This window comes from Pezoporus flaviventris, unplaced genomic scaffold, assembly GCF_033815535.1.
Source record: "Pezoporus flaviventris isolate CSIRO_AGI_PZ_B2104156 unplaced genomic scaffold, CSIRO_AGI_Pfla_v1 ptg000029l, whole genome shotgun sequence".
NCBI classification, from domain to species: Eukaryota; Metazoa; Chordata; class Aves; order Psittaciformes; family Psittacidae; genus Pezoporus; species Pezoporus flaviventris.
The window spans coordinates 7,110,058-7,240,724 of NW_026892577.1; the positions used below are offsets into that span (position 1 = coordinate 7,110,058).

Consider the following 130,667-nt stretch of genomic DNA (forward strand, 5'->3'; position numbering starts at 1 on the left):
AAGAATAATAACAGTGATACTTTTCTAATTTGAGGTTACCTGGGGATAAAGTTGCTGGAGGCATATGACTTTGATATACAGTCAGCTATGTCTCACATCCAATTAAGCTTAACCACATGGTCTAACAAGCTCCCATTAGGCCAGTGAGAGCCCCAGTTTGATAGCAGGGCTAGCTTCAAAGATGTGATGCTTGCACTTGTAGTGATTTCCTCCCCTTGTGCTCAGTTTGTGCTGAAGGGCATGAAGGGAACTTCATATTCAGGCGATACATGACCAGCCTGAGAGCTGTGCTTTAGCGGACAGTTGCACAATCTTTACTGCCATTTTCGTAATCTTACAGCTTGCAATACAAGCTCCTGCCCTAACAGCCCTGTGCTCAAATTTCACTGCAATGTGAAAAACAAACAGTCAAGGAAAACCCAACCCATGAAGTCAGAAATACCTGGTTTGCAATATTACTATTTTTTCTTCCCTCAGAGAAAAACACGCACAAAAAAAAAGGCTGTTTTAAATGACAGATGGACCCAGGTCTTGACATACTTCAAGTCTGGACAAAGGAGGATTTAGGCTGTAATGTTTTTAATTTCCCCTTGTCTTTTGGATAGGCCATGTCTGAATTTGGGATGCAAAGAATCCCTGAACTTGCAAGGAGCAGGAATTCCAAATATGAAATCTGAACCCACCTCTGGTAAAAAAGGAGTGGAAGGCACAGGCCATGAAATGGAACAGGGCTTCAGGAGACACCACCAGGCACCCCTGAGACACACTACAGGGTACTTCAGAGAATGAGCATGGCTGCTGGCACAAGACATAATGGAAGGAATACTTTGGTGGAAGCAGTTTTGGCACTTTAGCCACTCTGCAGTATTTTGCAACATCCATGTCATTCTCAGGGATGGCTTCCCCTTCTGGGAAACTAGCTCCTCTGCACAACATCTACACAGGACATCCAGCACCAGCAGTTTATACAGAATATACTGTGAAAGATACTAGGGTCAGGCAAAGAGTGGAAATACGTCTCCAAATCCCCATCTGTCTAGGTTGTGTGGGGCACTTTATAGAAGCATAACTCCGGGATCAATTCTGGCAGTGGTTTGCATACGTATTCACTTTACTACACAAAGCCCTATTGAAATGAACCAGAAACTTGTACGGTGCATTTCAAAGGGACTCTGCAAAATACTAAGCAACAACTGTGCAGAAACAATAGCTTATAATAACGCCAGAGCTGCTGGTGCATCCTGTGTTCTCAGTGCAGCACTCTGTGAGCCATCAGTTGTTGCATTCACCTTAAAAAATTCAGGGAAATAAAGTACAAAAACAATACTAAAAATCTGGCGTGTTTCCATGAAAACCAGGAAAAATCAGCATTGCCAAGCTGAGGAAAAGCAAGCTTGAAAGAAAACAAAAAGACCCCAAAAGCAAGGATCTTGAGTAAAATGTCTAAAAGAGACATGGTCCGAACATTTAAAAAGCCTCTCGTGAGAGTTTCAAGTCTGTAAGACTCAAAGTTGGCACCCTTTAGAGTTATCAAAAAGAAGCGTTTCAAACACAGCGGTACCTGGAGAACATCCTGATCACACCATGGACAATGCTGAAGAGCAGAGCAGGTCAGCTGTCAGCACATTCAAATTGCTCTCGCCATCCTGGGCTCAGGCTATGAGGTCCCTGGGACAGACTGTGGCTCCCTTGGTATTGGCACAACACAGTGCTTAACAACACAAACATTTCATCAATTCACCAAGCTCTAAGACACATGGAGGTGGATGCTGATGGGGTTTATGTTATGCCATCTACTGACTAGTATTAGCACAATGGCTTTAGATGTCCTATGCAAATCCTACTTCTCACAGGGGCAATGAGTGAAATGGCTGAAGATATTTTAAGCAACATTAAAGCCTATTTATAGTCACATCTCCTTTCCTTCCAGCGTCCACTGGAGGATGCTGAGTGCTTCTAAATACTCTGCCTGACCTGATGTGTCACATCAGAATTAAAACTTCAAGAATCCCTGAGAATTCTGATTTAATCTAGGAAACCACTCCCAGCACGCAGAGTGTGAGAAAGAATTGCTCCACTTCTTACAGATATGCCAGCATTGCTTCACCGTGGGAAACAGTTTCAGGCATTTTGGTTTTTAATGGCACTCTGGGCATAGATGCATGTTCCATGCTCTTTATTTCCCCTCCTCTGTACAGTGCAAATTGACAGATATATCATAGAAATAAAAAAAAATAAAGTATCAGCATTCACTCATTTATGGTTCTTCCAGTTCATCCACATCATAGTTTTTTCTTTGCAAAGTGAGGAACAATGCCAGTATCGTCCTGAGGCAGAGGGCTGCCTTCTTCCTTCATTTTCAGGCTCTCTTCTGCAAGCTGGGAGAGATACTTCTGCAATCACATCAAAAACAAAGCATCATTACCAAAACTGAACACACTCAACACATCGAATGCATCTCACATTCTCCCAGCATCTCAAAAGGGAAGAAAGAACTTAGAAGCCACATTTTTGGTGAAAGTTCAAGCCAGGAAATATACCTGTGTCAGGCAAACTACCTGAATACATGGAGGGTCTGAGAAGTTCAATGATTTACTCTGTGCCACGAAGGGAACTGGTGACAGAACAAGGAGTGCCGTGACTCCCCATCAGTCTGTGTAACTAGACATCATCTTTTCTCCTTACAAACTCTCTACTCCCACGTGATATAGGGCAGGAACTAAGTCCACTGAGTCAACTGAATTATGCTAGTATAAGACCAGTGTGTCAGAAAACAGATGCAGTTCCTGAATCATAATTTAAAGCACATATGTTACATTTTCAGAACGTCCGGTTCAGAGATATACCTTTTGCTCCAGAACATTTCTTTTTAGGGAGGTAATAATCAACATGATTGAGCAGCACACATCAAGTATTTACATTTATGGTGTTTCTCTAAGATAAAGCCTTTCAGAACGTTAAGTACTCAGTGTGATTTAAAAACACAGACACGGCCAGTGAGGCTTTCAGCCTTTTGGCAGGGCTCTTAGTTGGCAGAGCTGCACACAAAAGGGGCGATAAACTGGTGTGGGTCTGAAAATGGTGCTCAAAATATTTATTCAAGGTCAACAAACCTAGAATTGGATGGAAAGAAGCTTCTTCAGCAGCAGCTAGTGTAGAGACTCACATGGGAAATTCCCACATAATAATGGAGAGATGTTTTTATTCATGACTTACACCACATGCAGGAATAACTGATGTGCACATTATTAGGATCATTAATCTCTCTTTTCTAGCTGAGTATTCATTCTGATTTGTTTTGAAAAGGCCATCTCACATCACTGCAAAAATCTATCTACTTGCAGGATTCCCCCAGAGTACAGTTTGCTCTTTGGCATCCATAGGGAAGAGGTGAGATGAGAAATGGATGTACAAAAACAAAGGGCTGTGTTAGGACTGCCAAGTTGTCTCATGCAAATACAAGTTTCGGATGTAAAAGGTACACCTGGAAGGGACTCAGTAATGCTAATGAATGGGCATACCTGTGACAAAATGATGACTGAATATAGAGCATATAGAATATACTCTGAATATCGAGATTCGGCTGTGGAAATTACACAAGTCTCACATGTCTTTATCCCCAGGTCCAAAACTCCATGTGGCAGAAAGCCAGAGTAAATGCTACAGTAGTATACAGGCATACAACCTCCATGGAGGCTGGGAAAAGTGATCTGTACACCATGAACTGTAGTAAATCACTAATGCTTGTCATTGGCTCAGATAAGCCATGCATTTTCGGTTTTTAATGATTACCCATCAAAATAAGACTGAGGCTTATCCGCCACCTTTAGCTGACCTTTATCATGAGTACCACAAACACTAGTCTTGAAGTTCACAGGCCAGACATTCAGATTCATTTACAGAAAAATGACAATCAAGGAAAACTATTTTTTTCATTTAAATACAAGTTTTGACAAACAGTGCATAAAGCCAGTGGAAAACCCAATAAAGTGCTGCACTGAGCTGCCAAGGTAGCTTACACCAGATGAATCTGACTACTTTTTGTGGTAGTGGTGGGAGAGATGGCCAAATGATGGATTTTTTGGACATGGAGAACGCAGTGGATCTGTAAATGCAAACAGCACCTGGGGAATTAAGCTGAAGAGAAGGGAAAATTAAAGAAGTTTGCAAGGCTGACAAAGAACCAGTTGAGGTTTTTTCAGTGACTGCTGAAAGGGGCACCGGACTCAGATGAAGTTGACTGTTTGACTTCAAAGACAAAATCACCATCATCTAAGCAAGGCTTTTGGAAGAAAACTGATAAAAAAGACTGCTTGGTTTTGCATTCAAACCCAAACATTGAACATGTATTTTGGATGTGGCTCCAAGAGCACCACATGAAAAGAGCAAATGATAACAAATCGCAAACCAACTCTAAAAGACTCCTGGCCATGACAGTGTCACTGTCACTGGACATTGGTATTTGTCATGCAGGCAAGACAACACAGAGTCTGCAGCAGCAGTGCCATAGTTTCACATACAGCAAGAGTCCACAGTTCTTATGCTGGTGGATACGCCATTAATTCATCATAGAAGAGTGATATTTCTTGCAGAGTGCATAAATAAGCATTATTACAAATAAAAGAGTTCTAGTAATACAGAACAATTACTTAAAATTTGCTGAGTTTCCACCTGAGGGGACAAAAGCTGGACAAGACACCTCCTCCATTTAGTAAGGTAAGAAGGACAGTTCAACAGAACAGTCTGTTTTCATTGCCATATTTGACAGATTTAATTATAACAGCTTTTGTGGTCTTTTTTTCTTCTACTTCAAGTCAGTGTTATAGATCTATCACAGCACTTATGGGGATGTCTTAATGGGGAGAAAAAAAAGGGGGGGGGTTTCACACTGATTCAGTTTTAGTTAGGCCTTTTTTTCTATGACTTTAACAAAATCCCTCTTCTTCCCATGGGACCAGTTGCCAGGGGCAGGGGCTTTGCATTAGCACAAGTTTCTTTGGAACAGATGTGCATGGGATGGGCAGCCTGTGCTGAGCGGTGCCACCTCTGATGGATCCCTCTGGATTTTAATGTGTGAAGCCAAAAAGGCATGCAAACTGGGCACCTGTTTTTCAAGCTTACACTTGGAGGATCCATTATGAGCAAGCACAGCAGCTCTGCAGGCACAGTCTTTGAAAGCCTCTGTGTGATCACAGTTATGTACCTTCAGGAAAGCCAGCAAGAAAATTCTCCCAGAGAAATTATTTGACTCTGAGTGTCACTGGAAAAGCCAATGCCTACCAGCTAGTGAGGAACATAGCTATTCCTTGACAAGAAGCAGTGTTTCAGCATTTACTGTGGTCAGAGGGAAGGACCAGAGAAAGGAGGAGAGCTTTGCTTTTCTCTTCCATAGCTTTTGCTGAGAGTATGCAATGCCAGCAGAAGTGTCTTCTGCAGTGTACACACCCTGCACTCAAGGATATGAGAGGCAAGGCTACCTCCTCTGAGGAGACCTCAGCACAGGGCAGTTGATGTTCATGCTATCATGACTGATATTATCAACTGAAAAGTGATAAAGGTGGGGTCTTCTGGTTGAACTGCAAGCACCCATGATCACTGTGTGCTCTTATCAAGGGCTGATATGCTTACAGTGTATTCTTATGGAATCCATACAAGTAATGGCATGCTTCTGCATATCCTCATAGAAATTATTCAGCAGTAGTGTTTTGCGTGCTGTTGTGCAGCAGAGAGAGGTGATTTCAATGGGTCACAGGAAATGCTTGGGAGAGCCTGTGCGTCACAAAGTTCTGCGTGCTGAAACATGCTGCTCAAATCCCTGCTGATGCAAAAATAAGCCTGGTAACATTATTCAGCAAGTGGCATGTTTAATGCTCCCGAAATTAAGAAATAAGAAAGGCTGCTGGTGGGCTCACTCCCAGTGATAGAAATGTCTGGGACCATCAAGAGCAGAGAATTAAAGATGTGAGTTGCATGCTGTGCTAGTGATAAGGTGAGAAGATCAAATTATCACCTGGCCCCATTGTATTTGTGATCCAGAAGTTGATTTCTAGGATCTGAGAGTGAGAAATTGGTGTGCTAACGTTGGAACTACTGAAAAGTTTGGCTTCTCTGAATTCCACTTAATCTGAATTCTACCCACAGAATAAAAACCTATTTTTTGTAGCATCATCTATCTTATGCGCAATCCACAAGCGTGCTTTTACCTGAAGATTTTTGTAGTGAACAGTACTTCTGCAGTGACTCGTCTTTGCTGTCTCTTCATTTGTGTAGAAGAGTCCACAGAGCTTGCAGTAAAACCCAGTTCTAGGCACCACAAATTCCACACCTAGTGAGAAATTCTGAATTACATTAAAATGTCAGTTGAAACCCTTCCCCTCCACAATAAACTTGCTTTCAAAGAAAAGTCACTGTTCAGTGAAATGACATAGGTATGAAGGCTGAATCTTGGATTCACCTCTCTGATGTCCCTAGTTTCGCAATACTGAGCTGCTGTTTAACTGTGCATTGCAAATACACCTTCCACTTCTCTCTTACATATTACACATATTTAAAAATGTACCATCTTAAGAATAAAATTGACTGGAAACTTCACTGTGTAACCTCAAGGGCTAGAATAGCGATAGTACTTAGAAGTAAATTCATGCTTAAGTTACACAAATTGCTCTTTAGGATGCTGTTGTGGTTTAACACTTCTTATGGGTGTTTTACTCACAATCAGTGCTTACACAGTAAAACTAATACTTTTGTTTATACTGAAAGTATAAGCAACAGTTTTATAACAAAGACTTTTAAATTACTAAGTATTTTTCACATGGAATTCATCTATAGTCCAAGGGAACTTACTTCATCTCATCAGCAACATTAATTGCTATCATCTGCCATTCATCTGGAATGAAATTAGCAATGATCTATAATCAAAAGCCTGTGTCTTTCAACAGCTACCCTTCTGTCATAAACCCTGTTCCTTCACTCTCCTCACATCTGTTATGGAAAATAACTATAGCAAGTAGCCTTAAAGTGACATCTTGTTGAAGCTGTAGGTATTGCAGTGGGCAGCGTTGAAGGCTGAGTGTGGCCTGGGCGTCCAAACGTACCCAGTGGAATGCTGAGTTCGGTGAAGACATCCTCTTGTTCCCAGCCTGGTGGAGGGTGCCTTCTTTTAGATTCTACCTCCGGGTATTCCAGAGATCTCGTTTCCAGGTACCTAGAATTTGCTTAACAAATGAATAAACATATTGAATGAAAACAGTTTATCAGTTTAAAGAGACATTTGTAAACTTCTTGGAAATGCTGGGTGGATCTATAAATGCAGTAAAATCTGGAAAAAATGCTTTTCCATACAAATCAGAGCTTTGTTCAGTGTAACTCCAACAGCTGTACTACACTGGGCAGCCAGCCCTGTTTCTCCTAGCAAACCATTCTTCTATTTCTAGTTTCACATTTGTTATGTTCTTTCTTTTCATATTTTAATCTTTACACAGATCTATAACATTATACTGGCCCAAGCATGGTCTGACCACCGCTCCACAATCACAGATGGTACTGCATGACCAGTGATGGAGCTGCACTAACATAGAGAAAGGAGGGCCACCAGGACCTGCTGAGAACTAATTCCCAAACTGCCAAAGGAGCTGTGTGGGCAGAGCAAACCTTCCTCTTGTAGGAACCCTGCATCATCATCATCATCTGCTCCCTGGAGCCACTCTTCTCCCATCCTCAGCTCTCCAAGGAGTAGTTTCTGCTTCATGGCTCCTGGCCACTTGGGATGGCTGGCTGGTCCCCGCTTACGGACAATAAGAGACATAGGCAGGAGATTCAAGTTGCGGAAAACAGTGTTTTGCTTTGCTGGGGTCAATAAAGCCAGTCAAAAGAACAGGTATTCTCCCTTACCAACATGCAAATTGCTTTTATTTAAAAAAAAAAAAAGAGGAATTTGTTATCAGAGAACAACAGGATTACAGATAAACTGGTTTGATTCTTATTCTTCAGTTCCTGCATCAAAGAATTGGTTCCCTTACCCTGACAGGATTTCTATTGCATTGCAAAGTTCACCTAGATAAGGGATATATTTTCTCATAAAACAAATACATTTTTGCCCAAACCAAATCCTTCCTGCCTTTCAAGTCTGTAGTTCAAAGATCTGCAATCTCTGGCTATGAGAATGAATTTTTCTTCATTGTTTTAAATACATCTATTACATGATTTAAAAGAAAATAATCCCAACTCCTGGCTGGTTTGTTTTTGAGGTAACTTTAAACCCATTCCAGGTTCCCTAATCTGCAGCAGAGATCCTGGGAAAACCCGCAAGCTTCAGCTAGCTCTTCTTGAGGCACCCAGGGCCTTTGTGGCAACTTAAGTCCCACTGAAGTTGATTTCTGGGCTTCTAAGCTAGCAGCTACATTTGCAGAGAGCCTAAAGCCTTGCACTGCAGATCCCAGATATCAAGCCCATGATAGAAATCTGGGAAACACAAGCTGCCCTGGAGTTTTCAGGCTCGCTGCTGGCAAGCTGGAAGGTGAGATCCTGAAAACATGGAAGTAACTATGCTCTTGGGATACCTAGTTCTTTCATCAGCTGGCTGCCCAGGGGAGCCAACCTTGCCATCCCCAGTCCCAGGGGGTTTGCACAGCAGTGTTATCTCCAAATATAAAAGGCCTGGTGTGTTCCGGACAAACAGGTAAGTACTGAAAAATGAGGATGTTTCAGATCTGTCCTGAGGGAAGAAGTTAGTTCAAAATCAGACATTCACATTAAATGTTGCAGCATTTTCCCCTCAGAAATCTTCCAGCAGCTTCTGTTCACAACCCCTTCTCCATCACACGAGCTCTGGTAACAGCAAGAAAGGGCATTCCTGGCCAACATGGTCTATGCTGTTTTCCATTTCACCTCATTATACACAGCCCATTCTCTCAAGTTTCATTTGCAAGTGTGATGAGGAACTAAACTCACTTTCAGACATTCAAGATCCTTTTCTTTTTCCTGACAGCTAACATATTAATAGGCAGCTATGATTACATTTATTGGCACTATCTCACAGCATGTCCTATCAGTTATATTAAAGGCAGCATGTGGTAGATAACAGATGATCAGGCAATTCCTACCAAAAGGCATGTATTTGCGTGAACAGTGACTAAGAAGTAACAATCTACGGATGATTTCCATGTTAGTAATGCTTCAGTACAGTGTGTAAGAATACCTACCTTGTCCAGGAGCCAGCCAGACATTACAGATACTTTTCTGTTGACCTTCAGAGACTGTCACTCATTTCATTGACAATTCAAAGTAAATTTAGCAGGGCACTGAAAGAGTCCAGCTAAACTCATGTGAACCTTGACATGACAATTATAGCAGCTTATGCCTTTCAGAAAGCTTGCAACCTGCTTATCATATTTCCTTTACACTATTCAGCTAAAAGGCTCTAATGGTTTAGCTTGGCAAAAGGCACTGGGGTTCTTTTACTGAGCTGCTCCAAGGACAAGTCTTGATGCTATTAGCAACATTTATTCTTGTTAGCAATAAATTTCAGATTACTGTCAAGAGAAAACATGCAAGGCTCTCTGCGGGCTGAAGAGAAAGAAACAGTATTTACCCTTGGCCTCTGGACACTCTTGGCTTCCGTGTCTTGTTTCTTCGCTAGCGTTTTTAACAAGCATTTCCATAACTTCTCTACTCTCAGCTCCTTGTGATCCCATCTGTTTGTAATCATCTATAAATGTATCAGGGAGCTGGAGAGTCTCTTCTTTCAGATGAACAGAAGGTATATGATCTTCGGGCTCTAAACGAGTGTCAGAGCTCTTATCAATTTTTCCTTCCTTCTGCTGGGGATCAGACTCCTTAGCGGATTGGTCTTCCTGCAATTCCTCTGGCTTCTGCTCAGGGTCCAGATTTAGGCTTGATGCTTCTGTTACAGCATCATCATCCTCATCATCGTCCTGGCAGCCGCTAGAAGCCACACTGCCCTTAGCCGATCTAAAGTTTGCTTCTAAAGCTTTATGGGCAAATTTGTCTTCACTCCTGGTTAGGTGGCTGTGATCATTTTTCAGTTCTAACATGGTTGACATACAGGGACACATCTCTGAAGCAGTTTTATTTTTCTGATCAACCGGCACTATTTCTTCAAGCTCAGTTATATCAGGCTCCATAATTAAATCATCTTCTCCCACTTCATCCACTGTCACCAGTTCCTCCATGTTAGTAGGATACCAGGTCTCACCTTCTATCTCACTTTCACTCTCCCAATCTCGGTCCTGTCACAAAGACATAAAACAGTTAAGAGATCGGTGATTATAGGTACCATTACTGTCAAACAGTAGGCTGTGAACATCAGTAGCCAGGAAGAACTTCGATCTGGCCATGCCTAACCCCTCTTGTATTTTAGTTTCAAAGACCGATATGTCTTGGTGTTGTGGTTTCAAGCCTTATGCACAAGGACAAGCAATCTCTTTTAAATTATCACATAAACCTCACTTTGTGGAGATTCTGTAACAGCCTTGGGGTTTATAGCCTCTCCAGCCTCCTGCTTCTCACTTTTCTGTAAGCAGTAGAACAAGGTGCAACCTGTTCTACTTTATTATGCAACTGATACTACTGTGTGATCCCCAAGGTGATGATCTACCACTTCCACTGCCTCCACCCGAGGGTGGCAAGAAATAGGCAGCACAATGAGAATATACTGAACCCCAATCTAGACCCTGTGGCTTTCACTTTTTCCTTTAAATCCGTGTTGTGACTCAGGAAACATGGCTACCTTCTGCAGTCATTTCCTTCCATTAGCAAGAGCCCTCTGCCAGGGACTGTGTTTGTAGAAATTGGCCTAGACTTTGGGAAAACTCAGTTTTACAGTTACACTCCAAGGTACATAATCTGAAATACCTCATACATGCAGTTACAGGACTCAGGCACTGATATTTTGCCTCAGAAGTATTAGAATTAGATGGTAAATGTTACTTTTAAGACACATTTGTAGCTTAGATTTCAGCTCCCAGACTCATTGTGCACACATAACCTATTAATAATCTGTATTCTCCTCCTATTTGGCCATTCCTACACTTCCCCTCCTAGAATCCTAAAACAGCACAAAAACTCCAGGAGTTGACACTGTTCTTGCCAGGAGATCAGTTTTCTACAGCAAGAGATATCAATAGCTTCCATATCTGACTATCAACCCATGACCCTACAGATATGAAGCTGGAGGAATTCCAAGGACATTGCTGTCCCTGACTGCGATGCTGCAGCAGGGGTGCTGTAAAGACATTTTTAATTAAAACCAGAAACAATCAGAAGAGGCTACTCTCTATAGTTCATCTAAGGCCAAAGTTGTCACCATTCATCTCCTCCTTCTCCACTAACTGACCACATCTCCTATTCTGGGGCATGTGTCACAAAGTTCTGCACTTCACTTGGGCATACGTTACCTACAGTTGCCAGTGCCAAGGGCTATGCATGTGAAGCAATGTACATGGGCAAAGAGCAACTAAAAAAAGAGTTCTGGAGACTTCAGGAAAAGCTATCCCTTAAAGCAGAGGTCAAGATAAGGCAAGTTAATTTAGACAACCCCCTTCTACAACCCTTTTACATGCCTTTCATGGAAGTTTAATATTTCAGTGGGGAGAATGTGCTACCAAACCTGAGTTTTCACTCCTTTTGTCAGGGAAGCTGCACCAACAATGTGTTACCAACCTTCTCTTGTCTTGTGTTTTCCAGGATTTCTCCAGATTCTTTTCCTTGTTTATTAGTTGAAGGTGAGCTCTTCTCTGGAACTTGCTCCTCTTTTCCAAGCTAAAACAAATACAACATACACACGTATAGCAACACACAGTGGTGCTCTAGTGTGTTTCTATTCTGGGTTTAGGGAAGCAAAGTCACTCACAAGGTCACATTCTTTATTTCTAAAGTTTATGCAAGTCAACTGAGTTGTGGGAAAAGACCCAGCAATTGGATTCTATTTGCAAAGCTGCAGAGAATGAGAATGAACAAAAAGACATTTAAACAAAATTAGATGTAATTTATATCATAGAACTGGCTGGAGGACAGGTCGGGGAGAATGTGAATTAGTTAAAATTTCCAGCCTCCGCTCCTCTGTTCTCTACCCACATCTGTTATGTTGGCTCAGACCCGGTAAGGAGAGCAGTAGCACTAAAACCCTGCAGGAGATCTCAACTGTTTTGTCTGTTGAGGTAAGATCAGCCAAAAATGCAACTGCTTGCACTGTTCATACTTCGGAAGAACAAAACCACAGAACTACCTGGCATTTGGTAGAAGAGAGGTGAAACTGAAGTGTGACTTCAAAACATTCAAACATATTTCTTCCTTTTAAAATAGATTATTAGCAGCAGTCCCTGGAGAAGTATGCCTTTAGCAAAGCCATTTTTAACTTGAAAAACATGCAGAGGAGTGTGCAGCACTGGTGATTTAGGATGCTGTCTGACATTTCTCCCTGACATCTCCCCCCAAGAAACCATCCATCACAGTGAAATACCAGCCAAAGGAGGAAGATGACAAAAGGTGGTGCAGACACACATATCTATGGCATGAGGTAGTGCTGCTGCCTGCTACAGAGACCAGCTGAGTTACAAGACTAGAGATTTCCACAAACCTGGCTCCCACATGAGAAGAGCAAACACAAGGTCAATTAAAACCAACTAAAGATGGCCCTGGCGGCACAAAGCCACAAGCTAGAGATGGACCCCTGCTCAGCAAAGCAGCTCTGCAGCCTCCTGTGCCAGCATCCGCGGGGGTGGATGGCAGCAGTCTATCACTGGGGGGGCTGGGGGAGGAAAGGTGGCCAAGAGCCAGTAACAAGATCCCCATGGGGTGGGGATATGAGCATGGGCTCTACTGAGACTGAGCAAATGAGGCATCTTGATCTGTTCCCATGCATTTTTCCCAGTGGAGAATCAAGCCCACAAACACTGTTGCTTTACAAACTGGGATTATTTCTCCTGAGATCCCATAATTTTACAGGTGAGTTGACTCAGTGGTTCTGCCATGGGAAGAGATTCCTGCCAGCACACTGAAAGGAGTGGTGTGAATTATCCCTGCCACAGCTGAGGGTAGGGACATATGATCAACAGAAAGTAACTGTTCTGTTGTGTTGACCAAAACTAAAATGTTCCTCACTAAACGTTCATTCCCCATTTTAGCAGTATATCCACCAGTTCCCTGTAATGTCCTGGGAATTACTGTCCTGCAAGTATTGTGCATCCCTGTAAAATACCACTTAATTCCCAGATAACTCAACCCACATCACAGGCAGTGGAAGGAGGTGATGGATGCAAAGAGAGGAGCTATGGGGTATTCTGCACGACTTCGAAGAGAGAGCAGTAGGACAATTGCCCCTGCACACACAACTTGCATGCAGACAGCAGGTTGTTGCTTGCTTTTGTTTCCAGTTGTCTGTCCCTTTCCCCTCACGCACAGAAAGACAATGCCCATGTACTGTCATAGATCTGGGAAAGAGGCGGACAAGATGAACTCCTAAGGTTTCTTCTAGGCCTATGTTCCCTGATTTTATCATGACACACACACACAGTTACACAGTATGCTAGAGATTGGAAGGGATCTCAAAAGATCATCTAGTCCAATCCCCCTGCCGGAGCAGGAACACCTAGATAATGACAAAACATTGCAAGTCACCAGCGCCACACCCACAAGAACTGATCTAAAATAGTTAAAAAAATGCATTACTTCAGCAGCTGCCTTCTTAAATACAGCTCGAGACCTTTATTTACCTCATTCTCAGGGGCTTTGGTTTCCTTCACATCACTGCCTTCAGCAGCAGCATCTTCCTCTTGGTCTTTTTCGGCTTTCTTCACCTTATTCTTATCGCTTTGTTTTTGCCTGGAGCCCTCAGATGCTTTGCTGTGCTTCTGTTCAGCAGCCTCCTCCCTGGCAGTGTCCTCGCTGTAAGAATGCCTGCGTTCCCTTAACTTTGCCTCTTCCTTTCTCTTGGATCTCCCAGGTAAATCCTGCAGCTGCCTCTGAAACTTGTCAGACTTTGACTTGGAGGTTTTTCGGTAATAGTCATCTTCTCTGGTTTTGTACCCTGATAAAGGGTGAAGGGAGCCAGGGGAACCACTCCTTAAGTATTTTTCTCTGTGCCCTCTGCCTCCTTCAATCCGTTCATCCAAATCAAACTTGTCCAGCTGTCGGGAATAATGTTTCCTCTCATGTACCCACATGTCAGTCCTGTCCCTCTTCTCATCCCCATTCTCTCGCCATTCTCTGCCGTCTCTTTCCTCTTCCCGGCGAGAATATGGTGACTGATCCCACGACTCTCTCCCATTTCCCCAGTCGGTCCTGCCCGTCCCCATTGGGCTGTGGGGTGAACTGCAGGAAGTAAAGCTGGGAGTATGGGATCGGGGTGACAGGGAGCGGCTTATGGGGCTGCGAGAGCGGGGCCTCTCCGTGCCATACCTGCTGTAGAGGGGAAAAGCAGCTGTAACTAATCCAGCTCATCCACTACTGTCTATACCAAGACCTTGTACATTGGAAACACATGAGGAGTGCCCTGGGGACTGTGAACCTGAGACCCCAGGCCTGTCACAGACATGCACTGCACAGCTGCAGACACAGCGAGCAAGAGAAAAGGCAGTGTCATATCCACAGAGCTCAACTAATCCCCACAGAACTGTCAAGAATATATTCATTCATTTTTAAAAGCGTCACATAGGAGGCCAGCATTAAAAGCCTACAATATGTTGATACCTTTACAATGACCATGATGACTGTACCCTTAGTACTCAAGTCATCTAGGGCATCTCTGAAACAAAAGTGACAAAGGTCACCTGTTTAAAAGATGTTTTAGGATTGTGATTCCTCTCCATTTTTGCTGGAAGGCCCAGAAGTCAGATAAATGGGAAATACACCCAAATACATTTAATCTGAACTGACTCCTCCCTGCTAGGTCTTGCAGCATCCCTGCCTTTATGCTTTTCATTTAAGGGAGAGTGTGTCCTTCACATGTCAGGTGCATTTTTTTTGAGTCATCATCAGTAGGAAAGAGCTTATTTGTTTTCACAACCTGCACAGTTTCAATCTGATCTTATCATACATGCCCTGTACCTACTATTGTATCCACTTATATTTTTACTGTGATTTGAAGTGAAATCCAGATTAAGAAAGCAAATGAGATAGGAGAGGGAAGCACACAGAATATGCTTTTTCTACCCGCAGGTTTACACAATTATCCAGGTCCCAATTCCAAACTACGGAGAAACTTTACCTGTCCACTTCACGCAGCAGGTCCCTTTCCCTCTGCGAGTGGATGTCCTGGATGATAGCAGCCACATTCTTACCTGGTTTCTAAAGAAGACAAGACATGGTTTAGCATGCTGCACAACTCTCCAAGCTAACACAGGTGATTTGTCCTTCAAGAAACAGCACCCATGCATCATTCCATTATACTACTGCAGAGAATACTGTTTTTTCAGCGTTGTGGTTACCCTCTTTTCTGCAGCTAGTATCTCAACAGCACGATCAAAGCAGTAAAATGATACAAATGGAAAGTTTGCTCCATTACGTTGTAGCACTGCCTCCTCGTACTTGGCTGCTGTAACAGGCTTTAAAAAAAATGGCTTGCCCTGTTACATATTCACTATTTCTAGGAATTGAACGTAAGAGGAAACAACCCAGACAATCTCTCCAATACCTGAATTCGATCCCTATTGCAGCCTATCTCTGATCCTCTAGGATCTGCCTTCTTTTCATCTCAGAGTTTAGCTCATTCTGGAGTATAGCTCTAACAGACTATGCTTAGAAGAGAGCTTCAGAAAAGCTAAGTGCAAGAAAGATGTGTATTGGAAGTGCTGATTACTCGAGGTTCGAGATCATTTACAAAAGATGCACTACTCCAGGCTGGAGTGCACACAGTTTGCCAAACACTTGGTGCATGCACCAAACTGAGCAACTTAATCATGCAGGAACCCAGCAGTTTGTTGTGGTGAGTAGCTCATGCATATTCCCCCTTCCATGCTGTACTTTCGGTTTTATGTTTGTTTTTAACAAAGGAAAAGGGCTTTTTCTCCTGCAGAGAAAAATTATCCCATGACCCCAGAAAACTGCCAGTGGGAAAGCTGAAAATCTGCCTGAAATGTAGGCAAACTGCCACACTCTCCATTCCACCTCTGTGTTAAGATGCAGAGTCTCTGCCACCTTACATCTGAACCCCTCACTGTGCCACACTGAGGAACACTGCCTGGTTCATGAACTTCAGGCAACTCTTTTAAGTCTCCTTTAACTATTATACACATACAGGGGAGAAAGAGACTTTTCCAAAGGTCAAACTAAGCCATCTGAATTACTTGTTTTTAACTCAAGGCTCATAAAAGGCCCCATAACCTCTTAACTTGGAACATTACAGAGTTATTTTATAAAGTAACTTTGTGCTGTGTTAGATAATATACTATGAAGCTTTTCAGCTCTCTATTGCCAGTTCCAGTCCAAGTCTCCATGAAAAAAAGTAATACTCTCTTAACATTACACATGGCAGTACATAAGCTTCCACAAATATCATAGAATCATAGAATAGTTAGGGGTGGAAAGGACCTTAAGATCATCAAGTTCCAACCCCCATACCATGAGCAGGGACACCTCACACTAAACCAGGTCACCCAAGGCTCTGTCCAGCCTGGCCTTGAACACTGCCAGGGATGGAGCATTCACAACTTCCCTGGGCAACCCATTTCAGTGCCTCAGCACCCTTACAGTAAAAAACTTCCTCCTTATATCCAATCTAAACTTCCCCTGCTTAAGTTTTAACCCTGTTTAAGTTTTAATCCTCATAAGAGCACGGATTTTTGGACATCACTCAAGTGTCCATATCAGAAGTGTGGTAAAAAAAAAATATAATTAAAACAAAATTTGCTCTTTAATTTAGTTCATTTCCAGGAAAGAAAAAGAAATCAGTGTGATGTTCAGCCCTGCCATCACTGTTTGATATAGAGATTGTACTATTGGCTCAAGCATGCCAAGCAGTGAAAAGCATTGCTTCAGGCTTAATGCCTGACTAAAAGGATAGGAGGATCTTAATTTTGTTGACATGTTGCATATTGCACGTAGCTGTGTTTTAGACCTTTGTTAGACCAAGAAATGTGGGGAGCCCACTGAGACGGAAGCTCAGAAGGGGTTTTTGAAGTAATGGTATTGGAGAATCAAGAGAAAATGGGATCTCTTCCAAGAGTTAAAATTTAGAGCAAGAGCAAGCAGCTAAGTATAAAGGATTGTTATCACTATTGGATTGTTATTCATTAATTTACCTTTCTTTTTCCATAATACTAATGCATTAATTAGAAGTCAGTAATCAGCAAGAATTTTTATATGCATTCTCCAGATCATGCCATGGAAACTCAGGAAATCTGATCAGGAATAACTATCTTACCTTCAGCTGCAATTCCTTGTATCTTTTAGACATCCTAATAAGTAACTTGTCATCATTTATCATAGCAGGCTTTTCTTTGTAGTACTGTACCATGGCTTGGGCTGCTTCGCTGTAAGCCATTTCCAGAAAGGCCTAGCACAAATGGGGAGAGCTTTAAAATCTATTACATAATTAGAGATACAGAGACAAAAGGCAGCACAATCATTTTTGTTTGGATACTTCTTATGCAAAATGTCTTGACAGTACAGAACTAGGTGGCTTTCCAGCCCTGGACCTGAAACAGTAACACTCAGTCCATTTCTCAGTCTCCTTTTAACTGCAAATAATGGTTTCAATCCAGCTGTTAAAGCCAATAGGCAACTTTAGAAGCCAGTTTAGTTGAAAAATTAAATGCCTGGAATCTAATTTTTCTCAATATATGAAATTATCACCTTTCCCTTACTTCCTTACTGGTGCTTCTACACCAGGGTCAGCCACTGACAGGATGCAGAACTGTAATGATGCAGCATGCACTGCTCCCAAGACTGTCAGCTGTGTCTTGCATAATTGCAAGGGATCCAGATAAAAGCAGATCATCAGAGCGTGAACAACCAGAATAAAGCCAAAAAAGAATTAAAAAAGCCTGAATGATGTTAACTAGCACTTTTATTTACACCAAAGTAGCATTTGATGTGATTGTAGTTTAACTGGTCTAGGAACATACAACTGGGTAAGGACTGCATTTCGAAACATCACACTACCCACTGGTGTGTATTCTACATCCATCCATACTGTCTGCTGCAGGTATGTGAGAGAAGATTTTCTACTCTTCCCAGCCTACCACTACTGGTAGACTTAAGCTACTTACAGTAGGCTTAAACTACATTGAAGAAAGAGCTCTACTACAATCCAGTGCAGATTAAAGTGGAGTGAGGGAGGTGTCAGTGCCCCCTGTAAGGGCACAGCCTTCCTTTAGCATGTGTGCACCAGATCACCCAGTGCAGCCATGGCCTGGGGGCTCTGCCACCAGCCTGTAACTGTAATCACACCATTGAGGGGCTTGCCTCTGCTGTAACAACAGTTCAGCAGTGTAGGATAGCTGACTCAGACCAGAGTGCAAGTCATTCTTCAATGTCCAGTTCAGCTTTATTAGCATGGGTAAGAAAGCAGTAAAACCCTCCCAAACAGAACAACAGGAGTCTGAAAGTGAGCCTAACAAATGGCTGAGAGAAGGCCAAGTTATTTACTTTTAAAAAACATTATTATTATTTATTAAAGTACAATTTTACAATACTTCTTCATTGATATGTCTGGGGGGTTTTAACAAGAATTGTGAGGCAGTGGTCATATTTAGGTCATCATCTCATCCTATGAACACCAATTTTTTTCTTCTACTCTAACAGCAGGCTTCATATATTGAAGTTTCTATTACAAAACAAAAGATTTCCCCCCAAAGACTCTGTCTTCACATCAATATATCTTTATACCAGTAGACGTCAATAGCAGTGACCCCAAACGTACCGTACCTGGTTAGTGGATTTCATGAGGATATAGTTGGTGACCTTCCCAAATGGGAGCCCCAGGTTAATGACATCATTCTCTGTGCAGCTTCCCTCAGGGAGGTTGCAGATGTGAACAACTCGACCCAGTGTAGATTTCCTCTGGGGAAACTGGGGGAAAAAAAAACCAACTCAAAACCATGTTTTTGTCTTAGATATTCCATCCACTAAATCAGACCTACAGTTCTGTAAAAAATGAAATGTCCTGCTCTGTTATTAAAGGACAAATACTCTTCTTTAAAACCTTGCATTTTAACATCCTTGTTTAGAAATAGAAATGGGAAGGGAAATGTTTAACTGTAGTGCAGTATGCAATGGAATCTCCAGCCCTGGAAATGACAAAGTCCAGAGAAGATTTCTAGAAGAGGTGCTCTTGTTCAAACAGGATTAATGATACTACTGCAAAAGCTAAGTTGCCACCTCAAACCTGATGGACTTCATAAGTCATAGGGGCTTCAGCTCCCTTGCATGTCACAGCAGAGGGCCGGGCTGCCATGGGCACAGGCCACTGTACTCAGGATCAGCGAGAGTTTGGATGCCCCTTGGTGTTTGGAAATGGAGGGTGCCCTTGTCACTGGGAGGTCTCTGCTCCTCCTGACTAGGTCTCTGCATGGCCAGTACCCATCTGGTACCCCAGCACAATCCCTATGGCTTCTCTGCCAAATCAGACAGCCTTCCTGAGCCTGTCTGCATCTATTGGTCCCACTGGGGGGTCTGTGCCTTCCCTGCACATGAAGACACTGTGCACTACCTGCTGAGTGCCCTCAGCAGACAGTTTGCAAGCAAACCATGAGAAATTAATATTTTCAAGTATTCTATAAAATATCCATTCACGTGGTGCTTATGGTTCCTGGAAATTAAACCAGATGCTCACTGCAGTCCCCATGTATAAATTCGTATAGATGTCAGAAATCAGTTTAGGGATTGTAGAGGTGTTCAGGATAGCAGAGGCTGAACTTCAATCCTCCTTCTGCACTGGTGAAACAGACTGGGCCTGGTGTAAAAGTGACCTCATTTATCTTGTAAGAAGACACACACTGTGCCTCAGGTTGGAAAACCTACTACTTTCCCCTCTCATTACAACAACACACAGTAGGAGGGACTTCTCCCCTGGGGACATAGTGATCACTGGACAGGCAGACAGGCGGAGCTACCAAATTGGGCTGGCACAGGCAGGCAGTGGAGGTGCAGTAATCACTTCCCAAGGGTGTTAGTCTATTTTGGAGTGCTGGGGCAGTTCCCAAAGAGACGCCCATCTGCCTGACATGGAAAGCAGGCTCTACACTCCCTGTGCAAAGAGGCACCAGGGTATACTCAGAGAGGAACATAATTTACCCCAGCTAATGACACGCAAAACATTGCTCACACAGGATTAAGTCTTCCCAGACCACTTCCCTGTCTATGACCTCTGCTGTTAGGATTTTACTGAAGAAGTAACTCTACCTTCAGTTAAAATTGTGTCATTCAAGGGGAGATGCAAATCGTGTAATCTTGCAGGATCAAGTTCACCAGAGCCATCACAAATGTTTGGCTTGTCAGCAAGTTCACAAGTTACAGAGCTAATGTTATCTTATTTACACCTTTATCCCATTACTCTCCCTCCAGGCTTCACCACTTAACCATTTGTGTGGTTTTGCTGCAAGACAATATATTATACAGTAGTCTGCTATTTAGCTTACATCTTACAGAGCTTGTCCAGGTGCAAAAGGTAAGTCAAATAAATGCAGAAATCCAGAATTACATTTTCTGTGGCAGAAAAATAACAAAGGCCTGATCCTGAAAAGATGAAGCAACTCAACTCCACTTGAACATAAATGAATAGAAAAGGAAGTGATGGCTGTCTGCATCTGGCAAGGAAACATGTAGTGCACAACAGAAGAATACAACTACAGCTAGCAGAGGAAAATGAAACTTTCCTGACAGCAAATGCAGTTCCCAGTGTAGGAACACCCTTCTGTTTCTTTTGTCAGATCAGTTAAGGATGGTATGTTAGGAGTCTGTGGGATTAGAAAGACTTAGGTGCTCCCGATGGAGGCTCCAGAGTCCATGTTCTGACACCTGCACAGCAGTACCTTAAATCAAAACAACTGTAAAATGTTACCACCTCCCCACAATTGGCAATAGCTTAAATCTAAAGGCTATACCATAAATCTGCTGTAATTCATGATTAAGAAGTGGTCATGTACTCATACCAGAAGTCAATGGGCTGTACCAAGCAATAATCTTGTCAGCTGATTGAAGTTAAATTGGGTCCATTCATTAAAGAGAGCTGTAAATCACAGCCAGAAAACGAATAAACACCTTCCATATCCACAGACAGGAAGTTAGAGGAGCTGTTGTGTGTTGTTGAATGTAATTTTCAATGAGATTCTAAGTTAATTTTCTTTGCAGCTGGTGTCTACAGGGGTTTACCAATGCAGTTGCACAACTGCTACAAAAATAATTTGATGCACAGCAGTGATATGCATTCCCCAGCACATTTTTCCTATTGCAGCTTTTTCATTTCCTGTTTCTTGCTTTTCAAATTCCTCGAGCTTTGCCTGAATTTTTTCTAAAGAAGAAGCTGTCAGTCCCATCCCTCCAGTGCTAATGGCTCTCCATGCCCTAACGAACACTTGTAGCACTGCATCTGCCTTTTAAAGAGGGGTAGAGTTATTTGCAGATGGATAGCAGAGAGCAAGCTCTTCCAGAAATCTGAACACTTTGTTTATGATTACATGCAGGGTCAAGTATAATCTTCCATTGCTCAGTTAAATGGCAGCAGCTTAGATGAAAGTGAATACTACTGTGCAAAGGTGTAATAAATTATAAGCCACCTGGTTGCAGGGTGAATGACAGATGGCAAACTCCATCTTAACACCTCTACTATAGCTCCCTCCCACACAATGAGCTTCTGAAGAAGAGTATTTACAAGCTCTGGGAAAATCAAATTATTCAATTAATAATTCATTAATTTCATCATTTTGTTACTGTCTTGCATTATTATAATTAATGAAATTATTATTCATATTATTATTAAATCAGAATCAATTATTGTTTCTTTTATCTTTCATAGTACTGCAGGGCATTGAGAAGCAGGACTTCTGCCCGCAGCTTAAATGATAAATAGTGACAGATTCTAAGGAGAAATGATCCTGGTATTAGCACTAATTTCATTTGTTGCAAGGTTGACAGACATGATGAAAAGGAACATTCCTCTACACCCGCTGCTACTCCACCTCTGACCTTGGAGGCAGCTGTCATGAGCAGCTCTGCTCTCTGCTCCCCTGCACACACAGTGTCTGTTCCAGGCAGGCAGAAGATAAAACCCCTCCAAATAACCTCTTGCCCAGCAAAACCACACATAGAAAATGGGCTGGATTAAACAAATCTGGGTGATGTTTCTGTAGGCAATGCCTCATGTGAACTGGAGTAGCGCACGGACGCAACTCAGCCTGGCTTTCCAGAGTGTCTGAGGACACATCAGGATATATACACAAAAGCTAACAAGGTGAAAACTTGAATCCCTGGAATACTACTGCTATTCCATGAATGCCCTAACACTAACCCTTGATGTCTCCAGCTTTAATCATAGCTTTCCGATACATGTGCTTCATTTTAACCCTAACAACTTTGCACTTCCATCATGTAGATGATTTGGTTTTAGTTGCATTTTTTCTCTCCACATTTTTTTTTCCTTTTAAAATCTTACTGCTTTGTCAATGTAAGAACTGCTTTTAATGTTATCTTTTTTTTTTTTTTTTGGCATTTTTTTCATTATTTGGCTATGAATTAATGTGTGCATTAGAGCAGTAGCACTGGGGACCTGTGTTGAATGCAGGGGAGGGGAGAATAAACCTAAACCATGGAAGGATGCACACCAAACCAAACTTGCTCGAAGGCTACTGGGAGCAGTAGATGATATGAACAGTACCCTAAAATAAACTAAGAAAAAGTCCAACACAATGAATTGATCTGAGACCTCTAGGCGAGTAACAGTGGAACTGCAGCCACTGCTTTTGCCACTACTGCCGCCTGGGAGAAGCACCTCAGCATGGGAAGGGCAGAGAACAATTGCTACCAGTAAATAACCAGAGAGATGGAAGTCTATTTGCTTGGATCAGTTACTCAAAGTAAGTAAAAACTAACCCAAATCTTCATTTCAAGCTGAAGCTGACCTTTCTGAGTTGAAGAGACTCAGAAAATGGGGAAAAAAAAGTCAACGGGATACACACAAAACCACTTACCCCCATCCCAAAATCTAACAAGCAAACAACTTTTAAACCCCTACAATCAAGTTCTGGTTTGGTCAAAATCAAAAGCATAAAAGGTCTGCAGGGAAGTTGAACTAACAGACTGACTATTCAGATTATTGTTTAAAAAGAAGCCTTCATGGTTTTAATTCCAACAAATAGAAGTGGCGTCTACAAGATTCCCGACACGGGGATCAATTTGCTTAGGTACTCACGCTTACCCCTGATGGAGGAGAAGGAAATGTAGGACCTGGCTGGCCAAAGGATCTTGCTGACGTGGTGATAAAAGATGCACCGACATTTGGTGGATAATCTGAATAATGGATTACACACATTGCATGAAAATCTTGACTCACATTAAGTGCATTAGTGTGCTCAGTAAGCAATGCCCCATTTACATAATAACTAATTTCATAGTGTCTACACCAAATTATACACTGTTCAGTTGTACTGTGAAAACAAGTCATTGCTTGAAAGGAAAATAAATTCATACTTTGAAAGGCACATTTTTGGCTTTTAGCTTTTCTGTGCACAGCCTCTAAAAAGTTTTCCTTGGAAACTTGTATCACATTTCATTTTAAATGTCCACTTTCCCCCAGAGACTAACTTCCCTTTAAAACAAGTGGTTTTAACTATTGCACATACAACCATTCACCTTCGATACTAGATGGATTGAAAACTGCTGCATTATTTGGGGATAAATGCAATGTTCCATCTGCTGAGCTTAACACACACCGGATACCAGTGCTGGAAAAGAAAAGAAAAGATCTTTAGGAGCATGCATAATGTGCCATAAATATTAAAGCATAATAATTAGATAGTAAATTCCTGGTGTAAAGCCACTGAATAAGGGATGCTCTGCTAGAAACTCAGTTGGAAGAGTGTCATCAAAATAATACTTACTTATCTGAAAAAGCCATACATTTTTGGATGTGAAGACTTCCCTTAACGTGCTGATCCCAGTCCTACGTTGAAACAAAGAGATGATGAGAACAGGAAAAATCCTGAAACAAATTTACAAGAGATTGCTTCTCCATTCAGTTTACCTTAGTCTAAAACCAATACTGAGATGCTGAAGATTAAACTGTGTGATGCAGAGCCAAGTGCACCTTCATCCAATGCATTTACTTATTTGTTATTTGTAGGTTAAATTATCAGGTACTTTACAAATGGAGAGCTTCTCTGTATTAGTTTTGAAATCCAGTATATTTCTATTAATTCAGTTACTTCACTCTAGCTCAAGAGCTCTTCAGCTCTTCCATGAGAGTGCTGACCACCTTCAACTCCTGCAATGCCCACAGGAAGGTGCTCAGCAGGCAGGGCAGCCAGGACAGTGCTTATTCCTTGCAATAGATCAGGCAAACTTTGTCAAAGTCCATTTAGCTATTTACACTTCTGTCATCCAAATGAGGCAGTGCATTAAACACTGACAAACAGATCAAATGAAACTCCCCATGATGACATTTCCCTGACCTTTTTAAAAGTTTAATGAATAAAAAGAAATGCCCAGCATGGCCCACGTGGGGGCTGCTTCAGACCAGCCCCGTAGCTGCAATAAGCACAGCAAACCCTTTTCCAAGCAGGTGCTCAGAGATTAAAAGGGAAACATGAACAAGCAAATACATTCAAATACTCCAAAGCCCTGCCGTGTGTAAGCACCAGGTACTACTTCATTTGCTGGCCATCTTCCTTCCTGTATACATGTTCTAATGTTATCAGGCCACCATCAGCATGAGCACGTGCCTTTGCTGTTAGGTGCTGGTCCTGTGCTGTGGTAGGAAAGGCCATGAGGAGTTGTTGAGCAGGGCTTAACAGGGGGCCAGCGCAACCCCAGCAAAGCCCAGGAATGGCTGTGGGGCTCAGAGGGCCACATAAGTGGCCTTCTCCAGACCTGACCTATATAATCCCATGGGACATGGGCTTTCTGCGCCACCGGGAAGCTGCTTCCTGAGGGTGAATTTGGAGCTCCCTTGGCAGTACGAAGACAGAAGTGGGAGTGTGGTCTGCACCACATGTGCTGAGCAGCTTCTTGCTTCCAGACCAAAGTCCCTGGGGACCCTAAGTCTTAAATTTTCCTTGCTGATACGAGAAGGATAAGAAGAGCCCAATAAAGGATTATCAAATGTAATTATTATTAAAATAAATTTATCAAAATGCACTGTTTTGTCTATGCAAGCTGCTTCCACAGAGCTGTTAGGGGGAAGCCTTTGGGATCAGAACCACAAAAAGAAAGGGACAGGCAGATAAAACTGTGGATGTATGGTTGCAATAACAGCTTGAGAAGGAGAAGATTGGCTTGGAGCTCCTCCTCCCCTCGCTTTGGGCCCATGAGATGATCGGCCACCGCAGCCTGGACTCGCATTCCTCACACCAGCGCTGTAATCTCACTGTCTTTCACAGCGGAACAAACCCAGATCTTGAAACCCCAGTAATCACCACGGAACAGATGTACGACACCCTATGCAGAACTATGGCCCTTTGTTTCCACTCCTCCCAATGCACCTCCATGGGGCAAGAGGCCACAGGAGCCAGCAGCCGTATCAATCACCAGCCAGCCTGTTTAAGGGTTCAAACCACGCACTGGGGGTGCCCTAAACCCACTCACCTTCAGATCGAAGACCTTCTTGTCGCACAGGGCGCAGACATGTGGGAAGTGGAGGGGGGCTACCCCACGGAGGTCACCCAGCTGGTGCTGCGGCAGCGGGCGTGCGGGCAGGTCGGGAGCGCCGCTGCCCCGCTCCTCCTTCTGCCTCATGCGCGGGCTGCCGAAGCTCTGCTTGCTGTGGTTGAGGCGGCCGAAGGCGGGGGGGGTGGCGGCGCTGAACTTCGTGTCAGGTGTTGGCTCTTCGGGGTTGTAGAGCTCGTTTCTTATTTCATACTGCTGCTGACTCGCTGTCGGCCACAGGCTGCTGTCGCCAGGCGCGAGGTCAGGCTTGTTTTGGCTGGGGAAGTTAGGGATGTTTTCCCACTGGTTGCTTGTCCCGCTGCCATGCAACACAGCGCCGGGATCTCCTTTCGGATGGGAGCCCGCGTGCGGGTCGCCGGGGAAGGCCCGTGCCGTGCTGTGCTGTGCCGCTGCCCCATAGGCTTCCTTAGGAAAGGCTGCCACTGCCGCCTCGTGCTGCAGTTGACCGGGAGCCCCAAAGTGACCCTCGTAGCGTGGCCCTGCCGGCGAGGAGGCTGCATGGGTCCCACCGCTGAGGAAGCTGTGCTGGTCCCCCTCCGGGCCGTACACCTGAGGGGCGGCAGCGGTGGCGTTTTGCTTGTTGTACTCATAAAACCCCCCCGCAGCCGCGGAGCTGGAGGTCCCTGCCTTGTTGAGACCCACCACCACGGGTTGCTGGCCCGAGGTCGGAGCCATGACACCTCCAAAGGGACTCATGATGATGGCGTTGGGGCCCTGCGCCTGAACAGGCCCCAGCCCGCCCCCCGGCGCGGCCAACGCTGGGCTCTGTGCGGGGAAGGCAATGCCGCCGGAGGGGAACCGCGTGCCAGCCATGGCGGGCCCCTGCGGCGGCCCCGCGGCGTGGCCCTGCGGGGCGTTCATCACCGAGGGGTGCCGCAGCTGGTTGAAGAGCGGCTGGGACATGGCCACTTTGGAGAGCACCTGGTTGAGGACGGTGGCGGCGGCCGGGTTGTTGTTGACGGCGGTCTGAGCCAACTTCAGCCGGTGGAGCGTGAGCTGCGCCTGGAGCTGCGCCAGCTGCAGGCTGGCCGGCGAGGGGAGCAGCGGGTTCGGGGTGCCCACGTTGAATGGACTCTTCTCCAGGAGCTTGGCAGCACTGCAAAGGATCAGGAGCTGGGTTAGCCGGATTCACACAGCATCTACCTGCACTCACCTACCCAGGACGGAATGCATAGCTGCTTCTGGAGATCTAGCTTATCTAAACACAGGGAAAGCAAGGTGGTGACTGAGAATGCAGCCGGACTGAGAACACAGCCGTAAGACAACATCCTCCCTTCCACATCTGCGGCTGCATCCCTCTCAATCAAAATGCTACCAGCGAGATAACTGTTCCAAAGATCTTGCTTTAAAATCCACACTGCATCCCTCATCAACCTCCAGATCAGGCCTTCTGATCATTTTAAGTACCCATAGAAGTCACACCTCTAATGCAGACCAAGAACAAAGGCAACACAAGTCCTCCCACACCGTCCACGAATCTACAATCTCTCCTCTTTTCTGCGCTTGATGCAACCTCCATCCTCCCTGCTGAGCCATCCTGATTTTGTGACATTACCTTTTCTCCCTTTTCCCCTGAGAGCATGGGGATGTGAAGAAAAGGACATCAAATGGTACTGTAAAACCAGCCCCGTAGGTATGTCACACCTAGCACATCTGGCTGCACAAAGCAAGATGAAATATAGCACATGTATTTATTTTAATTGTTTACAGTTCTCATCTAATTAATCTGCATGGCAGCCTGTTCTGTAACCAAGTATATTGTTTCCCTGTTGTGCAGATGCAAATATAGTGGGAATAAAAGGGAATGATGTGCCAGAAGCTGGAGCAACTACAAACCATCCTGAAGAGTTTTCCCAGTTCGGTTGGAATGTAATGCAAAATTTCTGCAGTGCCAGCTGGTGAAAATCAAGGTCTTTATACTGCCTAGAAATTAGAGGTGCATTGAGTATTCTCCTTCAAGTCTCATACATGAAATGAATAAATGATGACTAAATTGTCTGTGTGAATTCCAGAGCTAGGAAAATAGGAGATGATATTTTCAGGCATTGGGAAGCACCTTTGGGACATCTCACCAGTTCACAGCACCACCACCAACCCTTCCTCCCCACATCTGCAACCATAAACCAGGAAAAAATAAATCAAAATGGGTAAAGTATAGCAAAGTTATAAGCAAACAAAACGTTATAATGGAAAGTATTAGGCAGCACTAGCTTCCAGGCAGCTGCAGTCACCCTGCTACTCCCCTTGCACCATTTCAGGATGCCTCCAGCATCATCTGTGGCAGAGACAGGCTGGTCCATGTGTACATGCACTGTTTCATGGCCACGCTCCCACTGTATGCCATGCTGTCTACACATGGGTACCATCATCATGCCCCTACTAGAAACATGTTAGCCATCACCGTTTCCATCACCAAGAGCCTGTGCTCACAGACTGCAAAGCTACTCAGCACGTTACAAATGGCTGATCATTCTGAAAATGAGTAGAGAGCACTCAAATAACAGGGACGTGGTCCAAAGTTCAATTAATTTATATTGTAAAAATGTATTGAGTTTCAATTTAGGCCTTTTAAAGCAGCAGGAGCTATGCATCAACTGCCACGCAACCCTCACTGTTAATAATTGGCCAATTTGCTAAACTGCATGGATGAAGCTGTAGTTAATGATAAATGTCTTGTCAGCATGCTACATTTGAAAACCACGAATTAGGAAAACATCTGCTTAAATCCAAAGTATGACTAAGAGAAAATGAATGGGTTTCATATTTAACGTTTAACTTCCACTAGCAACTGCGAGGCACATCTGTCTCCCAAAATCCAAAACGCCGTTTGGATAAGTGCATCATTATGTAATGACAAGACTCCCTGCCAGCACAAGCTGACACCACTGTGCTTCAGAGCTGAGGTGCCCTTTGTTTTCCACTGTGATTTCTATCTCTTACTCTCTGACTTGCACTTACCGCACAGTTTGCTGTAAATTTGATTATGGATGAGAGTCAGGGCCCAAGTACAGCCAAGACAACACGGAAGCTTTCGGAAACCCCATCCCATGAGATCCTGAGGACCCATAAAAGCTAAAGGGGTACAAGGGACTCAGCAAGCAGAAGGTCCCATGCTGGCGCACACACACTTATCACTGTTGCTGGATGTGGCGCAACCCTGTGCCTAGGCTATATTGTGCCACCAGCACCTGGAGTGTCCTGGCTTATGATGTGGCATGCGGTAGTTGCCACAGTCCAGCCAATTATTTAGTTTTATAGCTTGTTATATCTTTTGTAGGCTAAATAGGCTGTAAAACTCCCTTACAAGTTTTATAGAGCAGGCAAATAAGAGCTGCCTGGTGGTCTTAAAATAAAAAGAAAAGCCAGCAGCCAGCATATGATGTTTTCAGGCTCACGAGCTACAGATGACTCCTATTCCCAGCAATCTAATTCCACCGTGCCACAAGCCTACGCAGCAGCATGCATACCCTGACAGCTGCAGTCTTTTCCCAACTGTGACGGCTACCTGCTGGATGTGGGCACAGGATCCCTCTCTCCAGTGAAACCACCTAACTCAATGCAAGCCCTGAAGCTCCTTCAGCTCCTCATATTTTGACCAGCTTTGGAGCACTGTCTCTAAGAACCCCCCAGCACATGAGTAGTGCCCTGCCAGAGAGCCCACTGCCTGGGCATGCCAGGGCATTTGCTTCTCCTCAGCTCTGCAGTCACTTCTGGGCTCTGCAGATGGGCATGGGGAAGGCTTGCACAACTGGACGGTGGACACCCAGATTTGAGGATTTCTGTTCTGTTATGAAATACAGGGTCTAAGAGATGCAGGAGACCAGTGTGCACAGCTTTGGAATTTTCTTTCCCTCCTTCTGTTCTGCAATTATAATATTTATGTATTTGATAACATCATTTTGTAAATAATCCTGCTACAGATTTACTAAGCTATTGGAAACTGCGAACACAAAGTGAAGACAGCACTCAGCTAAGGCATTTAATGGAGGCCATTCACACTCATATACACACACTTCCCACCCCAGCTCATCCTCAGGTTACCAAAAAGCAGCCCCCATATGCTCGTGGGGGGTCTCTGCTGGGAGATGTCTCAAAGCAGCTGAATGAGCCTTTCGTGCTCTATTGAGCACCCAGGGAATTAGCCTGCGTCAGCCCAAGTTAGCTCTATCCCATGCAAAACATTCCCGATTATAAGGTCAGAGATGTAAAAAGTAAACAGAAGTTGTCCTCTTCATTTATTTACTTAACATCGGTTGTACAGCTGCAGTCTTTGCACAACTAGGAAAGCCAGAAATGGTCTTTCTTTACTAAAATAATGACAGGCAAGAGCTCTGCCCTACCGTTCCAGGAAGAAATCCATAAACCAGGCAAGTTTTCACACAGCTCTGGGAGATAGGAGTTGAAGATGTGCATCAATTATCGCAATACTCACAGTGAGATTGCAAACATTGGTCAGGCAATATTGCTATAAATCAATTCAGCCCATCTGCTACCCCTGTAATCCTTATTATGCTGCTAGCATCCAAGAACAGCGAGCGACACACGTTGCCAGAGGTAAAGTTTCTAGATGGCTGGATTATTTGAGTAATCCTGTCTACAAGAGTGATGAAAAGGCTGAACACAAAACATGTCTATCAGAACAGACTGACAACCTGGAGCTTGATTTTCAAATTGCAAAATTAAGAAGTCTGAAATGCTCCCCAACACCTTTCAAAATGAAGAAATGAAATTAAAAGTCTGAAGTACTGAAGTGATGATCTTGGCTGCAACTATTTAGTTAAGAATTATTTTTTCTCAAATACTTGAAATGCTGCACAGAGTATGAATTTGAATACTTTAAAAAAAGACTAACTCATAGCAGTGAAAAGTTCATTTTCTTGCATTTGCCATAATCCTGCACATCTTTTAAGATTTTTCTATTCCCTCCCCTATGACACATTTGCTTTTACATATAATTACATCTACCTGTCAAAACCTTTGAAAGATAATTTTTAGATGTTTTTTGTTCCAAAAGCTGCACTTTCTTTCCGAGCTGTCTATATCGTGTTCCTTTCAGAAGTAAAATGGCCAAGGATGTTAAGAGACCAAAGTATCCCAGATGTATGACTCTGCGTTAGGACAGTATTAGATTTGAGACCCTGTTTGCAATAGCATGATGGGTTTTCATCCATTAAAGCTGCTTCTGAATCCATTTTTCTAACAGTTACGAAACTTTAAATTTTTAATTCAGGACACCTGAATGCATCAAAGAGAACCATTTCCTAATTATCCAAGCACAAAATCAATTATGTTCTGTTATGGAGAAGTGTGAGCATCCCTTCCCTGTAATGTCTCATTTGTTCCAAACACATGGGGCTGCCTTCTCTAAACTCATCCAAAACAATTGCTGCTGTACTAAAAGAGCAAATAAAGCCCCCTTAAAAAAAAACAGTTCAGTTGTTATATAGATGAAAGTAAAAAGATATTAGGGATAAACCTATCCTTCAAATAAAAATGCACTGACAGTAGTTAAAACTGAGGTTATACATTTGTATGTGAGGACAGAATTCGGCCTCTTGAATTCACAGGAACTTCAAAAGCTGTATTTCAAACACTGGCAGAAGTAAAGACAAAGTTCAACAATCTCGGCGACGTATGTTAAATATGAGATTAATTAATTACTACAACAATATTTTATGTTACGCTATTTTGCAGATTCCATTAAGAATACAGGGTTTATGTTCATTTTTCCTTGTTGAATAAATAACCCCACCACTTATGTCAATAAAAACTAGAGCACTGGATAAAAAATGGTCACAGGAGCTTTTTCCTATACTCTAGACTGCATCTGGCTGACACTAAATGACTGTTTACTTTCTCTACAGCTCCACAAGGAGTATTTTCTTTGGGATTTAGTCAAGTTACATCCTTGGTCATAAAAGCTTGGAAAGTCTGCTGAAAGGAGAAACCCCTCCACCTTTATAATTTAAGCTCTGAATTTATCTGCTGCTGAACTTTTATTTTGCTGAGGTTTGGTTAGAAATGATAAAAAAAGAGATCATGTTTCATAGTGAGTTCAGCTAATGACAGGGAGCACTAAAAACCTTAAGCTACTCTAATACTTTTATAAGCTTCAAGTAAGACCCTTCTTATCCCAAATAACAATTTATAAAGCCCTCCATTATACTATTGAGAGAGTAAATTAAAACATTGGCCAATGTATACACGTGCTTTGCCAAGTGAGTTTTGCATAGAGTTGACCACTGCCAAATATATTATCTGGACAATCATCTGACTTAACAGTTAGCTGGAAGATGAAATATAAAACATTATCACAGAGCTGTTACACTCAAAGTTCCCAGACTTGATAGGAGTTAAGTGCTGCCTCTGACTGAGAGTCCTTTTTGCTCCTTTGAAACTTTCAGCTAAAATGTTCTCTGCCTTTGTTTATATGCAGAGCAGTCAAGCAATTTGTAGTGGGAAAGGGACAAGATGAAGGGGCAAACAGCGGCTGTGTCTTGGGTAACAGTTGTGATCACAGAGATAAAATCAGCTCTTAGGAGGATGGTTATACCAGCTCCCAAGGTGGGATCACCAACCTGAACTCAACCACCCTTGACGTATTTATTTAATCTGCTCTTAGGAACCTTCTTTCATGGAGATTTCATGACCTCCAAGGCTCAACTTTCTTTAGTCTTAAAAAAGCTCCTCTCAAGACATACAGTGGCTCTTTGCTGACAGCATAACCTGTCTTCCCATGTATTCTGAGAAGGGCTTCTCTTACCTTCCTGCAGCTGCTATAAGATCTTCTCTACAACCTTCCAGCTCCCTTCTCTGCACATTTTATGTTACATTTGTTTATAATGCCCAGTATGCTTGCTTTTCTTCATAATAGCACAGCCCGTGGTCCCATTACACCCAGATCCTTTCCTGAAGAGCTACTGCCCAGAGACATTGGTTGGGAGGGATCTCTGGAGCTCAGTTGATCTGACTTCCCACACTGAAAAGGCTAGCTCAGTCCTTTCAACTGTCCAATGGGTTTATCATATCACCCTTTCATATTGTCCTCATTAATATAACACCCAGGTTACACCAGATCTGGTTTGTCAGGATTACTCTGGACTCCAGTGCTGCCTCCAGAGCACTTGTAAATCCTCTCCTCTTGGCACTAGCTGCAGATTTAACGGATGCTTTGTTCATCAATGAGTGTCAAATAGACTAAAGACTGTTCTCAAGAAAGGAACTGTGATGGACCATTCCAATTTCTTTCCAAACCCCAGTAATTAAAAGACATCTCAGATACCTTCCAACTCTGCTTTGTGTGCTCAAGAGACCACACTCTTTACTCCCTGACAGTCAATTTTGCTAAAAATTAAAAAAAACAAGTGTCTTATTTGCAGTTACAAGGATAAAATCGTGGATCATCTCTGATGAGACTGATTTCTTATTACCAAATCCTGCTCTATAGCTCTGGGAGAAGTGTGTTTGGATTGTTACTTAAAGTCTACTTTATGTTCTGGTTTCTTTACAGCAACATTTGCTTCCATTTGATTAAGTTGCTTTCAACTGCTGAACCCAAAGCCATAGACAACAGTTCGTATTTACACTGCAACAACAACAAAACCAGGTTATCACCAAAGCCTTCACTGGCCATCACACTTTCTTCCCTGTTATTCAGTATATATTTTACCCTGGAAATAGGTTTCTTATGTTGTGTGGAACTCCAGATTGTATACTGGCCTTATTTCTGCTTTCCTTCATGCAGCACATCTCCATCATTAGGCAAAATTCAACTCCTTTCAAGTAAGGGATGTACTTTAGTAAATGTACCACCTAAACCCAAGGTTATAGGTAACACTTTTCAGACGCTGGGACAGTTATCACTTTGTTTCATGAAATTTAAATGTTGCTTGGTTTTGACAATGTGCCACAGTATGACAGGCATGTGTCTGAGTTTTAGTGTGCACATGGGTACACTGGTCTACATTTTAAATTTCAACAGGCAGCCATACAAATCCCTTTCACTATACCGCGATCACCTATCTGCAACTGCTTCCCAAGGAAATGTCACCCTTTATTTACTAAGAAAACGCATTATTAAAACTGTATCTTAAATGTATGCTAAAAACTGTTGGAAATAGCTGTAGCACCAGAGCAGTGCCCTCTGTAACATGTTGCAAAGACCTAAATTAGCAGAGAAATCGTGTCACAGTTTTAAGGAGCTTTCAGAACACTCTGCGACAGCCTGGCAGTGCCATGCTGCCCGCGCCTGCCTCCCAGCACACTTCCTGCAACAGCTCTCATCATTTAGCCTTCCAATACCCTTTATGGTATGAAGTCCTCAAGCTAGATCATCCCTGCCAACTAGTATCCCAACTGGGATCCTGTAAGAAGAGGTATTGGGGGTCCCCAATAACCTCATCGCCCTGACAGACAATAGTGCCAGGGTGCCATGCGGTCATGCCTCAAGCCCCTTGCAGCAAATAGCACACCCTTGGGGGTTTGCCTAGAGGCTGAGGGGCACAGGAGGCCTTTTGGGAGGGAAAAAGCAGGATAGAAGGCAGTATGGAGAGTACTGTAAATCCATAGGGTGACCAAAGAGGTCCGGACAGAGATTAACATTGGCAGAGACAGGTAACCTTGGCGGGAATGGGGCGAGTGGCTCCAGCAAATGCACCCCTGCTTCAGGAGCTGTGGTTGCCACTCTGTTACAAGGCTCCATGCTGCTCCCAACCTTCCCTCAAAGCCAAAAGAAATCTACAGAGAAATGATCTGGAAAGCTAATCTTTTAAGTAAAAAATGCAGCCTTCAAAAAAAATAGCAAAAGTCAGAAACCCTTCTAAGGCTTTTTACACAAACACGCAAATGCTCAACTGAAAAATAATCCTCAGCATATAGTACTTACTAGAAAAGATATTACAGTTATATCTCACTGCACCTTCTGCTAATGTGTTTTCTGCATGGTGCTGTTAACAACTACAAAAATAATAAGTTTGAGTGTATCAATATCTCACGCTGCCTGGAGGCACAGCCATTTTCAATTGTGCACTGAAAGTAGGAAGCGTAATGCGGCAGGCAGATAATTCCTCATTTGAATAAGCCATTTCTATTTCACAGCCATATAAGACAATATAAAAGCCCTTTTCGAAAGGTAGTATCTTCACTTTGTAGACAGGAAAATGACATATAATTGTGGAAAGGGTAAAGTGCTAAGAAGGGGTTTTATTTCTAAGTAGCTTCCATTTGTGCTCAAAGAAAGGGTTGCCATTTGTGTGGGGGGAAAAAAGAAAAACAGCAAAAATACTAAACTCACCTTTTTTATCTTTTTATTTTCAAATATTTGTCCCAATGATATATTTGCAAAGCTTAATGAAAAAGTGTATTGGTAAATTAAGTTTCTAGGAGACCACGAGTCGGCATTCATAGCAGTAACGGCACAGGCTGCAGCAATTGCACGCAAACCTGAGCTCTCCTGTTTGTACCCTTAGGTCAGCTGAAAAGCAACAGCTTGGGACTAAAAGTCACCCAGGAGCATCGCAATCATTTCATAATCAATCTAGTATCACCACCTCCACTAAAAGCTGTTTAAATGCCATGTGTTACTAACCACCATAGCACAGGAGCGCACAAGGAGAGACGCTGGAACTGCGCCTATCCAAAGCAGCCAACATGATTTACTTTCTCTTTACTGCTAGTATGTAAAAGTAGGCAATTTAAAGGAATATTTTAAGTTAAAAAAGAAAAAAGAAAACAAAGCTTCACTTATTTTTTAAATCAGATTTCTGATTCAAAAACCAGAACCTCTGTGGATTTCTCATGCTATATATTACATAACTGTATACTTAGGCCTATTTTTCAGTTTTCCTTTTAATGTATATTTTAAAAGCACGTAAATTCCTATTGTTTACATACCCACATGCATTACTGGTGTACATAAATTATATATGAATCTTATGAAGCCCAGATCTAATTCAGCTGTTGCTGAAACGTGCTGCAAAGCCTTTCCTGATTTCAGTGTAGCAAGAGCAGTGCTCCTGTATCCCTTTTCGCTTATATTTAATTTAAACATAAAACATCAAAGAAGATTGCTCTCTTTTCATGATCTCTTTGAAATCAGCTTTTAATACTAGGTCATAATATTCATACTGTTACATGGAAGTAAGACATAGAGTATTTTAGCCTAGAAGCTTTCATTATCTATTTTGTAATGAATGTTGCCCATTTTTTTCTTTAATGCACCCCAAATTCTATGCTAAAGAAATTTTAGTGTGAATTTTGAAAGACATATAGGAGGTTTTTATTTTTCTTATGTTAAAGGGCAACAGTTGGTATGAATCAGACCTGAGCATGTTCCTTCTGGCAGAAAACAGCCCATGCCAGAACTGCTGGAACTCTCTGCCTTTGAGAAGTTTAATTTAGTGTCTTGAATAATAAACTGCCATTCAATCAACCTTGTGAAACAAAACATGAAACAGGACGGGGCTTAAATCTTGAACAGGGACCAAAAGAGTTTTCCACAAAGGAAGCAAAATTGGGAGAGGCATTTTAGATTAAATAACATCAATTATTTTGTTCTCCCTTTTTGTCTGCCTTCAGTATTAATTAGGAGTAACTGACAGTTAATACGCTCCAAGCTCTGCACAGTAAAATTGATTAGTATACTAAGATGGAAAATACAAATCAGTTTTTGATGAAAAATATCAGGTTTCAGAGCACTGCATGGGGCAGCTGTGAGGAAGCAAAAAGTGTGAAGATATTAACCCATCCACAACACTCAGCTGGGCATTTGCCCAGTCCTCCTGACCAAACTGTCAAGGCAGACTGCCGGCCACTACTCTTTGGTTAAGCAGTGCATTATTTCCTCTTAATCTTTGGTTGCTGGCTTGTCCGTGTTTACTGTAATGTACACTGCTCAGTAGCCACAATCTGTATATCTAAACAGCTTGTACAATGAAGGAAGAACAGGTTTGAATTCATTCCACTGGCCTGCATAGTAGATGCTACACCTTATGTTACTGATGTATCTTATAATCGCAAAGTACCACTCTGGGGCCCAGAATTCTTTGTGTGAAAAGATGTCTTAAGAGTTATGACCACTATATTTTTTAAATATATAATTATTTTCTTTAAAATTATCTTATTTATTTCCTAAGCTTTACTTCTAAGGAAAAAAAATTAGAAAGCTGTCTTGAAGTATAAAGTCTCACTAAAACCAAAAATACAAACAAAATACCCCCATTAATAATGTTGCTCTGATTCTTTCTAATTTAATTTATTCCAAGGAACTCTATTCAAACTCTAATGACAAAATTTCCAAATTGAACTGCCTTTGAAATATTTTGTTATTTTGACTTATTTCACATTTTCAAATAACTCTCTGCCCACTGGTTATAAATGACATTAATGTAATTCTGCTTTGTATCTACTCACACAGACGATGAGGGTTATTACAGGGTGGTTAACCATGGCAAATCAATAGGATACAATATGACGTGGAATGCCTTTTAAAGTAGAAAAGCCCTGGTATTACAAAAAGCTAAACACTATAAGGAGCTAGAGCACACACCAGATCGTACCGTTGATTTGAGATCCCCGTTAGCGGTTTCCTCCTGCGCTGCACACGCCTGCCTTTTCCCTTCGCTACGGAAAGAGCTGCACCTCAAGATTATGTTCTAAAGATTGCTAAGATATTCTGCTTGGCAGATTAGCACCCGTCCTTGCTGGAGATGGGGCTGACAGGCGTTTTGGTGAGGCAGTGGGTGACATCTTACCTTCTTGCAACGCTTGTATGGCTGCCGGGAGCAGCGAGTTGGTGCGGAGGAAGTGCAGCTAGGAGCCGATGTCAGCGTTGCGCACATACTGCCCGGTAACATCCCGCTGACATTCTACCTGCTCTCTGCACCCTGGCTATTCACAAGCTTCCTTTCACAAAGTCACAACTTCGGGAGTGAAAAAAAACCCTCACTCCAGCCCAGCCCAAATGGAGGACTGGAAGGCAGATCACGTGGCCGCCAGGCGCTGGTCTTGTTGCATTACACACAGCAAGTGTGGATGGCAAACAATATCGGTTGATGTTTATGCCACATGTTCTCAGTCTTTTCACGTATCAGCACCAAAATCCTGTTTCTGCACAGCGTATCGCCATGGGATCCTACCAGAGAGGGTTACGGTCTAATAAGGCAAACTGAAGAATACACATGGCATGCTAAAGAAGACCAAGAGGAACTGACATTTACAAAGCGAACCCTTGCTCTGGAAGGCAACAAGCATTACCCAGTGAAGTTTTAACAATTTCCTAAAATGCACACTCAAATACATCGCGTTTTAGTCCCTGAGAAATTTGTCCATGTTCGAATGATCTGCCTCTTGAGGACAGTTGAGATTTTGAGGCAAAACACTGTTGCTATTTGGGCTAATATTATTGCTCAAGTCAGCTATCTGCCTGCTCAAAAACAGTCAACAGAAATGAGATTCATAATTCAGCACTAAATCAATGCTCCAAATGTATATGAGCGCTGACCTGTGCCACGGACTCTGCTGGGACTCCCAATGCAAGGGCAAAAGCAACGTGAAAACTCCACATCCTTAGCGTAGTATTTGAGGAGTTAGCAGGTCTCTTCCCATTCCTGATCCGTCTTTGTTAAACCAAAGCTTTTCAATAGCAAGTTTTGCACCTTCCTAAGCCAAAAGTTTGTGTGCTTTACATTTAGATGGCAAAATTATTGATCTTTCTGATATTTCATATTATTCAAAAATGACCACAGACACAAAAACGCTATTTTCTTGTCCCTGCCTCTAACATATGTAATCCAAATAAGAAATAAATGAGCTGTTCTCCTATATCCAAAGATCAAAATAAGCCAAATATTCCTATTTTTGCCTGTGGTACATTAGCCCCTTCAGCCCATCAGACCACTCTCCTTACGGCTGTTTAGTTGGCCACGCTACTAACCTCCTGGGACACACAAGAGCTTGTTAAACTTTCTCCTTGCAATTAACAGCATTAGTCTGGAAACCTTTTACAGTAGCAGTGGCAATTCTATATGTGACATGATCCTTCTATGGAAGATGCCATTCCCAAAATCACTTTGCAGTAAGGCAAACCACAAGCTAAATCAGCTTGTTAATACACACCTCTTACCTTTAAATAAAAACTTATAATCCTGTAATACTTCACACTCGCTCAGACTGGAGTCCAGAGGGGTCTCCATCCGTGTTTTTCTTTCTTTCTTGCCTTCTTTCTTCCTTCCTGTGTCATGCCAGAGAACTCTCCCCACCTCTCCAAAGGAGAAAACTACTGTTCAAGTTTATGGCTTTTCTCTAAATGAAAAAGCCTTTAAGAGATGGCAAAAACTGTGACTGAACAGGGAAAGGCGCCTAACAGGTGGTCCAAGTGTGTTCCTTCACACATGCAACTCTCATCAGGAAACAGCGGAAAATTCAGGGGAAGGAGAAGGAATTAGCAAAACCTATGGGGCTTTTCTGCAGCCTGTCACATCATACCCCAGCACAGGCAACCTCACGCTCTCCTCTGCATCTGCACTGCATTAAACAGGATGAAGAAACACAAACCAACTTTCACTTGAGTATGAACTCTCCTCTCCATGTCACCCTCAGGACAATCACATGAATCACATATGGCGAACTCAGCCTGGGAACTGCGCTGGGACCTTTCCGGCCAGGAGCAGAGCTAATCCTCACCGCTGCCCGCATATGGCTTGTGACTGAGCGCCGCAGGTTCCTCCCTGCCTGCAGCTGCTGGCCCAATGGGCAGCACGAGCAGGGCCAACTGGATTGTGTCAGCAGATGGACTTGCATTTTTTCCATCGAGTCGGAACAGGCCAGTAACGAAGGGAAGCAAGGCGAGTAACAGGGGTGATTTGATTTCAGAACTTGCTACCTAGCATGCAGGCTGCATGCTCCCTGATCTCTTTAGAGAGGGAAAAAGATTCACTCTCCCAGCTCCACGGTTCCCCCTAACTTGCATTTGCATCTGTCATCAGATACTCGTGTTCCCTTCACACCCAGGAAACAACTTGCCCCAAAATGACAGCGTTCCAGGCAATCTGGCAAGTCTCATCCCTGTGGCATGTCCTTGCCTCGTCTGTTTGCTAAGCTAGGATAAAAAAAAGAGAAAGAAGAAGAAAAGAAAGAAACCAGCAGCTAGTCCTCCTCCCACCCCCCAAGGAAAGACCTGCCATTCAGAATAGATGGGTTACCATTTGCTATAATGAACCTTTCCAGTCTTTTCTGCTACCTCAATTGAAAGTCATAAATGTAATTAAAAGTAAAAATAAATCATAAAAATAAAGTAGTAAAAAGTAAAAAAACAAACATCACTTTTGAAAGTGAATCTACCTCAGAGGGAGACGGTGAAGCCTCTCAACTGGTTAAATTTCAGCTGGGAGCCTCCTCATAGTTTTCAGATAGCAGTGATGTGCTAGTCTCAATATCCACCTTGTAGGCTCATGCAGGTCTCTCAAATACCTGACTCTCTCTGCTAAGGTAATATGATGCTTCCAGGGGCTGGTGAAACTAGAACAGCTCATTGCAGTCTTTGGAGTATTAGTGGGGGTAAGGACGAAAAATACATTCAGACCACTTGTATGACCAAGAAAAAAACATCCTCAAAGATGAAGTAATGCAGCTGAGAACAAACCTTAACTGAGCAGTTGGCACACATGGAGAGAAATAACACAGTCGATGGCAATAACATATCTGATGAGCAGCTGTAAGTCCTGTGGTGCAGCTCTTCAGGAAATTTTGCTCTCTAACACTCTACTTGGGGACTGTTTCTGCATGGCTTTCTAATTGACATGTCAGTGTTTTCTTCTCAATTGTCCACCATAATATCTGGACTCCCATATCTCTTACTGCATTTAAAAAACTTTCTCTATGACAGCAAGCACAAACAATTTCAGATCCTGCCCCTATCTCCGGAGTTCCTGGATCATAGTATTACTGTTACAAAACCCATCAGTACGTCATTTGGGAAACATCCTGAAAAGTCAGATGCATCGGTGCAAGCCAAGCAGGGATGTGACGGATCAATTTGAATATTTAAACAGCAGAATTAAAAAGAAAATAAATGTGCAGCCATCTCCAGATATGGGAGCATCCCCACTCAGAGGAGATTACTGAGTAAACAACACATCCTGATGTCCAATGGAATATGAGCCTGAAAATCCCTTGGCATAAGCTATCATCTACAGGGTGGGGGGTGGAAGAAGCTTATCTCCATGTTCCACAAAAAATCAGCATCATAGCCAAGCCTTTTATAATACCCTAAGAAATAAGACACTGGCAGGCAGACAGAATTGTGGTTGGATCTGCTGTAAGAATTTCTGTAACAATCAAATAAGTTATTTTATAGGAGTTTGTTACATCCATCTCGACTTTTACGATGACGTATGCAGTAAAACAGAGCAGTGTTTTCTTCCCTCAAGAAAGAAGAAGCTGTCTGCACAGCTCATGCAGAAACCTTCACATGTATTTTTCTGCCTTTACTCACAGTCAGCCTCTCCTCCTGAGCTCTCATCCTGCTGTGCAGAGTAATATTCAAACAAATGGTTTTAAAAAATCCAGCTACAACTTTCTGCAGCTGCATTACAGCCTGATTTGTCCAGGACAGGAAACCAGCTTCCTTATTGGGACTGGAATCGGACAGCTTCATCAACAGCTTATGACAGACAGGAAAACCGAACATCTGTCTTACATGTCTGTATCTCAAGTAACAAATTAAAGACCAGAAATACTCCACAGGACAGCTATTCCAAAATGTTTGCATTCCTGGGCATCAACAGTCTTGGAGGACCACCAGCTAAGCCAGTCAAAGTTCGTAAGTACTTTTTAACATGGCATCAAGAAACAGTGACAAACTTTGTCATTGTCTTTTAGGATTATGAGTGCTACTGCTGTTAGACATTAAAACAGGCCCATATCAGCATTTCTAACCTTTGTTTTAGTTGATCAAGTGTCCACAGAGACTAAGGCTACAGAGTTCAGCAGCATCAAATCTAACTGCTGATGTAAACAATCCAGAATAAAGGGCAGTGCTGCTGTCAGGGTCAGGGTCATGCCTACTCCCCAGCATCAGACCAGTTGGGATGAGCTGTAAAACCTGGTTTTGAGAGGGTCAAACCACCCTCTGAGTGTCATGGCATGAGACATCCATGTTACACTTAAGGTCAGTGACCCTTTCCAGTCAAGAAAACCTCTACCAAGCTGAGATGACAAACATGAACCTCCAAATGCCCAGAAGGAAGCACACAGGATTTGCTTGTGTTTATTCCTATCGAGGCTTATTCTGCAGTTGGTTCAACTACAGTGCTAATCAAGTACTTTAACACAAATATATTAGCTCCACAGAAAATACAATTTAGCAGAGAAAATAGTTAGATATTAAATAGGACCAGTTACCCACGTGTGCAATGTGGGCTGAAAGCATTTCACTGTAGAGAAGCACCAGCCTTCTGCACTACTGCTGGCAGGTTCCCATCTACAGCCAGAGAATGGTTACCTGCTTTAATGATGTTATTCCTCTCTTTTGTCATTTCTGCTGCGTTTTGTATTGTAGTTCACAGTGAATGCAGGGGCTCATTACCACACAGGGAAACAATCTGGACTGGGACAGCAGCTGAAGATGGCGTAACTGTTAAGCACTATTTTATAAAGAGATCTTAAGCTGTTTCCGTAAGTGCCTTGTTTTTGAATTACCTACTTGCATTACCTAAAATCCTCCAGCACAACAGATCAGTCTTGAAGTCTTTCTCTGTCATCACATTTAGTAAGCCTTCAGTTGGGTCTTCTGGGTGTGTTCTGGCCTGTAGTCTCTGCGTCACTAATACTGTCAGATGCCACCTAATTTGTCTATTGAAGTCAAATCCTCCTTCATAATTGGAGTTTGAAAGGGAATAATACACACAATAAGCTCTGCTGCACACTCCAGCATTAGTATATGGATAATTCAAAGAGGGCTACCCAGATGTCACTGATGAAAACTCAGTAACAAATCATTTAGTTGGGGTTTTGTCCCATTTGGCCATAGACCTGGAAAAGGAAGACACGGCCAGCTAGGCTTTTACCACTACAGAATGGTGTTTAGTGCAAGACTTCTTGTCCTGCTCAGTTATTCTCACCTAATGCAACACAGATTTTTGTACAAACTGCAAACCCTGCAGAGCTGCCATCAATTTTCAGCACAGTAAGGGTTTGTTAATTTTCTCCTCTAGCAATGAGTGTGGCTCAAATACGTGGGGCCACCACAACCCAGCTCTTCAATAGCTTTGTCGGGAGTGTGCAGTACGGTACGCAAAAAATGTCTTTCCTTGTCTTATATATCAGTCTTGGGGGGTGTGATGAAGACAGCCAGTCCCAAGTGCCCTGTGCCAAGCTACATGTGAGCATCACATTCTGCTGCCCCTTTGCATGCCTGGATGGATTAGCCGATGTCAACAAGAGAGTTACACCCTTCCCTACATGGACACATGCGGGGCGTACAACTCCACACACACCACGGGTAGGGACTGGGAGGACGGGACGGACAAAGCACATGCTCAAGGCCCTGGGAAGAAATGCCAGTCAAGTTCTGACTCTTGAAACAGCATCAGAGTTCCTTGAAACAGAGCCAGCACCTTCCCCTGGGGCGGAGCGAACACACTGAGCAGATTCTGCTCTGAGTAGAAGTCTCCTGATAGCAAGGCGCAGGACAGCCCAGCACTTCAGTGCTGCCAGCCTTCTTGGTTCCTCATCGCTTGTCCTCTCTGGGGTTTGCACAGCTGGTGCAGTGAGTACAGTGGCACTTGAGCATCTGATAATGATGCTGAGGAGGAAAGGCTCAGTGATCTGCCCAGTCTGGAGGATCTCCAGTTTCTCTATGTGGTGTATGCACCACCATGAAAGCAGAAGACAATAGGACATAAACTCAGATTGTGTCCAGTGCTTCCCCTGGCCATCACACATTATGTTTGTTACAGAGATAGCTGCTGAGCACAAGCAGTGACATGCCAATGGCCCTCTTGGCCTCCAAGGAGGGAAGGAGGACAAGCAACACCAAGTCTACAAATGGATCATGCAGTGGAGAGGATAGAAGTGTTTAAAATGAAGTTAAAGGCAGGCTCAAAGCTGCCCTAAGGCAGTAAGCCTAGGGGCGGAGCAGAAAATGAAAATGTCAACAAGAATGCAAGCAGGATGGACAGTTAAATGGGGGTTCTTCCATCTGATACCTACAACTTAAATAAAAAACCATGATACTGAAGTATTTTCAAATAAAGCAGCTGAATGCAAATGTGAAACGCTGCATGAAAATCACAGGAATAAGCCTGAGATTTAAATATCAACACTGACATATAGGATGAGCCATTTTAATAACATCTCCGTTCTGCTGCTCCCCAGGAAAACATGCTGATACGGGCTGGGAAATCTGAGGAGCAGCTCATGTGATGCAGACTTCTGACATTCCCCCAGCCGTGACTAAGCTTAAACAAGTGGCATTATCTGGTGTATTTGAAAGCAAGATGTGAACAACATGATCGTAGGGCTTTTTTTGGTACCACACAAAATGTTCTGGTTTGGATGGGGTTTGTGAAGTGAGGGATATTACAAACAAGTTTAAATTTGCCTGTGGCTTTTATAGTCTTGCCAGCCTGAACTGAGAGTGCTGAGAGTTAATAACATGAACGTAAAGAACAGCAGTTGTGTGAAAATGCCTATAATTGAGCTGACACCAGATACCACAACCAAAATAACTACGATTCCTATTACAGAAAACACAACCTTAGCTAGAAATAGAGCCTGAAGTGGGCAGTCTTAGTCAGTTTTAGAAGTTTTACATCATTACAAATACGCTGATATCTAAAGCGTGCTACTTCCAAACGTAGGATTAAATACTGGGTCTTCACAAATACTCTTCCAGTTGTGAAGCTGAACGTGCAAGTGAGCTTTGTGTTAACTGAAAAGTGAATAAAAGGGAACTGAAAATAAATGTCTGATGAGAAGCCCAGATGCTGATACCCTGATATGTGTGCACAGCTCAGGAACACAGAGCCCAAATAACGCCTAAGCCCCCATGCAAGCCCAGCCTAAAGGCACACAGTGCACTACCCAGGGCTCCTGCATGGCAATTTCTCTTATGGGATTAATTTTGTTCTACATTCATAGGGACTTAAAAAAAAATAATAATCTTGAGATTATTTTTAAGACTTCTACTTTTGAAGAAATCAGAGCAAAAAGGTTTAACCAGCCTGGTTAAAACCACAAGGTCAGGGCTGATCTCTGGGCATCAGAATAATTCCTTTAACAACAAGAAATGGCAGCAGCTGACTTTTTATTGCCCAGTTCTTCAAAAAACTCACCTGTCTCAGTAACAATTGCTGAGGTGGTAACCACCTTCCTAAATCCGAAATAACCCCAGACTGGTTTGGGTTGGAAGGGACCTTAAAAATGACCCCGTTCCAATCCCCTGCCTTGGGCAGGGACACCATCCACTTGACCAGGTTACTCCAAGCCCCATCCGACTTGGCCTTGAACACTGCCAGGGATGGGGCAGCCACATCTTCCCTGGGCAACCTGTGCCAGGGCCTCAGCACCCTCACAGAGAAGAACTTCTTCCTTGTATCTAGTCTAAATCCACCCTCTTTCAGTTTAAAGCCATTTCCCCTTGCCCTGTCACTACAGGTAAAAAGCCTTTCTCTAGATTTCTTGTCAGCCCTTTCAGGCACTGGAAGCTCCAATAAGGTCTCCCCAGAGCCTTCTCTTCTCGAGGGTGATCAAGCCCAGCACTCTTAGCTTACAATCAGTATAATCTCACTTTATAATCAGAATTATTATCTCAATTATCTCAGCTAATAATCATAAAGTTAATTATTTTCTCATTAGTGGTTTATTTGGTTTGGGGTTTTTTGCTTGTTTGGAGCTTTTTTTGTGGGGATCATGTCACTGCATTTAGACCATAAAGTCAGAGGAAGCCCTCTCACTTGCTGATTGAACTTATGCACAGAAGAGGCAACTACAAACCTATTGTTATGATTACATCTTTTCATTAGTTATAATTGCTTTTAAAAAGAATTCCTAAACATACATGATGTGAAGTTAAACACAGCCTCTTCAGATACAAAACAATGCATGTTTTCCATCTATTTCTATTTCCATTTCTCATTTCTAATTTTTCCCAGCTAGACTTTCACATTTAGTTCAGAACTGAGATGCTCGCTGGTGGATGCTGCCACCCAATGGCTTTTTAGTCATCAGCAGCATAAAATATATAATAAAATTCAAGTAGATGTAATGTGAACCAGTTCTGCTTCTGCTGTAGGAACAGAAAGTGTCCGCGTAGCACACTTCCACTAAAGAGATCCTATGAAAAATGACCCTATAAAATACACGTTAAAAATACTCATTTGATGAAGGTGAAGAGGAAGAAAGTCCTCAGAATTTCAGCTGATTGCTCCTACTATCATCTCCAGCAATAAACACGGGTGAGCAATTCAGCTCGCATGGACATCACGTCCTGCACCCAGTACTCGGGCAGGCCCTTCTGAAGATGTTCTCCCACTGCACAAGAAGCGATAAACACCCGCTTCCTCCTTCCCCTTGCACATGAGTCCCTCATCAGTAACAGGAGCTGCCTCTGGGCAGTTTTCTTCCCAGACATTTAAGATCCAACCCAGATTTCCAAAGGGAGAAACTGAGCGCTCAGTTTACACAGCAACAAAATACTTATTCCTAGGCGCTGTGACCGGTGCTGGGTATAGGACAGGGGAAGTTGTGTGGATTGGTAGCACCCCCTGAAAGCCTGGCTACACTTTAGCCCTACCTGACATAAAGCAAATGGCCCTCAGGAGTTTTTAATTAGGGGTGGGGAGAAGGATCCAGTAAGTTACCTTGCAATCTCTGAACAGAGAGATAAAGCAAAAGGGCCTTTAAGAAGAGAAGCAAAAGGAAATAAAAGGCCAAGATTGAGGAGAAACAGAAAACTCTAGCTTCATTCCTGTACTCAAGTCCACAAGAGATTGCTTTGCCCATGGAGAACCTCACAGTGGAGAAAGCACTACAAAGCTTCCTGCAAGGAAGGAACCGAGGGTTTGTCACTGCCAACCTGGTGCATGCTTTGAGCTTGCCTCTGCATAATAGGGGTTTCCTTTCATTTCCCTCTCCAATCCCAAGCAGTCCTAAAAATGCATCCCCATTTTAGGCCTAAAAATGTCTCCCCATCTTAGCAGTCCTGAAAACATCTCCCCAGTGAACAGCCTGACCACATTTGTGAGCACCATTTCCCCTGCAGCCAGGGAGGACCATACTGGAGCTGTATGGCCCTTACCAGACAGAGCTCAGACAAACACCAGCCTCAAACTGCTCCTGACCGACAGCCAAACGCTAACACCCACAACAACATGGGGCAAACCCCACCGAGTTACAGTGAAACTTGCAGGGAGAAGGACTCCAACAAGAAGAACAAGCGATTGTTTTTCTCTGAAAGGCCACAAAAGGCCACATGCAGCAGAAATAAGATTGTGCATTATTGTACATGCAATAAGATCCCCAAAGATCCTATTTTAATGCACAATTCAATTAAGAAGGTACTGACTAACAACCAATTCCTTCTGTCGTTTTGTTGTTAACAAACAAATCTCATCCTGCTTTATTTTCTCACTCTACATATGATTATTATCAAGCATTTTCATGTGCATTTGCTGTGTCAGAAGTAACAATGCAATAATAAAGAGTAAACCAGTTCCCTTCAATATAGCAGCAAATTATTTTCCACACGCAAATTATCAGCAGTAAAAACTTTTTGCTCTCATACGAAGATGTTTGAGCACTTTATTCTGTACTCACAGCAGTTTAAGACATCCACAGGAAAACACTGAGATAACAGGGGGGCTACAACTGGTCTTACTGCCGTGCACGTGTGCAAGGCATCCTTCTCCCCAAACTGGTACTTGAAGGGTGAAAGCGGAACAACCACTAGATGGGGATGTCTGGCTTCAGGATGTGACAAACCCAAGAGGAGCCTCAGTCAGCCTGAGGTAGCTTTTTCAGAGTATTAGAAAAAAGAGGGGGGAAAAGAGGGGGGAAGAGAGGGGGAAAGAGGGGGGAAAGAAAGAGGGGGGGAGAAAGAGAGGGGGGGAGAAAGAGAGGGGGAAAGAAAGAGAAGGGGAAAGAAAGAGAAGGGGAAAGAAAGGGGGGGGGAGAAAGAGAGGGGGAAAGAAAGAGAAGGGGAAAGAGAGAGGGGGAGAGAAAGAGAGGGGGAAAGAAAGTCCATGCACTTGCCTTCTCTTTGTCTTTCTCTGATTGAGTGAAAGATCAACAAATTGATTGGCATGGTTAAAGGGATAAATAAACAGTATGAGAAAAAACCAACCATAAACAGGTCAATGTGCATATTCCCAAGCTGACCTGATGGCAGTGCACCTCCTCTGTTCCCCTGGCAGGTTGTCACACTTCTGACCATCTCTTTTTTCTGACAAGGTACCTTTTGTGGCTTCGTCTGCTCTTGGTCCTCCTCTTGTCTTGCCAGCCCAAGAGCAGGGTCCTCTTTTCCACCCTGCTAACCTTATGGTCCTCTCCCTCCAGCATTTGGTGGTCAAATTTTGCTGCTTCTCAATCCGTGCCTTTTCCCTTTCAGGTTAGAGCTAAAAGTTCAACATGCATCTCTCCTGTCTCAGTTAGCGGGTCACCCATCCTTTCCTAACGTTTGCATGTCCCATGACAGAGCTCGTGAACATACGTTCCCCCTCTTCAAATGGTTCCACAGGCCCCAGGGTATGAAGGCTGTATTACCAGTCCTCACCTTCAGACTCTTCACAGCACTCACTGGCAACGCTCTTCTCCTTCCCACTTCACCAGCTTTGGGGCCCATTTGCTCACTTGCCCCTCTTCCTCCTTATGAGTGAAATGCCCTCTGTATTGAAATCTAAAGCCCCTTTTCCCTCTATCTTCAAACCTCCTCTTCTAATATTTCCCTTTTCCACAGTGCCTGAAAGCAAGTGGCCAAATAATCCCAGACACGTGGAGCAGTGAGGAACTACTCAAAGGTACTTCAAATATTTCATACATCATTTAAAAATGCTAGTCTGTATCAAGAGAAGGATGTGCGCAAGACTCTTTCTGTGTGCTCACCTTTCGTTTGTTGGTCTTAGCTTGTCATTGCAAGAGAATCTGATTACACCTTCCCATAGATGCAGACAATCCTATGCAGGAACAATACGTATCTGAATGTAATGACTTTCTTTGAATGATCATGTGAGAAGTTCACACCAGCTTTTCATAGCCACAAAAGCTACCTGGGGAGCCCTGTTAGGATACAGACAGATCTGAGGCTATTTCAAGCAAACTGGATCTTCCTTTTTTGCCTCAGCTGAAGACTATTTACTCACATGAAAGCCTTCTAACCAATATTTGTAAGCACTAAAACAGACATCAAATCATTTAAACCTTCCAGTGACTGTTTTTCTTTGTCCCAAGGTAAAAGATTATAAACAAAGCACCACTGTTTATTGCTTTGAAAGTAGCTGGGCATCTCCTTTCAAACACCATTGCATAAGAGTGAAAAGTGATAAAAAAGTAAGGAAAATGGTTGTAAAAAAGTTTCCTTCAACTTAATGTGCCAAATCTTTGATTTATTTCTAAAGCTGCTTTTCAGAGGTGACGCGGGTCAGGTTTTCAAACTTTGAGAAAACAAAAGAGAAACAATTCTTGTTCAATGTGTTTTGTCACGTCTTTCAACTTACTGGAACGCAAAGATAAATACAGAAGGCACTGCAGGCTGTGTTCTTGAACTACCGCTCGTCTTGGCCAAAGAGAAAATATTTATTGATGTCAGCATTGTAGACACAGCCTCCGCTGGGAAGTTGCTGTAACATATTTGAGATCTGAGAAGATGCTGTTAACGTTCACATGGGAGCCTCAGAGCATTTACAATACAAGATTAGTCCAAAATTTGCACATTAATGTGCCATACCACAGTGATGGAATAAAGATTCTCGATATAATTAAAAATAGACTTACATGAAGACCACATTTTAATCTGCTTTTCAAACACCTATTCAAAATTAACTGCAAGACAAGGTCACTGTACAAACCGATCAAGACCTAGCTGGGGTGTCTTAAAGTGTTCCCCTACCTTGTTTTCAACTACAGGCACTGGCTACAATTGAAAACTTCCACACATAGAATCATAGAATAGTTAGGGTTGGAAAGGACCTTAAGATCATCTGGATCCAACATCTGTACTGACGAAAGTTCAGACAGGATCATTACAGACTCACACACTCTGCAGCATCTGCCTATGAAGGGGCACTTCACCATTTGCAAGGCACAGCATTGTCCCGTGCTCTGGTCCTGCTCAGTGCTCTGTGTAGCCTATTAGGCTGTGGAATTCCCTCCTATCAAGCATGAAGAATATAATTCAGCGCATTATGCTTGAGCATACCAGTATCTGGGTGGGCACTCCGATTTATTAAAAGAATAACTATATGTGATCATCAGAAAAGACTTTAACTACAGCTCCATGAAAGATCCAGTGCAGAGATCTCTTGAGGAGCTGTGGACAATACTCCCAAAAGGAAACCCGAGACCATCCTCGGAATTATAACATCATCCACTGCAGCAAGGAAGCATAAAACAGCTCATTAGCAGCCCTATCGAGTGACAGACCTAAAGCCAGCTCCAAAGTTGCCCACACCTGTCTGCCTATAAGCGCCTGCCAAAAAGCCAAATTCCACTGGGGAAAGAATCCTTGTCCCTCTTCTACATCTGGATCTTGCAACCCCGATATGGCCCAGGGAACTGCAGGTTTTCCATCAGCAGGGTGCACAGCTAGGGAGAGAAGATGAGCAGATGCTATAAGATCCCTCTCCCCAAAATGAGTGAATTCCACAGTACTGTGTTTCAAATGTGAAAACCCCAAATGCCATTGAAAATATCCATCAATTTTAAGTAGTCCAGCAAAGATTACACAGTGGCATTGAATACATCTCATTCATCTATAACCTGAAAATGCACAAGCCCTACTATTATCTTAGGAACTCATTTACAGTTGGCACCCTGAGATGTTCCTTTGACAAATGAGGAGCAAGCTGTACTCATAACATAATAGTTACTTTATAGTTTCACACTGAACTCCAACACCACAATGAAAAGCCTCAAGTGTAATAAAACTAAGCAGAACTCTCAAAAGCAAGCCAGAAAATCTATCTTTCCACACCATCATTCATGATGATGTGAATCCTTCATTAATCCCCAAAGATCTGTATTCCAGAAACAGTGGGATTTTTAACATGCTTTATGTACAGACCTCAGGAACAACCTATCAAGAAATGTGATAGGGGAAATTAAACCAACAACTGCCATTCACACACAAGTACCCATCAGAGCTGCAGTGAGTGATTCTATCCAGACTCCAACCAGCATACCCGCATCATACTACACTCTACAGGAGATGGGAACAGTTCCCATGGGTTAGAATCCAGACACTGTATCCTTGTGGAAATCTCTAACTGTAGCACACTGTTACACAAATTATTTTAAAGAGATGATTCCACAACATGCAATTTGTTTCAGACAATTTAATGAGAAATTTCACCTGTCTGCAGTGGTGTCTTGCAAGTGTGAAAAAGGACTCCTCTAATGCCAGCACTGTTTGTTTTCCTTCCTGATATAATTAGCATCATTACTATCAGAATTTACTGCAGCTTTACAGTAAAAGACGTAAAACTAGCTGCAATAGAGCTGTAGTAGTACACAGCTGTAGTAAGACCAGTACCAGAGATCTTACACAGCAGAAGGCTTTTAAAGAGCATAAAAGTAGAACTCCTCACTGTCAAAACCCTGCAAAGCACCAAATCAAGTCATTTGCAAGCCTGCATATAAAAAGTTTTCAGAAGAAATTACAATCTTGTAAGAAGCAAAAGGCAGAAGAAGCCTTCTTGACTCTTCCCTAAATGATTCTTTCCCTTCTACTGTAAGAATATAAACCCATGGGGTTAGTTTTTTTCCCTATATATTAAACTAGGTTTTAAGTTTTGATCTCAAACAATATTACACCCAAATAGGTGAAGAGATATAAAGAAGACTGGGAGAGAAAAGGATTTCACAACAGCCTGAGTTGCTTGATCATTTCACTGCAACTCCCCCATTGCCTAGAACTGCCTTAAAGCCAATTCTCACAAGAATTGCCTAGTTGTAATGTAAAGAAAAGATACATTAATACTGGAGGACCATTTCACCATGGTCTAGTGGGAGGTGTCCCTGCCCATGGCAGGAGGGTTGTAACTAGATCATCTTTAGGTCCTTTCCAACCCAAGCCATTCTGTGATTCTCTCTTAGATTACAAAGGCCTGTGTAGCAAAAGTCTGAAGCACAATATAGATCCCGAAAGGAAAGCCTGAATGGCCAGCAAGCCAGCCACTGCAGCAACCTGGTACAGAGTCAGCACTTGCACAGGCACCTGAACCTGCCGCTGCACCTCCCAGATTTAGGAACAAGCCTGCACTGACAGGAGGCAGAGATGAGCCTGAAGCAGGTTTAAGGAGAAAAGCAGCTGGCCTGGGAATGACACAGGAACTCAGTAATCCAAAGGGCTGTGCTCCTGGCCTGCGTGAAGGCACCTGCAACCCCAGTTGGAGGATGCGAGTGCTCAGAAGCCTGGTGAGTTATGAACTAAGTGGAGCCTGTTGATGCAGTAACAAGTAACATACCCTGGGAAATGTGTGTGAGAGAAGTTCAAAAGGCTCCTCATTACATGTAGGAGGATAGTAGCTAACAGGAATCTACTTTCTAGGTTTCCCCTCCCTACCATGGCATTGTGACACTTTTTAACTACTTCCCACTCAGTGCTTTGCCTTTTACCTTAACAAACAAGGACAAATTTCAAGGAATCCCTGCCTCTGGGAAGAAGGGGGTTTTAAGATTAGTTACCTACTTTATGAAGACAATTGAAGTCAGATCCATTACAAACAACTGCAAGTTCTTCTAGCACTGGAAGGATGACATCTTTAAGGAAACCCCTTGGCATCTGTAGATGTAACCCCTGTGGAAGAGCCCAGGGTTGGACCCAGACACTTGGTCACACACATGGTCCAAAAGTCAATGCACCGGTCTCTGCCCTGCCATTGCTGAAGCAGAACTTCAAACCCCACTGCCTGTTTGAGATAATAACTTAAAACCTAACCCATATCCCCCTTCAGAACAACATACACTGACCCAATTTATTATTTTTTATTGTGCTATGCATAACCAGTGTTCAGCTGCACAGTAGATGGCAGTACATCTTCACTTGTCCCATTCCATTCCCTCCAGCCTCCCTCCAGAATTGAAGGAATTTGTGAATACATTTATGACATTTTCCAACATAATGTAGGAGTAAATTCCTGCTCAGCTACACTCATCTTCAGTCTTCCTCATCAACCTTTTCCCTAGGTGTGCACATACATGATTCTATCATTTCACACATGGCTCACTCTCAGAGCTCTGTCATTATGGGAAAGCAATGGGATGTGCTCAAAGTTTGGCACTGTCGGATGAAGACTGGCTTATTTCAGTGTAATGTAATCCAAAAACGTATGAAACATAAAACAGAGAATTCTTAATCACAGCTGTAAATGTGTTGACATATACAGAGTGAGGAAGGGAAAAAATATACTTGGTGTTGCTGACAGTATGTCAAATAGCATTACCAGAAAGAGAAGCAAGCTGCAGCATGGGATTTGGATGACATTTTGGGACACAGAATTATATCTTGATATAGATTTTCTGCCACAGAAAAGCAATCTCTTCCTGCCAAGCCTTCGAAAAGCTCTGAATCTCACTTAAGTTCTCAAATGATCATCATTTAACCTCTTCTACCAAAGATGCCATTTCAAACTTTAAAATGCTCCATGTCCCAGTTTTCTAAAGGCACATCTGCTGAATTATTTTCCATCTATGGATGTCAGCTCCTAGTAATTTACGGGATACATGTAATTTACACGAAACCAGAAAAATTGAGCTGAGAAAATGGCTTTCACAGAGGGTTTGACCCAGAACACCAATTACTAAAAGCATTTCCCATTCCCTGTCTGATCCTTGGATCAGGCCAGAAATGAACAAAGGTTTGCCAGACCAGCTTTTTGATTAAGTTTACCATCAGCTAAGTGCCCGTAATTCCAGTGAAACTGTACCATTCACGGCAGTGAGGAAGGCAGCCTTTAAATGTGCTTTTTCTTCCCAGACTATCACCAGCATACAAATGAAGCTCATCTCCAAACGTATTGTTATGGCTTCTTGTGTTTCAGAGACGTTCATAGGAAGCACTGAGAAACCACAAAACAATCTCTCTTTGGATGATACTAATTAAACCAGATTAATATTGCACTAACTTGCAAGAGCACACAGAAATCTGTTTCGTATCACATCTTTCTGACAGACTGCATTCCAAAATAATTTTGGTGCCAGCTCTCACGTTCCCAAAAGTGCCTTAAAAACCACCTTGCAACCATCTGCAGAAGCCTCGTAACTCACATCCAGCACTTGAGCACTGGACCCATGGGAATTCTGGGCCAGCATTCAAGATCAGTACCCTGGCATCTGTACAGGGAGGTGCGGAAGTGTGAAATCACCGGGACTCAAAACCCCACCAGAAATGCCTTCTGAGTGTGCTTCATTTATAAGAAAGACAATCAAACCGCTTCTGCAGTTTTGTTTCCTACGAGTAGCAGTTGAAATGCTTGCAAAAAGTAATTTGCCTGCATTGCAATTGCCTCTGCATTGCTCCAGGGTGTTGGGGCTGCAAGGGCAGAGATTTATGCTAAGAACATAAGAACAATACTGCCCTTGTGCTTTCCCTTTCCAGTGTGGGACTTGCATGCACCGAGTGGAAGCGCTTATGAACAACACAACTTCTCTTCAACTGGATAATGTTGTGGATTCATTTCTTTTGTGATTTTGAAGTACTCTGTACACATATTTGACCTTTTCTTCTTCTTTAAAAGACCCAATAGGGAGGCCTAGCAGCCATTTACTGCAGAAACAGAAGAGAAAGAAAAAGCTGTCTGTGAACACTAGAATATTAGATGCAGATGAGCTGGATGTAATGTAGTATCTGGTCAAGTTTCATTTGCTTGAACCCAAGACAAAAGTTAAAAGGAAAAAAAAAAGTTACAGGATAAAATTGTGCATTTTGACAACCCACCTGATGCTTCAGTTGTCATAGCATGAGCAGTGAAAGACCTGAGCCCACTCAAAAGTCAGTACTAGTAGTATGTGTGCAGATAAAGCAAACTCTATAAACGATCTATATAGACAAAAGTTTTAAATACTGGAAGTTATTAGAAGAGGGCCTTCTTTTCTTCCTTTACCTGTACATAGTATTGTCCAAAGAAGAAAGAGAAGAGCTTATCTGAAGCCTACAAGTTAAGTCCTTATTGAGAAGCGGGGTGTGCAAAAGATCTCAATGTTTTCAAGAAGCCTAACAAGAATATGGAGGTTGTACCTGTGAAAGGTCTTAGAGCTCTGAATTATGACTTACCTGTTTGGTCTACCAGTAGCAAATGCTTCACCTCCCAGCCCCTGCGCAAAGCCCACTGGCTTCCCACTGTTTCACAGTATCTACACTCTCAGCAAAAGCACAAGGTTCCTTTACACCACTGGAGCTATTTCAGCCCTAGACTTCCATTCAGCTCAATGTAACTTTAGGTGAAGCACAGAGGAAACTTGATAATTGTGATCTGATGTTTCACAGCTTACAAACACGTATCTCCCCTCCCAAATGCTGAATTGAACTCCCTAATAGGCCACAAACTTAAGATTTCATTGTCAAATGCTCATAAAATCCCTGCACAAAACATTCCAGTATCTTTGAAGCAGCATTACCACCCATGAAAAGAGCTGAAAACTTGTCAAAGAAAAAGCCATAAAACACTTTAATTTAAAAAATCAAGTGGTTATTTGCTAACCCAATAATTCTTTCAGGCCACTGAAGCATGTGTTTAACGTTCAGTGGGCTACTGATGAGTTTAAGCTAGTGGAGGAGCTCAAATAACCACTTCTGCTTCTTCCAGTATAAGCAGTAGTGAAATTCTTTGGTGGATTTAGGACCTGGTGACTACAAGTCAACAAAGCTCTGCAGTATGGTATTATATTTACATACTTACTCCAGAGCAGCATTTGCTCCACCCTTACTGTAGGATAAAGTGCTCAGGAAAAGAAAGCAAAAATACTAGCAGTGACATGTACACACTCTTTACTTTAGAGGAGCTAATCATAGAATCATAGAATGGTTAGGGCTTGCAAGGACCTTAAGATCATTTAGTTTCAACCCCAGAGAGTTCCTTCTCTGGCATCCTTGTAATCTTTCAGTATGAGCAAAATGAGCTAGTTAAGCATCTCTTCACTTCATTGAGTTATGAGCCTCGTCCATATCAAAGACAACGTACGACAGCTGAGTTATCGTATACAATATTTATGTGATGGCCACTTGTCCTATATAAATGCCCTTACAGAACCTAAAGATCTTTGGTGTCAGGGGAAACTACAGACAAGTCTCTGACACTGCGACAGTGAACACACAAGATCCAGACAGACTCCCAGACCTATGACCTTTATAATTACATCCCATCGCAGGCAGCACATTAGTGTGTGGACAGCCCTATTTATGGCAACCACAAATCACTGCAAGTTAGCCCCTCTGCGAGAGTCTGGAGACCAGCATACCTGAACTGTCAAATATCTCAGCATTCCTCATGCACCACTTGCTTTGCTCGAGCGAGACAGACAGACTGGGGTCATCCCCAAAACATCCTGACTTTAGTTATCACACAGGTATGAGCAACACAACAGGGTTTGATGCCACAGCATGAGGAGCCAGTACGCAGTGTTGACAACTGGTGATGGAGCTGTTCCCATGACTCTAAAAGGAACAGAAACAGGACCTTAGTGAAAATCATTGCTCGTGAGCCAGAAATCAAAGTAGAGGAGGGAGCAAAGCAGTTGGGGTGATGAGAGATTTATACCTTTTTACCACTTCTCCCTTTCTAATCCTTTCACTGCCTCCCTGCTGAATAAATACAATTCAAGTTTCCTGTCTCTAACTGGAAACTGCTTGCTTAAGCTTTTCCTCTATTTCAAGCTCCAGTCCTGACCCTCTGCCTCATCTGCTTTGTCCACTCATCCTTTCATAATGCTGCACAAAATCAGTTTTCTAATGTTTAAACCTGGTCAGGCCACTGAGTCATCCTAAGCTACCTTGTGTGACACAGCCTGGGATGCTTCACCCAGCTACCTCTATAACATGCATTTGCCTGAAAGCAAGACTTCCTGCAAAACATCAGAGTCTTGATATAAATGAGTTGAGAGAGGAAAAATCTATTGGGCTTGTGTCCTTTTGATATGTTGCAGTGGCTAATTACAATTACTATTAAGATGTAATTTTTATTCCAATTTAAATACCTGGTTTTGACCTTACTGCTTTGGATTTGGCATTAAAACGTGTCGTGTTAACAAGGGCCCAGCTTGCTACACACACTGAGGTCACAGTACTATTGCTCTTTAAAACTGCAGTAACCTTTATGCCTTTGCTGAACAGCATCTAGGTTTACTCCAAACTGTTGGTGAAAATGCTGAATAAGACTGTTTCCAAGCCTCTATGGTATGACACTCCCTATGTGAAGGAAACTAACTTCTAACAGGAGTTGACTGACATAATTATACTTCTATCCTCTAAGCTTTTGTTGGTTTAGTCTTCTTCAATTGTATTCACCTTAAAAATTCCTGTTATATTGTCCCTTACTTGTATCAGACTAACCCCACTACAGCTACACCAACCACCCTGATCATCATTTTTCAATGGTTACCCCTTCTTCATCAGTCTAGATTTATTCCCATAATCCCTGATCTTTTAAACTCTAAGGCCAAAAGTCACAGGGGACTTCCAGATCCCGCTCTTTGGATTCTTCGGTGCACCTAACCAGATGGGTCGATTTTTAGTGCAGTTCTACTAGGATAAACATTACCATATCTTCATTACATACTGACGCCAGCGTACTGTATCAGCCTCATTTGATATACATAGGTTATCCTGCTCATTTCCAAAGAGATAATGAAGTGTTTACTGGAAAGTGAGATATTTATTGATAGCACAGCATCAATATTGCTTTTCTTGCATCAATTCTAGTCCCTTTACAGTCGTTATCTGGTACTGGGCCTCCCTGCTTTCTAGCATCATTTTCCTGAAACATCTAAATTCTTCCACCAACCATGGATTTTACTGCTTTATTTTTAACTTCCCAGAGTTAAATGTCCCTGTTGGTTTTTGGTTCTTGAGTGGGAGGAGTGCAGCAGAGATTTTGCAAGTGCTTCTTAACAAAATCTAATTTGTTCTTCTCAAGCAACTTTGCTCTAAGATTTTTCCCCAGTGATGAAATTCAACCTTTCCCAAACACCAAATGAGCATATTACCATACAAACCAGCATATGCCTCTTCATTGGGAAGTAGGTCATGTTCGCTAGTCCCTAGGCAACCACCAAATCTCATTCCCTTGATCAATTCATCTGCATCCCTGTTCATGATGTCTGTAATGGATTCAGCTGGCATTGTGTGCTGTGGTTTTTGTATGAAGAAATTATTATCTGGTTTTAGTGTTGCCAAGTGTGCTACTATTGCGTGCATCAGATCTCTGCTCTGTTGAATGGCCCATTTTAAAATACTCCAGATCTGTTCTCCTTCTCCTCCCACATGCTGCCATGCAACTGACTGGTTCCCACCAGTCTCTGGTTTTATTTAATGGATTCTTTTCCAGAATTTGTTATCAAATTAATCCTTATGCAGTCAAAACTCAGTGGATATGAGTTACTCATTAGTTCTTTAATACTGTAGCATACAGCATCATTTCTTTTTTTATGCTTGTCCTTTCTAAGAGTATGGATTACCACACGAGCAGAGCATACCCCACAGTATACTGCATTACACCAGACACACATAAACAAGCAGTGCATTTGAAAGCATGAGAAACGAATGGGCACCCTATAGCAAGGCAAGGAGCAGAAAGCATGGTGACAGAGCCCTCTCTTGGGCAGATGATACTTTGCTTCCCTTGGGGCCGGGTGAGCTTTGTTGCAAGAGCTGCATCTAGTGCGCAAAGCCATCGTTCGGTGGAGATAACGTTACTTGGGCCTGGTTCAACCACTGAAGTATTCCATGGGCTTTACGACCCTGGTCACGCAAATAGTTCCCCAAGATTTCAGCAAGACACGTTTCTGAAAATCATTGACAATATCAGTTCCCTCCTGCTGCTCCCCCGCAGCCCATCAGTGCTATGCGAGCAATTTCTCTCTCTCATATCTTGTAATAGGGGATCAATTTGGTTGCAGCAAGCTGAGCTTAGTTTGTGCATTTGGCTTAGCAATAGAACACAGTCTTGTAAACTAAACGTTAGATCAATGCCTTCATATTGGTTTCTTCTAATGTCCAGACAGGCTTTGCCTTCCAGTTTCTAAGATACAGTTTATAAGCTGCTGCATATTTTTCTTCCTTTCTCTTTTGGTTACAGAGCAGAACTAAGAACAGGATTTTTTTCTTAGCTACACCTAGAGACATCTTGTGCAGATAAGAGTAGACAGCTAAGAGGGTCAAATCTGCAAACCTAAAATTAGATGATGATAGAGGGACTAAAGCCATCTTCCAGAACTAAGGGATGGATGTTAATATGTAAAGGTAAATAATTGTATTCCAGTGTCACATACTTACAGTGACAGCATCTCTAAGTTAAAAAGGAGGCAAATATAAAGAAATTAAACATCCATTTTCCTATTCACATGATTCATATTTTGATTTAAAATTGGTGGAGAGAAAAATCAAATAAAATATGTGAAATGCAAATGAAAATGAGCATAATGTACTTTTTTTTTTTTTTTTTAAACATTCTTGCAGATGAGAGATGGGTATGAAACAAAATCTTTCCTGTTCTTGGCTGGAAAAAAAGTGTCACTTCTGGTTACCTAGAATCACAGAATCATAGAATAGTTAGGGTTGGAAAGGACCTTAAGATCATCCAGTTCCAACCCCTCTGCCATGGACAGTGACACCTCACACTAAACCACATCACCCAAGGCCTCATCCAACCTGGTCTTGAACACTGCCAGGGATGGAGCATTCGCAGCCTCCCTGGGCAACCCATTCCAGTGCCTCATCACCCTAACAGGAAAGAATTTCCTCCTTATATCCAATCTAAACTTCCCCTGTTTAAGTTTTAACCCATTACCCCTTGTCGTATCACTACAGTCCCTAATGAAGAGTCCCTCCCCAGCATCCCTATAGGCCCCCTTCAGATACTGGAAGGCTGCTATGAGGTCTCCACGCAGCCTTCTCTTCTCCAGGCTGAACAGCCCCAACTTTCTCAGCCTAAAAGACTTAAAGACACTGAGGAATAAAGGAAACTTCCTTTGCATTGACTAAACCTGGTATTCAGGTCCCAGTGCCCCAGAAGAGACAACCTTGATACACCACCACACACAACAACTAATCCCAGCCACTGCCTGCCCTGGTTCACAGGGGGAGGCAACAATCGTTCCGGACAAGCCATATCAAGTGATGGCAATTTTTCCTGACATGTACTCAGCAAATGCATCAACAACAGAAGTGAAGTAGGTAGGTTAGATCTTCACTGGGGAAATAAGGAGAAATACATCCAGGCTTCACTCCTCACCTCAATGCAGTTGCTGCACTAATTGAGCTCTGTCTTAATATAACCATCTTACATCAGCTCTCCAGAGCAGCAAGCCTAATGATAAAAAGCATCAAGGGAAAGCTGTTTTCATTCTTCCATATCCCACCAGTTCCAGGGACCAGAGGTTTGGGGCCTTGACTTTGCTGTGTGACTGGCGTTCACATAGCTGCAGCCTTAAAACCTGCTGGGCATGACCGCCTGCAGACACAGCAGATTTCCATCTGTCTTCATCATCAAGCTGTGGCTGTCAATCCCACCGGCTTCACGGGAAACCCTGGTGTTACCAATCAGCTTAGCCTACTGTGCACACGCCATGCGGCAATGAACCATAAAATCATTGTTTTTACAAGGGCCGTGGATTTAAAATTGCCTGACCCCACCAATTCAAGAAACACAAGGCTATCGGACCGAGAGAAATACATATGTAAACAGATAAAACTATGAGCACCAGCATCTTGGGATGTACCCGACCCCTGAACCTACAACATATAGAAAAGCACAGAAGAGAAAAGGCATTTTGTATATCTCAGAGGGTGATATATACAAGAACTGCCCTTGGAGGAGCAGTTCACCGTGTGATCTCTATAGCCAGCAATGGCAGCAGCATCGTCTGTGGGTACAGAGAGACAACAGGTGGGAGAAGCAGACGAGACAAGTTTTCTTTTAGGTGTATGAAGTTTGTATTTCATTCATGCTATTTGTGAAATGGAATAACATCAGCAAGTAGTCATGAGGCCGCAAGTTAGGAAATTACATCATATATTTGGCAATAACTGCGGGATATAAATAACCTGGAACATCAAACCTTTCACAGAAATAGACGCAAAAAGGGATTCACTTGCCCGTGGGCAATTCGCAGCGTGTAACATTTACGCGCTGATGGGCAAGCTGTTTTTAGCTTCCCAGGAGTCAAGACAGACCTAGCAGAACTGGATAGCACATTCCCACAAGAAGGGCAGCAGGTGATTGTTACAAGCTGCAGAGCATAGCAAAGGAGTTAAACTGGTACACAGAAATAGCACAAATCCAAGAAAATGTAAGGAACTTGTGTCTTTCTCTCCAGTTCCCCATTCAAAGTAATTATAGGAAGATAAATAATTCTGAGTGCTGTAACAGGATAAGTAAATCTCATCAAAAATTCTCTGTGGCCAACCTTACAATAGAAACAGTATACGACTTCCTTTTGGGTTATTTTAAACCTATTTGTGAGTAGCTCAACACCTAAATCCCGATCCTGCAGAGGTAAAAGCATGGGAGTAGTTTTATTCCACAAACTGTCTTACATGCCCTTGTTGGAGCAGATGTGCAATCATGCTTTTCACTGCTTCACAGTGGAGCATGTGTGACCCAAATTACATTGATTCTATACAAACAAACACCTATTGTGTCTTCTGCTTTTATAACATAATGTCTTAGCTCTGTGGATAAAGACAGGCGTGGATTACCAAGATCCGCAGGGCATTGGACCATACTCCTGTCAACAACTACTGGCAACCTCTACCATTTGGTAAAAGAGACATCATGGATGCCTTTCTCTTGGGCACTGGAATGAACACAGCATAAACCTAGCAGCTACAGAGTCTTCAGAATAAGGAAGTGCGAGTAGACCAACCTGTCTGTTAGGCCAAACACTTTGGTGAATATTAATTTATAATAGAGAATGTAAATGAAACAAAATCACTGTTTGAAAATACCCCCAGCACTTCCCCACACTGAGGTTTAGAAACTTACTTTCTCTTTTCCCACTCCCACCAGGGGATAAGCATCAGCCTCAGTGTGTTCCTGAAGAAAGATGAGACCAAGTCTCACCTCACCCCTTCTGCAAACTTCCTTGCTTGCATGGAGATAGTGGACTTTCCAGTGAAATAATAAATACATCCTGCCTTAGTGCCCACCAGCTATGACAAAGCACAGAGGTTTTGGTCAGTACTACACAGAACTAATTCTTCCTGTTCCACTCCACAGTACTCCAGGTGAGGTCTCACAAGAGCAGAGTAAAGGGGCAGGATCACCTCCTTCGACCTGCTGGTCATGCTCCTTTTGATGCATCCCAGGATACAGTTGGCTTTCTGGGCTGCAAGCGCACACTGAAGCCAGCTCATGTTCAGTTTCTCACTGACCAACACCCCCAAGTCCTTCTCCACAGGGCTGCTTTGAATCTCTTCTCTGCCCAACCTGTAGCTGTGCCTGGGATTGCTCCGACCCAGGTGTAGGACCTTGCACTTGGCATGGTTAAACTTCATGAGGTTGACATCAGCCCACCTCACAAGTGTGTCGAGGTCCCTCTGGATGGCATTCCTTCCCTCCAGGGTATCAACCGAACCACACAGCTTGGTGTCATCGGCAAACTTGCTGAGGGCACACTCAATCCCACTGTCCATGCCAGCGACGAAGACGCTGAACAGGACCGGTCCCAACACCGATCCGTGAGGGACACCACTCGTTACTGGTCTCCAACTGGACACTGAGCCATTGACCACAACTCTTTGTGTGCGGCCATCCAGCCAGTTCTTCATCCACCTCCCCCAAGTTAAATAAATAGTGCTCAGAAGCAAAGGTTTTCATTGCTCATTAAGCTTATCTAGATATTGACTGAAACGATGCACAAGGCAAATAACTGCGACTTCCAGAAACCATATGCATAAGTTCTAAGATTTCTAATAGTTAGTTGGACTCATGATCACATAAAAATAACTGTCCTGCAGCATAAAAATAATCTAAACACTGAGAAGCAATTGACTGCAAACAGCAATCTTGCTGATTGAGATATTACAGATATTGCAGAGAAATTGCTTCCTTGCTTCTAGCATTGCCATAATTCTAGGATACAAATATAAACAAATCTTTAGTGTTACTCATCAGCCTTCACATGCGGCTGCTGTAATCGCTCTTCTCTCAGACTTTTCTTATTTTCCATAATGACTTTACCTATTTTGATCTTCCCCTCTTATTCTCTCTTGCAGTTCAGAAAGTAAAACACAAATGCTATTTAAGCACAGAAATCCTTAAAGTAGATTTCACAGGGGTTAGGGGCTATTTTTAGCCCAGAGATGCACTGAAGTGTTTACTAGCTTGAACATAGGTCATAAAGTCTGCATTTGTCATTACCAAAGACCACCTGCAGTTTAGATAATTTATTATCAGCAGCAACTGTTTATTAGTGTCCAACAGGCAAATAAATTTAACCCTTCCCTATCAGTCATAAAGGTCCTGAGCAAACACTACAGCAGTGACCTTTGTGGTGCCTCTCAGGAATGTCTTTTAATCCTTGTGCCGACAGAAACATAGAGGGGAATTGCTGACATCAGAGTTACAAGCTTTCCATGCTGCTCAGGTCTTCCAGTGGGAAGTGCGAATTAGACATGCAGAGCCAAACCCCCCCAGGAAACCTCCCAGAGACACAGATAATGTATCTGGAAAATCAAACAAGCCCATCAGCAGAAGATGGTGGAACGAAGCCAAGAAGCCAGACCTGAGAACTGGATACGTTACTGAATATCCACCACTGCACGTTTATCAATTTCACTATAATTTCACCTTAAATTAACCCTGCAAATAATTCTCAGTCCCTGTGGAATATTCAGATAGAAAATGCAAAGCCATTTATTTTGCCCAGCATTTTCATGTATCTCTTCTACTGCTTTTATTACCTATTCTGTTTGAATCAGTTTCCTGTTGTCTGTCATCATCTCTATACTGCAAACTCATGAAGAACTTCTAGCGAAGTCTCCTGGCCCACCTCTCCCTTGCTGACTGCTTTGGGTAGGACGCTGAAGGAAGCTGTAAAGGACAACAAGATCTCAATTCAATAGGCTTGGACAGCCACAAGAATTTGATCACAGGTAGTGATTTACAGGATCAGGACTCAATTGCTCTATGATGGTTCTTTCCTTCTCTATTAAACGGTGACTGCGTTTCAGCCCAGAAAAGCTGCTCTACATCTCAGTCTAGTAATCATAGAAAGGATGGAGGAAGGAATTTCATGTTCATTCTGCAGAGAGCTCCTCCTCCCACAGCCTCCTGAGCTATACAGGGCCAAAGCATTTCAAAGATCTCAGCTGCAACGCAGCGATGGATGCAGAGGCAGTGCCTCTCTCAAGCAGGGAGCTCCTGCCTGCATCATTTGAGAGGAAAAATGACCAGTCAGAAACTTCACATCTTAAATGCCTGCAAGAAAAAGCCCATTAGTTCAGATCACACAACATAGGCTGTGCTTTTTCATAGAGGCACACTGCTTTGAATAGCAAGCTGACGCATTCTGCACTGCTTTTTTTTTTTCTTCTAAATGATTTCATTTCTGTGCTAAAACCAGCACGTTATAATAACCTTCTCCTGCAATGGAACACACGAGAAAGCATTTATTACATATATTCACATACGTATGTACCTCTCAAAATAATCTGATATTTACACATATTAGCTTGGACAATAAATACATTACCAGCTCACTGTCTGCCTCTTCTATGAAGATTCCAGTTCTCTGCTCCTTGGCAAGCACTTTGGATTGTGCAACAACATCATAATGCATCATTCTCACATACTTTTGTGCTGTGGAGGTCTCATGCCAGGTGTTAAGTTTGTTTAAAAAAAAACCCACCTTTTAAGTGAAGTTTTAGACTGTTGCATCCAATTGCTTATTGACACAGTTAAGTATCTACAAAATCCATGTTCTTCTTCAACTGAAGAAGACTTTGAAAAGTAAGATTGATTCACAGTTCTAGAATTAACTTATATTCCTGGGCCACACAGATCCCAAACTTCAGCCTGGTTGCACAAGTGATTTAGAAAAATACATGTAACTGAAATTAAGGATGCCAGATTTACTGCTGGGATACACTGCTGCATTTCCACTGATCTCCATAGCATTAGTTAAGAGCGAAGGTCATTTTGCATTCCAGCACGCTTGAATAACTGGATGAAGAGCAATGCCATGAGCTCTGGAGAGCTTCTGAATACTAAGAGAGCACAGGAGAGGTGAACAAGGGCAAGATGTCACTGACACCTGGAGGCACATCTTTATGAAAGAGCAGGCTAACTCATAGGAAAGACTGAGAGGTAACAGGCTCTCAGAGATCTTATTCATCAAGAGAAAAAATAGGGCATTTGAAGCTAATTTTGCTAGAACTTACTGATTGCTGCAACCACTATTTAATCAACATAATTAATTTCATTCATTACAATGAATATTCACTTTCTGATGAACAAACCTTCTGTTGTATTTGTGAACAACGGCCAGTTCTTCAGAGGGAGGCTAAAAGCCTCACAGCCCTCTCATCAACATGGTAAAACACATCAAGACAACCAATAATAAGAAACTGAAACTGGCTGCTATTCGTCTTTTTGGACTACCCAGCTCTCAGGATGTCTGGGAGACTAAAACCTCTTTTGGCAGTAAGATCTCTGTATGTGTAGGGTAATTTGTATCTCCTGAACATCAGATTCCTGTCTCTGTTGTCCCCTAAACTCATTTTCGTGCTTTCAGTTTTGCTTTACTAAGGGTGAAGGGGGTCACACGCTGTGCAGATGAACACATAGAGCTCCTGCTGCTTTTGGGATGTGATGAGAACAGTACTGCTAGACCTACAAGTTCATATAAAAAATCCAAACCAACAGTGAAATCTGCTGAAATAAAAGCTTCCATAGCAGAGGGATGCTGTATTTTGGGTACAACACAATGTGCTGTAACAGGGTAGCAGAAGATCCCCAAACTCAGAAGGTTTATTCTGTAGTGCAATGAGGCCCCAAATTTTGGGGCAGCACAAGAAAAACTACTGATTTTAGAGTCCTCAGAAAACTAAACACCCAGCAAAGTGGAGTTCTCCAGCTCATGTGCAGCAGGGCTCGGGCATAATATATAGGGATTATACAGTGGGCTTACAATACTCCTTCTGAAGATTAGTATAAGATTTCCTTCTTAGATAATGTAATAATGCCATGAGTCCCATTTCATCTAGTCATCAATATCTTTCTGCACTACCATTAATATATACCTAATTTTCTGGGAAGACAGCTCATTAGGTTTTGGTGTAACCCCTTTTTCCCACACAGGCTTGTTGCAGAGCTTCCTGGCTAACGTTTCCACCAGGGAATGAAACACAGACTTTATCTGACGTTCCTACAGTACTGCCCCGGAGCAGATGCTCCAGCACAGATTTGTCAAGAGGGGGTAAGAGGAATGTCACAGCTTCTGCTAGTCTATGTAGGGACATTTATCAAAGAGACAGCTGGTGTAAGATATCTGTGTTCTCATCCCCTGATGCAACAAAAGGGGCTTCAACAATGTTTTCAAGTAATTAAGCTGAAGCTTATTTTCCAAAATACAACAGAATGAGGATTTCATTCCCCCAGCTGATGAAGTTGTTGATGAAACAGCATCAGAGGCAGCACTGTCCTCCGTTTCAGTCTCCACATGTGCCAGCAGGTATTTCCACTAGATAGACTGCTCTCAAAGCACCCAGACAAGAGATCAGAATCATGGTTTACTGCCCCACTAAAATATTAGGCTGTGTCTTTCAAGAAACAGGAGTTTACATTCTTGAGGTTGAGGAAGCTTCTCCCCTTCTCTGCTAGGGCTGAAACATCTGAGGTATCTCACTTGAACAAGCAACAGAAAAATTAAACACTTAAAAAGTAACCCATCAGCTTGCGGAGGAGAAGAGAATCACATTTTCCACCTCAAAATGCAATGGGGGGACAGAAAGTTGCACAAACATTAATGAAACTTCAGACTGCAGTCCCTCGGTTGTGAACAAGAAACTGCACCTTTTCTGTAGCAATAAACAACTGCAACTCACGCAAGAAAAGGAATAAAATCTACATGAGAAAATAAGCAGCAGAGGAAGTTAGTCTGTAAAGGCTTCATTCCTAAGATACTTATGTATTTGGCACCGGTCAAGCACCAGAAATGACGCATGAAGGCTAAGGGCTGCGATGGGCATCCATGCCGCCATAGCTCTGGAATGCTGCAGTGTATGTTTAAAGCAAGCCCCTCTGAGAATTGCAGTTTCCACATGGCGCGGTGCACACATGGTGCACAGTGCAGCATTATCTGAGGAGTGGATCTGAACATGGAAAACATCTGCATCTCCTCCTGTTTACACGGCTACAATTTCTCCTTCACAAGGGAATTAGGTGCCCCATCCGCATTACAGCAAACGCTAGCCAGCACACACTTTTCCTCTGGAAGAGAGTTTTCTCCAAGGACAAAAACTGCTTTGAGAGCTGAACTTGAAGCTATTCTGCTTGCAGTGTACTTCAGTGACATTAAAAACAGAAAGAAAAATCAGCTTTGCTGCAGTTTTTCTGAGTGTTAGTTTATTAATTTAACGTTTGCCCATTTTCCATGAGTTTTCCATGTTGGAAAGCCACCAGAAGGTGAACAAACCTGATCATACATATATGCATGACAGACCTGACAAAAATAACACTGAACCAACACACAGGCACCCGCAGGACGTATGCATGTGGGTTTACCCATTTTGCCGTGCATGACTTGGCTGTGTAATACATATTTTATATCAGCTTCTGCCCCGACTTTGTTCACATCAAACCCTTGTAAGATCAACGAGCTCTTAGGAGGATATGAAATTACTGACACAACTGAACCCACATAAGCCATGGCTTAATTCAGCCAAGTGTCCTTAGCTGCCCACCTTCCTAGAGCCTTTCCAGCTTCCACAAGATTTCTGGAAAGCAAGAGACCAATATTTAAGAGTCAGCAACAGTTTAGTTACAGTTTCACACTATTTACTTCTGTTTATCTTTTTTTCCCCTGTAAGGTTTCCATGTGACAGAAGAGTTGTTTGCAACTGATCCTGAAATACATGTCTTTGCATACACTACCCACTACAGTGCAGCATAGAGGTATTTCAAGCTAGCTTAAAATAAACTGGCGTGAGCACAAGAAATGGGTCTAGATGTAACAACACAGAGCTCTGCCATAGCTTCATCTGTCCCAGCAAGGACCAAAAGCAATTGCACAGCTTGCTGATATGTTAGGCTGGGATCAGTGCCCACCTCTGAGCTCAGATTTGTGTGCAGGCTCTTTGAGCATCATTCCATCTTTGAGCAGGAATTTTATTCCAATTTAATAGTGCTTCCACAGAGGAAGCTTAGACTCCTGCTAGCGGTATCCTCACTGCACAGCCTCTTGTTACCAGCCCTTGCAGCAACACCCACAACAACATCAAACAGGCAAATGAGCTGTGCCACATACCGCAACAGCAGCTGGAGCATCCGCAGAGAGCAGGAGCTTAAATCCCTCTCTTGTAACCCTATGGAGACACAGCAGGCATCCTGCATTGCTGCCACATTGAGCAGGGGGCATAGGATCTTTAAAAGTAAAGAATAAAGTTTTCAAGCACCTAAAAGGTGATTTACAACTAAGGGAGAAGGTGAAACGGAAGAGAAAAAACACATGCTTTTTCTCTGCATCTGTATGGCACAGGAAAATGCCTTCTTAGGATGCCTGGTCCTGCTAGATAGAAAAATTTTAACAACTGGAAACACAACCAAATGATGGCCTACGGAACAACTAAAATCGGGCACCTGAGAAACAAAAGGATTTACAAATTAGTCTAACAATTTTAAATTAAAATAAAATAAAAAAAAAAGGTTTGTAAAACATCCAGCACTCTCTCCTTTTTGGCCATTGGTACCAAATGTTCTTAAAACTGCAAAAATCAAAGAAAGAGGATCACACATGATTGTGTAAGAAGAAAGTATTTAAACCCCTTAGAGTTAGAAGACAAAATGTTCAATACACTTACAAAGACCGAGCCTGTACTCAATCATTCACCAAGTTTAGTTCTTCCCAGATTCAGGGATTCATTTCCTTGCGGCTTTAAAGCCCTTCCTAAACATCCCCTCTACACCATCCCCTAAACAAATGATGCACTTGTATGCATAATGTGCATCTTATGGTCTGCTAGACCAGAATTTCCTGAAGTGTGTTCATGAAGAGACTGTAGGGAAGAGGATATCTTTCCACATGCAGGACCTAATTCAATTTTCAGTTGCTTCTGTATTTTTGTATTTTTTATGCTTCATTTCCATTTCTGTTCCCTCCCCTACCCGAGAAAGGAATTTAGAAATACAAAGGGTAAGTCCAGGGAAAACTTGCAATTTATTACAGAGGCTTACTTGAAAGAACAAACAGCCGCAATGGATTCATGTATTTCCTTTCCCACAGCTTTTTCACTTAAACCATAACCGTGCGTATTTACTGCAACTCTTCCATCTGCCAGGGGCATTGTGCTGATACATCCTGCGCACAGGCTGCAGGGAATGACAGCGAGGAGACAGATCCCACCACTGCTCTCAGACTTTGTGATTAATACGGCATGAAGCCTAGTGAAAAGCCACACTTAGGGACACTGCTATGAACAGTGACCCAAATCCTTGTTATTCCAGCTGTTTATCCTGATTGTGAGTCAAGTCTTTCAAAACAGAAAATGCTTACAAATAAAACTCAAACCAGATTGTTGTTACAAGCTTAAGGCAAGGGCTATTATCAGATTTGCTCTTTTCTTACAAGAAGCCCTGCATAGCCTGTGTAGGGGAAGAAGAACTGGCTGATGTAGGTGCTTGTGTTTCCTTTATGAAAAGCAGCACAACCAAGGAGGAAGCACTTACCTTTTTACAAGGTCAAACTGAGTCCACATCACTGTCAGAGTTTATCCTTTGAACCTGATCCTTTCAGCAGGAATATATATAGACACCCATGCATTTGACTATATGGGAACTGTTACTGATAGGTAAGTTATGTAAATGATACAACATAAAATGATACAACCTTTAAACTTATTCTTGGAGTCCAACGGTTTCTGGAAGAGATCAAGCAGCCACATTGTCACTCCAGTGCCCCAAAGTGACAAACCCACTGACTGGAGTGATGGCAGAGTAATTCCACCACCAGCTTGGTGACCTCTTTGCAAACCTCTCTCCAGCCTAACACCAGCCTCAATAAACCCTGTGCCTCCCAAAATTGAAATAGGTAAATAAAAGCCTATGAGTTACTTCCACATATTGAACTTCCAGCAAATGAGATGCTTCTCTTCCTGTTTGGGATGGCAGCTCAGGTTTTGGGTGGGTTACTTCTCAAATGACACTCTTCATTACTCATAAGCAAACTGACTGCAATTCTAACACTGACTTCAGAAGTCCAGTTGTTTCAGCAGGGGTTTCATCCCTCTTTCATATTTCCTTTCTCTCTAACACTTTTACACGAGTTATGGAGAACTTTCAATTGCAACTGGCCAAGATGGGTAAAGTCAGACAAAAATATGGCTATTTCAGCATCTTGAGAAGGCCACTGAAACCCACACGTAAATCCTGGTTGTCCAGAAAGATGAAGAAAAGAGGTCCTCAGTCTACTGGGAAACACAACCAGCCTGGCCACCAGGTTTCTAATGATGTATCAAACAGCAGCAACACAGCCAGGAATGGATAAAGTAAACCCAAGTAGCTCCCACACAACCAAGAACGTTGACTCCTTCAAGAGGTTAAAGTAACACAGTCTCCCTTTGCCAAGATCAATAACCAGGAGTTGTGACACAGAGGTTTATTAACTGGGTATCCAAATCAGACCTCTCAGTTTGCTGTGCAGGAGTCACCAAAACCACCCAAACTTAGTGACTTCCAACCAGGGTTTACACTTAAAAGCACGGCCTGAACAGACAGCCTTTCCCTATCCCCATGAAGGAGCCAGGCAGGTGCCTCTTCCTTACAGTTGACTATTACCATTAATGACCCAGATCAATACTCTTCATGCTCATTTAAGAAACCCATAGAGCAAGCATTCTTAACTCTCTTGCTATAAAACTCATTCATTTACATGTTAGCACAAAGAAGATTCCTATGTGCAGCACACTAGTCTCATCTGTCATCAAGCTGTGAAAGAAAAAGTCTACTGGTCTTAACAGGCTAGGAGGTAATAAAATGACTTTTTGTCAAGAGTGTCAGATAACATGGCAACCTCATCAAGGAATCTCATAAGAAATATCACCCATTGCTGTTCATAAACACAAGCCCGGTTTGGCTATATTCAATTACAAGCAAAGAAGGGTAATTAAGCACTTCATGATATGGAATCGCTAAAGCATGTGCAGTCTTATTTATGTTCTCTGCACCTGTGTTTTCTATGGTTGAAATGATAATACTGATCTTTTAAACTGCACCTAAGGAATATCCTGGTTCATTTACATAAGAGAGAGTAACATGTTCTATTTTTAATCAATATGTAAATGAAAAAGGATGTAAGACATTGTAAAGCCTTACCAGTAGCCAAATATATATTAGCAAATTACTCTTACATTGTTTATTATTATCAAGGCAACCCAAGTATTCCCAGAACTAGTCTGTGTGCCCAGTTCACTTGTTGATGTTATTCTTCTTGCTCACTCTCTCCATGTTTATTATCTTCTCGGTTGTGCTTCAACTCCCATTATTTAATTCACAGTATTATGGGAACCTCTTGTAGCTCAGCTTTCAAACCAGACTGTAAGCGTAATCCACCACTGCATTTTCCAACGCTCGGAGCAACAAAACCACACAATCCTTGCTAAAGCCCTCTAATCCTTAACAAAGTCTTTGAGGTAGAGGCGACCACTCCTGCTAGATCTGCACAGCGCCTACGGGAACAACACAGGGATCTCTCAGCTCGGCGCAATCCAAGCCCTAGCGATACCAAAGGCAAGAACTCCGGCTCTGAGGCTATCGGTGCAGCCACCACAGAGTCCTCATGCATGAAGTCCCCAGCCTGTGGCCAGGTGGGTAATTCAAGAGGTTTAGTGCAATTGCTCACTCCTTTCCTAGCACTGACTGCTCCTGCTGTTCCGACTGTTCGGGCTGTTCCTGCCCGAAACACTGTGGGAAAGTCAACATCCTCACGCTTTTACTTAGCTATTACATTTTTAATTAGTTATTGCAGTAGAATGGTAGATTATTGCATTGTCTGTAATTTCATCCTCTTTATATTCCAGTTCTTACTCTTCAACAGATCTTACAGGACTTACCAGATATTTTCCAGGTATTTTTGTTTTGCAAGTCCCTTAAAAGTACTTGAAAACAAAGCACTAAGAATAAGTTTGGATATAAATATCAAAACTAATACAAACTCTACCTTTAAAAAAAAGCCAGCTTGGTTCAAGCCTCCTAAATTCATCTCCAAAAACAACCACATAAAGAAAGAAGAGATTATATGAGATGTATGTGTTTCAAGAGTAAACTTATGATATATGCGACTGCTCTGTATTTCCATTCCATTTTAAAGGGTACAAGTAACACACTGCGGTGGTTTTGTGTGCCACTTTTCCCTAAACTAGAAGAACAAAACTGGCTCCACAAGGGGTAGGTACAGCTATACAACTGAAGGAAAATTAAAACTAAGATATTTTATTCTATGGTATTTAAACGCATGCAAAAGAAAATGTTTCTATCCCTTACAATTTTAAAATGCAACATTAAAAACACTGTATAGTTAAACAGAATCATTAAGTGGCTTCTGAATTATGATATCTGGATTAACGGTAATTAATGATCTTTATGTAATACACCTTTTACAGAACCCCCCCAAAATCTAATGCAAAACACACCAAAGAACTGTCTGACTGACATGAAATGCTCATATTGTTCAACCGTTGCAGTCCTGACATTTAATTATAACATCAAAATGCCTTTGCATTCCTTCCCTGGACAGCACAGGACGCTGCTGAGCTCAGCGGCAATTACAAGAAAATTTACTTCATTGCCAGCATTAATCTGAATATACTCACTTCAAAGGAACAGCAATTATTTAACACTTCAACTGCTTGCACATATTGACTAAATGCCTTGTTCAAGAGATTGTTTTATCCTTACCACCATCCAGTGGTCCCTCGTCTTTGCTGTACTTTTGTTAGACCGTACCTCTCAGAAACATACAGAAATACACGTTAAAATGACTTTGAAAATATTTGACTGAAAAGGATTTAAAAAGCATCAATTTAAGCCAGGTGTTACTATTTTTAAAAAGTGATTTACTTTTAGAGCATTCACACAGAAAGAAGGCTTTTAAAGAAGATGTTTTTAGTGTAAGAACCAGCATTGAGGGGATCTTCACTGTCCTTTTTTTCCTACAAGCCAACAGTGTCGCAGCAACTCAAACCTCTCAGAACACCAATACAGAAACACCAATACTACTGCTGAAGAGATTGTCAGCAGTGTCAGGAATGTAGCATTATTCTAAAAGTTACAGCAACTAGGAGACTTTCTCCCACATACTTAGAAAAACCTGTTATATACAGGGTTTTTTTAGTTATAACTGTTACTCTTTCTTTTTTCTTTCCTTTTTTCCTTGCTAGCTGATACATTATTTCACAGAACAAGCAGCGTATTCCCGGTTTTAGGTTATGGGGGATTACACAGCGTTAAGACTCTCAGAAGTAAGAGCGAAGGCAAACTTTGAGCCAGATTAACACAAACGCTCTGTTGCCAGAATTTTCCTCCCAATTTCAGAAGTTTTCCTCATTTAAAATATCCTCTATTCTTTAAATTTAAGAGCAATCTTTCAAACAAACCTATCGTTGCCTTTATTCGAACTTATGAAGTAGATATGCCCAGTGCTATAATTTCAGTATCCCTCAGACTTCTCTGTTACGAAGCACGTCACCAACTTTAGCGTAGTTTGTGGTAATTTTAAGATTTTCTTTTAAGACTATATATATACAAGAGATTAAATTAAACATTCATCCTTAGTAACTGAAGATGACTTCCAAAACAATCAGATTTTATAACTCAGAGCACATCATTCAGTCTTGTACTTGAGAAACACAGCAAAATCTCAGCTGATCGAAAAAGCCATAAGCATCGTTAACATTGGGGATTTACCATAACAACAAAACAACATGCTCAGTTTCCTCTCAATATGCAGGGGTTTTTCCAATATTAAAAGCATTAAACACAAGTTGACAAATTGTTAAGATTATGTGCTATCATAAATGATGAGGGGTGAATACAAAACGCAGTCATCTACTCACCTACTAGTTTCAAGAACACGTTACTACAAATACGGTTGGCAAACTTTCCACATTTCAGAGTTTTCCGGCAAACTCTGAAATTCCAGAAATAAAGATGACTGTAACAATATTTTTTATTAGCACTGCTTTCTAAGCGATATTGTAACATCCATTCTGAAGCAGATTCTTTATTTTTATAGTCATTCTACACTTATTAATATGCAGCTAATTATGCCACTGATTTAAACAAACAATCTTTGAAATAGAAAGCAAAGTTTTTATTAGTTGCCCAGACAAGATTTGTTATTGTTATTCCTGAAATCTGGAAGTGTTAGAGCCGGGACATGGTAACCTGTTATTGCTTCCTTACTGCAAATGAAACAAACAGTAGAAACCCAACAAATCTTTTCAACGTGATACAGAAACCTAAGACAGCTTTGATCAACTTAAACTCACTACTCATTTGAAATTGTCAACAGCATTCACCAACAGCATCTTTAACTGAAAAGGGAGACAGAGAAATAATTAATATGAAGAAAAATAGAAACAATTTTCCCTTCACAAACTGTCCACCCAAGTATTTCTTTTTATTAGCTAGCCAATTATCTGAGTAACTGCCGAATTACATTCTGTTAAAAGCTGACTGATGACATGATGTACTCAGGCTGGTTTCACTGCATATAGATCAGAGGAAACATGTTCAGGCTCTACTAAAAATGCACAAGTATTTTTTTAAGACTCTTGAGCACAGAAGGCATTTCCCTCAACAAACCTGGCTGTGTGCTTGTTGGATATTCACCCAAGTGAAATCAAGTTAAACAAAAAGCAATTAACAAAAATAAAGGCATAAATTTGATGCATTTGCTTACAGAATTCTGAGTGGATAGTGAAATACACCAAAACTACTCAAAGGTTTTTTTTTGTTGTTGTTATTTTGTTGTTTGTGAAACAAACCAAATATCGCCCAGAATTTATTTGTTGAATTAATTGTACATTTTCCCAAAGGAGTCCTGGGTTCAGATTTTAGGGTCCAGATCCTCCAGTGGAAAATCTGCCCCAGCACTAAGCTCTCACACAACACAGGAACTCAGACCCTAAAGGCATTTAATCTATCAGAAATCAGCTCCAGCGATAAGCTTCCAATACCGGGTATAGTCATTCCAGGTGTTCTCAAAGTCATGCTAGTGTCACAGATGGAGAGGATTTCTACCCTTCCCCACATCCTGTTTCAAAAAGCAGATGCGGGGGCTCCCTGGGACCCTGACAGACAACTCTTTGTTCCCACTCGACTGGAGAGCGTCCAAGCATTCTCGCTACAGAAAACGGGGTTTCTGTGTCCCAGTTGTGCTACGAAGGAAAAAAATCCCTAATTCCATGGGCTTTTTAGGAGGCACTTTTCAATGACAGTGGCCAAGATTATCAGCACCTCCACAGGTCCATCAGTTGGTTTATTTTAAGGTTATTTTTGGTTTGCTTTTTCTCTCAAGCCCCAAAATGTATGTGAACAAATGTCCATGAATGTAACAGCTCTAAGATTTAACACCCATCGATGAGAATTAATCAGGCTTGGGCTTCAAATTGTTCCACATCAGTTATTCATAACACAGTACTTGAAATCACCAACTGAACACAATAAGATTATTTTCCTGCTCAGCAAAGCCAAGATTCCTATTCTTTCGTCAGTCATTTTACTGAGAAATACAGTATTTATACATTCTTTGGGCTGTTTAACAAAGGTTAACACTAGACTTTAGCATCTAGTTTGCTTCGATGCCAGAAAGCATGTGGAGGATTCCCTGGCATGTTTCCTTAAGGAAAGGCGAAGAAAAGAGCTAATTCTAAAAAGGAAATTTTCAAGCTCCAGCAGGATCAACGAATAACAAACAGAAACCCCCAAAACAATGCCTTTGTCAACTTTGCATGCAACTGCAGTTCAAAAAGCATCAAACAGGAGTCTCTAAAATATTAATTTTTGGTACAAACTCACTGTGATAAATGATGAAGATACAGAAAAGAATAGAAAATGTATTCACATGTTCCTGGAAGAGTTCATGCTCGCTGCTGCTCTTTGGGCATATTAAAATGGAATGTATTTATTGGTATAAAAGGATTTCTAAAAACAATAGATTAGTTTTATATCTGTAATGTATAGGCACTGAGTAAAAAACATACATGTAAAGAACTGCTCCAGAGCTAATTATTCTTAAGGAGGATAATTCCTTCCTGATATATTGTGCAAATGAGTAATTTGCAGCTTAAATTCTTTCATAGGTTTGCTTTCAGTGCTGTACACACCAGGTCGCTGCCAGCGCTGAAGAGTTTAGCTCGTGGTTTAGCAACTCCAATCTTCGGACATACAACACTGCATCAGCAATGAGATTATCAGATTTTCTTTGCTGCTCCATTTACTGAGAAACGTTATACTCAAACCATATTGAAGATCAGCAGTAAAATCCGCTGAAAAGCAATTTCCATAGCTCTCAATCCAGCTAAAACACAAGTAGAAAAATACGTGTCACTGGTTTGGAAAACTCCAAGTGAAAGGACAGCAAAATGCAACTGAAGGAATCTATAACGTTCAGCATTGACTTGTATTACCTGTTTGATACAATGACCTGTATTACCTGTTTGATATGTGAAGAGCCTGCAAGCTGGATTTGGGGAAATTTAGAAAGTCCCCATGACAAATATTAGCAGAGGAAATACCAACACGTTGCAGATGTTAAGCCATTTCTACTACCAGGTAGAACATTTTGGCTTTTTAAATCCTTGAACATCAATGGCTTAAAGAAGAAATCCCAACTCTCTAACTGGAGAGATTGAGTGGATCTGGTTGGGACCAAAGTAGCTCATTCTGCACTGTAGTTCTTTTTCTTTCTTTTTTTCCTCTGTAAGCTTTTTCCCTTTCTTTTTTTGTGACAATTTCAAGACAGGTGAATGAAACTAAAAAAGACAAACACTTCCATATGGCAGCTCTACAGACCTCTAACCAGAAACCACATACAATTAACTGTAAAACAGATTGTACACTTTTTGACAGGTAAACATTTCCGTATCTACCCCTCTAGTTCTAGGAGTAACTGGGGATTAATCTACACTTAAAATCCACAGGATCCTCTTCAGACCAGCTAAATTTATATTTTTTATAGAAGAATTTAACATGTCTATGTAGCTGGAATTACGAACTCCTAGGACAAAGAGTGACTTTGGATTTTTTAGTTAACACAACAACTATGAGCACATGTATTTAACACAGGAGTGACACTTGTGGGAATGACTGCAACAGAAAGAATTTATCAAATTAGTAATAAGGATGATACACTGTCAATATTTTCTGAAAGAATATGAAGATCTTTGTCACTGCAGGAAAAAACTGGCATAATTAAACTATGATTCATTCTGTGCTGTAAGTTAATTCCTGTTTTTCACCTGAGACTGTAACTGAGAAATTATTCTGATAGAAATAAGAAGTACGATACCAAGGAATATCTGTTTAGCTCTTCTACTTTTTCATCTTACTCATTACCAACACATAGCACTTCTTTCCATTCATCACAGAAATATTCCGAGTCAGATTATTGTTAGTCAGATTTCATAAAACTCTTTCCAGTCATTTTAAATCAGTTCACACAAAACCCCATGAGACTAATATAGCAGATAACAAACATCTAGACATACAGCAGTTAACACAGTGAAGATGTCCAGGGAAGACCTTACAAATGATTACTGGACTGTGTGAACTGTCACTGTGATGACCATGCTCTCTCTGATTAAGAATTTATACTAGAAGATGAAAGAATTTCAGTTTTCCTTTGTTCAAAGCAGTATTTCCTCCTCATACAGAGATTTGCATCCATTGCCTAATGAGATTATATAGATGCAGGTGTTAAATACTAGTTATCGACAGGCTTCTCTAACACAAATTCAAATACATATTATTTGCGACCTGAATGTTGTTTTGAGGTATAATTCACCACCATTGCCGATTACACAACGATTGTTCGTGTCGGTAGGCATGCAAACAAATGGCACAAAAAACTCTCAGTAACCGCTGTGAAGAGAGAAAATTCCATATTTTCCCTAAGGAAAATATTTTCCTGCAATACATTTTTCATGGTCTGGTTAAGTTGAAGAGACAGAGGCAACTAAATGGTTATTAATAAACACATTTTTATACAACCTGACTAAAAGAAAGAGCATTCATTTTTGTTAGCACAGAAATTCACACATTTTCACTTCCTCTTTCAAATTCCTGCTTAAATTTTACAAATATGTCTTTAGACAAGGAACCATTTATCAATTAAATGCCTATACTGAGTAAATTGTTCCTTCTCTTTCTCCTTGCCCCTTCCCCTTCAGTAGAGTTATGACATGAGAGAAGACAGACAACAGAGAAGAAACTATCATTTTGCCAAAACCACCAGTATTTATCCATAATGATATTGTTATAATGGTAAGTTATGCACAACCTCTTACGAGATTTTTTGAGTAGATAATTCATCATTTCTTCCAGAAAACTGTGCCTTATTTATAACTTCAGATCTCTTAAATGTTCACAGCTACAGTTTGGTTACAGTATTTTGTTGTAGTTTTAAATCCCATCATAAATAAAGGCAATGAAAACAGCTAGTTTCTTAGTTATGTAATGCTTCATTATCAGAGAAGTAACTTTGAGCAGTAACTAAAAAGCAGTTTAAACTGCTCTGCTTTTCAACACTGCAGGGTCCAAGAATTTGGGGCAGCAAAGTGATGTCAAGCCAAGATACTAAATGGTTAAACAAAAAAAAAACCATTTAACATAATGTGAATCAATCTGGCTACTACCAGACTCCAACATGGACCAAGCACTCTATGTGTTCTAATGGTTTTCACAGAATTTAATGTTCCTTCTATTTGCTATTTTGAAGATTCCTTCAATTCCTTACCTTTATGAAGGTATATAATTGAGTTTATCTAACATAATATGCTTATCAAACAGTAAATCTTTTAGAAAGCACAAAAAATAGCTTTTCCTTAACACTATGCAATTGCTGTGGTGCTCCTTAAAAACAAACAAGCAAAATATTTAATTGAAAATTCCCCAAATGCACCAAAAAAATGCACTTTTCGCAACTATTAAACAAAAACAATTGAATAACTGAAGCGCACAATAACATATTTAATACTTCCAAATTGCTTTTGCTTATGTAACACTAGTTTATACTTATAACACAGCCCTATTTAACAAAGCACTGTTGAAGGCAACGTACTTTTCTATGGCCCCTGGGCTCAGTAGCAGGTTTCTCCCCCAGTTTCATCCTGCACCCCTGCGGCTCACTAAGCCTTGCTAGAAACTAGTATCTTTAAAAATAGAAAAGGTTCATGACTTCCCCTATCTAGGCGATTCAAATACCAGCACTATCAAGCAGTCACCGCAGGACCCTGGAAGGATAAGGGTATGTTGTCAAAATAGGAAAAAAAGAGATAAGGTCTTTGATGCCCAACCCCTGACCTGACAAAATCCAGAGCTTGATATAGGTCTCCAGGTCAAAAATAGACTGTCTGCATCTGAAAGCAGCAGAGAACATTTCCACGGTTATCTCATTGTTAGTTGTTTTTGCAAACCACATTAAGCTCTTCACATATAACGCCAGCCGTATCTGCTGTAACTCATTTGGGAACAGCTCTGAACTGTGATTGAGGCAAAGTGTGTTTGTCAATGGCAACAGCATCAATTAAGAAAAACAACTGCTACCCTTGAAGACCCTTCTCTTGTGTCTGTGCATTATGCTTTCAATAGAAGTAGTTGTCTTCTTCACAAACGCCCCAAACACCACCACCCCATTCACAGTAAGATTTAAAACACAGACCTTCATCTGCCTTTGCTACTCCACACAATGATACTACACATTGGAGGCACAAATGCTTCAAACAAAAAGATCGCATAGGCACACAAAGCAGTAAGAGACCCTATGCTGTCTTCCTTTTCATGGACCTAGGAAAAAAATAGCATTAACTATTAAATATTATTCTAAGTCATTAAAACAAATGGGTATCATCAAGTTAAATGGATACACTACCTTTTTTGATTCATTATCTTTGCTTTTGAGCTCTTCCTCTTACAGAAAAAAGTTCAGTAATTCCCCATGTTCTTGCTTAGCACATAAGCGAGCAAGGTTCAACTGCACACGTTGCCCACTGGAATCTCAGCCACCACGGAAGCCACGCAGATAAGCAGTGGCCTATGGAAGGTTTATCTTTTGAAAGGGAACAGGGTGCTTGAAAAAGAACTTAAGGCCACGACAGCCTGTTAAGTTAATGTTACGTTACAGTACGTAGATTAATGATCACGTACACGCATAGACAGCATCATCTGCCAGGTTCCACTAGACGTTATTAATCAACTCATTTGATCTATTACGAATGGGCAGGTATCGGACTCACACTTTCTCCACTGCACAATTTTATAACTTTCTGACAACATTAAATAAACCAGTTTCTGAGATATTAGAAATTAATAAAAATGGGGTGCGTGTTCTAGCCGAGACACACAGGCTCCTTTGCAAATCAGCAGAACAAAGCTTTTTTTTTTTCTTTAAAGGAAAATCTGCTTCTATTTAAAACCAGGACATTCTAGACACCATAAACTGAGAGCTGAGAGATTCTTTCAGAACTATAAAATAACGTGAATTTCTGTGTTTTCAAAATCCAAGATCAGAAACCAAGTTTTAAAAACACCTCTCAAAGTTGTAATAGCTTAGGAATTCTGCATCACGACTAAGTCACATTGTTGCATGAAGGTATTTTCACTATAAGAAGTACGGAAAAGTGATTTTTAATGTTGTACAAGAAAATAATCTTCCATTTGCATTTCACTCAACATTTTTACTAAAAGAAAACTTTACCAATAGCCTTGATATTTAAAAGAAAGCTTTAGGAAATAATTAGTATTTGACTTTCAAGACCTTCAGGTAGAGTGGGATTTGAACAGTTGCAGAGAGAACAGAAATTTCAGTCAAGGGGGGAAATCATCTGTATATAGTAAGCGAAAGGACAGTTATTATTGGGTAGTACTTGACTGTTCTCATTTGATAAAGTATCAGTGTACAGAACAAGACAAATATCCCTACTAAACCAAATGAAATTAGCATTAATCCCTAAAATTTGTACCTGAATGTGCACTGCTTCTTATTTAAAAGATTTGTAGTCACATAATTAAACAAAGTAGCTACTTCCAGTGCGATAAAGAAAATATGCAAAAATCACCGTACGTAAGAAAAATTTCAAGGTTTTTCCTATATGTGCTCTGAAAAATCATTCAAAATAGCACCATGGAGATTCAGACATCTCTAAATAGCTTTCACATTATAAATGTTTAGTTTAGAAGCGATAAAGAATTTGATCTGCCAATCCAATCTGGGATTCTAGCCCCAAACGGACTTCCTCTGCCAGAAAAATTAACTCCTGCTTTTTGGAAGACAGTTTTCTCAATTATAAAATCTTCCTAATAGAATACAGACAAAACCATGTCTTTTCCTTCTGCACAACATATATATACAAGAACGTGAAACAATTTAAAGTAAGAATTAGCCAGTATCTCTTGGAAAGTAATAGCTTCTTGAGCTAATGATTTATGTTTCTGTGCTCAAATTATCTAGAGAATAAGCACAACAATGGGGCATTTTTGCAATCATCTTTGAGAGCAGAACTGCACTGATACGCTGAGCAAGAATGAGCTGTAACATAAACAAATGTGAGACAACTTTTGTTTAACGTATCTAACTAGGAAATATTTAATTACAGTAAAATTGTCTGATGTGGCACAAAACGTTACTGTTGACTCATTGAATCGCTGCAGTGATTATTCATTTTGCTTGTCCCATCCACACTGGGGTGTTCCACCACACTCCCCGAACTGACCCCAAAGAGTCTCTGCACAGAACAAGATGCCTGCATGGTTATGAGCTTATCTATTCTCAGTGGGGTGAAATTAGCAACACAGTTTGATATCCTTGCTCTACAATTCCTGCCAAAATTATTCTTTTTTCTCTAAGTGGAACAAAAGACTGACCAGACCGTGCCATGCGGCTGCTTCATAAAACCTCCACCTTCAAACAGAAAAAGCGTAATTGAATACGCACAACCTGACATTTAAAGTCTAGAAGAAGTGATTTATGCTGAAGTGGTTTATGGTTTGCTCTGTAGCTTTCCTACAGATGTTAAAATCTGACATTGCTGGTTCAGATAAACACAGCTCCTAGGAAACAACAACAAAATATGGTACCACACTACGCGTGAACAAAAATTGCCTAATTGGGATTAATTAGAAATTGGGGGCTGAGGTAGAAAGAAAAACGTTAATCACAGCCGACTGACAGACGGACAGCAGGAACAGTTTAAAATTAAGAATTTTAAAGGAGTATTTGCAAAAAAATCTCACTTGTATCATTTTTTAACTTATTACTGTTAAAATGGTCTTGTACCACTGCAACTGAAAAGTGACATGGGAGTATTTCAGCCATAAAGTGGAAACAGAATGCACTTCTAGACAGACAGCTTACAGATAACTTCTTTCTCTTAAAATGAGAAGGTGACTGTACATTCACAAAAAGCATAAGACGAAGAAAATCTTTTCAGACACTGTATTTCAATGAACTGACTTTCCCACTGGCAGCACCACTTTAAACAGCAATGGAATGTTAAAAGCTGTCCCAATGTATCAAAATGAAACTCAAAATATCTTCACAAATTTCTCAAGTTTCTATAACATATCACGGGGTTGATTTTTATAGGCTAAATGCAACCCTGATCTTTCGTGTTTACGGCTATGAGAGATACGCTCTGTGCGCTGAGCCAACACAAAATCTATGCTTACAGCAACACTCTGCCCTTCGAGGTAGGATTTAGACTTGGTTTATAGTCTCCTTAAAATACAGGAAAGGGCTCCCTACTCCTCCCCAGGAAGGTAATGTCTTTTACGGTTGCTCCCTCCATCCACAAAGTCAAACGTTTTTGGAGTACAGACCCCGTAGTGCCAGAAAGGCGCTGTTAATGGAGCACTTCCTGGCCTTTGATAAATGTTACATTTCCAGTACATAAAGTTTTCTATTTCTATCACCTCTGAAAATTTCTGGTCTCTCTCACACAAACAAGTGGTGCAATTCCATTCCCATCATCTTAAACCAGGTCAGCGGGCTGGATTTCTGAACAAAAACCTTTCCCGGTGTCACTCTGCTGTGATTCTATGTGGCATTTCTTGCCAATGGGAAATAGCAATGGATATTTGTTCTTTGTGCTTTTATACACAAGGTTTAGCTGTTGAGGAAGAAGCAGCCAATTCTTACACAAAAGCAGCTAAAACTAGTGAAAGTTCTGTGGAGAAGAAACTAGGGATCTGGCAGATCAGGACATGACAGGGCATCAGGATGACTGGAAAGGTTTTGTGTAGCACAAAACCTGAAGGAAAAGCTGCTAAGGAATATGGGAAGATAGGGAGAAGAGCTGTAGTGGAAAGGCATGAAAACTCCATCCTGTCAGGACTTCTAGCCCTCCTCTGTCCTCTCTCTCAGCCCTTATTTCACTGGTGATCCCATTTTGCACGTACTCTTTGCAAAAGACACAGAGAAAGAGGCAAAGAGGCTGTGTAAAACTGAGCAACACAGCCCTGCCCTGGACTCGGATGAGTATTTAATGAAAACGTAATCAGGCCTCTGCTACTCCTCAATTTCCAAAAGCCACTGTCATTAATTTTGTTCCATGGGACAAGCTGTAGAAATCAGAACGGCAAAACCCATTAATCACCAGCAATACCGCAGTGAGCACAGACAGCTTGAGTCAGTAAACAAGCCAGGACTGAGTGACTATGAGCAACAAATGCTCCCTACAAGCAGCCAAAGCGAAGATCATCAGGAAACTGTAAAAGGAGACATGTGCATCATGTAAACCTCTCCTCTTCCCGCCTCCCCTACCAGGGGATGTTTTGACACTGAACTGTGGAATTCCCCACACACGATAAAGGAAAAACAACAACAGCTATCAGCCAGGCAATGCCATGTGTGATAGAAACCAGATGAGGAAGTCACTGGGTGAAACAGCAACACAGGCAAACATGGCACAACTCTCAAAATGACAACTGTGTTGGAAACTGCTCTTCTTTACAGTTCTTCCCACTCCTGTTCCAACCTTCCTCATCCAAACACACACAGACAGGGCAGGAAGTGCCAAGCCAGATCAGATCAACCAGTAATCTGTGTCCTATCACTGGCAACCTAGGGGCAGCTGCCCCACAAATGATGAGCTATTCACAAGATACTAAACCCACTTCAAGACATTTTCTCCTCCTTCCCAGAAGCTAGTTAACACCGTGTATTTATGTCTCTCTTGTTATTCTTCTCTCCAGCCCATTATTGTGTGCTTAACAAACGGGTAGGATAACCCAAAGAAGTGTCTACTCTACAGGATAATTGCCAGTAGAGGGAAACCTTTTTCCCCAGCCCTAATCTCCCCTGCAGCCTTCTTCGATGTGTGTTCAAGTGAGAAACCGTACACGGCTGGATGTCAGGATGCACAGGGAGCTTTCATTCCCCATGTTCTCCTCAAATCCTGCCTCTGCACAGCAAGACTGCACCTGTCCCAGCGCAGTACCCCTGGCGCCTTCAATTAATGCTGAGAAAATCCTGAGCTAAGTGCCTACTTAAATTTGATGGGTTTGCCTTTCAAATGATGGTCTGTCGGCCTAATAAAAGCTCCAGTTAGTAAACAACATTATTGCACGAACTCTGGCAGAATTATGAGCAACTGCAAGCCGCAATTACTGTGACCTTAGCCACCGTGCCCACACAACCAGTGATGCTAGTGCTGCAGTTTTATTTCACAACAACACAATCAACAACAAACAAACATTCCCATCACTTCTCCATAGAAAAGCAATCAACGTGGCCCAGCGCTGCTGGAGAAACTTACAACCGAGCAGATGTAAACTACATCACAGCCCTGAGTAAAGTGGCATTTATCTCAAACTACATTTGGGTGAATAAGCTAACCCGAGTTGCAGATCTAGTTCTCGCAGAGCTCTGAGTACCAGCCAATCTTCCTGCATTCACCAAGTGGTTTTTAATCTGCAGTTTTCATAACACAATAAAACAACGTGTGGATTAACCAGCTATTGTCGTAACAGCCTGATGAGCTTCTTGAAGTTTCTTGGTTAGTTACTGAGTATGCTAGAGCATAGAGTGCAGTGAAACAAACTGGGCAGTACGGTATACACCAGGTTCTGCCATCTGGAAAACATTACAAGGTAATCACTAATACCGTGAAGCCTCCTGAATCCGTTCTTCATTTATAACGTAACCATTCAAGCTGCAGAAAGAGCATCTGAACAGTGATTTGTAAAATATGTTACTGAAACCCTAAGTAGAGTACTGTGTTTAATAAAAAACATACCTAAGTACAAACCTGAAGCTCAGCTTATATCCTTAACTGATTTACACACCAATGCAAATCTCCACTGATAAATTGTCTTGCGGTGGATTAGTTAGCTCAGAGAAACCACACTAGGATACAGCTCTCCAGAACCAGCAAGGTGATTTGAAGATTTTCCAGTGACTGGTTAGCAACTTCTGCTAGATATGCAGTGAGATTCAGAGTGTGATTTGGCATTTGACAGCAGCAACACAGAAATTTAAGGTCGCTGCCCCAAACAGCTCAGTGAATAGGGTGGAATAGGCTGGCAGGAGGCAGAGCCACTGCAGTCATGGGGGTTATATGTTATTCCTATGCGGGCAGGGGCAGAAAATACTGCTCATGGTCAGCTGCTGAAGAGAAACGCTGCCCAAAGAATGCACCGAGAACAATTCAGCAGCCAAATACTGTGTTTCGTATAGTCACAGTTGCCTTTAGTATCACCCACTTTTCCCGTGAGGATCCCGTCTTATTTCTGGCCCATGATGCATGTGCTGCAGTTCTTGCTTTCGCTGCAGAAGAAGCTGGACATGCTCCTTGCCAGCAAGGGACTAGCACCACTTCTGACACACGGAGCAAAGTTTATACAACAGCACTTAGATCCGTTTGTGTGAAACTTGGTCCATGGCTGAAAGCCAACAAGGTCAACAACACACAGCCGTTCAGTTTCACTGTAGATCCCCTTTACAGATAGCCCTGGGCTGACATATCCCACCATGCCCCTTGTGTTATTTTTTGACAGGGCAACCTGCAGAGAGCTCAGCAAATGAAGCCTCCGGACTGGCTTTCCCAGGCAGCCATCCCCATTTTGCTTTCAAATATTCAGTATCCCTCAGGAGATACGCAACTGGGTTATTATCCACAGCTCATGAAAACATATGTACTGCAGGGGGGTTGGAGCTAGATGATCTTAAGGTCCTTCCCAACCCTAACTATTCTATGATTCCATGTGTATATAGACGCTAGTATGTTTACATACATACACACTCATTCTCTATACAAACCCATGCTCTAATAACATTCTCAGCTCCCACAATCCTCAAAAGAAATCATGCCAGGCTAACCTCATCACACATACATTACAAATGTGGTACAACCTATAGAAGGAGTATCTTATAGAAGCTTCTATAAAAGTTAGGTCATGCCACAGGCCATGAAATAATCTGAAATCTCAGCTGACAGAAAAACCAAAGCATTGGATTGAATTTCAAACACTTCAGGTCTGTTTGGTTGTTTTTAAAATCATGCCTTGGAAATGTAAAGACAGTTTCCATCATGCCAATGCTTTCATCCAGACAGCCCCAGAAATGTGGTAAGAAACCAATGGACCTCTAGAACAAAATAGGTTGTCACATACATCACTGTCGTAGCCCCACTTTCACACAATTCCCTGCTAAAAGGAGAGCGGGTCTTTCTGGTGGACACAACAGCTGTCTGGGAGACCACAATGGAGCATTTATATGGTGGGAAAAGTTGGCAATAGCAATAGCTAAAACTGTGAATGATCTCTAAATTAAGTAAAACTACATATAAGTGTGAATGATGTCCTTAAATAAGTAAAACTGTATGCAAGTGTGTAAATACAGACATACCAAAAACCCCATGCACACATAAAAACATTGATACATTGCATACGTCTTTATTATTAATACTGAGATAGCCGTTTTCTATTCCACCTGAGTGTTATGCTACACAAGACAGTTATTTCCTCTGGTTTTGATACCAGATCACATGACAGGAATCTTTGTATTACTTTTATGTTTTCGTGAACACCGCTTTATGACCTGTCTTAGCTTTATTCCCCGCTTAAACAAATACATTTCATGAAGGGGGCCTACAAGGATGTTGGAGAGGGACTCTTCATTAGGGACTGTAGTGATAGGACAAGGGGTAACGGGTTAAAACTTAAACAGGGGAAGTTTAGATTGGATATAAGGAGGAAATTCTTTCCTGTTAGGGTGGTGAGGCACTGGAATGGGTTGCCCAGGGAGGTTGTGAATGCTCCATCCCTGGTGGTGTTCAAGGCCAGGTTGGACAGAGCCTTGGGTGAGATGGTTTAGTGTGAGGTGTCCCTGCCCATGGCAGGGGGGTTGGAACTGGATGATCTTAAGGTCCTTTCCAACCCTAACTATTCTATGATTCTATGTACCGGTTTGGAAATAAAAATGAGGATGCTTCAAATTCTTCAGATAAAGTCTATTATTAAAACTATTCAAAGCCACAATATGAAGAAAACATAAGAATTTTTATAGTCTAGTTTTAAATCCATATATTTATCTCAGCAAATAAATCCGTTCATGTAAACTCTGCAGCATTCAAACCAATGTATGAATGTTCAAGCTGCTAAAACCCAGATGCAGTTTCTAGTTCTCCCATTATTTAATCCAATCTACAGAAAAGGACATTAGAGAAGTTAGTCTGCTTCATAATGAGACAAAGCTGGCAAGACAGTTTTAAACAAGCATAGCAATTATAAAACAGTTCCTTCGGCCACCTTGAGAAATGCACCGATAGGATTACACAGAAGTACAATTAGCAATTCTGCTAGATTTGCACCATACCCATAAAATTCTCCTTTCCCTTTCAGTACTCTTCAATCAATGCTAAAGGTAACTGCTGTGCTGATCTCCAGCTTACGTTGAACAGATGAGCACTAGTAAATCAAGAGCTGTCCAAATCTCCTGCCATGGATTAACATATGCAGAATGGCTGCTTGCCCATGACTGGAAATCCTTCTGATAGCTTAATGCTGTCAGGTGCTTCATTTCCACCAGCCAAAACATAATGTAAGATTCCAGAGGACAAATTCTCCAGGCTCCATTTCAAGCACACAAGCATGTGAACAAGGTTAAAACCTACTGATTCTGTCAAGATGCTTTTGTCAAACATGTTTCACTGGTGCACAGTATCTGTGTTCATTTACAAATGCAAACTTATAAAACCAATCAGATTTAAAAGCTAAAAAGCAGCAGAAGATGCAGACAAAAATGACAGCAGCAGAAGTTCTGTGGGTACTGTTAGTAGAACATTGCTAATACCGGAGTGCAGTCTCTGGTTGAAGAAAAGAAAATCTATGAACATAATTAGCCATACAAAAAAAAAACATCACCTAGATGAACATCCTGCCTGTATTTAGAGTCTTAAAACACAACTTTTCATCTCTGAAAGAAGAAGGCGTATGTGCATTTCTTTACAAGACATAAAAACCTCTGTGCTGTAAAGTTTTCAATCTGAAGTCAAGGGGAACGGGACAGGACAGGACAGCATCAACAAAGGGTAGTGGCCAACTGAGGCAGGAGGGTTTACAGCAGAGATGGTTTGCCAAGGGTTTTCTGGAGAGGGCAAGAAGGGGGTGGAAGCTTGGAACAAATTAACGCACAAACTGTTCCAGGTACTAAGATTGGCATAGGAAGATGCGTCCAAAAGACTGCGGCTCCAGGTTTGTTACTTAACATCACTGTCTAGCTATCTAACTATACTGCCACTAAACACCATGAATAGCAACATGTTTCTCACCAGCAATATGAATGTGTTGTCATCTAACACCCAAACCTATGAGATCTCCGGTATTCCTGGTAAGGAGGGAGGGATGTATGTGAAGAATAACAGTCAGGTCAAGAGCATGAGGGATCTGCCTGGGGAGATATAACCACACTCACTGCCATCCACAGGTACCAGCTAACCCTAAAGACAGTTGGTTTACTCATCCAGCTGTCAAAGCTAGGATTGCATACAGAATTCCATCTGCACACTCCAAGAGCATTTGAAGGCTTTCAAAGCTTACCACCTCACCCAGCTCCAGGTACCTGGCAAAACACAAACCAGCACAGTGGAGCCTAATCACTGCTTGACCAGACATAGGAAACTGCAGGGAAGACTCCTGAGATATCTAGTATTACAGCTGCTCCCACTGACAAAAGCAAAGGAACCAGGAAAACACTGAGAAGGAAAAGAACACTTTGTAGTATGTTTAGGATCAATAGCCAAAAGAGGATGCAGAGAAACACTGTTGTCTCACAAGTGTCCTTTTCACTGTGAAAGGGATCAGTGGGGAAGAAGTCCCACAGCCTGTGCCTCAGCTGAGAGTCAAAGGAATCAATGGACAGATGTCACAGAGGACAGAGACAGACACCCTTTTCCTTTCCTATCTCTGGGTGCAGTGCTGAGCTCTCAGTGCAGTGTGATCAGACAGTGATGGGCACCGCACTGGGAGATGACGGTTTGAAGCAGGAAAGCACACCCTCTGCAGGCTAAGAAACCACGAGACTGGAAAGCATTATTTCTCTATGCAAGCAAAGAGGACTCAATGTAATTTCAAAGGTGGTTGACAGGGATTTCTCATAGATTCACCAAAATGTAGGAAGAAGAATTCTATGCTTCTTTGAACAAGAATTCTATAGAAGAATTCATAGAAGAATTCTATGAACAAATCTATGGCTTATAAGCAGTTCCACTGCACCTCCTGTGCTGCGCCCACATCACCCCTTCCACCCAAACAGAAGGCACAGAAACAAAATAAAATAGGAATAAGCCTGCACAGAACAAAACGCTTCAATAAATGAAAGTGTACCAAAACATTTTCTGTTGTTACATCATTTTCTATTATGAAGATCAAATAAAAATTATTCGTTTTAATTCTTTTCATTGATTTGGTTTTGGTTTGGTTTTTGTTTTGCTTTTTTTAAGTGGGATTCCTTGTGACATTTTCCAGAGGAAAAGCACAGAGCAGACAGACAAGAACATCATCTACTTGCTAATTCTTTAACAGATCAAAATAGATTTTAAACACTTACCACGAGGCTTCCATCACTGTAAATAACTACAGAACTGCAAATTAAGCACACAACCAGTTAAACAAACACCGAGTAACTAAAGTGCATCCACAGAAAAGATGAAGACAGAGTTCAGCAATCTGAGAAGAGAATATTTTAAATAAGTAGGTAATTAAGTTAAGAGAGGCCTAAAGAAAGATTTCACACTCACATTCAGATGCTGAAGCAGTTTAAAAATAGAGAGCAAGAACTGCCTGACTTCACCTTTTAATTTTAGCTGGGTGATAAGCTGGTCCCAAAGACATAAAGGCACAGCAGGATTTTTTCTCAGCAAAGTGCCCTTCGTATTTTTATGCAAAGGAAACGCAGTATGTGCTATTAATACCCTGCTGTAGCCCTAGATAAGTCTACGCACCCTTTCAACCAGGAAAAAAAAACTGGTTTCCTGCTTCAAATCACTTGTACTCCCAAAGACATACACAGAACCTCCCAGTCACTGCACAGGTAAATAACATCCACAAAGGAAAAGGCACTTATTGAGCTTTCCCATCATTCACCTCTTGCTAAAGCTGTAAACAAGCTGCTTTCCCTCTCATGAGGAAGGAAAAGCAAATGACTGAGTCTGCACCTTGAGATAAGCTGAACTTCATTCTCATTTTTATTAATAGCTGGGAAAGAAAACATTGATGCCAGCTAGACCAAGACTACATGGAGAAAGCATGGAAAAATACCCAGAAAAGATGGTCGACTTAACACCAGCATAATGCCCAGGCTGTCCCAAAGAAGCTGGGGAGAAGTATATTGGCTTTTCCCCATATACACAAAGATTGATTATTCTCCTGGGAATGGCTCCCTCACACACTTCACCTTATCTCTGATTAACCTAACCCAAGCACAAGTTTCCCCATAACAGCTCCCAGCCCATTCAACACCATTTCAGTCTGTCAAATTCTCAGAGCGGAGCAGGGCTAAAGCCCTTCCTGCTCAACAGCACCACACGGAGAACGTTTCTGTCCTTCAGGGAATGGTGGAAAAGGAGGATAACTGCATGCAGATTATTTTTCCAACATTTTTTTCCCAAAGCGTCAGCTATCCAAGTGAAGGTCAGATTCCCCCCAGAATCCTCCACTGTCTCAAAAGCACTTTTTTACCTAATTTTGCTTGATGGATGGTAGTGGTTAAAACCTTGGCAGGGGCCCTAGTTAACCCTGCGGTGAAATCAAGCCTGCTAAACTCCCCCTTGACTTCCACAGTTGCGTTCCTTCGCTTGTATTCTACAGCAACAATCAGCAATAAGACTCTAGATTCATCCACCCCCTCTTATGTTTAGCCTTTAGTTCTGGATTCACCTTAGGCTCCACCTGCAAGCTTCTCACATGCGTAAATACTGGTCACTGATTCACTCCAGCAGCTCCAGCAAATAAGCATTTGCATTTTTATTTGCCGAGGATGCCAAATGTGAGTTAGTGGATGTTTGCATTACCAGCCTGCTGGTCAGCAATTACTAGGAGAGGATGCCCTGTCGTTCTTATCTATAGCCCACTACCATGGTGAACTGTTTGCCCAGGAGCATAGGAGGTCCGCGCTGTCCTCTGGGTGACCTGCTTCTCATCCATTCAGTTCTTGAGGACATAAAGCAGAGCACAGCACTCACGCAGATGAGCCTAGGAAGACATATGTAGTTTGCTTACACCCACATCACTGACACCTTTTGTTTCTTAACTAAGTTTTGCACTTTTAATCACTGTATTTTTTTTTCCACAATCCTACCCCAAACCCAATTCATGTTAAAAGTTCCATACTGTTCTGAAAACTTTTATCCATTATGATAAGCAGATGACAGGGATCGTCTTTTCTTCCAGCTGAAGCATGCTCTGCATTTCGTTTGCACACATGTAATTAGCTCATTTACTCTTATCACCCCTAGCATTTCTACTTTAGAGCATCAGATACCAAAACTGGCCTGGGCATCAACAGCACTCTATTCCCACCACAGGAATGACACCTTCCACTTGACCTCTTGCATCAAACGAAGTTAAAGCACTTGAAACTAAGGATTGAAGAGATGACCAATTCTGTTTCTTTTACTGAAGAACCCTCTATTTTAATCAGAGGTGCCTCCTTCAAGACGGTTGTCAGCTGATATTTTTACTTTCTCCTGCTTAAGTTCAACACAAAGTTTTTAGGGTGAGATCATCACTCACTGTATCACTATTTATAGTTGCTTACTATATCCTTATCCTAAGAAGACCCTAATCAACAAAGCTTCTGATCCTCCTAAATTAAAATATTAACATGAAGGACTTTCTATTTGAAGGAGCTTTAATATGAATGAGATTTCTGCTTTTCTTGCTCTTAAAAGCAAAGAGAGAAAATTCAATTAAAAGACCACCAATTCTTCTTCCTTTTCTTTTCATAACAGCTCAGATAATGCTTCTCTATCACACTCCTGTGTAAGGAAATCATTCAAGGGTTGCAAGTATGAGGGGCTGGTTTTATTTGCAAAACATAAACATTATTCAATTTATCTTTCCCTCTTCTAGAAGGGGAAAAAATATCCTTTTGGAAGAGTTTACCATGCAGACACATCCTTTCTTCCTACATGGTCCCCTGGTCCTTTCAACAAGGTAATACACCAGGCTTCACCAAGTGGTAATACATCATTGGCAAAGCAGTTCAGATTTAAGAAGGAAACATACAAAATACTCATTAATTGCTCGAACAAGCAGCCAAGTCTGAGTTTACTTCCAGAGCCCATCCAGCAGGATCCAAATTGAGGAAACAACAGGAACATCTCCTCTGGCTTTATTAGACTGTCTGGTAGGGTCCTAGTGTCTAAGAAGCGTTCTCCAGGGTTTATCAAAGATGCAATATAGTCACTATAGCAACTGGTTTTACTGCACGTGTACAGAGCAGTGAGCCTAAAGGGGATGCGGACTTGCAGCCAGGCTTCCAGGGGCTCCAGCAACATCATTACCAGCACACCCTGACATGCCTGCTGTTCTCACCACTGCCATCCATGCAGTTCTGTTCTTAGGGCAGCGGTCACTCAGACAGCTTCCCTCCAGATAAATAAGTACAATTACCTCAGGGAATTTATATTAAGCACTGCCTCTGTTATATACAACTCTGCCTTGTTGCAGCTTGAAGAAGCATTTTCTTTCTGGCTCCCTTGACGATTCTCTGATTTCTTAAGAGCAAGGGCTGCAGGTGGGGAGTGAGAAATGATGTACTGCTCGAGTTACTGAAATGTCTAACCCTAGATCTGGGGTCCGTTTGTCACAAATCACACCCTTGGACAGCCTCAGCCTTGTCCACTGGGACTCAACGAGCAAGCCTTCCTGCCATGCCGAGCTACTCGTATTGACTGACAGCGCAGAGGAAAAAGTAGATACGGAGCTGGTTTGCTGCTAGCGAGGTCCCCCGGCAGCCAGCTAAGAGGTGAGAAAACTAAATATAACAAACTTAAAACTACAATTATTGTAGGGGAGCTTGCCAGAGCTGCTCTGAAGCTCCTAATGGTCTGTCGGGGATTTATGGATCAGCTGTGAAAATTTACTCACAGCTAAAACTTGCCAATCAAGTCTTCAGCTTTGGAACGCCGCTACCAACTTTCACATAATACAGCTTGAAACTGTAGAAGCACCAGAGCAGAACAGTAGCTTTTAATGCTTCAAAGGAGGACATGCAGAAGAAAAATCTATCGTACTGAACAGATCAATAAGAAACGTGTCGAGAGTCTCTTCTGCACGTTTCTCTTTGTGGAAAAGAGTCTTATTTCTAGAAAGTGAGAGGAGATTACAAACAAAGCAGTGCCAAGTACTACCAAGATGCACAAGAGGCAGAGTGTGGTACAGATGAGGCTACAAATGGCTGTCCTGCAGTTTAGAGCAGATTCCCCGCAGAAATCATGCCAGCAATCCAGAGAGTTAGTTGCTGCTATTTTATGTCCTTGCTATATGGATCAGGATAAAACTAGAACTTTGTAAGATTTATAAAAGCTGCTTAGTATATAAAGGGAAACACTACAAAATTGTATCCGTTATTTTCATGTTATTCCATTCAAAAACCTGCAGCAAATGTAAAAACAAACAAACAAAAACCCTGGAATTTACACAGAAAACAAAGGAAGTGGCCAACTTAGAGGTTAAGACTGCCTTTTTCCTCTCAAACAGTCAGCATACACTGGAAGACATCTGCAACAGTCATCTGCAAGCACAGTGCTGTGCAGAGGAGCTGATGGGCTCTTTGTAAACCCCTCTCCACCTCCGACTCTGCAAATCCCTGTAGCTAGTGAGGCTTAAATACTCCAGAGTATTGGCTTTAAAACATGTCAGACCATTAATACGCTATTAAGAGGCACAAAGGAGCATGGATCCTTACTCCTCCCTGCACAACTCCATGCTGTCTTTTAAAAGAGTAGCTTCAATGGTGGAACACAAAGCAACTTTCTATTGTTTTCTTTGGCTTTTACTGTACCAGGTCTCTCTAGTCAACAGTTACTGGTGATAACATTTCCCTCCAGGATTCCCAGTGACCTGGCAAAAAACAACAAACAAACAAACCCACACAGCAAATAGTCATGAAGCCTTGCACACTTAGATGATAGGAACTGATCCCCTAAAGCCTTACATAAATAACTCTCACGTGCATGAAGAAGGCTTTGCAAGATCAGTGTCACAGTATATACATTATATCCTAAGAGGAATTTAAGTCTCACGTACCACTGACAAGCAAACTGGCTTGGCCACCTAACTTAAACATGTAATATGTAAAACGTGTTGCTTTACACAAATATACTTTAACCATCTAAGCAAAATTATTAGGTCACTTCTAGCCCTTGCAAATTTCCATTTTACTCCCTTTTTTGGAAGGAAATTCAGCCCTTTAATACTTTGTAATGCAGAAAACTCAAAACCTAGGTTGAACAGCAATGAGCCTTCATCTTTTAGAAGTCTGATCTACTAAAGATACGCTGATACATGATTAACTTAAATTTTATTGTCAAATTTGAAGCAGGCAGTTAGCACTTTTTACTTCTCCGGGAGCTGGAAAAGAGAAGGCATGCTCGAATAATATCCAAACCAGTGCAGAGAACACAAGAGTTGACTCAGATTCTGTACCACAGAACTTATATTGTTTTGTTCACATCACTTTACCCATGACCTGTTTGCCCATGCTACCAACAGAGGTATCCATGAACACCACCGCAGGCAACTACTATTGCTCTGCACTACCTATAAACGTGTTCACCTCTGAACACATCAAGGGGACTTTCCTAAGTGTAATGCACGTCAGAGTAACCCAAGGCAAACGTCTTGGGCCATCCCAAAGAGAGTCAACAGAAAGATGCCAGCAAAAGTGTAAGCCCTGCCTGTACCATCAGGAGAAGGTGTTGCTGCAGGATAGAATACCAACCTTGAATAAAGCAGTGAATAAAGCAAAGAGCCCAATGTTTGGTTTCCTGCTGGCAGGACAGTGGAAAGCTGTAGGTGACCTTACAAGAATGTGCTATGAGTGGGGCACAAATGGATGGCGCAGAGCACATGGATAGCAAGAGTGTGAATGTTAAGATGTGTTAATGGAAGAGTTTGAAAGATAAGAGGAGACTAGGGCTGAAAAAAAAAAAAACTCTCACCCTAGTCTGCTAATATTTCTGCCTATGGCTTCAGGAAACATCTTTTCTCTAAATCTCAACCTCAGTCTGAATTGTGCATAATCTCTGGCAAAGAATTTTATGTGGGGGAGCAAAGAGAATCTCTGACAATCATTGGAGTGGCATCCAGACCTCAAGCCACTCAAACACACGTAGCTATGCACAGCTCTGCAGCGTCTGCAGCACACTTCTCTGCAGGAGAAGCTAATCTGCTTTCACTCCAGCCCAGGCAGAACAGAAAGCAGGGTGACATTATTAAAGCATAATATGGCATTTTGTTCTCAATAAGTAAAATTTTACTCTAAAAGTAAAATTGCAAACAATTTTATTTTACGGCTTTTTTAAAAACCAAGGTCAAAAAGAGCACAATAAAAGTTGGTCAGTGAAATGAACTGTATGTATCATAAGCCTAATGATATTACTTAGCACATCTTCCACTAAGAGTAGAACACATGAATCAGCACAGACAGAAATAATACTTCCTACTGCAGAAACAGACTCTGGTTAATTTACTGCTGCTTTTCAACTGTACAATATGCAAAACAGTATTTGCTATCTCAGTAAAGGAAACCATTGAGCCACTTCCTGCAGAGGTACTTCAAGTCTATCTCTTAAGACAAAGATTCAACTGTAAGTAAAGATGCAAGAGCAACTCATGCACACGTCCAAAGACGTGGCCCTGGCTCACAGACAGCATCAACCCACACATTTCCCCTCCTCCAGGAAAAAAAAACCCACAACACATAGAGCTGTGGCTTTTGACACTACCGAATTCAAGACATTTTACATTGACTGAATTCTAGCATTCTGCAGACTACTGTACAGAAAATCAAGAGATCTGTGGCAAATTGAGGAAAGCTAATACAGGATAACATCGGATGCTCTTGGTATCTCAAAGCCAGTAAGCAAAGGAAGGGATCAGGTGATCAGAAATCAAGCTAGGGAGCTCTCTCATAGTACCTTTTTCTCTGTCCATCCTAGCCAGCAGAAGACATTACTCAAGGAAACAAGAGTTAAACACTTCCTTATTCTGTCCCTGTTTTTTCCTAGCAGGAAATATATCCAGGAGTGATGACCAGAGTATTCTCCCAACCCTCTTAGAGCAGTCACCATCAACAAGACCTCATATAACACAGACATCAGAGTTAAAAACATGCAGGAAATAGACTACACAACCAGTGTAGCTACAGATTTGTATCACCCCTAGAGTCAGGCAGCACTCAGGGAAACTTTGGAGCATTTTGCAAAGGCAGGTGAGAGACCTGAATGTCTTTAATAGAGATGATGGAGGACAACTCTGAACGGCATCATTTAGTGCAACAGCCACAAAGCGCAATCCCGCTCTCAGCTCAGCTCATCTCCCAACACAGACACACAGAAAACTAACATCAAATCCATCTTCCTTGTAGTCCCTCAGATGCACGAGATAAATACGCAGCTTCCGGTACAATTAATATCAGTTAAACGTGCACTGCACAAATTCAGATGCGCACACAAAAATGCTGTGAATCTGCAACAAAATAATTGCCTGTGCACTCATAAATGCTGATCCTTTGAGAAAACAAGCTTTTGCCCCCTTCCTGCAACAGAATACCCTGTGCTTTTATTCGGCATGCTTTCTAAAGAGGCATTTGTAAAACTGTCTAGGCTTCAGTTGTCAGAACAGGACAGATATTAAACGTTTCCAAAACCCAAAGGGGCAAGTTTTCTGGTTTCACCCCGTGTGTCAAGTGACAGCTTCACCGTGACGGGTCATTAGCGTGACAAAGAGAAAGCAGCTGGACATGGAGGGGCAGAGGGCAACAGAGCAATTACATCCTTAAATCAACTATAAAATGCTACAAAGGATGAAGAGGAGGAAAAAAGGAGAGGGTATATTCCAGGGAATAAAGTCAGTCTGATAAAGTCTAGCTGCAAATCAGATCAAAGGAGTTCATTTAAATAACCAAAAATAATAATCAGGACAGGTTACTCTTCAGAAAGAGCAGCTTCTATTTGCAGGAGTATTTTAAAGTGATTAAATTCATGCAAACAATCCATTTTTTACCCTCCTAAATAATTTCTGCGGTCATCTATGAAGTACAAATATACCCATGAAGATCTTGTTCCTCCCATTTTGACAGTCCCCCAAAAGGATCAGAACTAAAACTTACTGAGGATTTTACCCATCGTCATTTTCCTTGCCTCCAAACAGAGTCAGAAAGATGTTTGCATCATCACCACAGCGGAGCAGTAGCTCAGCAGGTCACGTGTAACTGCTCACTGTGAAGCACGCTCACCTTTGAATGGGCAAGGGCTGAATTAAGAGGAAAACCAAAAAACCACATTTCCCAGTCTCCCCATTGATGGGAACAGGAGTATTAAATTTCCAATAAACAAGCAACATCCAGGCAACACAGTTTCTGTAAAGACGACTCCACTGCCATGTGTCATGCTCCAAAACCCACTAAGTACTCTGCTTGTTACCAAGTACGTATTACTTGCCTTTTTACTAAAGCTGATATCACTGCTGTTACCTCTCTCTCCACTAAAATATAGGAAGGAATTCTGACATTTCTGGGCAACTCAGAACGGACTGATATCTGATAACACAAGCCAAATTACACAGAGATGTTTGCATGCAAGGCATTCCTCCTAAATTCTTTTTTCTGACCCCTTTCCACTTTGTATCTCTGTGCTCTCTTAATAAGCTGTTGGGTCTTAAATAAGAGTAAAAACCAAACAAACATAAAAACAAACACAAAAGATTTCAAGACAAAGAAACCCACATTTTCAGTAATTTTTGTTTAAAAGAGAGAACATCCATACAATTCATTCATCTTTAGGCTTTGGGTCACACCTGAGATACAGGAAGGGCCAGTTGCCTCCATAAAAAAAATAAGTTTTGGGTTTGTTTTGGGGGTTTTTTAAGTATTTTAAATGAGGAATGTTAAGAGAAGGAAATGTTAAGAGAAAAGAGAAACCTTTGTTACCTGACTTGAAGGTAATGATCACTGCTGATCATTTTTGTGAGCAACTGAACTAGACAGAAAGTTAAGCACCCCACGGGCATCCATGTACCTACCCCTCCACGCACTCTCACATGTGGCACACACATTGCAAGTCCTGATTTTGATGCTAGGTGAGGTCTAAGAAGACTCTCAATAATTACACAGCAAGGAGCCAGACAATTCTAAGGAAAATGAGGTTCCCTTGCCATGTGTTTCACAAGATACAGGGATGATGAATGGGAAACAGAAGGAGGAGTTTACTAACGCGGGTTTAGTTCCCACATTCTGTGCTGAGTCCCACACCATGCAGTCTGCTTTTTCAGCTCCTGGCTCTTGTTTGGGTAAAGCTTCTCAGCTCAGACAGCTACAGCGCTTTCTGTTTTGATTTCATCTCCATTCAGGGCTCTTATACAGCTGGTACAACACAAACTCCGTGAGTTTTCAGGGCTCTGTCGGGCAGGGAAGCAACTCGGATTTTGGAGATGTACTTTAAAAGGCAAATAAATATGGAAAACCCAGATCAGTAACAGCAAGAAGAGGAACAGTAAAACCAGTGTTTCTCCTAACATCCCCTTGTGAAGTATCAGCTTAGCCTTTGCCATATATGCCGAACTATTTGCCATGACTAATGTATATAATGGGAGCACATTTCATATTTGATCTCTCCTGAGAGACCTTGAGTTATGAAAAGAAAACAAAAGGAATCAGAAAATCCCACACTTTGCACAAAATAAACACACAAGGAAGCAAATTAAAAGAAAACGCTTAATGTGATGGGTTTAAGTTAACAATTAAGAAGTTGGAGGTTATTTTTCCCCAACAGGTTTCCTCCTTGCTGCGATAGGAAATAAAAGGCTCAAAGATTCAGCACCAGCCTGCTTACTCCTGTCTGCCCTCAGAACTGGCACCAACTGATGACGACCCGGGCGCAGATGTTGGAAATTCCACCTTCTTCCCAGGAGCTCAAAATCTCCAGGGTACAACCCCTTAGGAAAAAAAAAGAACATCAACTTTGGTTTTCCCCCCGTTGTTTTAAGACATCTTTATTTGATTTGTAAACCAAACGTTTACTCCTGTATCCACACAGGGAGTTAAAAACTGCTCCATTTCCCTTGGACAGATGTTATTACCCATGACAAATCATAAGAACCAAAAGCATGGAACCAGCCATTAAAACATACAATGAGATTGCACTGCAATACAACCAGGTCTCCTGTAATTACGGAGTTCACTTGTGGCACGTTTTAAACAAGAACTCTCACAGAAAGCACTATTCATGCAACATCATTACGGTCAGCCCACAGCCACCCCTCGGTCCTTCCTCTTGGTTATTTCCAGCTAGTTGCTCCATCAGATTGCAATGAATCACACCTGGAATTATTAATAGTAGTCTGTACTCACTCACAGTGCTTCGGCACGCCGGTCAGCCTAACAGCAGGTGCCAAAACGTGTCACACACCAAGCTGTCAGCTAAAAGTTAGGTTTTGCAATGTAATCGCAAATTACAAACAAACCCTCTACATTACAAATAAAAACTTTCTTGTAAGAGCAGACTTGCCAAAAGGGGAGAGAGGGGGGAATTAAAAGAAACCAGCAGTTCCAAAACTGCATTCATTTTCTATGCAGAACAGGTATCTGAGGTCTTCTTAGAGATTTCCCATACATATTTCACTTGCTGGTACTATAGACCTTACCCTGCATTTCCACTCCTTCCACGCCACCGCAGCAGAAACCGGTTGTGAACACTACTGAACACCATTACGACTGTCCTTCTTCTCAGTCTTTCACTTTATTTCATATGTGAGTGTATGCTTTTGTAAGTCCTCCTCTGTAGTGTGTAAATTCACATTTCCCTTCCCCCCTGCTTTTCATTCTCAGCTCTACAACTTAAGGGCTTTGACTGCAACAAGGCTTTTACTCTAGGAAAATAATAAGTACTTTGCCATCGAACATCACAATAATCTGAATAGATGGAAAGCTTTAAGTGCTCTGTAAATCTTACGATCGGACCTTTGTTATCAACCAAAACAATGTTGGTACTCGGGGGGGGAAATACAACACATAAAGAGCATATTTCAATTTATGTCTTACTGTATTCCGGTAATATCAGCATGGAATGTCAACGTAGGCATTATTTTTTAATATTAAAGTTATAATTATTAAAGCCAAGAAGCATTTAATGCATTTGGTACGTGCTACCTGCGTCGCACAAGTTCAGCCATTGTAGCTGCTACCAGAAACACTTCAGATCTCCAGTTTCACTATATGTGAAGGCTTGTTCAGTGCACACAGTGAAAGCTTACCAGCCGCCCGCATAGGAGGTCATTTTTTAAATCATATTGATCTTCAGCTAACATCTGTACAGATTTCTAACAAGAGCACTGTGGGGGGAGAAACAAGGAATCCAAAGAGCTCCCTAAGTTTAAACGGTATAATGAAAAATAGATGTGTTGAAACAGCGAGATCCAGCAAAGCACTACGCAAAATTCAGACCTACAGGCTTCGAATTAGCATTCTGCAACTGCATGCTTGTTTACTGCAGCTCCCAAAGCAAAAAGATGGCAGTTGTGAAAAAGAGAGTCAAGAAAATCAAAATGCGCAGGAAAAGAGGTCAGTGTTTTCTTTCCTGGTAACGAAACTGCAACTTCATTTTGTAGGGCAATCGCTGCTTTCCTTTCCATCCTGTTTTGCCAGTCATAACACCTGTTCTAGCCTATTAGAAATAAACTCAGAAGAGCAACTGAAGAGTCTCCTTAACATCTCCTTTCCTAACAGTCACTGAATATTCAATTCAGATTATATAAACCACCAAGTGATTATCAGTAAAGCAAAACCGAATTTGCCTACATTTCCAATTAAACGCAGGGTGGAAATGTATTAACCATCAGATAAACACATAGGCCCACATCAAATTATGCTGCGCTGTTGCAAAAAGTATACGATCAAGTTGCAGGACCGTAGATGGAGCTGTTTGACATCTGCCATTCTGCGTCATATTACCATGACAAAGAAGAACATGGCACCTCTCTCAAATGTTTCCACTAAAGATAGGCTCAAAGGGAAACCACTTCAAGGTTTCCTACCTATGTAGTTCCCTAGCAGGCATAACTGGCAAAGAAAGGATGCCGTTTTACATAATGTGCGCCGCACTGGGAATGCAAGCATGAAGCAGTCTTGACAGCTTCACTGATATAACTCGCAATTCGGGTCCATATAAGGTCTTTATAAACATGAACAAATAAGGACCAACCTCTGAGAGGGCAGTTTAGAATTTAAGACTGGTTTTGAGTAAAGTGTAAATTACCTTTTGGTTGCACTGCAGCTGCCCAGCGGATTTAGGAGGTGACCATTAGCATTTCATTTTCAGTGCAAACTCCCAAGTCTGCATTTCCAATTAGGAAACATGGGTAACAAGAACCATTAACGTTTTCATGACTAAGTTGCAAACCATGATTTAAAAGCAAACAGACAAAAGGAAAACCAAGCCTCAAGAAATTTATGGGCCACACTCCACAGCAACTTTAAAAGTCCAGTTTCATATGTGTTTATAAAAGATAACGCTATTCCTGACTTAAAATAACGTTCGTGCTCTGAGCTTGCTGCAACGTTAAAGCATATACACATAAGTATTTATATACGTGCACATATGTGTTTTGCAAATATAAGTGAGAGAACTGAAAGTGTTTCCTCCGTTAGCTGCGCTGTTGGGTTTTGTTGACAAACTGATACAGGAGATGCCTAAGCTGGTGCCTTCCATAAAGGGGTGTTGCAGGAGAGCGGCGCAAGCCCAGCAGCGAGGTCGCCGCAGCTCAACTGTGCTTTGTCCTACTCGTGCTCTGCTTGGCGGCCAAACACGGGCCCCGTCCAGTTCGTGGCCAATGTCAAAAGCGATTCTCGACCTACCCAGCGTCCCGCTCGTCATCTCGAGCAGCAGATCTTAAAGTAATAGAGAGCAATTCTAACAGCCCCGTAACTGGGCATTCGCTGGTCAATTTAGGGCTCCGTTATAAGCCCCTATGTCTTCTAACACGTTACGACTTGAGAAAAATCACGTACAGTGCATGCAACCATCTTGAATCGGCACGGACCAACTTCTGCATTACTCATACTTCACGTACCAACTATGGAGCATTGCAGTTTCTCTTCAAGCTTCTCATTTAGCCAGAAAAGTATCGCTCGCCCCACTGCATCTATGTAGCAAAAACACAGTTTTCCCCTCTCTTTTCAGCTAGGAAACCGAGCAGCTAAACGCCCTTCGCACCGCTGCCCTCATTAATGAGCCTTCCACGCGTTCACAGGTTACTTTTTCTGGGACAGTTCTGCAGCGATGCGATTGCTTCTGGCACAAGACGAGCACCGACCCCCAGGCCGGCGACGCTGCCCCAGCCCTCCAGCCAAGGCGAGGCAGCGGGGCCAGGGCGGCCGCGCTGCACCGACCGCGGGAAGGCGAGGAAAACTCTCCGGAGAGAGCGGGTCCCGCCCGGAGGAGACGCGGTGCCGGGGAGAGCCCTCGGGACGCCAACATGAGCGGCTCTTCGGGCTGGAAACTTCCGCCGGGAAGCGGGACCGACGCCGGTCCTTAGGTGGATCGTGCCCCGCAGGAGCACCGGGCGGCAGAGGCTCGGCTCAGCCCCGCGGGGCACCGCTCGGCCGGGGCCGGCCCCGCCGGCTGTCAGTCTGCCCGGGGGAAGGGGAGGGGGGCACCGCCGCCGGGGAGGGAGAGCGACCCGCGCCCGCCCTCCTTCCCTCCCTCCCTCCCTCCCGGCCCGGCGGATCGCGGGGCGGCTCTTACTTGTGGAGGAGCTGGGGCAGGCTGGGCGGCGGCGGCATCCCTCGGCCGGCGCCCCGGCTCGGGGCCCCGCTGCGGGCATCGCTCTCCGGCGGGTCAGCGCCGCGGGGGGCCGGGGCCTGGCTCATGGCAGCGGCGAGGACCATGCGGGGAGGCCCCAGCGGCGGAAGGCGCGCACGGCCGCGCAGCCCCTCCGCCGCGGCGACGGACGGGCGGGCGGGCGGGAGGGAGGGAAAGAAGGAGGGGGCAGAGCACCGGCCCGGGAGGCAACCACGCTCCCCCCGCAGCCCCCCCCTCCCTCGCCGGGCTGGCGACGGCGGGACAGGCAGCCCCCTGAGCCCGCCCTGCGGGAGGGCAGCCGCTACCGGCCGGAGGCGGCCGGCGCCGCGCGGGAGCCTCCTCGGCGCTGGCGGGGCGGGCGGCCTGGACCAGCACCGGTCCGGCACGGCCCTCCCCTTCTCGCCTCTCCTGCCGGCCCCACCTAGGCGCTGGGCTCGCTCCCTCCTTCCCTGCCTCCGCAAGCACCGCTGTAAGCGGTTGCGCGCGATGTGCCGGCCCGGCGCACCTGGACCTGCCCGGTGCGGTACAGAGCAAGCGGCACCTGTCGGCAGTGATTTACAAACACCGGATCTTTCCCGTTCCCAAGGGCGGGAGGAAAAAGGGTGCACGTTGGTTTAATTCCTCATCAGTAACATCTCTGCAGAAATGTAATTAGTCATTTGTCAGACATAGGCTCTGTCAGCTGGTACAAAACGGAGAGGAGGGTACGCCGCAGCCAGCCCTATAAACCTTCTCATGTAACCAAGTCATCCCTAAGGCAAATCTCCACTCTGGGCCCACCCAGAGAACCTGCTTTTAATGAAGGATGTCAATCTTAGGCTGCCCTCTTCCAAATACATGCATGAGCGGGATTGAGCCCTACCTAGCAAGGCTTTACCCACTGCCATAGTAACACAGGGTTGAGGACTGGAATTGCAGCAAGATGATAGGGTTTTACCTGTGCATATTTTGGGAGGACATTTCAGATGGTTTTGCTTGTAACAAATAAATAACACGAAAACGTTCCTTCCAGGTCTTACTGAACCCTTTGTAATGCGCTCTGTTAAAGAAGGCTGAGTCAAAGGCAATTTCAGTACTTGCTCCTGCACTGCCTCTGTATGCTGTGCACCCACCCCCCAACACACACACTCACACACGCACCAAGGAAAGCAGAAACATCCTGGCGTCTTTGAAAAATTAATCCTGATTTAGGGGAAAGATTAATTTTGGCGAGGGTCAGGTTCTCGTCCCCTCTGCACCTGGTGTAATCATTTACAAGTATGTAGCCTTGTAAATGGGTACAAAATACTAGCACCAGGGACCGGAAAATGTTAAGCTATTTGCATTTATCACGTCCTTTGCTCTTTGCAGATGGAGAACACTAACCAAGTGCAGGGCAGTGGAGAACTGGGCTGTATGGGTTTCTGGTTCAGCCAAGGGCTGGTCAGTACTGCATAGTGAATAGATGGCTCATCTTCCAGCCAAGGGAAGGTAAGATCTGGCAGACAGGTGAGGCAGTGCATGGTAACAAGTAGTTTAGTGTGCAGTGCTGTCTTTGCCTTAAGTTTAAAGTGAGTCTCAGGTGTCCCCTGATCATCCACTGAAAAAGTAGCTTTGTGTGAATTTCCTCCCTATTACAGCAGCACATAAAGCCCTTGAAACCAAGCAACAGCCACTTTCTGCTGCCCGTAATTGTTTGAGGAAGTGAAAGATGGTGACTTATGGCTCCGAGGGCAGCAAGAGCACAGCTATGACACTAATGCATGGCCCTGGATTAGAAGGTGGATAGTCACAAGAACGTGTTACTTCACACAGACAGTTATATTACATCACTTGTAAAAATGGATCAAGCGTGTTTTACTAGGCACTATTTCTGCATTTAATACATACAGTGTACAACTCAGCATTCAGCCTCAGGAGGGGCTCTAAAAGCTCTGCAAAGATCTTTGCCATTCACTCCTTTTAAAGCCACAGTCCTCATCCCCAAGTCTCCTTTTCCATAGAATCACAGAATGCTTTGAGTTGGAGGGACCTTAAAGCTCATCCAGTTCCAATTCCCCTACCATGGGCAGGGACACCTTCCACTAGACCAGATTGCTCCAAGCCCCATCCAACCTGGCCTTGAACACTTGAACTCAGCAGAACAAGTCTCATTCAGATGCCAAGGTATTTCACTGGTTGTCCTACGTGGATATAAATGGACAGGTGTATAACTGCTTGTAAACACGCACAGATTAAAGTTCATGGGCTCTCTTCTTCAAGAAATCAACATAAATGGTTTCTGTGCAAGCCTTACAGTATTTCTGGAGCAACGCCCCAAGAAAGAACAAACAGTACCTAGGCCAAACAACATAGTTTTAGGGTCTGGATTTTGCAGTAGAACTGAACAAGTGCAAACTGCTATACAAGTTCCTGTTCTCTTAAGATGGGATGTGGTTACTTACGCACATGAAGAAATAGTAGGTGTAGTGTTTTTTCCTCAGCTACAGTGGGATACTGTTAGTGTAACGGTCAGCTAATGGTGATTTGGGCACTGAACTTGGCAAAACGCTGACTTCCCTGTTGCTGATGTCCAATGTATTCATTGTCTATAATTTTAGATTAAAACTGTTGATTTTTTCAAGGTATCTATGCCATGGGTGTTAGCAAGCACTCATGCAACAAACACTCCTAGCTAATAGCTTCAGCTGAGCATACTGCATCTCCCAGTGTAATTAAAAACGACCCTCACCTTTTACAATGCCTTTTTTGGTTCGCCAGTTGTAGGAGTATGCATGCTAAAACTGAGCTCCTGATCTAACTGCTGGTGTAACTTGCATGGGTATAAATCAGCAGCAGATCTCTGGTAAACACGGCCTCACATTCAGAATATTAATTTTTAGGAGGGCAGATTAACAAAGGCACAGGCAGAACTCAGGGAAAAAAGAAAGGGACCGTAAAGCAGAAAAGGCACGCACAGGATACTGAGTTCCCAAAGAGTTCAGCATCAGATAACAAAAATAGCTGTAACTTCATTGCTTTAAGACCTCACTTAACCATACAGTTATACAGTAGCAAGGAAACACATCTAAGAATAAAGAACTATATGAAGTCAATGTGCCTGTTAGCGTTACTAAGGCCTTTCTTAGGTTCATGCTTGAACCTGTTTCTCTACAACCTGAAATTTGATCTCTTGTGAATTCAATACCCTAAAAGTAAACCCCTGTGAAATTAATATATAATCAACTCTCCATTATCAGGGGAAACAGGGCTGGAAAAACTGAAAGACAGAAAACCAGGATAACCGTACTTCAGGACCAAGGTTGGTCTGCTCCTAAGTGTTGTGCCCCTTCATAATTGTCCTGCTCGGTCAAGCTGCAAAGTGCAGAACCAGCTTAGGTACCACTGCATGTGTAATATGGCTTATTCCCAAAATGGATAAGGCACCCAGAAATAATGGAGAATAAACTTTGGGTTTTATTGTTCCTACAGTGCACAGGAATTTTAATTCAGGTTTATGAAGCGTGATCTCGATAGCGATGTAGATAGTGTTGTGATGGTTTTGCAAGAAGCAATAGTCATTAAAATACAGAAATGATTTCATAAAGAATAAGATGTCAGCTCTTAAATAGGATTGAAGTAACATAAGTATCCAGTTGCAGGAATAAAAGACTTCATCTAGGAAGAATGGCAACATCGTACTCCTTAGCACACTGTGGAGGGAGGCAGGAAAGAGCTCTCTTACTCGACTCTAAAACTAAAGAAGGAAAATAGCTATAAGTTACAGAAAAAAAGGATGAAAAAGCACTTCAGGCCTGGCAGATCATGGCTATTAACACATTAGCTTTTCCCAGGTTATGCTGAGCCCTCTTTCTGGAGCTTGCTCTCTGTGTTCGCTTGTTCTCTCTGATCATTGTTTGGATAGAGAAGCTGGAGAGTGAAGCAGAAATTTCCAGTGCCTGGGTATATGGAATCTGCCTCCTGGGTAAGTCTCTGTTTGCTTTTATGAGCTTTTGGTATCAGCCTCTCCTGAGAAATATTTCAGTCAGCATCATTTCTCACTTGCTCTTTTTGGTGATTTTCTTTCCACTGGGTGTGAGTGGAAACACTTGGCAACAACTGGTAGATTTTCCTGCAGTTACTCTTGCTTTGCTTTTTGCTGCACCTGTGCGAGCACCACTGCCCATGCCTGCATGCCAGTTGGCATGGTGGTGCTCAGAAACACTCAGGGCACATTTACAAAGGACCAGGTAAAACTCAGCCTAGGTAAACAGGGTGATTTGTAAACAACAAAAATATGACCTGACATTTGAAAGTACCAGAAAGTTTCTTAATGGCTGGAAAGAAAATACAGGGGAGATCTTGTGCTTTAAAAGGTGTTTGTCCATAGAGCTGATGCTTTTATAGGGGAACAGCATCACCTGAAGAATTCGACTAAATTTAGGTTGGAAGCAGAATAACCACCCCGTGAACAATCAGAAAATGAAGCTTATGGAGGATGCACCAGCCTTGTCCCAGATCTGCAAAGGGAGAAAGACAAAACTCAGGAGCTGAACTGACCGCTGCAGTGACCATATACCTTTGAGATTCTAGCAGATCGAGATGCAAAAGGAGACAAGCTAGCAGACACTCAGCCATGGATAGCTGAGACTTTCAAATATGTGGCGGTGGCCAGCTGATGAAAGACAAATACTGTAAGATTTTAGTCCTGATGCAGAACAACGTGGAATAAATTAATGTTGTCCTTCCGCATTTACTGTGAAGAGCTCAGCACCTCAGGCCGGTGACAGTATAATCCTCAATTCACATATTGTAAATTTAGAAAACATTGGAATGTGTAACTGATCATACCTAGGATGTTTACACATGCTGTTTGATCCCAAAATACTGCCTTATGTCATTAATGGCTTGTGTCATGCTCCTTTCTAGCTTCAGAAATGGCAAATGTTTACCATTTTAGCTACATTAGCCAGTTGCTTAAAGAAAAGCAAAAAGGAATTAAAGAAAGCATAATAAGCACAGTAAAAAAAGAATGTTAAATTACTCTGAAGAACAACTGTGCTTTAAAAAAATCCTTGATGTTACTTTTGGCTCGAGATAACCAAACTGTGCATGTTAATAGCCCAACTTATCTTTCCATGCCTTCACTGTTGCATACTTCAAGTTCATATCATGGCACAAGTGGTCTGTTTCCAGTCATCCCCACTTCTGGTTCTCATCCTTCATGACCCCAGAAGCACGAGAGAATTTACAATAATATCTTATTTAGGTTTTTTACCCACACACACCACCCCACCCCACTTTCTAATGCATGTGTGCTTATATTGGGGATGACTTCTTCTCATCCCCAAAGCTGTGGATAGTAACTACTACCCCTTTACTATTAGTGAATATAACCATAATTATCACATTTAGTACAGATTTTACTTCAGTCATCTTTAAGTTTTAAGCATATTAGGTTAGAAATAATATGCAGCCCTTGGAAAGCTTCATTTATCAAGCTTTTAAATACTAACTCTTCATGTGCATACAAGTTCTATGGATATATGCATAGCTAGAGGCAAAGTCTAAACCCTAATATTTTCTTTCCCCATGGAACAATGCTGATTTATTGCAAAACTGCTAAGTACCAACTGATAGAGATGAATGCTACCAGCGCTCAAGGACAAACTGAACATAATTTACAATGCAAAGTAGGGCCACTTAAATTTTATATAAAGACAACTGATCTTTAAAAGGATGCCAAAGGAACACAGAACCAAACACTGCGCAGTCTTATGCACCTACAACTGATGTTTGGCCATTGTGATTTTATCATCTTGTAGAGTATACTAATTTCATTGTAAAAGTCCCACATGGATTTTGCTGCAAGTCATTTTAGTATCAAATCAAACCCCTCTTCACTTGGAGACAAACTTAGTTATTCATAGTTCTTGTACACTGCTACTGCTGCTGAACAGCATCGGGGACTAATTTAAAGTCCACTTAAATTATAACCCATTTAAATGTCCATTTAAATTATTAATCTATTTAAATGACCATTTAAAGCATCTGGGGGTTGAAACAAGAAAGAAGAGAAAACCTTGTATTTCCTTCAGAAGTACAGTCCATGGGGGCTTTGTTCTTGGTGCGCTGCCTCCAACACAAAATCAGGCTTGTTCAATGATTATTTTTATGATGAAAATTTTCTCAGACCCATATATTTGAAACATCTGGCAACCAATGGAGTTATCATACCTAAGCTCTGCTTTGGTGTCCTGAGAGCCTAGCATGTGATGGGCAATAGGAAAAGATAACCACCACCAAAAGTAGCCAGGGATGAGAGACCTATCCATGTCAGGAAGGCTGGTCTGGACTAAAACGACCGACACATGCTGATCTGCTCTGTGGCAAACAGATCTATTCCTGGGACCTCTCACTTGTGAAGGATGCTCTGCAGGGCTGAGTTTTTGACAGGGCACTTGTTCGAGGCCTGTCTGCTGGCGTGACCTGCCTAGGTGCTCTGACTGGGGGAAGGTGCAAAGCCTACTCAGCGCTAACACCAGAGCTGCACTGCCTCCTGATGGAGTGAGGCAGAGCTCCTTACCCCCTGTCTGCTGACAAATTGCACAGCTGTGGTGTTACATGTCAGCACTTGCATTGCGGATCTCCAGAGACAAACCAGGAATGTTCTGCATGCCAGACAGTGGCACTGAGCCATTACATTGAGACAACCTTCTTGAGGGAACCGTGGGCCCTGGGTGAACCAGAAGAGTGGGGAATCCACTGACGTGCTGTCCCGCAGCTGTGTAATGCGAGGCAGCCTACAGCAGCAAGGCCAGCTCTGCAGTTGAAAGAGATGTCGTGCAAAAGTGTGCTAAATCCATGCAGCATTTGCTGTGCAGATGCTACACTGATTTCAAACAACTAGTGTGGCATTTAGATGAGGTAGGTGAGACTGTATGCCCCTCAAGTGTGAGGTATGCTTTCAACATTTGTGGGAAGCCTGAAGTTATTTGGTGATGTTTAGCATCATCTGGAATGCTTCCCGTGGAAAACATGATCTTGCTGACCTGGAATCTAAGTTGGCTCCTGCAATCTATACATTTGGAGTAAGACTCAACAAACAGATTCACATTGACACTTAATGCAGAGAAGAAGAGGACTCTGAAGTTACTTGAAAGGATCTGCTCACCTGTTGAGGTCATCTTCTAACATTAGCTTTTCGACTCAGAACCTCCAGTTCTTGTTGTTTGACTGAGCTATCACAGCTGCTAATCTTTCATCAGATCCTTCCCCTTCAGAAAAGCTAAAAGGGCTTTTAAACATTTCCTTCACATTCCTACTGGGAATCTGAAGAACATCCACTGGATTGTAGAAATAGATTTTGTAAATAAGTATCATAAGGACTGAAAAATGACAAAGCAGTTTTGAGAGACAGGCAATTATGGGGGGAAAGAAACCCCAAAACATTGTTTTATGCAGGAAAGAAGTAACCATTATTATCTGGGTTAACAGATTCGTTTGTTGAAATATCTGACATCTAGGATAGGGAAACAATCAGAATTTACAGACATCTGACTTGAACTCTGAAGGGGTTCTCCCTTGTTACTTCTCAGTTCAGTAGCAAGCTTACCTTTTTCCTTATCAGCATAGAAAGGGCATAGAAAAGGAGCAGCAAGGACAAATAAAACCAAACAACAAACATGAGTTGAAGAGCAATAACTTATGGTCACAGACAACACATCAAAAGCTTCACCGTCTCAGATAACATTCATAAAAGAAAACCAGTGGCACGCTGTAGATGGGGCTACAAGAAGATGGATGCGCAGCTCCTTGGAAGACTTCTCTCGCAGCTGGTGTTAGTAGTTTGCTGTCAAACTAGAAAAGCGTATCATTTGGGAATCTGTAAGAGTTAAGTCCTTTTCCTATGTTGTTATTTGACAGCCTGGGTAACGGAACAGATCACACATCCAAAATCTGCACGTGGGGAAAAGTTATGGACGAAAACTGGAGCAGAGAAAGAGTTTTCAGGATGATTTGGAGAGATCAGAGGAACAGTCTGCAAAACACAGGATTCAGCTGGGTGAGAACAGGTGCTAAGTCCTGTACTTAGGAAGGGAAAATATTGTCTGCGAAAGTACAGGATGTGGAATGACTAGACAGATAGCAGTTGTTCTGAGCAGGATGTGGGGAATATTACAGGGGTCAGAGCTGAATATCAATCATAAGCCTACAAAAGAAGAGCCACAAAACCAAAAAAAGGATGATGAAAGGGTATTGTTTAGTCTAGAAAGGAGAAGACTGAAGGCAAAAAATAACGTTTAAAGAACAATGGAATGTTTTTTGGATACGCAGTGTGAAGAAGATGGAAGAAGGCAGGCTTAAATCACAGCAACAGAAGTTCAGATTAAGCCTCCTCACAGCAAATGAGAATGTGCCGGATTTTGAAGCCCCTGACACCAGCAGTTGTAAAAATAGGTTGCATAAAATATCTGTCGGGAATGATTTAACCACAACCCACCTTTCAGGCAAGAGGAGAGATTAGGTCGCTCCGAAATGTCCCATTTTCCATGATTGCAGGAGCAAACAGACTCCGGGGTGGCAATGAAATACCCAAGACCCCTTGGAAAGCAAGAAGTGCAAAAGTTTATATAACTTCTGTAGTTTGCAGGCTCCAGCAATTCTTCACAGTCCTTACAAGCCCACGGTCCAGGAGGTTTTAAGGTGGCCAAAAGTTTATGTTAATAAACGGCACAACCGCACACCTAAAGAGAGTCTTGAAAATGGGAGAGAGTGGGAGAGAGGCAGAAGTAGAGATCATACAAACATGTAGAATATTTGGATTTGTACCTAGTAAGAAGGTAAATCATGGGGTGTCTTAAGAAATGCATCCCTCTCCCAGACGCAGAAGTCATCGCAGGCACAGGCCCTTTACAGACAGCAAGATTTCATACACAGAATGTGCCTTAAATGCAGCTCCATCCAGAGCCTAATGAAAGCTTGGTTTACCTCATGCTTGTTTAAGCATGAATTATACATATTTTAGCTAATAGGCTGTTTCTGTTCAAGCAAGAGCCCTGAAGAAGCCACGGCTCCCTATACAAAGTACTGTCATGTCAGGATACTCTGCACTTAAAAAAGAATCCTATCTGAACAGTATCATATGCTTTAATCCACTCATAAACCCAGCCCCTTTCCCTCCACTGTTAAAAAAAGATGTGATGAGAATGTGGCTGGTAATCCTGGGGTGAAAGAAGCGACTTAAACCCACCCATCAGTCACAGTCCACAAAGCTTTTACTTGGACTGCCCTTGGCTGTGATAACACATCATTACAATCTTCCAAACATTACACACATTTAATCCGTAATGCAACAACACCATACAGTCCATAAACAGACTGAAGCAAAGCCATTGGATTAGTTCAGTCTCAAGCAGAAACAAAAACACCCTTCAGTGAGGGACAGTCCTTACCTGAAATCATGTCTGAAATTAATTCTGATTTCCACAACTGTTCAGTTACAACACTGGAAAAACACACAGTGCTCTCCTTGAAACAGGAAATACACAATCCATTTTAGGCATTGAGAGCTCCTTTACTTTAATAGCTTACAAGGAAATTAATTAGGTTTTAGCTACAATAGACAGACTTTTCCATTTTTTTTCTTTAACTGGGCAGCTGCAGGATGAAGATCTATAACAAAGACAAAGCAGCTTTTATAACCATACCTTTCCTCTTCTTTGTTTTCCCCTTTCCACTTGTCTTTTTGTAGAGAACTTGACATTTCACACTTTTCCCCAGTAAGCAGATCAATTGCTGAAGAAATGCAGCCTCAGGCAAACTTGTCAATCAGCACCTGTTGAACTCTGCCCATGAGGAAGGTAACACTCCTGAAAGAACTGACAGGATGCACCATTCGTCTTCGCTTTTCTCCCAGTCACAATCGTGTCCTTACCCTCTGAGTTTCAAAAGTGACACTAAAACTGTGAGCAGCAGCACAGACGTTACAGGCAATGTCACATGAGAGAAGCAAGGAAAGTTCTCGGGACCCCTGTGGTATAAACAAAAGCCAGTGATAAGGACAGGCAGAGGGAAGGTGAGGCAGGCACTGATGGAAAAAATAATCCTGAATAGTCCAGTTTGATAAGATTATAAATAATTAAAAATAGGAACAAGTCCAGAGGAGGGCCACGAGGATGATCAGGGAACTGGAGCACCTCCCATATGAAGACAGGCTGAGAAAGTTGGGGCTGCTCAGCCTGGAGAAGAGAAGGCTGCGTGGAGACCTCATAGCAGCCTTCCAGTATCTGAAGGGGGCCTACAAGGATGCTGGGGAGGGACTCTTCATTAGGGACTGCAGTGACAGGACAAGGGGTAACAGGTTAAAACTTAAGCAGGGGAAGTTTAGATTGGCTATAAGAAGGAAATTCTTTCGTGTTAGGTTGGTGAGGCACTGGAATGGGTTGCCCAGGGAGGTTGTGAATGCTCCATCCCTGGCGGTGTTCAAGGCCAGGTTGGACAGAGCCTTGGGTGACATGGTTTAGTGTGAGGTGTCCCTGACCACGGCAGGGCGACTGGAACTTGATGATCTTAAGGTCCTCTCCAACCCTAACTATTCTATGATCTGTGACTTTAAATGTTGGGAAAATTCAAACTCCTCTACATTTTCAGAGCATGAATTTGACCTGCAGGTTTCCATCTCTCCAAAGATACCCTAATTACCAGCCCTCTTCTGAGTTTCTGGGACTGGTCTTTTTGGTTTTGCATCGAAGCTACTTTAGCTAAATAAACACACAAAAGACAAAGCACCGGGAATTCAATTCATATGCCTGTCACCTCTCCCTAGGTCTGCCATCTGTTGGAGTTTGCATAAGATTAGAGATTATTTTGGTTTGGAATGAACATGTCAACCAAATCCTTCAGTTGTCAAAATGTTCTCCTAGAAGTTGTTTTTTGGGTCAAGCTGAGTGAAAATGGAGTTTGGCCCATGACCAGAAGCAGTTCTTGGGCTGCAGTATTTGCTCCCAGTATTTGACCTTTTTGAAGGTCTCCACCTAAAATGCCTGTCCTTTCCTAGGACGTGATTAAAGGACAATGTAGTATTTGGTTCACAATGCAAAAAACAACTTCCCAGGCTTTGTGTCAAGAAATTCAGCAGCTCCACACTGTGGAGAAGAGACATGAAGAAGGCAGGAGATAAAACTGCTCTTCTTTTGTTTGCTTTTCCAGGGCATATGATGGAGTAGGAGAAACAATGTTGGGGGGTTGTCAGTACGGAACAAACATGCAGCCCTCTTAAGTACAAATGGGTGAGTTTGCTCAGCATGGCTTATCTGATACACCCTATCTGCCTCAGCATCAACAGCAAGCACACAAGTCAGCCACGACCCTTCCTAGAAGGCTGTTAAGTGCAAAAGGCATATGGGATTTGTAGGCAGTGGGAACTACGGCCACTCATCTTGCACTGGCTGCAGCACACCGAGCTGTAGGCACCTGGTATCCCATCCCAGGGAGCTAGAATGAGGTAAGGAGATACAACCACTCTTAGTCTTTTTCCTACCTGAGGTTCAGTGGGGTCATCACTAGAGGTACGTCAGTATTAGGCAATGAGTTCCCCAGAACTCCTGCTTTGCTGGCACAGATCATGATGCTCAAACTGTTAAACATTGCAGTCTGATAGCTTGTATTTATCCTTCCTCCTCAACTGTATTTTCCAAGAAATCTCTTCTGCTCTGTTATTGATGTAGATAGGAAAAGCCAAAAGCCCCAGTGAGCTACTGACTGATCTTTCATTAATTTAGCTATGCTGGGCTTGCAGCCATTACCACAGCCTGGAAGACAACATTTGTTAGATATGCTAAAGAGAGCTGGCACCAGCCTCACTGAGTAGCCTCAGGCAACCCAGGAGAACGTCAGTAAACTTTTACCTAGCAACAAAATCTCTTTAAAGAGGAGATTAAAAATATTAAGAAATTAGTGGTTCCTTCTCCATCCTTCGTGAACAAAAACTTGGAAAAATTGCAATCTCTGTGTTGAATTTCCTTAAATTCCAACTTTCTTTTCTGGTAATTCTTCTGGCTTAGTTACTAATGCTATGTAAAAAAGTTTTTTCTGAGTCATCTGAATAATCTCCTCCCCTTTTCCCCTATAGAATTTAGCTGAGCCATCAGTGACTCAGCTGGTGGTGATCTATACCCAGCCTGTGCTGAGTGGCTTCAGCAGAGCTGCTGATGCTCATCCTATCTTCCCAAATCACAACTGCTGCTGCTGGTTAAGGCCACGCAAAGCCCAGGGACTGTGAGCCCATCTACTGCTGATGGAACAGCCTCCCTGCTGGGTACTCTGAAGGGCCATTCCAACCAAGGACCCCAGAGCAACATAAGGATGTGTACATCTACGTTTCTTAAACCAGGTCAGACAAATAAAGCTCCATCCCACAAGACACTCTCCATCTCCTGTAGCTTGCAGAGCCCTCTTGGCAGCACCAAGACCACTGCTAGAGCTTATGAGAGGTCAGAGCAGCCAGAAGGACCCAGCCCAGTGAGTCTGGGGGTGCAGCACTCACCAGGAGCCTCCATCACCTCAGGGAAATGGCCCCAGTTATATGAGTTACAGACAGATCTGCCATTCCCCAGGCAGTGAGAACCCTTTTCAAGGGAGCATCCACATGGCGGGGTGACAGCACACAGTAAATGACACCGGAAATTGGTTAACAGTGACATATTGTTCCACTGAGGAATCTGCTTCATTATTCCAGTTGGTGGTGAGTTTATACTCTGAAACAGGAGGATTACTGGCCCCTGACATTTTATCCAGCTAATCTGACTACAGATGCTGTCCTTATTATCCTAAATGCCTAATCCTAGTTTTCAAAATGTTTTTCAATTGCCTTGACAGCATCGTACAACTATAAGCACCACAGGTTAAATAGGTATTACTTGTTCTACATTAGCAGCTCATAATCCACTTCTGAAAAGAGCCTGAAAGAGTGAATCTCTGTGAAGAACCTTTCATGTGCTCCCCACTTTGAGCAATCCCATCACAATATCTGGTCCCTGTTCTGGTTATGACTCCGGGCAAGTTAAGAAACTTGCGGTAAACCTGGGTATTGAAACCAAGGGCTCATCTAGAGCTTATTTAAGTCAACAGAAATCTTTCCAATTGACTTCAATTGACTTCTGAGCAGGTTCTGAGTCTTGGGGCACTGCCCTTGCTGTGACAGCATGCTTTTTATGCTGCTCATTTTATTCACCTATCAGATTTCTTCCAGCAATTCTTTCCAAATTAAATTGCCTCGGGGTGTAAGGGAACATTTCAGAGAGATGAGGGACTGTATCCTGTTCTCATTGAAAACCACTGTGACTTAGATACCCATCTGTAATTGTGCCATTTTAAACTTTCCCCTTAACCAAGCCTGACCTTTGTCTTTCCCCATTTTTCTCTCTTCTGTGGATGACTTCTGCTGTCTTTTCTGATGCATAACGGGAAGATGTCCTAGCACAGTGGACAGAAGACATCATGGTGAGACTGATGCACAGGAAATCTATCCCATAGTGTACAGTCACAGGAAAAGTATTCATTAAAAATGGGTGAAATCATTCATTAGTTTAGTTGAGATGTGCTCCTCCAGTTTCATCCTCTGATCCCAGTAGTACACACAAAAAAAGCTGGAATGTTGCCATGACAAAATAGGCCTATCATGTTCCAGTGGCTTTAATATGGGTCAAAACTTCTAATCAAGCAATATTAATCTATTTCAGTATTCCCTGGAGAAACCCAGGGTGATTTTACACAGAGCTCCTTCTAGCTGTTTAAACAAAGAAGAAATGGAAGGACATCTACTGTGATTTATTTTCTCTGCATAGATCAGTGGGGAAATTGGATACGCATGACACACATTCATTTAGTTCTCACTTCCCTTTGATGATTAGGGCTGAATTTTCATTCTGGTGTGTGGGGATTTGTGTGTGTCACTCCAAACAACAAGTGTCATACATCTAAGTCCAAATGTAGCTTTCTAAGAGTGAAGCTTAGAGACATAGAACTCCAGTGCACGTGGCCAAAACAGAATATCATCATTGCATGCAGGCAATATCTATGCTCTGAAGTTAAAGCTTGAGTCTCACAGAGACCTGAATCTGTAATTAAGATCCATTCCCTAGCTTTGGTGAAAAAGCAGATTGGAAAGATGTGCAGGCATCAACTTAATTAAATCTATAGCAATTGATTAGCCATATCAAAACATCTGTTACTAGGTTCTTTGCACACTATTACGAATAACCTCAATAATGAGGTGTGACCAATTGTTTTATTGTGTGAGCATTGCAGCCTCAGCAGAGAAAGGCTGAAGAGGCATAGCTACTGCTCAGACTGTCTGCAGTGACATGATAGGTCTGTGTAACCAAGGGATGGAATTTAATTTGTTTATAAATACAACCTTTTTACAGACCATGAGAATCAGAAACGGGAGCCACTGTATTTCACACGCAGACCCTTTACCCTTCAGGACTACCTGACATTCACTAGAAGAATGAAGTTCTCCAAACTAAAGCTAATGGAAGGATGAAAAAAAGGCTTTATAATGGATTATAAAGCTTTGTAATCGCTGTTGGCAAACCCAGAGATGATTTGAAAGGCTACTACTATGGCGCAATATTTTCCAGTTTTCATGTAGTCCCAATGTCAAGTGATACAAGCAATAAAGCTCTCCTCCCTTCCATACATCACATTGTGAGCAAGCTTTATTTTTGGACTGTGATGAACACCTCACAGGATCAGGCCAGTAGCAAGGCACCAAGCACGTGGCAGTGATACATCACATGGATTCAAAAACAACTGCCTTCCACCGCTGCAGCACTGGCTGCACGCACTGAAACAGCCGGAGAATTAGAAATACAGCACAATTGTGATGCTGTTTAAAACCCAGAGAAACACATTCTTGACTAAATAATCACACGCACTCAGATACTAAACATCTGGAGGGTCTGTTTTAAAACTGGATGTGTGGCATCCCCTCAGGTCTCAGTACTAGAGCAGCGAATTGATCCCAAGGAATCGATGAGTGTGCTCACAAACACACACACGCGTTGTGAGAATGGGAAAGACTGACCTTGAATGTGTCAAGCTGTCCCCAGCAAGAGACAGGTGGCAACAGCAAGCAACTACAGCTCTGCTTTGAGGAGACAGCAGCCTCTGCTTCATCTGCAGATAACCATCCTTGACCGGACTCAGGAGAGAGTGCCAATACACTCAGTACCTGAAACACCTCAGTCTTCTCTGTACATGTATATAAAGTGTAAATCCGGAGAAGAAATAAAAGCAATAGAATAATGGTTTTGTTGTTGTTTCCAAGGTTCACATCTGGCCATTTAAGAAAACAAAGCAATTCCACTTGAAACAATGCTACAGCTCCGTTTCAGCTGGGAAACTTACATTGCTTGAGGAAAATGAGAGAAGAGCAAAGGTTTTCAATAGGCATTGTCATGCAGGAGGAGTGAGACAGAGAAAACATTCTTGTTTTTTATTCCTCAGCAGAGTTCAGATTTCTTAATTTCAGGCACAAACCTTTGTAGAGGAAGCTCCAGAGGACTCCTGTGCCAGCAGGAGGCCTGGGCTGCAGTACACTGAGAAAACTAAATCCGATAATCCTCACACAAAATTTCCATGCTGGAGCATTTAATATTGTAATTTCCAGCAAACATGGATAAACCCTTGCTGGAAGGATAACACAAAACAAACCCATTCCCACTGGACAGGCTCTTTGAGCTCTGATTCCACATAGCAGATTGCAAAATGCCCTCAGGGAAGCTGTTTTTTCAGCATCTTCACTGAATATTCCAGAAGAATTTGAGAAGAAGCTGTAATACTAACAGCATCCTATGCACAAAGGCAAGTGATGGGCAAGCCTTCAAAGTCATGGCAAACATACCGTCCAGCTGGAAGTCTTCCCACAGGCTGTCCTCAGCCTGTGTTTGCTCTCTCACATCCCAGACCATTTTCCTGACAGGCTAGGCATCAGGTGAGTGATCTTGTCCTCTGTCACCATCCCAGCTCTAGGGGGGTGGTGACAGCTCTTACAAGACAGGACTTGCTGCTATAAATGGGACTCCTTTAAACAAATGCTGAATTACTAGGCTTAAAACTCTCTCAGATAAGCCATGATATGATTTTTCACTAGGGCACAGTTTGTGGTGCTGTTATAAGGACGTCAGTTTTGGTGCACATGTGGTTAAAACAAACAGAACACCCAAATCCCCAATGCCATCTCAGATATAATCTAATAGGGATCCCACCAATGCACATGATTTATGGACCATGGATATTGTTAAAGTCTTACTGTGGAGAACTGTTAACCGCCATGAGTTTTATTTGACTTTAAAAGTGGTTTTAAAGGAGCTTGTCTTTTAGTTCATATAGCATGGTGTGAAAACTTGGAAACACCTTATCCTTTCAAACCAGTTATTGATACACCCTGCACAGTTTTAGTTCTGATTTCTTACTCTCTTTCTCCTCAATTTGTACAATTAGATGGGTAAGAAGGCACATTTTGCATGGGTTATTACACTCATAGGGGTTGAAAGCACTTGGCCTACAGCCTGTATCTCACTGCATGCCCAAGGCCTCTGATAATCCTGAAATACATTGAGCATCGAATCTTGTTGCTTCACTAGAGAAGTATTTTCTCAGTCTGCCTTCCAAAAATCCTTCAAGGCATCCAGTAATTGTGTGGTAACCACTCAAGCCAAGTGGAGAAGGACCAGTAAATCGGACTGGAGTAGACCTTATGGGCAAAATTCAGGCATGTTTTCTTGCAGCTGATTATTAATGCAACTGGTTTCCGTCTTTGGGGTTCCTTTCCTAAAACCCTATGATCCAGATCAACCTATAGAAATTACAGAAGAGCTGAGCTTCCCATGACGCATTTAAACACTTCCACAGGGTTTACTGTGTGCTCCTTCACCTTGCGTCAGTTCCTGATTCTGTGAAAGCATTTCTTTTACTTAAAATATTCTTAAAAAACTGCTAAAATATTGCCACATCATTTTCCAGGGATCCAACCTGCGAAGGATACATAACTCATATGACAAATACAGTAAAAAATCACTATTCAGATCCTCACACCAGTGTTAACTTCAACTGGATGATCACAACCAAGTATCCTGCAGAATTTAACTCTAAAATGACTGCTATAAAGCATTTCCATTTCCTACAAAAGCCACCTGACTGGAAGATGAGACAATCGGCAGGGTCAGCTCATGCAGCAGAGCAAACCCACCATCATAAAAGGCCTTCGGAAACGGGTATGTTTTAGTCATCTCTCAGCCAGCTTACAATTAGGTCTCTTGTTTCTGAATGAGCACCTGAAGAACTGTGTTTCCCCATTCTGTTCCCAAAAAGGGGTTGTATTTTTCCCAGATCCAAAGTTTGCACAGAAAAAAACTCAAAATTGAATGGAAGTATTGTCATGGTTTCATAAAAAGAAGCATGAAAAATAGGTATTTTTCCAGCTCTTTGTTAGGACAGATTGTTATTTGCATACCTCATTTGAATAGTTTTTAAATAAAATTATTTGGTTTAAGAACTAATTTAGTTTATTGTAACAGTACTATTAAAAAATAATAAATCAATCTCCTGCATTTTTTAGCCCTTAACACACGCAGCACAGACAGCAGAATTAACTGATTGCATACCCCTGGAGGTTCAACTTAAGTCTCTATCAGAATTCATAGCTTTAGCTTTTATACCCTTATCCAGGTGTAACACCACTCTCTCCGGTGGTAAAGTGACATGAAAGCAGCTGTTAACATTACAACCCCATGTGACAATTCCCAATAAATTTCAAAATTGAATAAGCCTCTTTCCAGTGATTCTTTGATGTCATCTCATTTTCAGACAGTTGGTAAAGTCGGAGAGACAGAAGCCTCAAAGTAATCTGAATGTTATGGTTCTGAACTTTGCTCCCCTACAAGGAGCAAACCATTTTCTGCTTTGGTCTTTGAGGGATTATTAAGACAGAGGAACTGTTATAACAATAAGGAAGGGAATGTTTGATTTTCACATCAACTCATGAACCCATCTCTGTTCTTGAAAGGAGATCCCTTATGCTGCAGTATACACCGAGAACTGATTAAGAGTTGCCCAAACTCAAAGGCTCATTAACACTTGAAGACTAATAAAAGCATCGAGAAAACAGTCACATCAAGCTTTTTGTTAGGCATCCCACCACCAAGCCTCATTTTCCTCACAGGGAGTTTACAGGCAGTCTATTAATTTTCTCTTCCTCTAGGTCACTCCATAAGAAGTCCCAGTAGAGTCACAAAGAGAGGGGCTTAAGGGTTTTTAAGTTAATCCCATCAGGAAAAAAATGAGGCTATGTCTGTGCTACCTCTGATGGGAGGGCCAAGGCTCCCTTGTGGCAGATATATTCATTCTCTGTACTGTGGTCCTGCAAGCACCTGTGAATGGATGCTTGGGACCATGTGTGAGAGGGTAGCACAGTATCTAACTCAGTGAAGCTGCTTTATGTGCCAAGGCAGACAAGCACAGAGACTCACATACCTGTGACCACCCCAAGACTAACCTTTTGGTGCAGCATATGCAGGATCTCATCTCAGAGCAGCAATCTCATCTGTTAATAGACAACCACAGCTGAGTCCAGGCAGGCTCTGATCTTTAAAAGAGGCTGGACACTTCTCAAGGGGTGAAAGGAGCTATTTGTACTTGCAGTTACCATCCTTCAGCATCAAACTCTTTAAGCTACTTCAGGTCCAGAGAGGACTGCTTGGACCCCCAAGACAAATCTCTGAACATTGCAGCTAAAACACATGAAAACCATGTACTTGAAATCAAACAAGTGAAAAAAAAGAGTTGAAACCCCACAGCTCCTTGGAGGTTTTGTGTTAATAATATTGTGCATAGAATTTGCATATTTTTCCTTGTCAGAGGTAATCCAGATCTATAATCACAAGAGCCTTACTCTTTTCCAGGAATCCTACATCTGCTCTGCCATCAGATGCTGTGTTTTGGTTACTTACAATGTGTAGGAGTTTCCCCTTCTTCCTCATTGCTGGTCAACTCCATTAAATCTCATCCCATCGTTCCCTCCACTAGCTCAGCGTCACCTCCTCCAGAGATGTTAATGCCAACCTCATGATACTCTGTAGCGTCTTTTAGCCCAACATGATGGAGGCATATCACTGCATGGGAATTTCAGGTTTCAAGTAAAAGGATGTTCCTGGCCTTCCTGGGTGCACGCAACTGCTTCTAAGTATGGTCTGCATGCACCTTTAAAGGCCAAAAGGGATGCATCAAACAAAAACAACCTATTGCCTTCTATTTAAAATCAAACAAAGCACTATGATTTCCATATACTCTCACTTCTTGTTTCTTTTTTATACTTGACTCATAATTTTGTAACACCATTGGCAATACTGCAAAAGTCTATTCCCTGTGGAGCTGCCCAGACACTTGCATATCCCTATGATGACTGCCAGCGGCAGTAAATAAGCCTCCCTGTCTTACACTCATGCTGGAGATCTAGCTGTTTGGAGAAAAGCTTCCCCACGTGCTTGCAGAGATCTTTATCACTTCAAGCTGTTACATAAAGTCCTTGTATCTATGCACTTAATCCAAAGCCCAATAAACTCAGTAGAAAAATTCCTATTAACCTCAGAAATCTTTGAATCAAGTTACAAATAGCACCTCAGTTTATAGGGGTAAACCTTCATATCTATTTGGCTGCTGATACTTATGTCACTATCATGTATTTTTGTTTCAGACAAGGCACAAAATGGAATGAGCAAGACAAATTTTCTTGGCTTTCTATTTCTGTTTCATGAAAGCTTCCATCTGTTTCAGTGATGTCTAAGTGTGTCTGCATTTAGCAGTTTCAGACTTATGTTCAATTCATTTGATTTCAAGTGTCCTCTACCATTTTTGGTGCAAATCAGAAAGTATCCTATTAAGGGTTTGAAAAACTAGCTGACTCATTAACTTTAGGCCTAAATAAAGTACTCAAGTATTAGCTACATGCATGGAGGAAGTTCCTATTATCGCATTCTTAATGCTACTGTAAATGGATCCCTCCTCCTTGCATGGCATCTCAGACCTGTGAGTGCATAACATACTGAAGAATTACCCTAGGAAATTGAGGACTGAGCCATCATGATCTCAGCAGTGAAGGTCACAAACGCAGGCTCCAGACCTTGACCTTGGCTGACTGCGCTGACACTGCCAACGTGCCAGGAAAGAGGAGACTGGGGGGAAGGGTCAGCAGACACTGGAGACAGATGGCCTAGTTCATCATCCACCAGAAATAAAGAAAAGAGCTGTTCCAAGCATTATACACACAGCAATGATTGTAAATTCCACAACTGCGGAGACCTGCCAAGCCATTATACACACAGCCATACTGCAGCCACTGCGCATAGCTCCTCAAAGGTGAACTCAGGAGAAACTGCAAAGCATAAAGAGTGTCCAGCTCTCAGGAAATTGGTTCATTAAATGATTATCCAAGCCCTGGTGGAACGAAAAGCATGTAGAAGTTAGGGACTGACAGGATATTACGGTTTATTCACAAGCAATGCATTTATGCAATGCATAACTATGTTATCCATGGACGTGATTGTAGATACTATGGACCTAATTACCTTCTTTCGACACCGTGGTTTTATTTTGCCCTAAACAGTTTCCCAGTTGGAGCTGCTTGTTTGCGTGTCCTCCTAAATAAAGTTCTCTAGTCACCAAGCAGAGTACCTCACGGGATCTCGCAATGCCAGTGACGCTGCTCAGGAAGGGTGGCATGCAGACCAAACAGGTTTCCCCAGACCATGTTTGCTGGTTTCACTGCAAAGAGAATGAAGTAGCATTCTAGATCCTCCCTTGGATTTTTTGGCACCTAGAAATCCACAGAGAGCAAGGAAACAGAGTGGCATCAGTAACACTGTTTGTAGCACAGGCTGAGTGCTCCAAGTGGTTTTGTGAGCACTGCTTCCCTACAGACAAAAACAACAGCAGCCTTTGAGTTGCTGAATGTCACAACTCAAGTGCCAGAGAGCCTGATCATGGCCTTTGTCCAGCCCCTTTGCTGGAGTCTTTCTACACAGGCCCACATCTATGCTTTACACAACAAAGAGTTATTAATACGACTTCCACAGTCAGCCAGTGTAAAAACCCACATGTAGATCCTAGGGCTCCTAAGGGGTTCCTTAGGAGCGCATGGTATGAATAACTCTGCAAATTCTTGTCACAGATCTCAAACTGCAACCAACTGAGCAGTCCTTCTTTTTATTGCCAGTGATCTCAGAGGGACCAAACAGAAGGGACTTGTTCTGTGCAAGTAGGTGTAATAAGCAAACACACTTGACAATCCAAGTGTCCTTTTCAGGCTGCCGGTCTCCGTGCTTGTGATTCTGGGTTGCTCTCTTTGCTGGTGTGTCAGAGAACCAGCACAACAGACCCTCCTGCTACCTCAGAGCCCTCCTGGGCTCCCTCAGTGAATTCACTTCCCTTGAATTCTTACATAGTCAAGATAAAAACACCCTGGCAGCCCGGCTGTCCTGGGAACCTCCTCTCCAGTTTTATCACACCAGCTGTATCCATCCATGCCTTCCCCTTGTCTCGCTGCACATTCCATAAATCAGCCCAAGTCGTCTCACTCAGCAACTGAAAAACAAGGAGGAATTAGGCAACAAAGCAGAAGTGTACTGTGTTGAATATGGCTAGCTATCCCCATTCTGAAAGGGAACAGTTTACTCACTCTTTGAAGAGCTACTCTACATTCAGAGAATGCCCAAGTCTCCTGAGGAAGGGGAGAAGAGGAGGAATTAAAAACCAGAAAGCAAGCAAGCATTCTTCAGTTTTCCCTACTTACTTCAGTGTCCCACCAGACTATTACTTCAGGAAAACCAAGTCCTCCTCCTCCATTCAGTTTGTGATCTCCCTGCCTTTACCTTTACACTGGACACTGAGAGCCTATTTAAACAATCTATCTCAAGCACTCAATGTAAGTGTGATACTCTTATAGCTTGGATCCTTGATGTCTTATGTAGCAGATGGAGATGTCACCCTCAGGAGACCACTCCAAATGGTCATGAGGGGTTCAGGGAACTCACACTAGTACAACCCCAGTTATTTTACCTCTCCCACATCTTTTGAAGGAGTACAACTATGTGGGTTCCCTTCTCTTATTTACCCCGAAATTTGCAAGAGAGCTTTTACAGACTTCACCTAGACCCACAGACCATTGTGGATGAAAGCTTTATCATATGTTCTACAAGTACAGTTGTGAACACACCTTTTCGTGTGTCCCTTATTAAACAAGAGACTTAAACATTGTCATGCTTCCAAGCTGTGCATCCATCTACCTAGCTAGGTACCCATCTGAGTCTTTCTTTAGCATCAGAGCTATCTTAACAAGCTTCAGAACAACAATCTTTGTGGAGTAAGAGATGAACCAGAGAACCAGGATCCAACACCAACCAAGGAAGATCAGCTTGAACGTCATCCTCAGCTTGTGACACCTATGCTATGGCTCATGGAAAATCCTGAAGGCTAAAAACACTGGGGCACTGACTGAAAAGTGGTCAAAGAACTGTCATGGGTAAAACAAAGAAGCATGGCAAAAGACTCTTTTCCTTTGAAAAGGACTGTAACCATTACAGTGATGGGTTACTTGGTAACTTCAATATAAATAACAACACCTTAACCGATCAAATACCCCCAAACCTGTTATCTAAGTGGCAAATCTACACGGATAGCATTGTAGGCAAGTGTAACTGGGAAAAAATGCCTTTTTTTTTTTTTAGCCCCTTCAAAAATTTAAAAATATGTCTTTAAAAATACGTATTAGATACCAGCACTGTGCATTCCTTGTCAGAACTGTGTAAATACCTCCTCCAATTCACAGCGCTTTGATCATTTAACCATGCAAAACCCATGCCGTTCAGTCCCATTTGAACAAAACATTGAGTGTATCACTAGGTTCAAGTCTTATGTATCTTTATATATTCTAAATATATTTGTAAGTATTATATGTTATTTAAATAATGTATTAATATATTATAATATACACATATATTCCAAAATTTAGAAATCCCTCCAAGCTGTTATGGATGTTACATAGAGGAAGCCTCATGAAGTTTTAGTTTCTGCAGTATCTGTCAGTCTGCAGGTAATCACAAAGCAGTGGGAATGAAACTTACTCTCAAGCAGGCAGTGCTGGGAACTACAGCGTACTTGTGAGATTCCAGCTACTCGACATTTACAAGTTTGAATTCTAAAACTAACCAGAAATTCATTTACAAGCTCAGCCTTCCCCCCAGTTTAAGCAAGCAGATAAAGTGTTTTCCCCTATGCTATGAGGGCCTGCATCCAGCTGGCTAGATGCTGTTTGGGTGATCTGAACACTGAAGGGCATGGATGCATTTTTATCCTTTAAAGTAGAAAAGCATTGAGCTCTTCTGGAGAGACAGAGGCAGATTTTCATTGTGCTCAGAGCTTAGTAGCATCTGACTACAACCTTTAGCAGTACCAACAGCAATTTGATGTTGTACTTCTGACTCAAACACATGCGCTGTCTGGAATGCCTCCTATTTAAAGCATAGTATACGCAGCTGCTGTATCACTGAGGTCCTGTAGCTCAACAGACATCTTACCAATACATCTTTTCGGGCACAGTTGCAGAAATGGATTCTAAATGCTGACCCTACTCGATGCAAGTCTCATTTCTAGAATGGTGGGAACTGTAAGGCATCAGAACCTGAGAACGTGCATGGCATTTCTCAACTTTACCTTTCCACACAGAGGAATGAAGCTATCCCAAACGCAAGCCATGAGTACAGTAAGAAATTACAACTTCATCTTTGCCCTAGCAAATAGCAGCTTGGAGGTATTTTAGAAGCATACTGTAAGTCTCCTAGAAGTGCAACATGAAGCGGCTGCTGATTCAGTAGCACTGAAAACTGATGCTGGGCTCAGCCTTGTTACAAAAATTCTTTAGGCTAAATGTATCCTCTTTGGACACAGTTAACACTTAGATCAAACTGCAGCAACAGAGGAATCCAGGAATTACTGAAGAATGATTTTGTCCATCATTGTTACTGCATTCTATAAGAAACGTTTGTCTATGACAAAATATAGAGGCAGAAAATGAAAACTAAGATTAAAAAGCTGACCGTGAGGCAATCAAGGCCAACAAAAACAAGAGATGCCACCTCGTGGTTACAAAGGGAGTGAATGAAAGACTAAAGGAAAGAGTAAAAAACATAGAAAACTACACTAAAAGCAAGGCAGAGTAATTAGAAATATGGATCTCAGCCTAACTGGCTTCTCTCTGCACTTCAGTTGACTTTAAGAGGGAGGACTCAACACCAGGACTGAGATGAAAAATGACATATAATCCTCAATTCTGCTTGTAATTGCACTAAATGTTACGGATTTACTTTTCCATAAAAAAAAAATCTACTCTTACAACCCTCTTAGAAAAATAAGACAGTATCGCTGGTGACATGAACTTAAGTGCATGTTTGAAAGATTCAGGCTTTGTTATTGGGAGTGCTTTTATTGGCTACTAGGGAGATGGTAGAAGCATCCATTGTGTCTAATGAGGAACGAAAGCAGATGCTGGAAAATAAAGACCTTCCAGGGGCTAAGTTTGCCTTTCCCTAGGAACATATTCTGAAGCAATATCTGAAGACTCTGAGCCTCTAAAATCAGTAGGACTCCATTAAGAGCCAATAAAAACTTGCTCATCTTCCCCCTCTCTCCCAGGTGTAGCGCCATTATGTGTTAGAACCTGGTGCGCCAAAAGCAGAGCAGCTGCTGCTCAGAACCACTCCTGTGCCTATGGATAAACACACTCAGGAGCAGCTGAGAGGATCCCAGTCTCAGCAGTCAGGGTAACTCACTCCTACCTCCAATTTGAAGGAAGAATTTTAACAGAAGCAGCTCATTCCCTCTGTTCATCCCTGCCTTGGGAATTAGCACCTCCCAGGCACATAGATTCAGCTGCAAGAATAACTTCATTCACTAGAAAGAATTATTGGTCATTTCTCATGGAGGGATCAGATTCTTACACTTCTGTGACAATTTTTAGACTTCTGTTTTTACTTTACTTGTACAATGCAGTAAATGTGTGCATAAGGACATCTAGCAAATTATTAAAATCTGAAAGCCTTTTATACAGCCAAAAGTGTACTTTATTCCCATTTACTTACATTTTTGTCCATGTAAAACTACTTACAGTTTGTATTTCTCTATTTGTTCAAGATCCTCACGACCACTATTAACAGTCTCTGGAATTCCAAAAACCTCATAGAAAAGCTTTTATTTTACAACTTACAATAAACCAAATTTCCTTTTTGCATTTAGTCCAGTTTGGCTCCATCTTCTGCCCAAAGATACAAACTACATCTAGTAACATTTATGTAAGATTAAGAATATGCAACTCAAAGGTTTCAACCTTAGAAAGTACTTGGAGAATGTTTGCTAGAGATGAGAACTACCCTCATCAATTCAGCTGATATGGTTCACATATTGATAACTAAGAAAATTAACAGCTGGAACACCTGTATGGAAGACATTCAGCAGTTACATTACTAGTTTCCAGGTGACTCAAGCTTCCAGTAGGAAAGACAGTCCCAGGTGGACATCCAGAAAAAGAACACCTATGCTTTACTACAAGGATAAGTATAACCAGAAAAATTAAAGCAAACCGGTAACATTCTCAAGTTTCATGTTTCTGTAACACAGCACCAGTGATTTTTTTCCCAGTTCACAAAGGCAATAGGGGCTGTACTCCCAACACTGACTCAGAATACAACCACCAACCCATGTTGCCATGTTTAAGCAGCATCAAGAGTAGACGCACCATAGGGCAACCAGGATTTCTGTTACTTCTGGGATGTCCTGCAGTTCAGAGCAAGTGTATAGTTTCTCTGAATTCTTCCTTCAGCTTCCAGGTGGAATAAACAGGACACCCATGAAGAAACTCAATGACACAGTAACTCTCAACAAAACCTATTTTTAAGGCTCTAAGAATAATTTAACACACTGGCAGACAGAAAAAGTGACTTGTAAACTACGATGCTGAGCAGACCAGCTATGAACCATCACAAACAGAACACAACGAATGCACAGAAACCTAGCGCTCTGATGGCTGCATTTCACAACAGCTGTGCCACATCTTCAGATGTATGCAATCTGAGGCAAATCACAAAGGGTTAGATAACAAAGAAAACGTCTCTGCCACTCCTGACCTTAACCATGGCCAAAACCAGGCTGGGAAAAACAAAAGCCCTTTAGGTTCTACAATACTGGCAGTTTTTCCAACACAATTCTTCCTCCTTTGTACTTTCCTAAAATACACAGCAAGAGATGTTTCTGGTTTTCCTCTTTCATGCAGTCCTATCACTTGAATTACTTTCCAATACAGTGAGCTGGTATGGATTTTCCTAAATAACCTACTCCATCCCTGTTACTCCATTCCTCTTCATTTCTAACTATAGCTTCTAACTTTAGC

At 42.2% G+C, this 130,667-nt stretch overlaps 1 protein-coding gene across 7 annotated transcripts; it reads right to left on the bottom strand.

The window, feature by feature from the left end:
- Positions 1-2,161: 2,161 nt before the first annotated feature.
- RBM20 (RNA binding motif protein 20) lies at positions 2,162-114,192 on the bottom strand. Of its 7 annotated transcripts, none has more exons than XM_061458778.1 (14): positions 113,878-114,192; positions 25,753-26,929; positions 24,051-24,112; positions 23,803-23,894; positions 23,363-23,460; positions 18,883-19,026; positions 17,378-17,509; positions 15,224-15,303; positions 13,731-14,418; positions 11,680-11,778; positions 9,590-10,247; positions 7,095-7,214; positions 6,204-6,325; positions 2,162-2,393 (listed from the first exon to the last, which is right to left on the bottom strand). In XM_061458778.1, the coding sequence occupies exons 1-14, from the start codon at positions 113,931-113,933 to the stop codon at positions 2,283-2,285; spliced, it is 3,639 nt and encodes a 1,212-aa protein (XP_061314762.1). In that variant the 5' UTR covers positions 113,934-114,192; the 3' UTR covers positions 2,162-2,282. The 7 variants fall into 7 exon arrangements, with proteins under 7 accessions (XP_061314762.1, XP_061314760.1, XP_061314759.1 ...); XM_061458776.1 differs by lacking the exon at positions 113,878-114,192 and adding an exon at positions 104,153-104,365 and having other exon boundaries at positions 13,731-14,415; XM_061458775.1 differs by lacking the exon at positions 113,878-114,192 and adding an exon at positions 104,153-104,365.
- Positions 114,193-130,667: the final 16,475 nt, after the last annotated feature.

Excerpts from the sequence above, each read along its gene's own strand:
- RBM20 (XM_061458775.1), bottom strand. The coding sequence starts at position 104,295 with ATGGTCCTCGCCGCTGCCATGAGCCAGGCCCCGGCCCCCCGCGGCGCT. Across the intron at positions 15,304-17,377 it reads ACAAGGAATTGCAGCTGAAG|AAACCAGGTAAGAATGTGGC; the intron begins GTAAGATAGTTA and ends TGTCTTCTTTAG. Across the intron at positions 10,248-11,679 it reads AAAACACAAGACAAGAGAAG|GACCGAGATTGGGAGAGTGA; the intron begins GTTGGTAACACA and ends TCTTTGTGACAG.